This window comes from Hemitrygon akajei, chromosome 4 (assembly GCF_048418815.1).
Source record: "Hemitrygon akajei chromosome 4, sHemAka1.3, whole genome shotgun sequence".
NCBI classification, from domain to species: domain Eukaryota; kingdom Metazoa; phylum Chordata; class Chondrichthyes; order Myliobatiformes; family Dasyatidae; genus Hemitrygon; species Hemitrygon akajei.
This window is the reverse complement of record NC_133127.1, coordinates 181,464,080-181,593,856: the sequence shown is the minus strand read 5'-3', so window position 1 is coordinate 181,593,856 and position 129,777 is coordinate 181,464,080. Positions and strand designations below refer to the sequence as shown.

Sequence of the window (129,777 nt, the reverse complement as noted above, 5' to 3'; positions counted from 1 at the left end):
TTTCACTGAAATGTTATTGCTACTAACCATTCACTGCTTCTGATGTTAGCAACAAAATGAAGATAGATTTAAATATGAAAATTAGCTTTATTTGTCACAGGCACATCGGAACATGCAGTGAAATGACCACTGGCATCAAATCGAATGAGCGATAATAGTGCTGGGCGGCCTGCAAGTGCCAGCATACCATGCCCACAACTCACTGACCCTAACGGACTTTGGATGTGAAAACGTGTTTGGAATATTTACTGCATCATCTGGTATTTCTTGAGTGAAAAAAATTTAGGTCAGTTTGTTTTACATAGACTACATCATCATCATTTTTTATATGATGTAGTAATCATGGCCGTGATTGTTCTTGGCAATTTTTTCTACAGAAGTGGTTTGCCATTGCCTTCTTCTGGGCAGTGTCTTTACAAGGCAGGTGACCCCAGCCATTATCAATACGCTTCAGGGATTGTCTGCCTGGTGTCAGTGGTCGCATGACCAGGACTTGTGATATGCACCAGTTGCTCAAATGGCCATCCGTTACCTGCTTCATGTAACCCTGATCGGGGAGCTAAGCAGGTGCTGCATCTTGACTAAGGGTGACCTACACAGTCTGGCGGAGGGAAGGAGCATCTTACACCTTTAGTAGAGATGCACCTCCACCTCGCCACTCATAAACGGACCACACCTCTGTCAAAAAACAGTGTGAGTATTGTCAGGTACACTCAGTGGCCACTTTATTAGGTACAGGAATGGAACCCAGTGTGGTCCACTACTGTAGCCCATCCACTTCAAGGTTTGACATGTTGTGCGTTCAGAGATGCTCTTCTGCACGCCACTGTTGTAATGCGTGATTATTCGAGTTACCATTGCCTTCCTGACAGCTTGAACCAGTCTGGCCATTCTCCTCTGACCTCTCTCAAGGTAGCGTTTTAACGTGGTGTATTTAAGATAAGGTTGGGTAGATTTTTGCATAGTAGGGGAATTAAGGGTCATGGTAAAAGGCAGGTAGGTGGATATCAGTACATGGCCAGATCTCCCGTGATCTTATTGAATGGTGGAGCAGGCTCGACGGGCCAGATGGCCTCCTCCTGCTCCTATTTCACCCACAGAACTCTGGATGCTTTCTTTTTTCACAACATTCTCTATAAACTCTGGAGAATGTTGTGTATGAAAATCCCAGGAGATTAGCAATTTCTGAGATACTCAAACCACCCATCCAGCACCAACAATCGTTCCATGGTCAAAGTCACTTGGATCCCATTTCTTGTCCACTCTGAACAACAACTGAAGCTTTTCACCATGTCTACATGCTTTTATGCATTGAGTTGATGACATATGACACCCAACTTCATTCAGTCCCTTCAGATGGTCCACCATTCACTTGGTTATGGTTGTTCTGTGACTCAACTCCATCACACACCTTGGTTACACATCCTTTGCAAAGATCTACTGGCCTGAAAAATATTTGTTTTCTGCAAAAAGGTTCTTCAGGGAATCATGGTCTAGGTTCTTTCTGCTCATTGGCTCACATTCAAATCCTGAGGCTCTGCCTTATAGTGTGGAACTCTGAGACAAGATCTTCCCCTCTGAAAGATTCAGCCCTGCGACCAGGGACGGAGCACAAATACACTGAGCTGAAGAGACCTCACGCACAGATGGTATTTGGCCCACATTATTGAGCCAACCCTCTGTCCCACTCCAACTTCAATACAACCCTTCTCTTAGTCATAACCCTCCATTTTGCTTTCATCCACGTGCCTATCTACAAAGTATTATTCGCTAAAATACTTCTAACGTATTTGCCTTTACTAAGATCCCTGGCAGCATATTGCACACAACCACCCTCTCTGTGTGAGAAACTTACCTCTGACCTATACTGTCCTCAACTTATGCCCTCTCCTGTTAGCCACTGCTGCCCCAGGGAAAAGTTTCTGGCTATCCAGTCGATACTTCCCTCTTATCATCTTATACACCTCTAGCCAGTCACCTCTCTTCCTCCTTCGATCCAGAGAGAAAAGCCCTAACTCGTTCAACCTTTCCTCATAGACAAGCTCTCTAATCCAGGTAGCATCTTGGAAAATTCCTCTGCACCCCTCTTTGAAGTTTCCACATCCTGACTAGAGGTGAATATAATACTCCGAGGTTCAAAGGGAATACAGTTTTAAATGGATGACAGCTGTTTCTCAGCCTTGGAATCACTGACCTTGATGGAAAAATTATGTGTACACTCCTTTTATGTAACATTAATGTCTTTAATTGAGGTTTATTGAGGTTTTTAAATACTTTTTAATATGTTTCAGTAATTATATCCAATTGATTTAGATTCTCTGATCTTTGGAACAGTTCAGTGTCATCAGCGCAGTCCTTTGTTAAGACTCGGGTAACAAATCCTAAAGCCCACCCACAGACCTCACAGATGGCTGAAGTATGAAGGCCTGACAGACGGATGAACTTCCAGGGTCACAGATGATAATGTGATGCCAAGAATATCCAGGAGCAATCATAGGCTACACCGCAGCCTATGCCGTAACCCTGATTTTCACTTCTGTGTCGCTCTACGCTGTAGCGAGCATGCGTTGGTGTGCGCCAAAACGCGAGATGGCGGTGGGGTTTCTATGCCACTCTGTTGAGTTTCTTTGTGAGAGACATGGACGAGGAAACGCATTTCAAACATTTTCACATGTCGGCAGGTGGATTTGAGGATTTGGTTCATTTATTTCGCATCGGGGTACGCACAGCCTACAGACATGGCGGAGAAGAAGCAACCGGAAATGTGATGCTACCAAGCGGACCAATCACAGTTGTTGCGGTCTGCGTCGGTGTGACGCATGAGTAACTTTTCTGGAGAGGTGCACGTCACCCTACGGCGTAGGGTACAGCGTAGGTATGCCATAGGGTATGCGATACCTATGGCGTAGAGGCGACGCACAAGTATAAATCCGCCTTCAGGCTCAAAGTCGATAGGTCCCTGAAAGTGGCTGCACAAGTTGGTAGGATGGTAAGGAAAGTGCTGTCGAGCACATTTGCTCCACCCACAAAAAGCAGCATTTCCTGGTGACCAACCACTTCAATGCCAATCCACATTCCCATTCCGACATGTCAGTCAATGGCCACAATGAGGCCACTCTCAGGTTAGAGGAACAACACATCATCTTCTGTCCAGGTAGCCTCCAACTTAATGGCATGAACATCAATTTCTCCAGCTTTTGGTAACAATTCCCTTTCCCCTTTCCCTCTTCTTGCATTCCCCACTCTAGTTGCCCTCTTACCTCTTCTCTTCTCCTCACCTGCCTATCACCTCCCGCTGGTGCCCCTCCTGCTTCCTTTTTTCCCATGGTCCACTCTCCTCTCCTATCAGGTTCCTATTTCTTCAGCCCTTTGCTTTTTCCACCTATCACCTCTCAGCTTCTTACTTACACCCCCACTCAGCCAGCCACCAGGCTTCACCTATCACCTTCTAGCTCGTACTCCTTCCCCTCCACCCACCTTATTCAGACTTCTTTCCTCTTCATTTCCAGTCCTGATGAAGGGTCTCAGCTTGAAATGCCAAACTGTTTATTTATCACCTATATGCTGCCTGACCTGTTGAGTTCCTCCAGCATTTTGTATGGGTTACTGTATTTCCAGCATCTGTAGAATCTCTTGTGTTTATAGCTCAAAGGACAGAATGGTTGGGTGGCTGGACTATGCTTCCATTGGAGATACTAGAGGCAAATATGACAGAGGTGTTTAAGAAGCTCTCTGAGAGGCTCATGAATGTGAAGAAACCAGAGGGATAAGGACGTTATTTAGGCAGAAGAGATTAATTTAAAACAAAGAACATTACAGCACAGTACAGGCTCTTTGGCCCACAATGTTGTGGCAAACTTTTAACCTACTCTAAGATCAATCTAGCCCTTCCCTTCTACATAGAGCTGAATTTTTATATCACCCACGTGACATTAGACATTTAATTAGATCAGCACAATATCATGGGCCAAAGGGCCTGTTTCTATGCTGTTATGTTCTAAGTTCTACGGGCTGTAGTGCCCGAGGACAAGAATATGGCACCCCTGTTCAAAACAGGGCCAACAGATAAACCCAGTGAAGCAGAAGTGTGGAGAGTTCCAGGAACAATAATCTGGGATGGCACAAGCAGTCACTTGGCCAAGTGTGAATTGATCAAAGAAAGCTAGTATAGATTTGTTTAAAGCATACCTATCGCGCCTAACTTATTTGGTGATATATCTTAAACAACAGACAGAATTGATGATGGAATGGAGGCTGATGTTCAAAGTTCAAAGCAAGCTCATTATCAAAGTGCATATATGGCACCATATCCAACCGTGAGATTCATTTTCCTATGGGCAAACACAGTAAATACAAGAAAGACAGTAGAATTAATGAAAGACCACTCCCAACAGGGTGGATAACAATCAATGTGCAAAAAAAAAGACAACAAACTGTGCAAATACAAAAAGAAGGAGAAAAAAATGATAATAAATAAATAAACAATAAGTATGTAGTAGGCCTCCATTAGTCTTGATAGACCATGGATTTGCACCTTGGAAAGTTTCCAGGGCGCAAGCCTGGGCAAGGTTTTTTTTTATGGAGGACCAGCAGTTGCCCAAGCTGCAGGTCTCCCCTCTCAAGGGAAGGCCATTAGGACCCATACAGCTTGGCACTGGTGTCGTTGCAGAGCAATGTGTGGTTAAGTGCCTTGCTCAAGGACACACACGTAGCCTCAGCCAAGGCTCAAACTAGAGACCTTCAAATAACTGGACGAATGCCTTAACCACTTGACCATGTGCCAACACAAACATAAGTATTGAGAACATGAAATGAAGGGTCCTTGAAAGCGAGTCGATAAGTTGTGGGAACAGTTCAGTGATGGAGAGAGGGGAAGGATTTAAAAGGGACCTGTGGGACAACTTTTCCACACGGAGAGTGATGAGTATATAGGACAAGTTTCAGAAGAAGCTGTTGACTTGTGTGTTATTAAAAAGTTTAAAATAATTAGGCAGGCACATAGATAGGAAAGTTTTTTTTTATTATTTAGAGATTCTGCATGGTATAGGCCCTAAAGGCCCTTTGAGCCACCCTACTAACTTAACCCTAGCCTTATCACCAGACAATTTACAGTGACCAATTAACCTACCAACCAGTATGTCTTTGGACAGTTGGACGAAACCAGAGCACCCAGAGGAATCCCACACATTCCATGGGGAGGACGTTCAAATTCCTTATAGAGGACGTTGGAATTGAACTCTGAACTCCATCAACCTGAGCTGTAATAGTGTCACGCTAACCGCCTAGTGGGATATGGGCCAAACACAGACAAGTATGACTAGGTCAGGTAGACACCTGGGTCAGTATGGATGAGAAGGTCTGTTTTGTTCATGTACAACTTTTTGACTGATGGTAAAAATATATATATTTTTAGAGTAACACACGCAGAATGCTGAAGGAACTCAGCAGGTCAGACACAATCTATGGAGGAAAGTGAGCAGTCGTTGTTTTGGGTTGAGTCCCCATCTCGGGACTGGAAGAGAAGGTGGGGGAAGCCAGAAAAAGAAGGTGGGGTGGGGGAGGAGGGGAAGGAGTACAAGCCAGAAGGTGAAGCCAAGAGAGCGGGAAGTGGGGATGAAGTGAGAAGCTGGGAGGTGAAAGGTGGAAGAGATAAAGGGCTGAAGAAAACAAATCTGATAGGAGAGGAGTGTGGAGCATGGGAGAAAGGGAAAGAGGAGGGGTGTGATAGACAGGTGAAGAAAAGAGAGACCCCATCTTTATTGGTAGAATGTTAAGACAGAAATAGTGCTTCCTTTGTGCTTAAAAGATGTATTCAAGTGTACATATGCTTAAAGTGAATGAGGTTGCATATATTTTTATGGATAGGATGGATATTATACTACCAAAATGATATTTTGCAAAAATATGAATTGGACGGAGAAGCCCTAGTTCCTATTTGGAAGAACAGATACAGGATGAGGCCAAGGAAGAGATGTGCCTTGAAAGACCCCCTGAGAGTGAGAAAAGGTTTATAAAAGACCAGGAAGACAGCAGGGTCTCCAGGGTGACAAGATACTTCTTGTGTGCAGCAGATCATCATGGATGTATTGTCATTTTGAGCTGGATTCATACATCCTACAGAATCATAGAGCACTACAGCACAGAAACAGGCCCATCCGTTATTCTGCCTGGTCTCATCTGGTCCACACCTGGACCGTAGCCCTCAGTACCTCTCCCATTCGTGTACCTTCCCAAACTTCTCTTAAATGTTGCAGTCAAGCCTGCATCCACCACTTCCACTGGCAGCTCATTCCACACTCTCACCACCCTCTGAGTGAAGAAATATCCCCTTAAGTATTTCTTTTTTTTCACCCTTAACCTGTGACCTCTACTTCTAGTCTCTTTCAACCTCAGTGGAAAATGCTTGGATGGAGCGAATGTGCTCGACAGCACATTCTTTACTACCATGTCAATTTGTGTAGCCACTTTCAGGGAACCATGGATTTTAAGCCCAAGATCCTACTCTCCATCTACAACGCAGCAGTTTTGCAGAGTACACTAAATGCAATGTGTCCTTTTACAATGGAAATGTGGAGAGGAAGTTCTATAGCCAGAGAGAGGTGAATCTGTGGGATTTGATGCCACAGGCAGCTGTGGAGGCCAAGTCTTTATGTATATTTAAGGCAGCGGTTGATAGATTCTTGATTGGTCAGGGAATGAAGGGATACGGGGAGAAGGTAGAAGATTGGGGCTGAGAGGAAAATTGGATCAGCCATGATGAACCAGCAGACGGTTCAATGGGCAAAATGAACTAATTTTGCTCCTAATGGTCTTGTGGGTGGGGTGAGATCTTTTTTACCAGAGGAGAAATCGACATTCATGCCATCGGTTTGGGTTCTTCCTAAAGTGCAGGAATGTACAATCTAAAATGCAATTTTCTTCACCTTTTTACAACTTTTTAAACTTTTTAAAACAACTTTTTAAAATGATGTACTGAAAGTTGTGCTCAGTCTCTCTAACTTCTTCACTGATTCATTCCTCTAATCTGCAAAGGTCAGGCTGGTTGTTGATAAATCTTTCCCAATGATCGGCAGACAAATTGTTGTCTAACAGCAAGATAAGAGCAAGAGTCAACTCTTAAAAGTCCTGTTTGCACCACTGAGCAAACGGATACCATAGGAGCAACATCAAATCACATTTCCATATCAGTTAGGGGTAGATACCTGCATAATATTTGAGCCTGAGCAGCTTACGGCGTTGGTATTGGCTCATTACTGTCAAATGTACCGAGATGCAGTGAAGATCTCGTCTTCTATACTGTTCATACAGATCAGATCATTGCACAGTGCGTTGAGGTAGAACAGGGTAAAACAATAAACATGCAGAATAAAGGGATAAAAGCTGCTGAAATAGTGCAGTGCAGGTAAGTAATAAAGAGCAAGATTGTGAGATTGTAGATTGTAGAAGGGGTCCATTTGAGAATCTGGTAACAGTAGGTAGAAGCTGACCTTCTACCCCTCTGTATCAGACTTTTCGAGCTCACCAGTGAATAGGATTGAAACTTATGGCTATGTAAAAGGGTATAATGACAACAATTGAGCTTTTGAGGCCATTCTCATGATACTGCCATTGTTCCTTATAAGTAATAGATCTAGGAAAGCTCAAGTGAGGTTCATTGTTCAAGGTTCAGAGTAAATCTATTGTCAAAGTCCATATATGCAGCCCTGAGATTTGTTTTTTTCTGGGCATCCTCAGTAAATCCAAGAACCATAATAGAATCAGTGAACGACTGCACCCAACAGGGCAGGCAAGCAACCAATGTGCAAATACCAAAAAAGGAAATAATTATAATAATAATTAAGTGATAAATATTGGGAATATGAGATGAAGAGTCCTTGAAATTGAATCCATAGACTGTGGGATCAGTTCAGTGATAGGGCAAGTGAACTGGAGTGAAGTTATCCCCACTGGGTCAAGAACCTGTCATTAATCTTGCTGACATTGAGAGAGAGGTTGTTGTTGTGGCATCACTCAGCCAGATTTCATGCTGGTCAGTCACTAACTTTGATTTGGCCATTTGTCTCATCAGCAAACTTACTGTAAGCGTGGCATTGGAGCTGTGCTTTGCCTCACGGTCACAAGGGTAAAGCGAGTGGAGGAGAGGGCTAGGCACATGGCCTTGCACTGGTGGAGATCAGGGATGAGATGTTGTTGCCAATCTGAACTGATTAGGGTCTGCAAGTGAGGAAATCAATGATCCAGTTGCACAAGCAGGTAATGAGGCCAAGTCTTGAAGCTTATTGTTTAGTTTTGAGAGCATCCTGATCTATGCATCTTGGTTGCCCAGATGTTCCAGGGTTGAGTGAAGAGCCAATGAGGTGGCATTTGCTGTGGACCTGTTATGACTGTAGGCTGTACTCTTTTCCATAGACGCTGCCTGGCCTGCTGAGTTCCTCCAGCAATTCGTGTGTGTTGTTTGGATTTCCTGTTGTTTGTGACAAACATCATGTACCTATTTAATCATACACTAGCCACGTTGCTCTCAATTCCTCCTTAATTCTACTACTCGACTGCACAATAGGGCAATTAAACCACCTACAGGAAAGATGTCAATAAGCTTGAAAGAGTATGGGGAAAAAATTGCAAGAATATTGCTGAGACTTAAGGATCTGAGTTACCAGAGATTCTTTTATGTGTTTAAATATACCATTCTGAATAGGCCCTTCCAGTTCAACAAGCTGCATCACCCAGCAACCCACCTATTTAACCCTAGCCTAATCCTAGCACAATTTGCAGTGGCCAATTAACCTACTAACCGTCTTTGGACTGTGGGAGGAAACCAGAGCACCCGGAAGAAATTCATGTGCTCACAGGAAGAACATACAAACCTCTTACAGACAGCGCCAGAAATGAACTCTGATGCCCCAACCTGTAATTGCGGCGCACTAACCATTACGCTACCTTAGCACCTTATGGAGGTATGCAAAATTATGGTGGTGGCATCCGTCGGTCTTGAGAGACCATGGATCTGTGCCTGAAGAGCAATGTGTTGTTAAGTGCCTTGCTCAAGGACACAAACACGCTGCCTCAGCTGAGGCTCGAACCAGTGACCTTCAGGTTACTAGTCTGATGCCTTGCCCACTAGGCCACGTGCCAACACAACAGCAAAATTATGAGGGGTACAGATAAGGTGAAGGCTTGATGGTTGAGTGTGGCTAGAACTAGAGGTCCCAGGTTTAGGGTGAAAGATGAAATATTTAAGGGGAATCTGAGGAGGAACTTCTTCACTCAGAAGCTGACTCCAGTGTGAACAAGCTGCCAGCTGAAAAGCAAGTTACAGGTTCAATTTAACATTTAAAAGATGTTTGAACAGGTACATGGAGAGGAGATGCTTTGAAGACTATAGTCCAGGTGCAGCTAAATGGGTCTAGGCAGAAGAGCAGGCTGGTATTGACTAGATGGGCTGAAGGGTTAACTTCTGTACTGTAGTGCTGTATGGGTATGACTCTATAACATAGAACATAGATCAGTAGATCACAGTACAGGCCTTTCAGCCATGATGTTGTACCAACCTTTTATAACTTACTGCAAGATCAATCTAACACTTCCCTCCCATATTGACTTCAATTTTTATTTCATCCACAAGGCTATCCAAGTCTTTTAAATGTCCCTAATTTATCTGCTTCCATGCATCCGCTACTCTGTGTAAAAGAAAATGACCCCTAACATTACCCCCACCATACTTTCCCCAATCATCTTAAAATTAAGCCTTTTCTTATCAGCCATTTCCACCCTGGATAATAAGACTGGCTGTCCACCCGGTCACTGCCTCTTATTGTCTGATACACCTCTATCAAGCCGCCTCCTTCACTCCAAAGAGAAAAGCACGAGCTCATTTAATCATACGACTTGTTCTCTAATCTAGGCAGCATCCACACTCCTTTAGGATATGGGACGAAATTGAAGTACCTGGGGGAAACTTTGCACAAAAGAACCAAGGTCGGAGTTAAACTAGGGTTGCTGGAACAGTAGAGCAGTGGCTCTACAGGCTGTGACCCTGTGCTGCACCAAAAATGAATAGTTTTACAAATAATTTATAGAAGTCTTGTAGTTAGCGTCTTTCATCATCTTTTGTTGTATCGGGAACTCCACATCCAATGAATTACTTCACTGGGAAAAGAGACAGCCTATTTATATATGGCAAGTTCCCAGAGACGTAATTATGACTAAGCATGCTGCCTTAGTTGTGTTTTTTTGTGGAATAAAAATGGAAGAGCCCAGACTCTAAGTAAGAGATGATAACCAGGTTAGTGCTATAAGACCATAAGAGAGAAGAACAGAAGTGGACCATTCAGCCCATTGAGTCAGTTCCACCATTTCATCAAGGCTGATTTATTTTACTTCTCAACCCCACTCTCTTGACTTCTCCCCATAACCTTTGACCCCTTACTAATTCTGCAATGCTTTTTGATCCATTTGATTGTTTATTGAAAATGCTTTTTAAAATCAATTTTAAATGTCAATGTGCTCCAGGTGCTCCGGTTTCCTCCCATAGTCCAAAGACATACCGATTAGTAGACTACTTGCTCATTGTGAATTGTCCTGTGATTAAGCTGGGGTTGCTGGGGGGAGGCAGGTCGGTGCTCCATAACGGCCCGTTCCGCACAGGATCTCCCTTCAGGTAATCAAAATCTCAAGGAAAGTCCGGGATCTCCACTAGTTTGACAGACAGCACTCCCATTCGTACTGTTTCATACTCAACCTCCAGAGCTGGATTTGAACCCAAAACCTTCAGTCTCAAAAAACTCTCCTGGGTTTTGTTGCAAACATGTCCTTCTCAATACGTTCCTCCTCGGGTTTGACGTTCATGGAACATAGAAAATTATAGCCCACAATGTTGGCTGACCTTTTAACTTACTCTAAGATCAATCTAGCACTTCCCTCCTACATAGCCCTCCATATTTTTTAATCATTCAAGTGTCTTTTTAAGAGTTTCTTAAATGCCATTAATGTATCTGCATCTATCACCACCCCTGGATTTCTTTATCTCCTGGAACTTCTAAGTTTTGCATAAGTGTTTTGAATATTTTGATTTACTTGGTCCAAAAGTAACTATAACTACAGAGATGCAACCTGACTACAGACTTTCAAGAATAGTCAAGGAATTTTAAACACAGGCAAGTTTGCAGATGCTGGAAATCCAGAGCAACATATAATACTAGAGAGACTCAGCAGGTCAGGCAGCATCTGTGGAGGGGAATAAATTACCCTCCCAATGAAGGATTTCGGCCCAAAACATCGAATGTTTATTCCCTTTCATAAAAGCTCCCTGACTTGCTGAGTTCCTCCAGTATTTTGTGTGTTGTGAAGGAATTTTGACTGCTTTTAGGGGGACTTCTCTAAATTGTGTGGTGGTTTCACTGTTTGGTTACATTTCAAATGAACAGAGGATGAATGGTTCCTCACTGATTAAAGAACAAATTGAACAAAGAAATACTCTCAAATATTTACAAACCAGAGCTATTCGCTAGTATCTACACAGTATCTTATCTCTCAGCCCTGTATAATGTTTAATCTATGTAATCAGAAATTAATTATTGATCAAAGATCTTTCCATCCAGGCACTCTTTCCTTTTTTTCTTTCTTTCTTTCTTTCTTTCTTTCTTTCTTCTTTTTTTTCTATAGGGATGTTAGGGGGGAGGGGTTAAGGGGAGGGGGAAGGGTAATATACATTTTTTCATATACTTTTATTCTGTAATTACTTGAAAACGTAATTTAAAAAGTTTTTTAAAAAAGATCTTTCCATTTGCCATTTATTGTATTTACCCTGCAGTAAGCTGAGAATCTGAGATGCCAACTCTTCAAAACTGATTTAAGGTATTTACTTATAATATTTCCAAATTTAGTATTGCACCCATAAACTTGTAATACACTCAGTTGTATGTTTGCAGCTGTAAAAACTTGAGCCATCTCCTCCTGTTTATGTTTCGGTAGCTAATAGGTTTTTGTGTGGCACACAGGAAATGTTTGTGGAGTTCAGCAGGCCAGGAAGCATCTATGGAAAAAAGTAAAGTTCCTCCAGCATTTTGTGTGTGTTGCTTGGATTTCCAGCATTTGCAGATTCACTCTAGTTCGAGATTTTTCTGTATCTCACATAGTGTGCCTTAGGCCCAGAGGTATATTTATCAGGTGATTGTGAGAATTGAAAGTATGATTAAACATACACATTAAACATGTATGGATCCTTAAGGATGTTACAGCTGTGGGGTGGTAATGGGGATAAGCTCCCACTACCTATCAAATGCTCCCATTGGGGTGTGTCTCAACAGCCTCTGACATCCAAGTCGAGTTCCTAGCCTTCATGTATGGCTTAGCTGCTAAGCACGGCAGGACTGTATCTTCTGACAGGAGAATGGGTAAGACGGGTTACTGGCACCTTAAAATCAGTCACTTCGGGCATTTGGGACTCTTCAGCCGTGGTTGGCAGCTCATCTAGGAGAAGAAAATCTCTGATCCCAAACCTTCACTGCCTTGCGACTATACGCACTCACGAGGAAGGTTTCGGAGGTAAGTCCCGAGTGAAAAATCCAGAGCTGGAGTCCCTAAGTCTGTCCTATGTTGAGTTCAACACTGACTGGCAACTCCTGCGGCGCTGCTGGTGCCAAACTGTATCGGTCCCTGATGTTGCTTTGCGTTCACCAGATGCATGGAGAGGGGCAGCTTGCTGCTTAGGCAACAGCTTGCTCTCCATATTGAAATGCGCAGGCTCGAGTATTTAGACAGCTAGCACACAACATCCATGGTCAACCCTGACCAACAGAGGTTCACAAACCTGTATACATAAATATATTCAGTAGCATAGTGGCTGGCGTGACACTATTACATCTTTGATCAATAATTAATTCATCATTATATAGATTCAATTCTGACATCATCTGTTAGGAGTCTGTACGTCCTCCCCATGGAACGTGGGGTTTTCTCAGGTGCTTTGGCTTCCTCTCACAGTCCAAAGATGTACCGGTTTGTAGGTTAATTGGTCACTGTAAGCTGTCCCATGATTAGGCTAAGGTTAAATCGGGGGCTGCTGGGTAGCACAGCTCGAAGTATTCCACACTGTATCTCAATAAACTAAATTAAATATCTACTGTATATACACAAACACACACATACTAAAGTTTAAAAGTTCAAGGCAAATTTATAATCAAAGCACTTGTATGTCACCATATACAATCCTGAGATTCATTTTCTTCACTCTTAACAAAGGAATACAATAGAATCAGTGAAAAGCTCCAGACAAACAAAGACAGACAAGCAACCAATGTGCAAAAGAAGACAAAACTGTGCAAAGACAAAAATATAAATCATAAATAAATAATACTGAGAACGAGAGTTGTAGGAATTGATTGTGGACTTCAGAAAAGTGAAGTCAAAGGAATACCCACCTGTTCTCATCAAGGGATGAGCAGTTTCAAATTTCTGGGTGTCAACATCTCTGAAGATCTACCCTGGGTCCAACATATTGATGCAATTACAAAGAGGACATACTAGTAGCTATGTTTCATTTGGAGTCTGATGAGACTTGATATGTCACCAAAGAACACAGATGGAGAGCATTCTAACTGGTAGCATCATCATCATCTGGCAGGGCGACTGCACAAGGTTGGAAAAAAAGCTGCAGAGGGTTGCAAACTCAGCCAGCTCATTCACTCGCCTCCACAGCATACTAGATGCCTTCAAAAGGTGATGGCTCAAGAAGGCAGCATCCATCATTAAGGACTCCCATCACCCAGGACATTCCCTTTTCTCATTGCTACCATCAAGGAGGAGGGACAGAGGCCTGAAGACACACACTCAATATTTTAGGAACAGCTTTTCCCCTCTACCATCAGATTTCTGAATGGACAATGAATCCATGTGCATTACATCAATCACGAGGAAATCTGCAGATGCTGGAAATTCAAACAACAACACACACAAAATGCTGGTGGAACACAGCAGGCCAGGCAGCATCTATAGGGAGAAGCGCTGTCGACGTTTCGGGCCGAGACCCTTCGTCAGGACTAACCGAAAGGAAAGATAGTAAGAGACTTGAAAGTAGTGGGGGGAGGGGGAAATGTGAAATGATAGGAGAAGACCAGAGGGGGTGGGATGAAGCTAAGAGCTGGAAAGGTGATTGGCGAAAGTGATACAGAGCTGGAGAAGGGAAAGGATCATGGGACGGGAGGCCTCAGGAGAAATAAAGGAGGTGGGGGGAACACCAGAGGGAGCTGGAGAACAGGCAAATGACTAAATATGTCAGGGATGGGGTAAGAAGGGGAGGAGGGGCATTAACAGAAGTTAGAGAAGTCAATGTTCATGCCATCAGGTTGGAGGCTACCCAGCCAGTATATAAGGTGTTGTTCCTCCAACCTGAGTTTGGATTCATTTTGACAATAGAGGAGGCCATGGATAGACATATCAGAATGGGAATGGGACATGGAATTAAAATGTGTGGCCCTTCCCACCGATCTCCCTCTTGGCACTTATCCTTGTAAACGGAACAAGTGCTACACCTGCCCTTACACTTCCTCCTTCACCACCATTCAGGGTCCCAGACAGTCCTTCCAGGTGAGGCGACACTTCACCTGTGAGTCGGCTGGTGTGGTATACTGCGTCAGGTGCTCCCGGTGTGGCCTTTTATATATCGGTGAGACCCGACACAGACTGGGAGACCGTTTCGCTGAACACCTACGCTTGGTCCACCAGAAAAAGCAGGATCTCCCAGTGGCCACACATTTTAATTCCACGTCCCATTCCCATTTTGATATGTCTATCCATGGCCTCCTCTATTGTCAAAATGAATCCAAACTCAGGTTGGAGGAACAACACCTTATATACCGGCTGGGTAGCCTCCAACCTGATGGCATGAACATTGACTTCTCTAACTTCTGTTAATGCCCCTCCTCCCCTTCTTACCCCATCCCTGACATATTTAGTCATTTGCCTGTTCTCCAGCTCCCTCTGGTGTTCCCCCCACCTCCTTTATTTCTCCTGAGGCCTCCCGTCCCATGATCCTTTCCCTTCTCCAGCTCTGTATCACTTTCGCCAATCACCTTTCCAGCTCTTAGCTTTATCCCACCCCCTCTGGTCTTCTCCTATCATTTCGCATTTCCCCCTCCCACCACTACTTTCAAATATCTTACTATCTTTCCTTTTGGTTAGTCCTGACAAAGGGTCTCGGCCCGAAACGTCGACAGCGCTTCTCCCTATAGATGCTGCCTGGCCTGCTGTGTTCCACCAGCATTTTGTGTGTGTTGTTGTTTGCATTACATCAATGATTTTTTTTTTGCTTTTTTTGCACTACTTATTTAATTCAGTTTTTAAAAATATATTTCTTATTGTAATTTGTAGATTTTTTAATTATTATGTATTGCATTGTACTGCTACCACAAGACAACAAATTTCATGACATATGCTAGTGATATCCAACCCAGTTCTGAGTCCTTGCAAGTAAGTCCTTAAGTTGTGGAATCAGTTCAGAGTTGAGGAGAGTGAAGTTATCCATGCTGGTTCAAGAGCCTGATGATTGAAGGGTAGCAATTGTTCTTGAACCTGGTAGTGTGGTACCTAAGGCTTCTGTAGTTGCTTCCTTATGGCAGCAGTGAGAAAAGAGCATGGCCTGGTTGCTCAGGGTCCTTAATGATGGGTGCTTTCCTGTGGCAATGCTGCTTGTATGTAGGTAGGTTCAATGGTAGAGGGGGCTTTTCCTCTGATCAACTGTGCTGTATCCCCTACCTTTGAACTTTTCCGCTCTTGGGCATTGGTGTTTCTATGTCAAGCAATGTCCATTCTGGGATAATTCATTCATCTGTGATTCTCTCCGGACACTCAGCTCTCACCTGTGGCCCCATTTGCATGCGACAGCGGCCACACCTGGTAACTGCTACAACAGGTGGGCTCCACCAGGTGAGGGGAGCTGGTGGGCCTCATACCTCAGTGAGATAGGGACAAGTCTGTCCTTGCATGCATAATCAGTTCCAGCGTACATGGCAGATGAGATCAACAGTGAGATCCAATGGCCAGGAAAGCATAAGAACATAAGAAATAGGAGCAGGAGTAGGCTATCCAGCCCATCGAGCCTGCCCCACCATTCAATAAGATGATGGCTGATCTGTCTGTAAACTCAGCTCCATCCACCTGCCTTTTCCCCATAACCCTTAATTCCCCTACTAGGTAAAAACCTATCTAACTGTATCTTAAATATATTTAGTGAAGAAGCCTCAACCCCCGTGGCACCCCACTCAAAATTGACTGCCAACTGGAGAAAAACCCATTTATACCAACTCCCTGCCTTCTATTGGATAACCATTCCACTATCCATGCCAATACACTTCCTCCAACTTCATGCATCTGTATCTTATTTATAAGTCTCTTGTGCAGCACTTTATCGAAATGCTTTCTGGAAATCCAAGTATACGACATCCACCTGTTCCCCTCTATCCACTGCACTTATTATGTCCTCAAAGAATTCCAGTAAGTTTGTCAAACAGGACCTGCCCTTTCTGAATTCATGCTGCATCTGTCTAATGGAACCACTCCTTTCTAAATGCTTTGCTATTCCTTCCTTAATGACAGCTTCAAGCATTTTCCCGACTACAGATGTCAAGCTAACTGGCCTACAGTTGCCCGTCTTTTGCCTACATCTTTTTTAAAAAGTGGCATGACATTTGTTGTCTTCCAATCCACAGGGACCTGCCCAGAGTCTAGAGAGTTTTGATAAATGATTACCAACAAGTCTATTATAACCTCCACCAATTCCTTTAGCACCCTGGGATGCATCCCATCAGAACCAGGGGACTTATCTACCTTCAGTCCCTCTAGTTTGCTCATCACTATCTCTTTAGTGACAGTGATTTTATCGAGGTCCTCACCTCCCATTTCGTCCATAGCATCCTTCTTTGGCATATTAGATGTGTCCTCCACTGTGAAGACCGACACAAAGTAGTTGTTCAATGCCTCAGCCATTTCTTTATCACCCAATATCAATTTCCCCTTCTTGTCTTCCAAGAGACCTATGTTGACTTTAGCCAACCTCTTCCACTTTATATACGTATTTATAAAAACTTTTGCTATCTGTTTTTATATATTGTGCTAATTTACTTTCATATTCAATCTTCCCTTTCCTTATTTCTTGTTTAGTTGTTCTCTGGTGCTTTTTAAAGTTTTCCCAATCCTCCAGTCTCCCACTACTCTTTGCGACTTTGTACACATGTGTTTTTAATTTGATACCATCTTTTATTTCCTTAGCTATCCAAGGCTGGCTTTCCCCACACTTACTGTCCTTACTTTTGACTGGAATATACTTTTGTTGAGCACTGTGAAAAATCTCTTTGAAAGTATTCCACTGTTCCTCAACTGTCCTAGCAAATAGCCTGTGCTCCCAATCCACATTAGCCAGCTCCTCCCTCATCCCATTGTAGTCTCCCTTGTTCAAGCGTAATACATTAGTTTTAGATCTAACTATTTCATCCTCCATCTGAATACGAAATTCAAACATACCATGATCACGCTTTCCAAGAGGATCCCTGACTACAAGTTTGTTAATCTTACCTGTCTCATTGCACAGGATTACATCTAAGATAGTATTTTCCCTTGTAGGTTCACTAACATGCTGCTCAAGAAAGCCATCACAGATGCATTCTATGAAGTCCTCCTCAAGACTTCCTTGACCAACCTGATTCACCCAATCTATGTGGAAGTTAAAATCCCCCATGACAACTGCAGTTTCGTTCTTACAAGCCTCAGTTATTTCTTGGTTAATTGCCTCTGCCACTGCAATATTTTTATTAGGTGGCCTATAGACAACACCCACCAGTGATTTTTTTCCCTTTACTATTCTTAATCTCCACCCAAATGGACTCAACATTCTGCTCCGTAGATCTTATAACGTGTCTCACAATCGCCCTGATCTCATTCCTAATCAAGAGCGCCACCCCACCTCCTCTGCCTTCCTGCCTATCTTTCCGTATTACCTGATACCCGTGGATATTTAATTCCCAGTCATCTCCACCTTGCAACCAGGTTTCTGTAATGGTCACTACATCATATGCCTTGGTACTGATCTGTGCCACAAGTTCACTAACCTTGTTTCTAAAACTACGGGCATTTAGATAAAGTGCCCTTGTACTCATTGTCCTTTTAGAATCTAGTGACCAATGCAATTTTCGCTTTTTACTTTTATGCACTCTACTCTTACTTTTTTCTTCACTAACTCTAGTTCTGCAATGCTTCACAGAGAGCAAAGGGCGTGAGACAAGGCACAGAAGAAGTCATGGTTCACCTGCGATGAAGGAAGACTCTAGTTGTGATGACTTCTCGTACCACTAGACCCAAAATTCTGAGGTCGAGAGTGAAACTGACCCAGTGCAAGAGCTTTTTCACTTTAAAAGCTCTCCCGCACAGGTTTATTTGTGCAGTCTACATAATTTAAACAAAGTACTACACAAATCTAACTGCCATCATCAAATATAGTTTCTTTGGCCAGAGGGTGGTAAATCTGTGGAATTCATTGCCACAGATGGCTGTGGAGGTCAAGTCATCGGGTATATTTAAAGCAGAGGTTGATAAGTCCTTCATTAGTAAGGATATCATAGGTTATGGGGAGAAAGCAGGAGAACAGGTTTGAGAGGGATAATAAATCAGCCATGATAGAATGGTTGAGCAGACTCAATCGGCCAAATGGCCTAATTCTGCTCCTATGTCTTATGGTCCTATATGATAGGAAACCTATCAAATCATATTTTTAAATCAGAAGTTGTGTTGTTAATACTTAATCTGAAAACAGATAACTCTTTTAACTATATTCTTATTCTAAGTCTCTAGATCATCCCTTTTTCTCTCAGTTGCCTTCTCACTTTGCATCTTCCAGAAACATGGGATCTTTCATTGTTGGGAAACTGTGGAAGAAACCCTGATTCAGACAAATGACACCTCCACAACCAAATATGCCACCACACTTCTAGACAGTTTAGCCCATTCTCTCATTCAAATTTGAGGACACCCAAATGCCTGTTGCCCTTGCCTTAACTTGCATCCTTTCTAATTCCTGTTCGTTCTCCCTATCTTGAATTCTCTAATCTGGAAAGTCTCTTTCTAATTCTCTAATATCTTCCACATCCATCCATTATCAAAAACCCTCACCATCTAGGCCATGCCCTCTTCTTGTTACTACCATCAGGAGGTACAGAAGCCTTAGGTCCCACACCAAAGCCAGAATCGTGTTTAATATCATTGGCATATTTCATGAAGTTTGTTGTCATGCAGCACCAGGTTCAGAAGCAGTTATTACCCTTCATCTATCAGGCTCTGGACTGCCATGGATAACTTCACTCACCCCCACTCCAAACTGATTCTACAACCTCAGGGTCACTTTCTAGGACTCTTTACAACTCGCATCCTCAGTGTTACTTTTTTATTTGCACAGTTTGTTTTCTTACGCACATTAGTTGTTTGTCATTCTTTGTCTGTTTATGCATGGTTTTCATAAATTCTATTGCATATCTCTTTTTTCCCTGTGAATGCCTGCAAGAAAAAGGATCTTAAGGTAGTATGTGGTAACAAATATGTACTTTGAAAATAAATTGGGGGTTTCTGGTGACGTCATCGTCGAGAATGGCAGATTAAGTCACTAGCTCCTCCGGAAAAATGCGTATTAAGCCCCATTAACCCATCAAATATAATATTTTTTGACAAACATTTGAACTGAAAAGAGGGGCAAGAATGGGGAGAAGAAATGGAAATTAAAAAAGCGACACTGCAGAGCCTGCATCCGGGAGGAGTGCAGCGAGCGGCTCTCCGACCCGACTGCGTGCTAGCGAGGCGGACGCTATTCATTCAGTCGAAGCGGTGAATGTCTTCAAAATAATGGAGGTCCAGAAAGATATAAAGCAGTAGCTCCGTGATATTAAGGCAGAGCTCGCCAGCGTTAATCAAAAAACAGCGGTGGCAGAGACTCGAATTGAGAATGTGGAAGATCGCGTTCAAAACGTGGAATGGATACTGAGCAAGACAATAAAAATAATACATCACCAAGAAGGTAAACTGCTTGACCTGGAGGGAAGATCACGGCAGAAAAATATCAGAATCTACAACGTTCCCGAAGGAGCGGAGAGCTTGTCTATGACGGAGTTTGTTGGAAAGTTACTGCGAGACGCGTTGGATCTTCCCTCGGCTATGAAGCTGGAAGTCGAAAGAGCCCACCGTGCGTTAGTCCCAAAACCTACCCAGGATAGAAAACCACGCTCAATAATAATTAAATTCCTTCGGTACAGCACCAAGGCGGAGATTCTACGAAGGGGCTGGGGTAAGAAGAGAGTGTTTTTAGAGGATAATTAATATATTTCGACCAAGATTACCCCCCCACCCGCGATCCTCCAGAAACGCAAAGAATACTCCGAAGTAAAGCGAGTACTAAAGCAAAATAAGATTAGATTTAAAACTCCATACCCTGCTAAACTTTGAGTGTTTTATGACAACGGGACGTGGTTGTACCAGACAGTGGAAGAGGCGACTACAGACGTGAAGGCCAGAGGGTTGCCCGTCAGCATGACCAAAACGAGTGAAAGCCTGACTGAAGAATTATCCCACACCACTTGGGAAATAGTGTGAGAATCAAGAAGACAGGAGACTGGAGGAGGCCGAGAGAAATATATCAGGAAGAGACCGGGAGTTTCCCAAAGACAGTCCTCACTCCCTTCAGAAGAGCCATAAGGTTTGGCTAACTTTAAAAATGTTGAGAAGCTAAACAGAAGCAAAAGTACACGGTGATATACCTATCTCGAGAAATACTTATTATAATGTGGATTTTATATTACTTAGTTGTTATTCTTTATTCGCTCACTTACTCCTTTTTCCACACCAAAATGAGAATATATATATGTGTGCATATATGTGTATGTGTGTAATGTGTGTGTGTGTGTGTGTGTATATATGTGTGTGTATATATATGTGTGTGTGTGTGTGTGTGTATATATATATATATATATATATATATATATATATATATATATATATAAAAGAGTACACAGGGAAATCTTTTCTGTGTAATGGATTTGTTCACTGACTTTTATGAATACTGCAATGGGGGCCCTCAACTCACAAGAAGGAGGGATTATCCCCCACAGCTAGACATTTCCTCTAGCTCAACGCAGGGTCATCTACTAGAGACCTCAGCCTTGGAATCACACATTCGTTGCCATTTTTGTTATTATTTGCATTTCTTGGTTCTTATTTGTTCAGGGAGTAGATCGATTAAGTTTTATTCAAATTTCAATGATACATTGACAGATAAATACAGATGGCTAAGGACAAGGTAAAATTCATTTCTTTTAATGTAAATGGGCTATTAAATCCAATCAAACGTAAGAGAATTTTATCTAAAATGAAAAAAGAACAAGCCCATGTAGTATATTTACAGGAAACTCATTTAAGTGATAATGAGCATAAAAAACTAAAGAGAATGGGCTTCACTAATCTGTTTTTCTCCTCATATAAATCAGGACATAGGAGAGGAGTTGCTATTCTTATCTCAAGTAGGCTAAATTTTGAAAAAGTATTCAAAATGGGAGATAAAGAGGGCAGATATATTCTGGCAAGGGGGAATATAGATGGCAATTCAGTTACCCTATTGAATATATACGCATCCCCGGGAAGTGATATTGGTTTCTTTTAGAAAATTACTGATATTATGGTAACAGAAGCAGAAGGTCTCCTGATATGTGGGGGAGACTTAAATTTACAATTACAACCAAACTTAGACTCTTCCAATAGAAAAACCTATGAAACAAAATCTTTACATAAGAAAGTAAATACACTTTTTGAGGATGTTGGTTTAATTGATATATGGAGGGACCTTTTCCCTGACAGAAGGGATTACACTCATTATTCTGCTCCCCATTCTGTATATACAAGAATAGACTATTTCATAACATTTGGAAAAGACAAAGACAAAATAAACACCTGTGGAATTGGGACAATAGATGTAAGTGACCATGCACCTATATATTTATCTGATTATTTTGACTTACAACCAAAGAATACTATTTGGAAACTAAATTCAAGTCTACTCAATGATCCGTACTTTAAGGAACAAATTAAAAAAGAAATTGGTCTCTACTTAGAATTTAATGATAATGGAAAGGTTTCACCTCCCATTTTATGGGATACTCTGAAGGCAGTCTTAAGAGGGAAAATTATAGCAATATCTTCATATAAGAAAAAAATAAGGAATAAAACATTAGAGGAATTACAAAATAGGTTGAAGGAACTAAAGAAAAAACACAAATTGAATTTGGCACAGGATACATTAGGGGAAATTGAAAGAATTAGGAATGAAATAAATAATTTGGCTATGCAAGAAATCAGGAAAAACTTTATGTTTCTGAAACAGAGACATTATGAAAGTGGATCGAAATCTATGAAAATACTGGCATGGAAACTGAAAAAAAAGATAGCAGAAAATACAATTCATAGAATTAGGGACCCAAGAACGAAAATAATAAAAAATAAGCTAAGTGAAATTCAAGAAGCTTTTGAAGTGTTTTACAAAACTCTATATTCCAAAGTTCCAGGGGGAAGCATAACCCAAATTGACACCTTCTTGAATTCTCTAGAGTTACCAACTTTAAGCGAAGAACAAAATAGAATGATGACTGCTGACATAACTGAAGTTGAATTAAAAGCTGCAATTAGTAGGCTTAAATTAAGCAAGACACCAGGATCAGATGGGTATACAGCAGAGTGGTACAAATAATTTAAAAATGAGTTAATTCCTGTTTTACTCCCCACACTGAACTGGGCTCTAAAAAAGGCACAAATGCCACCCAATTGGAAGGAAGCGATAATCTCAGCTATACCGAAAGAAGGCAAGGATAAAATGGAATGCGGGTCACTTAGACCAATATCCGTTCTTAATGTAGATTATAGGTTATTTACCTCCCATCATGGCCAAACGATTAGAGGAGTTTCTACCCATACTGATACGTAATGATCACACAAGTTTTATACGACAACGCCAGACTCAAGACAATATACGAAGGACACTTCACATTATGGATCATATACAAAAAAATAAAATCAAAGCAATAGTGATAAGTGTGGATGCTGAAAAAGCATTTGATTCAGTCAATTGGAATTTTCTTTACAGAGTTTTACGTAGATTTGGTTTCCAAGACACAATTATTAAAACTATACAGACACTATATGACAATCCTACTGCTAGGATTAAAATCAATGGATATTTATCAAATAGTCTTACCCTAGAAAGGGGCACGAGACAGGTTTGTGCATGGTCACCACTACTCTTCACGTAATATCTGGAACCATTAGCTCAATACATCAGACAGAGCATAAATTGGCTTGTTATGCAGATGACATTTTGATCTATCTAGGGCAACCAACATACTCTTTACCTAAATTGATGCAATCCTTTGAACAATATGGTCAATTATCAGGATACAAGATCAACATAGATAAAACCCAATTACTTTCATATTACTATAGCCCACCAAGAGAAATTGAAAGTCGATACCCCTGGGCATGGCACACAGAGTCTTTCAAATATTTGGGCATCATTATGCCAAAAGATTTGGCAAAATTATCAGAATGTAATTATCAGCCTTTATATAAATAAATTAAGGAAGATGTGGCAAGATGGAGCCTGATTTCTTTTTTCAGTCTCAGTTCAAGGATTGAGTCTATTAAAATGAATATATTGCCCAGACTGTTATATCTCTTTCAGACCCTACCAATAGAGATTAATCAAAATCAATTCAAAGAATGGAACAAGATGCTATCAAGGTATATTTGGCAGGGTCTGAAGTAAAAGGCCTGGAGTTCGTCTCAAATTAGCAAAGGAAAAGGGGGGGATGGGGCCTACCTTCTCTTAGAGATTATTATTTTGCAGCACAGTTGAGAGCTGTGATATGTTGGTGTAACCCATCATATGACGCTCAATGGAAAAACATTGAGGAGCGGGTACTTCCCATCCCCATACAAGCAATTTTGGCTGATAACAACCTGCAAAGGTACATAAATACTATTGATAACCCATGGGTGAAATTGACTCTTAAAATATGGAAAACTACTGTAAAAGAATATAATCTAGAGGGAGATATTGCAATTCTTAAATGGTGTGCATATGACTCAGATTTTACACCAAATAAATTGGATGCTAGATTTAAGGACTGGACAGCTAAAGGAATAGCAGTTCTTTGCAACATAATGAAAGAAGGAACACTGTTCAGTTTTGAAATGCTTAAAGGGAAACACTTATTACAAAAACAAGATTTTTATCGGTATTTACAGATGCGACAATATATTAATAAGACGTTTAAAAATGTAACCAAGGCAAGTACATGCTTGATAGAGCTCTTTGGAAAAGCATATAATTCAGATAATGGTACTAGAATCATTTCAAGCATGTATAAGGGGTTGTCAAATCTTAAAACACATTCGACTTCATACATTAAAACAAAATGGGAGAAGGAAGGAGGGATAATTATATCTGAGGAAGAATGGACAACAATATGGAGATATCAATGGAAGTGTACCAGTTCACAGAAATGGAGGGAGTTTGGATGGAAAAACTTGATAAGATATTTTATTACACCCTCTCAGAAATCCCATTATGATAGTAACCTCCGTTTGCTGGAGAAATTGTGGAAATCAAAATGCAAATCATTATCATATTTTTTGGGACTGCCCTGTTATCAAAAACTATTGGAGGGGGATACACAATGCCCTACAAGACATCTTTAAATGTGAAATACCCTTAGAGAGTAAGACCATATATTTTGGATATATACCTCAAGAATGGTTGAAAAGAGATAAATATTTAATGAATATACTGTTGGTGGCTGGTAAAAAGACTCTTACTAGGAAATGGTTATCACAGGAGAGCCCGACTTTAAATACATGGATGGAAATTACAATGGACATTTACAAAATGGTGAAGATAACAGCATCTGTTAACCATAAGCTGGAACAATTTGATTCATACTGGGAAAAATGGTTTAACTACATAATGCCTCATAGGCCTAATTTTATTCTCACAAATCAATGAATCTGTTGTAAAAATAAAATCACTCCCTACTTGTACATAGTTCTTACCTTTTGCTTGTTTTTTCTTTCCACTCTTTTCTATAAGTGCATACCTCAGATAAATACTTTGTGGAGATTTGTGATATATATGTTTATATGATATATATGTACAATGTCTGAAATACATCTTATGAAAATGTTTGTTTGATGATGAACTTCAATAAAAAAAATCACAAAAAAGAAAATAAATCGGCTTTGAACTTCGATGAAGCTCCCCCTGAAAATGTTCATACCCTTCTACACTGTCTACAACACCACCTATTAGAATCATAGAACACTACAGTACAGAAGAAGGCCCTTTGGCCCATTTAATCTGCCTAGTCCCACCAACCTGCACCCAGATCATAGCCCTCCATACTCCTCCCATCCAGGTATTTCTACAAGTTTCTCTTGAATGTTGAAATTGAACCCACACCCACCACTGGCAGCTCATTCCACATTCTCACCACACTATTTTAGTATCATCCAGAAATTTACTAAGAATGGTTCACATAGGCACAACCAAATCATTTGTGTAGATTACAATTGACAAGAGTCTCATCTCTACCCATTGTGGTAACCTCTAGACACTGGCCTTTATTCTTACAGGGGGTTGCTGGGGTGGCGTGACTCAAAGGGCCGGATCTAAATAAATAATTAAATGTGCTGATTTAATTAAAAGCCTGCAGGTGCTGACATGCGTGTGGTATGTCTACACCTCACTAACCCTAACCTGTACTGTATACCTTTAGAACCTGGGAGAAACTGGAGCACTCAGAGGAAATCCACACGATCACAGGGCAAACATACAAAGTCCTTACAGACAGCAGAGCAGCTGGAATTGAACCCCAAATGCCGCCACTGTACAAAGTTGTGCTAAGTCCTTTTCTACCTTGCCCCCAATAGATGCTCTATTAACACAGACTGTCATTGTTGTTCTTGTTATCGAACAACACTCCACACTTTTTATCCTCAACCATTGCAATTCCAATACAGTCCCCAGAACCTTCCAACTTTTCTTTAACTATATCAGCTTGCTGTCAACTATGCTCCACACATTATCACTTTCCTAAGATTTCAACTTGTTTTGACCAAAGTGAAAGTATTTCAAGTCATGGTGGCATCCTCGATGCCCTCAGTGAAATGTTCAGAGTACATAGCCTCATGTGAGCCAGATCCAGTGGAGATGGTCGGGTATCCCTGCTCCATTAGGAGCAAATAGAGCAGGAGCTGATAGCCATCCCTAATGACTTGATTCAGTAAAGGTTTGTCCCACTGTTTGTTTTTGGTTGATTTGTCTTCGATGCTTTAGAGCTGGTAATTTTCCTTTAGCAAGACAGTCTCCTCTCTGTTCCGTGGCATGTGAGTTATGCTGGGAATGTTACAAATGCGCCAATTCAGTATCAGAGATTTTGCTATTTCACCAATGCACACCAGGGTTGATCTAATAATCTTGTTGATTTAGGTCCAGTATGTACACACCAAATTAGGCAATCTCGGTTCAAAGTACATTTATTATCAAAGTACCAATAACAGTAGTGTAAGCACTCAAATCAAGTATGATATTTTCCTGATGGGATGTCTATTGGTGGCTGCAGAGGCCAATCCAAGATCTACAGATTCTGGTGCAGTGTGAGCAGGAGAAAGTGATAGCTATGTGTTGCTTTGACCACAGCATCTGCAGTGTACTTTGTGTTAGCTATGGTTAGTGGTTGGGTCTTTCAGTTATTCAGTCTCCCCTTCTGCAGCTGCTGTGAATGTTTTGTAACTTCAAAACATTAAATTAATTCAAAGAAGTACACGGCAATCTGAAAATGTGGGTTTAACTTCGTCTTTGCTTTAAACGAGGCTCACACGCAACATGTGGTACCATGATAACTTATGCTATTAATGTGTTTTTTTACATATAACCCATAACTAATTATTTAAACAAACAAGAATGCGTAATCGAATGATATATATGTACAAGATTACTCAAATATTATTGAAATATTAAATACGCAACATGCCACTTGTTCTCTGCAGCACATTAAGAGATCACTCTCTTGAGGTGCTGCTCCCCCTTGAACAGAATTCCTCCAGGTGTATCTATTGAGTGCAATGTCTTCCAAGCTTTTAGATGGAATGGTGAATTCCTTCAGGCTGATTCTGATGTTATCTTTGAAGCGTTTTCTTTGCCCACCAAGAGGTTTCTGATACACCTTCAAATGGGACTATTATCACAGTATGTATCTGTTACCATATGCTACCTTAAGACCATAAGACCAGAAGACATAGGAGCAGAACTAGACCATTCTGCCCATTGAGTCTGCTCTGCCATTCCGTCATGGCTGATCCTGGATCCCACCCAACCCAAACACCTAACTTCTCACCATAACCTTTGATGCCCGGACTGATCAGGAAACTATCAACTTCCACCTTAAGTATACCCATCGACTTGGCCTCCACAGCTGTCTGTGGCAGAGCATTCCACAGATTCACTACTCCCCAGCTAAAAAAAAATTCCTCCTTATCTCTGTTCTAAAAGGTCACCCCTCAGTTTCGTGGCTGTGCCCTTGTGTTTTGTGTACCCTCACCAGAGGGAACATCCTCTCCACATCTACCCTATCTAGTCCTTTCAACATTCAGTAGGTTTCAATGAGATCCCCCACACATTCTTCTAAATTTCATTGAGATTCATCTTCTTGTAGGCATTTACAGGAAAAAAGAAATACAATAGAATTTATGAAAAACTATAGAGAGAGACAAAGGCTGACAAACACCCAATGTTCAAAAGAAGACAAACTGTGCAAATAAAACTAACACTGTGAAGATGAGTTGTAATGGTTCTTTGAAAGTGAGTCCAGTATCAACCAGTATTAACTCAGTCCAGGTCAATTCTGGACTTCTAATTTGTTATGATGTACCTGCAGTCTGCAAGTAGAGTAATGTCTAGTTGCTCAGCTGATGGTTTTCACACTAGAAGTGTACCGTCTCCATGGATGCACTCAATAATTTTATTTGTATATATATACACACACACACACACACACATAGGACTGGCTTACCACCAGTGACATAGAATTATGTGCAAAATTACTGCATAAACTGTCTCAAAGTGGTCCATTGGAGTGAAACAGAATAAGCAAATGTACAAATCTACTCCCATTTTTAAAGATGATTTTATTGCCAAATCCTGCTATGTTATTCTCCCATATGGTAAAGACCTCAGGCCAAACTGTCGACTGTTTATTACTTTCCATAGATGCTGCCTGACCTGCCGTGGTTCCTCCAGCATTTTACATAGGACATAGAATAGTATAGCACAGTACAGGCCCTTCGGCCCACAATGTTGTGCTGACAGTTAAACCCTGCCTCCCATATAACCCCCCACCTTAAATTTTGGGTGTGTTACTCCCCTCTATGGACTCTGTCTATACTTCTCACTGTCTCAGTAAAGCAGCCAGCATAATTTAAAAAAAGCACCCACACCAAACATTGCCTCTTCTCCCCTTTTCTATTAGCCAAAAGTATCCTTTCCTCTAAACTGTGCAGGTGCATGGCTGCACGATAACTGAAATGCTCCCACGCATTTCAGCAACATAGCATTTGTTGCTGCACAGCTAGAATTTTCTTTTGAGTAATGTTGATATAAAGTTTTCAGTCCATGTAAAAATTTCCTGCTCAGAGCAATGGTTGGTCTGCACAGCTGTAAAAGAAATAGAGGGAATGTTGGACAGAAGATACAGAAAGCTCAAAGGTACCACCAGGCTCAGGGATAGTGTCTACCCTGATATTATGGTTCCTAGTATGATAAGCTGGAATTTTGGCATCACAACCGATGTATCTCACAATGACCATGCACTTTATTATTTACCTGTACTGCACTTTCTTCGTAGCTGTTACACTTTATTCCACATTCTATTATTGCTTGACCCTGCTCTGCCATCTGGTTCAGGAACAGTTATTACCCTTCAACCATCGGTCTCCTGAACCAGGATATCTTCACTCAACTCAACACTGATTCCACAACCTATGGATTCATTTCCAAGGACTCTGAAACTCACATTCTCAGTATTTATCTATCCATGTATCTATTAATTTATTTGTTTGTTTTTATATTTATTTATTGAATGTTCCCAGTTTGTCTTCTTGTGCACATTGGTTGTTTGTCAGTCTTTGTTTGCACGTAGCTTTTCACCGATTCAATTCTACTTCTTTTGTTCTACTATGAATGCCCGCAAGAAAATAAATCTCAGGGTAGTATGTACTTTGATAGTAAATTTACTTTGAACTTTGAAGAAATGTGAACCCAAGCTACTGCTCCGGTGCAGCAGTTAGGAGATGCTATCTTATCATTATTGGACGATAGAAAATCAGAGGTCATGGTACTTAATTCCAGTTGCATTCCAAACAAGCCATTCAATTAAGGAGTCTTCCCCACAACACTCCTTTATCAACACAGTATCACATGAAGGGAAGGATGGAGGGGTGGAGATATGTCTCTACTAAAGGAGGTTCATTCCACCGCTAGCCTGCAGGTTACCCTTGGGCAAGGTGTAGCACCTGGTTAGCCCCTCCCCTCCTGATCAGGGTCTTGTGAAGCCATGAGAGCAGGTGGTGGATGGTCGTATGGAGCAGCCGGTACGTAACTCAAATCCTCAACAGTGGTGTTTCTACGACTGCTGACACCAGGCAGACAATCTCTGAAGAGTATTGACAATGGCTGGGGCCACCCATCATGTAAAGGCACTGCCCAGGAGAAAGTGGCAAACCACTTCTGTAGAAAAATTTGCCAAGAACAATCACGGTCTTGGGAAGACCATGATCACCCGTGTCATCCATAATGATGATAATGAGGATGACTGGATGATGAGGATGAGGTCTTTCACCTCATTCTGGTCAGAAGGCTTCGTGTCTATGGACTCACTTTTGTTCTGAATACAAGTGCTGGCTTTTACCAGTATGATTTCTGTTTTTTCCCCCTCTCTGCGCATTGGGTGCTTGTTGGTCTTTTTTTAAATGAGCTCTTTCAGGTTTTTTGTTTTGTGGCTGCCTGCCTCAAGATAAAATAATTTATACATAATTACACATACTTTGATAATAAATGTACTTTCAAGATCCCACAATCCTCAAAGGCTCTGCAGTGTTTTATGTAAAGAGGTAAAAACATGTAAGTGACATGAAGCTACACTGCATGAACACATTTCTTTATTTTATTTAGAGATACAGCACAGTAACTGGCCCTTCCAGCCCATGAGCTCACAGCACCCTATTACACCCATGTGACCAATTAACCTGCAAGTATTTTGGAACACCGGAGGAATCCGTAGCACACAGGGAGAATGCACAAACTTCTTACAGACAGTGGCAGAATTAAGCCAGGGTCGCTGGGGCTGTAAAAGCATTACACTATCTTATAACTGTTCAGATATTTTACTAAGCCATACAGTATACCAACTACATTGAAAGTAACTTGCCTATTGCTATGAATTAAGCTCGAAATTGAGGACTATAACTCGTGCACTTAACTCTTACACTGTAAATCAGTATGTTAAAATGGATATATTTCTGAAGTGTGGTTTATTAGCACTTTTAAAGGTTTAGTTGTGAATCTTAATAATGAATTGTCACTCATTTTACCAGGTAGGTAGAAAATTTCATGTTTGTTAAACTCTGCTGGGCTACTTATCACTGTTACAACATATTACAAGTGTTAAAAGCAATGACTAGATCCACAAGATGCTTGAATATTAACATCAATAGTTACCCATCATCAAGGATCTCCACCATCCAGTCCATGACCCATCTCACTGCTGCCATCAGGACGGAGGTACAAGAGCCTTAGGTCCCACACCCCCAGGTTTAGGAACAGTAATTACCATTCAACCATCAGGCTCCTGAACTAGAGGATATAACGCCACTGGCTTCAGCACCGAACTGTTTCCAAAACTTATGAATTCAATTTCAAGGACTCTATAACTCATGTTCTCGGTATTTTTTTATTGACATTATTATTGTAGTTGCACAGTTTGTCTTCCTTTGCTCATTGGTTGCTTGGCAGTCTTTGTTTCTGTGTCATTTCTCATTGATTCTATTGTATTTCTTTTGTAACCCTCTTACTGGAGTTGGCTTTTGCTTGCTGTGCTTCATCAGTCAGGGCATTGGGTACAGAAGACGGGATGCTATGCTGTAGCCAAACAATTGTTTTTGAAATATTATGTTTAGTTTTTGTCACCCTCCTACATTAAAGAAGCCATTAAGCTGGAAAGAGCACAGAGGAAATTTATGAGAATGTTGCGCAGACTTGAGGGACTGGGTCATGAAGAGCGACGGGTTGGAATTACTTCCATTGGAGCATAGACGAATAAGGGGTGATCTTATAGATGTGCATAAAATCACCAGTGGCATAAATGGGATCAACATGCACACCTTTTATCCCTAGAGCTCAAGAATCAAGAAATAGGGGGCACAGGTTTAAGGTGAGAGGGAAGAGATTTAATAGGAACCCAAGGGGCAACTGTTTTGAACGAAAGGGTGGTTAGTGTATGGAATAAGCTGCCAGAGGAAGTAGTTTAGGCAGGTGCATTAATACTATTTAAAAGTTATTTGGACAGGTACATGGATAGGAAAGGGTTAAAGGATACAGGCTAAACACAAGCAAGTGGGACTAACTTAGATAGGAATCTTGGTCAGTGTGGTCAAGTTGGGCCAAAGAGGCCTGTTTCCATGCTGTGTGACTCTACACTCAGTGGTCACTTTATTAGGTACAGGAGTGGAAACAGGTGTGCTCTTCCAATGTAGCCCATCCATTTTAAGGTTCGACATGTTGTGCATTCAGAGAAGCTCTTCTGCAGACCAGTGTTGTAACACATGGTTATTTGAGTTACTGTGTCTTCCTGCCGGCCGGCTTGAACCAGTCTGGCCATTCTCTTCTGACTTCTGTCATTAACAAGGTGCTTTCACCCACAGACCTTCTGCTCCTTGGATGATGTTTTCTTTCTTGCAAACTTCTTAGTAAACTCTAGAGAATGTTGTGCATGAAGGTCCCAAGAGATCAGCAGTTTCTAAAATACTCAAACCACCCCGTCTAGCACCAACAATCATTCCAGAGTCATTCTGGACGACTGAACCGCTTGACCATGTCTGCATGTTTTTATGCATTGAGCTGCTGCCACATGATTGGCTGATTAGATATTTGCATCAACAAGCAGGCATACTACCAAAGTAGCCACTGTGTATATCATTATGACAAATAATGTTACTTGAATTGCAATCCAACAAGTTTTTGAACTGAGATTTTTCTGGACTGTACAGCCTTTGTGTACATCACATGACAACACCTGTCAAATATCCCAGAGCTTACCTTAAAAACACATTTGTGAGGCTGGAAAGAAAAGCCTTAAAAGAGAGATAACAGACTTAGGCAGGTCTTCTGGCAATTAAACTTGCAGTGACATAACCAACCTCCTGATGTCAGTGTTGCTGTACATATATCGTCCAACCTATTTAAATGCTGCAACTATCTGCTGGAGGTGTTCAGCAGTATCTGTGGTGGGAAAGGAATTGCCATTGTATTGAGTTGAAACCCCACATTGTGACTGAGAGCGGAGAGGGAAGATGGCTAGTATAAAGAAGAGAATGTCAGTAGTGAGACAGGAGTTCAATGTAATTCTAATGTCCAAAGACCTGAGACTCTAGATATTCCAGTCCATGTTCAATAATGGATCATCAACCAAACTTTTTTTTAAATAAAACAATTTGTTCAATGAAGTGAAGAATTAGCTTGGGGAAGTTTTAGTCACCTAGAGTCACTAACACACTTTTGCAGCTTAGGGCACATCATCAGCAAAGTAAAGCCGGAGGTGGTCTCCACATACAACTTCAAATTATTTCAGATTTAAATTCATTTGTCACGTGTACAATGAAATGCATCATTTGTGTTGTGTTGTCATATATTCACTGATCAGCCCATTAGTGTTGTCATATATTCTGGTGCCAATATACCACGCCCACAATAGACTACGGTAAGGGTGCAATCCTGGTGCACAACTTTAATAGATCAAGAATTGTAATAATACTCAGTGCTACTTTATTAGATAGAGAAGTGGAAACCAGTGTGGTCTTCCTCTGCTGCCACCCATCTAGTTCAAGGTCCGAGATGCGCTTCTGCACACCGCTGTTGTCATGCATGGTTATTTGAATTACTGTCACCTTCATATCAGAATAAACCAGTCTTGGCATTCCCCCTACTCGCTCACCAACAAGGCCTTTTCAGGTCAATGATCTGAACAACTGAACCCTTTGACCATGCCTGCATGCTTTTATGCAGAGTTGCTGCCAGATGATTAGCTATTTACATTAACATGTATACTTAATAAAGTGGCCACTGAGTGTACGTGGTTTGATCAGAATGAGAACCTAAGCAGAGACAATGCCAGAAGAGCCCATAAATAACTATGTCACTGGCAGTTTGAGCAAAATGAGGGAGTTGACTTTTACAGGTGGTGGTGATGGGATCGGTGAAAAATGCAGACGAAAGGAATCCAGACAGTGTGGTCAACAAGCATCACCTACCAAAAAGCCATTGTGGTCTTGCCAGCAAGTTGAAAGGTTGTAAATACAAGAACTACTCTCATGATTTAAGGCAAAAAGGACTGATCTAGCCCTCTAGCACTGTAATGACAAAATATTAAACTGGCAGATACCAATATTAATCCCTCACTCAGCATTGAACTGTCCCAGGCCATCAGAGAGGCAAAGCATGCACATGCCCAATGAATCCACAGCCACTTCCAGGACAGACGCAGCACGCGGCACATGTGGAAGGGCATTCAGGACATCACCTGACTGTGTGGGGGATGCCTCCCTCCCAGATGCGCTGAGTAACTTCTACGCTCGTTTTGAGGTGGAAAATGACGTGGTGGTGAGGAAGTCCATCCCTCCTCCAAATGACCAGGTGCTGTGTCTCACTGTGGCCGCTGTGAGAAGAACCCTGTGCAGGGTCAATCCATGGAAGGCTGCTGGACCAGACAATATTCCTGGTAGAGTGATCAGAGGATGTGCAGACCAGGAAGCAGATGTTCTCACTGACATCTTCAACATCTCTCTGAGCAACTCCACCTTTCCAATGTGCTTCAAGGCTGCCACCATCATCCCCGTGCCGAAGTCGTCTTCAGTGTCTTCCCTCAATAACTACCGTCCCGTTGCACACACATCCATCATCATAAAGTGTTTCGAGAGGCTTGTCGTGAGGCACATCAAGACCCTGCTGCCCCCCTCACTGGACCCCCTGCAGTTTGCATACCGTCCCAACTGCTCAACAGACAACGCCATTGCCATCACCCTCCACCTGGCCCTAACCCACCTGGACAAAAAAAAGACACATACGCTCGAATGCTGTTCATAGACTTCAGTTCAGCATTCAACACAATCATCCCTCAGAAACTGACTGGAAAGCTGAGCCTACTGGGTCTGAACACCTCCCTCTGCAACTGAATCCTAGACTTCCTGACTGGGAAACCTCAGTCAGTCTGGATCAGGAGCAGCATCTCCAACACCATCACACTGAGCATGGGGGCTCCCCAGGGCTGTGAGCTCAGTCCACAGCTGTTCACTCTGCTGACCCACAACTGTGCTGCAACACAGCTCGAACCACATCATCAAGTTCACCGATGACACGACCATGGTGGGTCTCATCAGCAAGAACGATGAGTCAGCATACAGAGAGGAGGTGCAGCGGCTAACGGACTGGTGCAGAGCCAACAACCTGTATCTGAATGTGAACAAAACAAGAGATTGTTACAACACACACAGAATGCTGGTGGAACACAGCAGGCCAGGCAGCATCTATAGGGAGAAGCACTGTCGACATTTCGGGCCGAGACCCTTCGTCAGGATTGTTGTTGACTTCAGGAGGGCACAGAGCGACCACTCCCCACTGAACATCGAGTAGAGATCATTAAGTGCACCAAATTTCTTGGTGTTCACCTGGCAGAGAATCTCACCTGGTCCCTCAGCACCAGCTCCATAGCAAAGAAAGCCCAGCAGCATCTCTACTTTCTGCAAAGGCTGAGGAAAGTCCATCTCCCAACACCCCCCATCCTCATCACATTCTACAGGGGTTGCATTGAGAGCATCCTGAGCAGCTGCATCACTACCTGGTTTGGAAATTACACCATCTCAGATCGCAAGACCCTGCAGTGGATAGAGAGGTCAGCTGACAAGATCATCGAGGTCTCTCTTTGCACCATTATGGACATTTACACTACATGCTGCATCCACAAGGCAAACAGCATTATGAAGGACCCCACACACCCCTCATACAAACTCTTCTCCCTCCTGCCATCTGGGAAAAGGCTCCGAAGCATTCGGGCTCTCACGACCAGACTATGTAACAGTTTCTTCCCCCAAGCGATCAGACTCAATACCCAAAGCCTGGACTGACACCAACTTACTGCCCTCTACTGAGCCTATTGTCTTGTCTGTTATTTATTGTAATGCCTGCACTGTTTTGTGCACTTTATGCAGTCCTGGGTAGGTCTGTAGTCTAGTGTAGTTTCTTTTTTACTGTGTTGTTTTCATGTAGTTCAGTGTAGTTTTTGTACTGTTTCATGTAGCACCATGGTCCTGAAAACCATTGTCTTATTTTTACTGTGTACTGTACCAGCAGTTATGGTCAAAATGACAATAAAAAGTGACTTGACTATTGTAGCAGACAGTAACATGAATGCTTGCAGATTTTACTGTTAATGGGAGCACTGTTTCTGACATTACAACAATTACATTCATAAAGTAGTTGTGGCCAAAAGTGCTTTCAACTATCTAGAGGTCATGAAGCACACAAAAATATTCCCCCTGTACTATGACATTTATGGTAGATGGTCAAGGACTTCATGGAAAAAAATGCAATTGGCCTGGTATGGAAACACCAATGCACAGGAACAGAAAAGCCTCCAGAAAGCAGCTGATACACTCCAGTCCATCACAGGCAAAGCCCTCCTACATTTATTTATTGAGATGCACCACAGAATAGGCCCTTTAAGCCATGCTTCCCAGCAATCTCCTTACTTAATCCTAGCCTAATCACAGGACAATTTACAATGACCAATTAAGCTACCAACCTGCAAGTCTTTGGACTATGGGAGGAAACCGGAGCACCCAGAGGAAACCCATGCAGCCACAGAGAGAACATACAAACTCCTTACAGGTACCACCAAGCCCAATGACAACTTCTATCCCAGTTACAAGACTATTAAATATTTTGCTAGTATGATAAGATTGACTCTACCTCAATTTGCCTTTTGTAACCTTGCATCTAACTCCCTACCTGCACTTTATAATACTTTATTAAGCACTCTTTTAGTGCAAGGTAAAACAATATCTCAATGCACTATGGTAATGAATTGATATGTATGCATGTCTCCGCAGGTGGTGGTGGCATCCGTCGGTCTCGAGAGATCATGGATCTGCGCCTGGAGTTTCAAGGGTGCAGGCCTGGGCAGGGTTGTATGGGAGACCGGCAGTTGCCCAAGCTGCAGGCCTTCCCCTCTCCACGCCACCGATGTTGTCCAAAGGAAGGGCACTAGGACCCATGCAGCTTGGCACTGGTGACGTCGCAGAGCAATGTGTTGTTAAGTGCCTTGCTCAAGGACACAAACACGCTGCCTCAGCTGAGGCTCGAACCATTGACCTTCAGGTTACTAGTCTGATGCCCAGTAGGTGAACTATTAAAAACCATGTGTTTGGTGGCAGCCACTGAAAATTTCTGAAAGACACCAACATCCCACCAGCTGACTAGTACACAAGTAAACAGGGGGCCTATGTAATAAACCCCAGGAGCTTGATTCTGCACAGGTGCCAGGAAACCCACTTAAGTTTGGTAGTGCCATGGCTTTGACAATGGTCACAGGAAATTGCTTCTTGAAAATGATGCCCTCCCAGACGGCAACATTCCTCATTCAGGTCATCACGTAGGACATGCCCTCTTCTCATTGTTACCATCAGGGAGATGGTAGCAACAGGAGCCTGAAGACACACAATCAACATTTTAAGGACAGTTTCTTCTCCTTTCTAAATGGACCATGAGCAATATCTCACTTTATGCATTGCACTGTACTGCTTTCACAAAACAACAAATTTCATGACCTGTGCCAGTGGTACTAAACCCGATTCGAAATCTGAATCACTTGGAAAATGGTTAAACCAAAGCCAACCAGACACTCCTCAGATTTCAGTGTTGCTTCTGTGTTTGTGTCCAAGAATTTCATAAGTGCAGTGCAAGCATGCCTAGAATACACAAAAGAACTAAAGAGCATTTTGTGCATTGTTTTTGCTATTTTTAATCAGAAAACTACCTGTAAAAGAGAATGTCCTGGAAAAAAATGTCAATGACAAAACTCCAGAATTTTCAATATATAAAACAATTGAAGTACATAAACACAAACTTCAGGTAACAAAGATTCATACTTTAAAGAGAACAGTGAATCTGAACACATGAACCATCATACACATTGAGGACAGCCCAGTTTCTTTCATTTCTTCAATTATTTAGAATGACTTGTGCTAACATTTTACAGTACTCCATTTCTAGAGAAAGATGAAAGGTTCTCTTCAAAAATAAGTAGCCTTAGTTGAAGGCAAAAAACAGCACCAATAGCTCTATGGTGTTTAACTTGCAGAATTTATTATGGTAGCACCACAAAACATTCCATGCATATTATTCACCAGAGGAAGCAAAAAAAAATTATACAACTGCTTCTGCTACTGAGAGCATCTAAAACCTGCTATATATAAAAACTACTGCTTCTTTAATCTATGACATTTTGCATATGAATCACAGCTCTGGAATTTTAAAAAAAAATCTCTCAGCATATGAAACTTATGAACAGATCGGTTTATGAAGAAAATTTAACTGAAGAGGGACTGGTTTAAAGTCAAAGTTATTATCAAATGCACAGGTGCAATGATAAGCTAGATATCAAATGGGGAAGACATGAAGGGAGCTATTTAACAACCCTTTAGTTCTTGCGATGATTTCTACCCCTGGAAAAAGAAAACTAAACAGTAAAAGATTTTTAAAAGTTTGAGTACAAGTATTAAAATAGATCCTTACAGAAAAATGGGAGGAATCATAAAATAAAAATATGGAAAAGGCCAAGAGATTAATTATTTATATTATCTTTGCAGCAGAAGACACAAAGAAAACACTATGATTGTGGAGAACCACAGGTCTAATAAGGGTTCGAGACCTAAAAGTCATTAGCATTAATAAAGATTAATAAATAAAATGAAAGCACTGGTGAAATTAAGGCAATTAAAAACTGATCTCCCCCCCCACCCCTTAACCCAAAGGTCTACACATCAGGATTTTTAAAAAGGTGACTGCAGAGATAACATCAGGATTAACTATTCATTTCCAAAATACTCTAGATTTTGAAACAGTCAAAAAGAGGAAATAAAGAACTACTGATCAGTAGATCTGGCATAGTTGTTGAGAAAAACAGTGGAAATCCATTATTAAGAATATGGTCCCAGGGCATTTGGAAAATCATAATGATCTTGGCAGAGTCAACAATATTATGAAACAGAAATTGGTAGACCAAACAGATGTTTTTTGAGAATATAGCTAACATGGGAACCAGTGAATATTAATCAGGATGTTCAAAAAGTTTTTGATAATTTGCCAAAGGGCTGTTAAATGAAATAAGAGATCATGGGCTTGGGAGTAAAATATTCATATGGACAGATGATTAAAGGACTGAAAACAGTAGGAATAAATGGGTCATTTTCAAGCTTGATACTTTGACTATTGAGGTGCGGTGTGTCACAAGGATTAGTGCTATATATAAACTTACATTAATGGCTAAAATGAAGGATAGGGTGCTATATATTCACATTCCTTGACAATACAAAGACAGATTGTAAAGTACACTGTGAAGATGATTCAATCTCCAGAAGGATAGTCTGGATGAGTAATAGAACGAAGTGAGGACAGATGGAATGTAATTTTGACAGTTTAGTGATTTCTGTCACAATAGAAAAATAAACACATTTTTGAAGGGGATATAAACTAATTTGTGTACAGTGAAATTTGGGAGGGCTAGTAAATGAAAAAGTTGAGACTTCAAAAGGCATTGATCATATCAAATTTGGTGTATTGTGAACAGTTTTGGACCCCATATCTAAGAAGAGATGTGCTGGCATTTGAGCAGATCCAGAAGTTGTTCACAAGAACGATCTGAGAACTAAGAAAGATAGCTGCTGGCTCTGCACCTGTATGCACTGGAGTTTAGAAAATGAGGGGCAAATCTCATTGAAACTAACGAATATTGAAAGGCATAGAGAACACAGAGGATGTTTCAAATAGTGGAAGACAGTCTCTGACCAAAGGGCTCAGCCTCAGAATAGAAAGACAGGTGAGGATTAATTTCTTTAGCTAGAGGCTGGTGAACCTGTGGAATTCATTGCCTCAGATGACTGTGGAGGCCAAATTATTGGATATACTTAAAACAGAGATTGATAGGTTCTTGATTAATAAGTTGTCAAAGGTTAGAGGGAGAAGGCAGGAGAATGGGGTTGAGAAGGATAATGAATTAGTTATGATTGAGTGACAAGGCAGACTCAGTAAGCCAAATGGCCTAATTTTTCCAAGTCTTATGGAGTTAAAACATGCAAGTATTGACAGAAATTAGAAAAGCAAGCTGGCCTAAACAGAAAGTGGGTTGGATTACAAATATAAATGATTTTCTTTTGTATATTATTATAGGACTTTTGGTGAGGCCACGTGTAGCTTTGTTTTGATCTGGGAGGACATGCCCATTGGAGGGCAGTGCTGTACTGAGTCTTGTTAGAGGACACTGTCATACATGGGAGGTAAAGAAGAATGATCTTTTACTAACAGAGTTCGAGAAAATGAGTCAAGGTCACTGAAATTGATGGGATAAAAGTTAACTGGTTGTTTCCTCAGGATGAGAGCTTTGAATATGGAAGCAGAATCCAAGGATAAAGGATCAGCTCTTTAGGACTGTAACAAAGGAATAATTTCTTCAATCAGAGGGTTAAAAGTCACTAGAGTTCTTTATCCCAGAGGCCTGTGGATCTCAGTCATCATGCATGCTAAAATATTGAGATTTTGTGGATGTTAAAGAAGCCAAAGGATATTGGGATCAAGGAAGTTAAGTGAGCAAGTGGAGTTAAGGTCTTGCTGAGCAGCTTGCAGGACAAGGGACCATTCAGCATACTCCTGCGACAATTTATGATGCTATGACTGAAACAATTCAGTCACAGCATCAAAACGGGTTGAACCTGTGATGAGAAATTGCCTTTTCAAATTTAAATATGTCACTCTACACGGCAATAAGAACAGTGGCCATTGAAAAGGGAGGATAGAGGACAGGGGAAAGAGGAACATGTAATATTTCTGAATTAAATAGCTTGTGCAAATTCAGTGTAGTTTAGTGCTTAAATAGGAAAACTAAATTAGCATTTCCCAACATCAATATTAAGACTACTAAATGGATTTATTACTGGGCTCTCCCATCATGTACTATTTTTGGTAAACTTTGAACTTTTGGTTGTACAAATCCAATACAAATACTGATGACAGAAGAACATGGTGCTAAAAAAAATCTTGTTCTCCCTGGTTACAGTTGCAAGCAGGCAAGGCAAGACATATTCTTGATGATAAAGTGTTTTTAAAAAAAGATTTAGTATATGAACATGACAAAAAGCTGTGAACATACTAATAAATCACATGATTATAAAATCCAAGAGCCAACACTGAAAAAAGCTGCAAATTTGAGGTAATGTTTCATGTAGTTTAAAAAAAAATGGCAGCAGGAATTACGTGCATGACCATTGTGCTTGGTCGGATGTGATACAGACGTAATGCATTGCCATAATACTCTCCAAAGCAAGGACATCCAAATCTTATCCCGTAATTTAAAAAATGTGTGCTTCCTTTCCATGGGGAAAACAAAAAAAAACAAAAAATCAATGCTTTCACTTCCACCCTCTCATCTTAGAGATTTCCTAGACAAGGAAGCAATTGATTGCAACTACTTGGTTAGTCTGAGACAACTAGAGCACGGCAAGTTAACCTTGGCAGAAGATTTTAATGAGAGCACAAGGTGGTTTTAAGTTCTGGAGGCTTAAATTTGTAATTGGTTATAACTAGCAAAAAGATCAGGCAAGTTCGAAGCTGGCCAGAACAACTCAATAAGGAGAGAGTGTTGAAATACCATTATACCTCAACGGAAGAGGCCTGGGATGCAGAAGTTGAATGAGAAAAATCAGTTTAAGACAAAGTAAAAAAATGGCAGTGAAAGACTTTATACAGCACAATAACTAAAGACTAGATGGCAATGCAGAACCTTTCAATGAAAAACATACTTCCTATGCAATTTGTAATTGCAAGACACTGAGCCAAGTGCTTTCAGTTTGGGAAAACCTTCACACTTTTTTTGTGGAAGCAATTATTAACAGAATCATTTTTCCCCCCACAAGATTATCAAAAGCTTTTAGTACAGCCTGTTGTATCTGAAAACATGCTGCACATAAAACAATGCTAGTCAGAAAAAATAATTAAGAGGTTCCTTAATAGTTTAGTTAGAATGCTCCAGAGCACTACAAGGCATTCAATTAAAGAAAACTTGCATCTTTAAAATCTTTGATAAAAACATAATTGTCATTCTTCTGCTCATGGGCCAGGTCATTCTTGAGTGCAATTTGCAGTTAGTTCAAAATTTCCTTCCCATGGAGAGCTCTTTTTTTTTTTAAAAAAAGTGGAATAGTATTGGCTCAATTACATATAGCACAAAATACTCATTTATTCAAGTATTGATCACCTCTGCACTGAACTGATGTGACAAAGCATGTTTAACTTGGTTCTACTCTCCTTGTTATGCTGATGTGACCGAGAATCTCTCCCATAGTCTTGGCCTGGACTTTCTTCATCAGAGTTTCTTTTCCTTAGCCTGGTCCTTTCTTGTCTAATGTCAGTTTCTGTCTCTGAGTCGCTCAACTCAACATCGGGGCAATACCCATCATTGTCCTGGTAGGCTGCCGTTGCCTGATGTTCAGAAAGCTGCTTGCTCCACAGGCGATCCTTAGCGGACGACCTCCGTATAGGCTTTTCACAGTTTCGGAAGTCTTCCGAAGTCCTCACCAAACTGTCCAATCTGTCTTTACAAGACTGGCCAAATTCTCCCAATTTTGATTTTCTGAAAGTACCCTGATTGGCAAAATGATTTGTAAGAGTTGTCACTTTATCGTAGGTTTGACTAGAACAGTCTCTCTGAATTACAATGCCCGACCTGCCCGATAAGCCATTTGATTTATGCAAATCTGGATTATTGCTGTCTCGAGTCTTTCCGTTGGAATTAGCTGATTGTCCACGTAGTGGTATATGAAGTGCTGATGGCTTACCAGATGTCTGCTCCACATGACATTCAGTGGACAGTAAAGAACTACCTGCCTGAAGATCCTGTTTGTGGTGGATACCTGTCAGTAATAGTCCATTGCTTCTTTCCTCATGTTTAAGCCAGTGATGAGACTGTAACTTCTTTTCACTAGTTCTGGAGCCTTGTGGCGTTGACAAATTATTTTTACTGTACAAACTACTTTCACTGTTGAGGGACAGTGGACCATTGACAGCAGCAGCGGAACTACTGTTGACACTTCGTGGAAGTTTTGGCGTTGCTTTTAACTTTATCGTGATTCTTGGAGGGTCATGGAACATCAGTCCTTCCCGTGGGAATGGCAAAGGCAACCCTTAAAATAAGAAAGTGCATTGAAACTTGAAACTGGTATCACAAAGTAAATCCACCCCCTGTGCCTTCCTCCCAAAACACAGAAAACAGCAAAATATTAATGACCAAGAAACATAGTAGAAATAAACTAATATTCAACCAGTTCTGGATTTCTATTTATTACAAAGCGAAAATGCAAGTCTGCATCAAAAACTACCTCAGTATTAAAAGATTACAGCATTCAGTATATACAAATGCTGCATAACAATCTCCAATACAAAATGGACTGATGCAATATACCCCAAGTACTTTTGGTCAACCTTTATTCCCAGTTGAAGGAAGGTTAGTAAGTTGCTGGTGGGCAAAGAAAATATTTCTAAGATAACATCAGAATCAACCTGAAAGAAATTTAACATTACATCTTAAAAACAGGGAAGATACTGCACTCAAAGATACACCTGGAGGAAATCTGTTCCAGAGGGGCATGTGCTACATGAGACTGACCTCTGTTGTGCTGCAGAGAATAAGCAGCAGATGCAAAAGAGACTGAACCACTAAAAGACTCAACCATGAACCAAAAGGCACTAGTTACTCTTGCCCACATTGCACCAGAAAATGTGGATCCTTATCTGCCTCTACAAGCAAATAGAGACACCCACCCCACCCCAATAGAGCAACCCCTTGGGTTGACTAGAGTGACTGTATTACCACTACTAGTCACACCATTATGAGGTGGTACCAGATGTGAAAAGGGAGAAGAACATCAGCTCTTGCTCAACTCAAGATGAAGGTGACGTTAAAGAATTGTGACAAAGTCACTTGCTAACTGGTGTTGCTTGACAGGGACAGGAAGATTAAAAAAAGTTTCAACTGCAAAAAAAATGTTAACCATTTTTTAAAAAAGGGTACAATACTTGATGCTCGTCTATATAAAAATATATTAATAAGGTACTGCATAAAACTGCTTTGCTTCTTCTTTGTGGTGTCAACATCTTTGGTAACAGCCATCACTACATTTCAAACAATTCTGTTCTGTGTGCATTGTTGTTGTAAAGATTATCATCACATGTACTGAGATACAGTGAAAAGCTTTTGCTTGCAAGCCACCAACTCCGCTCATGCCATACTTCATTGTGATAGTGTTGCAGCTATGGAGAAAGCAAAGTGCAGGTAAACAAAGTGGAAGGGCCAAGGTGAGGTGGATTGCGAGATCAAGCATTCAGTTCTATAATTTGCTTCCCAAAAGCCAGATTCCAATAAAACTCATGGTCTCAAGCTTTGTTTATACCAAGGGCTGAGGATCCCAGAAGTTGTAAAAATGTTTCATTGACCAGCCTTATCTGCAATGGTTAACAGTCCCAATGTACAAGCATAAACAGAGCTAATGTGGGGTAATTTTCTTCAACTCGGCGCCTGTTGACAATTGTCTAGGAACTAATGAAGCATTAGGAGATCTGGCCAAAACAACTCAGTTACCTGATTTAACAAACAGTTTGGAGCTACCAAGCTACCACAAGACCATAAGACATGGGAGCAGAATTTGGCCATTTGGCCCATCAAGTCTGCTCCACCATTTCATCATAGCTGATTTACTATCACTTTCAACCCCAAATTCCTGCCTCCTCCCCATAACCTCTGCTTTAAATACAGCCAATGACTTGGCCCCCACTGCCAACTGTGGCAATAAATTCCTCAAATTCACAATGATACAAGGCCATTTAAATTTACTCCAAGCCTTCTATAACAAAAACTCACCAATCTGTCTGACTAGTACTTTTTTCCCCCCAAAGTTAGCTCAAATATAAAAATATTTGTTAGTTGTACATACATTATGTCAATAGAACAAACTGTCAAAATAGTGAACGTCAATTCTTTGCAGACGATAAAGCAAATTTCAATAGATGCAATGGCAGATAGAAGAAGGAAATGCTATTAAAAAGAACTGGAAAATTCAAAACCAAAGTTAAATAAATTTGTAAACAGAAAATGAAACATTCATAGCTTGCAGAAAGTTAAAGATAACAATAAATAGGAGAATACATAATACAGAGTGTGACCAATATATATGAAACAAAATTGCTTTGAGCCAGCATTTTGCAATTATTGAGACACAGATGCATCTGAAGTATGGATGAAAATAATTCATTAAAGTGTTGTAGTTAAAACCTGAGAAAGAATCGCCAGTTATTGTGATGAAAGAAAGCACCATCAACCTCATCTGTGACAACAACAGTACCTTAATATAGTAAATTCCATATAGGATTTGGGCAATGTGAGTTTAAGGTACTTCTTTTAAAAAAAAGAAAATCTAGCTGTGTAATCTCTGTAATCCTCAATTTTCCTCAAAAATCAGTCTAAAAAATTGATATCCATCTCTTCTACCCCACCCTCCCATTTCATATTTTTCCCAATCCAGATAACACTAAAATAACAACTAGCTTTTTTCCCCACATAGATTCTGCTTTGTTATGTATGTATTTTTGTTATGTATTATGTATTTTTACAGATGTATTGCAGAATGTATTGCAGAATTTTGACTTTGTGCTCTGGAACTTGGAATTTGCTCTCCAAATTTTACCATAAATACTTTATACACTGCCTAGCCTACAACCTTATCCCAAGCAACACAAATCTCTGAATTGCAACAGCAATCAGTAAGGATAAGAATGCACAAGAAGTACTGATATATATTTACCTGCAGCAGCATGCTGATTCATAACTTGAATATGCAAATTGAAAAGTTGTTCTTGCACTTTACTTTGCGACAATTTCAATTTCTCTCTTCTGCTGACCATGTAACAAAGGTTCCTCACCTAAAGCGAATGGATAGGAACATCAGTTTAAGCATTTTCATAGAATTCATAAAGCAAATTATTAGCTTTTATTACAGACGTGCAAGGTTAAAAAAAAAACATGAATCCAAACCCTTTCTAAGTCTTGGCGTAGATGCATGAACATCTTCATTCTGGAATGAATTCTGTCCTCCTTTTGCTGGCCCAAGCAATTTTCTTCATCTTCCTTTGGAGGTAGTAATGGTTTACTGAAGTTGCTTTTCCTTTTCAGTTTCCAATACTCAAAAATAAATTCCACCACCTGCTCAGAGAAATGCAGTTCACTGGCTACATCGGCAACCCTCACTAAGGTATAAAATTCTTCCTCTAGCTCCTGAAGCTTTTGCGCACGCAGGCCTTTCTTCTCTGTTTCACTCTGCTTCTGTTTCTGCTCACTGATCTTCGCACTTGGCTCACAGTCATCTTCTTGACTCTGCCTGTTCTTACTATGTTTGAGGCAGTAGGACTTGAACTTCACCTCATCACCATCATCCAGGATTGTCTTCATCTCCAGATTGTGTTCAAAAGCACAAGTTACGTGAAAGGCTGTGATGCAGCTCTTCACTGAGCACTGAGGATTAAAACAGGAAGACAAGAATTAAAGCAAGAATTTGCGATAAATATATTTAGCTACTGAGTATTTAGGTGAAACAATTTTTTGTTTTCCAATTCCATGTGTATAATCCATTTATTCATAAGAGCTTTGCTTATGGATAATGTCTACATTTTTTATAATCTATGTTTTAGTACTGCAGAAGCACTTCAATATGACAATGTTAGACCACAAGATATACAGTATTGTGCAGAGGTCTTAGACACCCCAGATTTTTTGTATGGTTTCAGATGGAATAGTCTCTAGACCCTTATCTCAACATTGAAGCTGTCTGGGACTACCTGCAGAGACAGAAGCAAGCAAGAAAGCCAGAGTCTGCAGAACTGTGGAAAGTTCTCCAAGATGCCTGGAACAGCCTACCAGCTGATTGTCTTATAAAACTGCAGGAGAGTGTACCTAAGAATTGATGCAGTTTTAAAGACCACAAGTATTAATTTGATTTAGTGACTTTTAAAAACTATTTATAGCTCTTATGGTACTATTTTTTGATATTTAGAAACTTTAACAATTCATTATTTTTGCACTTTGCTTTCCTTTACAGATTTTTTTTTTAAATGTACTCAAGACTTTTGCACAGCATTATAAAAGCAGAACTAGGTCACTGAGCCCCACCCTGCTCCACTATTCTATTTTGTCTGATTTATTAGACCATTCTCCCACCTTCTCCGTGTAACATTAGACACCCTTAATAGTCAATAACCCGTCAAACTTCACTTTAAATATTCTCAAATAACATGGCCTCCACAACCGCCTGTGGCAATAAATTCTGTTCAAAAGGAATGTCCTTCTATTCAAAGGTTGCACCCTCTGGCCTTTCTATTTAGTGTTGTCATTACCTCAGAAGTATATATTAAACTGTTACTGTAAAAGAGAAGGCAACTTCCAACTTTAATGATGAGGCCACTCTCTGGTTGGAGGAGCAACACCTCATTCTGTCTGGGAAGCCTCCAACCGGACAGAATAAAAGTTGATTTTTCTAATTTCTGGCAATGCCTATTCCCTCCCATTCTCTCTTTTCCATACCCCATTTTGGTTCTCTCTCACCTCTTCTCCTCTCCTCACATGCTCATCACCTGCCTCTGGCACCATTTGCTTTTGCCCATGGTCCACTTTCCTCTCATATCAGATTCCTCTTTTGCAGCCTTTTACATTTTCAACCTTATCAACTATCAGCTTACCACTTCATCCCTCCTCCCCCGGCCATGTACCTTCCCCTCACCCTGCTTCACTTATCACCTTCCAGCTTGTACTCCTTTCCCTCCCCCCACCACCTTATTCTGGCTTCTACCACCCCCCCCCCCACCTTCTTTTCCAATCTGAAGAAAGGTATGTCAGCCTGAAACATCAACCCCACCACAGATGCTGCCTGACCTGCTGAGTTCATCCAACATTTTGTGTTTGTGGCTCTGGATTTCCAACATCTGCAGAATCTTGTGTTTATGCCATATCGTTCTCATGCTGCTAGTATTTAATAGGATCTAATGTGAATTTCCGTCAAGTACACTTGAGTCTACAAATCCCTGTATATACATGCTGTGCAAAGTTACAGTATAGGAATTTTAATGCACTACATTCCACAATGTTAACATTTTATGAACAGGCTAAGGAAATCTTGAGAACTGCAAAAGCATTTTGTGACTTCTCATTATTTCTATTGCAGCTGGCTAAAAAACAAATCGTACTACATTTAAAAATTAACAGCGGATAGTAGCACAAGTAGGCTCTCGTCTGCCAAGTACTCTAAAGCAACTCAGTGACCACAACTTACTGAATTACCCAAATACATTAACATTTATTCAAAAGTATCTACTCGTCTGCTGAAAAACAAAAGCAGATTTGATTTAAATACAAACACGAGGAAATCTGCAGATGCTGGAAATTCAAACAACAACACACACAAAATGCTGGTGGAACACAACAGGCCAGGCAGCATCTATAGGGAGAAGTGCTGTCGACGTTTCGAACCGAGACTCTTCGGATTTAAATACATACAGCTTATTGTCTCCTAGAATGCCTTGCTCTCTTCTCTGAACATGACCAAAGCCAACTGACAACAGTGATTATGTCAATGTTACAATAGTTGGACATGGACACTCAGTGGCCACTTTATTAAGTGCACGATCATTAATGCAGATTTCTAACCAGCCAATCATATGGCAGCAACTCAATGCACAAATTCTAAATTTTCAACTAATATTTGTACATCTGTGCACTTTTAATGGAACTGTGACATTGAAATTTCCTTTGGGATCAATAAAGTATCTATAGGCATGCAGACACAGCCAAGTTATTGTTTAGACAAACATGAGAAAGGGGAAGAAATATGATCCAAGTGACTTTGACCATGAAATGATTGTTGGTGCCAGACGGGGTGGTTTGAGTATCTCAGAAACTGCTGATCTCCTGGGATTTTCACGCACAACAGTCTCTAATTTACAGAGAATGGTCTGAGAAACAAAATAAAAACAAACCAACATTTAGTGAGTGGCAGCCCTAGCGCAAAAAAGCCTAGTTAATGAGAGGTTACAAGAGAACAGCCAGACTGGTTCAAGCCATCAGGAAGGCAACAGTAACTCAAATAGCTACACATTACAACAGTGGTGTACAGAAGAGCATCTCTGAATGCACAGTACACTGAACCTTGAAATGGATGGACTACAAAAACAAAAGATCACATAAAGTTCTTTAGGTATACTTAATAAAGTGGCCATTGAGCGTATATTCAAAAATAAGCATACAAGGGCAGAAAGGAAGTCTCATTTCACCTAGAAGCAATCATATCTGTTATTTACCAAGTTTAATAAAAGGAGCATACCTGGATGCAAGCACCGGTCTTCAATTTACAAAGGTTACAGACCAACGACCATCGGCTTGGAGGAATGTGAGACACCTTAGTAATTGGTTCCATTCTTTCTGGGCAGGCAATACTGACCTATAACCATGTTAAAAGGAAGTTACATAATTTTTCAGTTTGATTCAAATGGCTAGTTATGATTTGCCAGGGATCAAATTGAATTTATGTAGTATGCAGATCAGCATGTTAATCTCTTAACTGGAGCAGCTTAATAGCTCTTCAAAGTAATTAGCAGCTCAAAGTGGCTTCGGGATTGGCATATGTGAACACTCGTCAGGGGACTGTACTAATACTCATTAAGGAGGCATCTTAAATACAACAGACAACATACAACATTTTTCTATGCTAGTTGGATTGGAATCATCATAGCAGAGCTAAGTAAACAGTAAAGAGTCAACAATAACAGTATATCTGATATTCCATTAAGTGAAACACGACAGAATTGCTTCCATAATCACATTATATTTATCATTCACAAATGATTTAATATTACCCTCATGCACAACTTGATGGTTTGTATTTTTCCTAAAGTGCAAAAATACACTCAAGCACAAATTCATAATCATTAAAATAATCACAACTTGATTAACTTTCTCTCTCTCTCGTCAAATCTCACAATAGCACCATTAATCACAAATTTCCCATATCAGCAGTTTCCTTCTTCTGCAGCAGTTTAAAATATGAGCTGAAGTGAGTGCCTCCAGTGCATCAGCACAATTTTTTAAAATCTGCAAAGTACCCAAAAGGGTCAATCAAATCTTTCATCCTAAATGGGTAGTGTTTAACATAACTATCAACTACGATTCAGATTCAAATAGGACAGAAACTTCTCTTCAGAATTCAACCCATTCGTGAGAGGAATTAAGTCCAGGCTTTCCAATGTTAGGAAATCAGGACCAGCAGAGAAAGGCAGGAGATGTGTTATTTTTCTATTGTTTAATTAGCCCTTCTGAAGGGTTAACCAAGCTGCAGTAACAACAATGGATTAGGAGAATGAAGTGCATGAGAACAGCAATATAGAAATTTTAGATATCAAGAGCCCATCAAGAGCTAAAAATCCACAGTAAGAGAGAGCCGTCTGGGAAAAGGCTCTGAAGCATTCGGGCTCTCACGACCAGAATATGTAACAGTTTCTTCCCCCAAGCTATCAGAGTCCTCAATACCCAGAGCCCGGACTGACACCTTGCCCTATTGTCCTGTTTATTATTTATTGTAATGCCTGCACTGTTTTTGTGCACTTTATGCAGTCCTGTGTAGGTCTGTAGTCTAGTGTAGCTTTCTATGTTTTTTTTTTAACATAGTTCAGTCTAGTTTTTTGTACTGTGTCATGTAACACCATGGTCCTGAAAAACGTTGTCTCATTTTTACTATGTACTGTACCAGCAGTTACGATCAAAATGACAATAATAGTGACTTGACTCAGTCTGCTTTATGCCTTTCATACATGATTTTCCTGCTTACATTGAGCACTTTACAGGGATCAGTGCAAGTTAAGTACAAAATATCTGAAAGATTCAAAACCCTTGCTGAAAACTGAGCTGCAACTGACATTACAGCACAGAAATAGGCCTTTAACCTCAATTAGTCTGTGCCAAACCATTAATCTATCCCATTGACCCGAATCTGGACCATAGCCCTCCACACCACACTCATCCATGTAGCTATACAAATTTCACTTAAATGTTGAAATTGATCCCACATCCACCACTTGTACTGGCAGCTTGGTCCACACTCACAACTTTCTTAGTGATGGACTTCTCCATGTTCCCCTCAAACATTTCACCTGTCACCCTTAATCCATGACCTTGAGGTTTCGTCTCACCAACTTCAGTGGAAAAAAACCTGCTTGCACTTACCCTATCCATACCTCTTACAACTCGGGTCCGCAAATCCCAGCAATATCCTTATTTTTCTTTGCACTCTTTCAATCTTATTTACACATTTCCTGTAGGAAGGTGACCAAAACTGGATACAATACACTAAATTAGGCCTCACCAATGTTTTATGCAATTTCAACATCCAAACTCCTGTACTCAATACATTAACTTATGAAGGCCAATGTGCCATAAGCTTTCTTTACAACCTTATCTACCTTGTGACATCACTTACAAGGAATTATGGATCTGTATTCCCAGTTCCTTCTGTTCTATCACACTCCTCAGTGGCCCACCGCTCTTTGTTTCAGACCTTCCCTGGTTGGTCCTTCCAAAATGCAACATCTCATACTTGTCTGCACCAAATTCCATCTGCCATTTTTCAGCCCATTTTTCCAGCTGGTCCATTTCCCTCTGCAAGCTTTGACAGACTTCCTCACTACAACCTAGCCTTGGTGTCTATGCAAATTTACTAACCCAGTTTACCACATTATCATCCAGATCATTGATATACATAACAAACAACAACACCAATGCCTATGGCACACCATTAATCACAGATCTACAGTCAGAGATGACCATCTGCAACCACAGTCTGGTTTCTTCCTCAAAGCCAATATTTACTACAATTTACTACCACATCTTGAATGCCAAATGACTGAACCTTCTTAACCAATCTCCCATGCAGGACCTTGTCAAATGCCTTGGTAATGTCCATGTAGACAACATCTACTGCCTTGCTTTCATCAACTTTCCTGATAACTTCCTCAAAAAAAACACAACTTATTTGCACAAATCCCTGATCAGTTCTGTCTATACAAATACTGATATATCCGGTCCCTTAGAAAACCTTCCAATAAATTTCCCACTACTGATGTCTAACACACCTTCCTATAAATTTCTTGACATATTCCTACCAGAGCCTTTCTTAAACAACAGAACAACATTAGCTATCCTCCAATTTTGCTGCACCTTACCTGTGGCTAAAGATATTTTAAATACATGTTTGAAACACGTGTACCCCTGCTCTAACCTCCCACAGTCCAAGGACATTGTCAGGCCCTGTAGATTCATCCACCCTAATTTGTCTCAAGATAACAAACACCTCCTCTTCTTTAATCTGTGTAGGGTGCATAGCCTCACATCTACAGAATCTGTATCCAACTCCCAAGTGAATACAGATGCAAAAAAATCTATTCAAGATCTCTCCAGTTTCTTTCTGCTCCACGAATAGATTAACACTCTGATCTTCCAGGACCAAATTTTGTCTCTCACTATCCCTTTGTTTTTAAACACATCTGCAAAAGCTTTCACCTTGTCTACAAGAGCAACCTCATGCCTTGTTTTAGTCCTTCTGATTTACTTAAGCATTCACCTGAATTTTTTTTTTAATAAATACTCATGTACTTCAATTGTTCCCATCTGCCTATACCTGCTATGCACATCCTTTTTCTTAACCAGGGCCTCATTTCTCTTGAAAACCTAAGGTCCCTAACCCTTTTATTCTGACAGGAACATACGAACTCTGTACTCACAAAAATTTCACTTTTAAGGCCCCCCACTTACCAAGCACACCTTTGCCAGAAAACCTGTCCCAATCCACATTTGCCAGATCTTTTGTGTTACCATAAAGATTGGCGCTTCTCCAATTTAGAATCTCAACCAGAGGACCAGACTCTGCTTTGCCATAATTAGCATGAATCTAAATAGATGCAAAGTGTTCCCCTGCACAAACTTCTGTCACCTGTCCTGTCTCATTCCTTAGTAGGAGATCTAGTATCACACTCTCTAGTTGGGACTTCTAAGTACTTATTAAGGAAACTTTACTGAACACATTTGACAAAATCTTTCCCAACCACCCCTTTACCAGTATGGGACTCCCAGTTAATATGTGGAAAATTAAAATCACCTGTCACAACCTTATGTTTCTTGCACTAGTCTGCGATCTCTCTACAAATTTGCTCCACTAAATCCTGCAGTCTGTTGGGTGGTCTATAACAAGCCCATTAACATGGTCGCAGCTTTCTTATTCTTCAGTTCTACAGTGTTGGAAAATGTATGACAATGCATTTTGGTAAAATAAATAATTGTGCCGACTATAATCTAAATGGAAAGGAAGGTTCAAACATCAGAGGTGCAGAGGGACTTAGGAGTCCTCATGCAAGACTCTCAGAGGTTCATTGACAGGTTGAGTCTGTGATAATGCAGGCAAATGCAATGTTGACATTTATTTGAAAGGGAATAGAATATAAAAGCAAGGAGTTAATGCTGAGCATTTACAAGACACCAGTCAGCCCACACTGTATCGTCAACCGTTTTGGGCACCATATCTCAGCATGTGTTATCTTTGTAGAGAGTCCAGAGGAGGTTCACAAGGATGATTCCAGGAATGAAGAGGTTAACATATGGGCAGTGGTTGGCAACTTGGGCTTGTACTCACTGGAATTTAGAAGAGTGTGTGTGCGCATGCACACGTGGGTGCATGTGTGTGCGTAAGGAAGAGGAGTTCTCATTGAAACCTACCAAATTTTGAAAAGACTAGATAAGATGGATGCTTCCTATGGTGGGGGTATCCGGAACTAAAGAGCACAGCCTCAAAATTGAGGGGGGGACCCTTTAAAACACAGGTAAGGAGGATTTTTTTTAGCCAGAGAATAGTAAATCTATGGAATGCTCTGCCACAAACTGCGGTGGAGGCCAAGTCTGTGGGTATGTTTAAGGCAGAAGTTGATAGTTTCCTGATCAGTCAGGGCATCAAAGGTTATGGTAAAAAGACAGGTGTATGAGGTTGAGTGGGATCTGGGATCAGCCATGATGGTATGGTGGAGCAGACCCGATGGGCTGAATGGCTTAATTCTGCTCCCATGTCTAATTGTCCTATTGTCTTCTACCCATAAAGCCTCACTAGCAGAACTCTCCAATCTGTCATGACAGAGCAATGCTATGACATTTTCCTTCACTAGTAATGCCACCACTCCCCCTTTAATCCTTCCAGCTTTATCACTTCTAAAGCAGGAACCCATTGGAACATGGAGCTGCCTGTCCTGCCCCTTCAGCAACCAAGTCTCATTAATGGCTACAATGTCATAATTTCACTTGTAATTCCATGCCCCAAGCTCATCCACCTTTCCTACAATACTCCTTGCATTTAAATATATGCAGCTCAGAACATAAGTTCACCATGCTCAACATTTCGATTCCTGACTGTGTGTAGGCTTAACAACATCCTTCTCCACAACCACTCCACTATCCATTCTGGCACACTGGTTTTCATCTCTGCGCAACTCTAGTTTAACAACACCTCCTCCCCCCCACACCACCCCTGTGCAGCATTCGCAAACAAAGGATACTAATACCCCTCCAGTTCAGGTAAAAACCATTCCTTCCATACAGCTCCCTGGAAGAGAGACCAATGATCCAAACATCAGAAGCCTTCCCTCCTGGACCAACTCCTTAGTCACATGTAAAACTATATAATCTTCCTAGTTCTGGCCTCACTTTTGCGTGTGGCATGGGTAGCAGTCCTGAAATCACAATCCTAGAGATCCTGTCCTTTAACTTAGCACCCAGCTCCCTGAGCACACTTTGCAGGATCTCAACACCCATCCTACCCACGTCATGGATCACGACCTCTGGCAGCTCATCCTCCCACAAGAATATCTGTACCTTCTTTTAAAGAAAAAATGTGGGGGGGGGGGGGAAGGGGAGAGAAGAAGAGGGGGAAGTGTGTGGAAGGTGTCCACTCCCAGAAATCACTGCAGAGGTTGGGAGGCTTGGAGGAAAGAAACTAAGAGAACCCTGGGGAGAAGATGGACACCTTCAAAAAGTTTCAACATCCCACTGTCAGGTAGTGGTCAGAGAGATCAATGCCTGTAGCAATGCCAAAGGACTTGGTACCAGGTGTTCCAAAGCTCAAAAAAAATCTCAAGTATAATCAAGATTTATAGAAATAGCAATAAATCATATCACACTCACCATTCCTACAACGTTACATGTTTATAGCTTTTTAACATTCCAACCAAATACCTCTCCTCTTGGAGAGAGTGAGTTCACATTCACTGAATGAAACAGCAGAATGGAAGAGATCCCTAAATCATGCTGATAGACAGAGCTCTTTTTTTTATATTAAAAAAAAGCAGAAGGGTGTGCCAAGGAACATAACTCAACAGCCAAAGCCACTGACCAGTGGATCAGGGATGACCAAAGATTCTCTCTCCAATCCTCTTTACATCCCCAGTCCCAATTACAAAATCTCTTCTGTATTTTTTTTTGTCCAGGTTAGGGGTTCCCAACCTGAGATCCATGGACCCTCTTGCTTAATGGTATTGGTTCATGGCATAAAAAAAGTTAGGAACCCATAGTCTAGATGGATCAAAAGATGCTCTATTGATATTCATCCTTATTTATAACGTCATCTAATGCTCTCCTTCAACTCATATCCCAAATAATCAGATATATTATCAACTTAGATTATGTGAAATTTGCTTCTTTTGGGCAGCAGTACAATTACAAAAAAAGAGTAGTTTTGGGTGCATTCTGTGGGTTGGAGCTCAATTCTGGCACCATTTCGTAAGGAGGCTCTGTATGCCCTCACTGTGGAATGTCTGGGTTTTCCCCAGGTGCTCCAGTTTCCTCCCACAGTCCAAAGACATAGCAGGCAAGTTAAATGGTCATTGTAAATTGTCCCATGATTAGGCTCAGGTTAATCAGGATTGTGGGGTTGCTGGGGCAGCGTGACTCAAAGAGCCTAAATAAATAAAATAAAAATAAATGTTGCAAAATATGAGGTAGTGTTTAGGAATCATTTCAGGAATTTTGTGGCAGAGGTGAAGAAGCAGTTTCTAAATAGTTGTGTGGGTCAATCAACCTACAAATAATAGATTATCCCTTTAAATAGTATAGATCTAAGGCTTGCCCTTGCTGTTAAGACTTTTGTTGTGTATTAGATACAAAGGGTTATTTAATTGCATAATTCAACTTCACAAGCAACAACCAACTGGGGATTTCATAAGGATTGGAATGGTCTGTATACACTGCTTGTTTCAAGTGCTGGTATGTTACAAGCAGCAAAACAAATCTTATGATGCATTCTGCATGATTACAAAAGCATTTAATATTACAGTATACTAGAAATTAATTACATAACATGTTAGAAACTTGTACTATAAAACTGAATTTCTGGATGAGTGCATTTTGCAACCTTTAGAGACCAAATAAATTCCAGGTCAATGAAATAAAGGATAAGTCTATTTCAGAACCAGTCATAATACCTCATTTTCAAACCATCCTGCGTTAACATACTCCTTCATCAAGCTTTACTTAACTACTTTGTCTTACTCTACTTACACTTCAGTGGGACATGGTCCATTTTCCATATTCTCTTCTAAAGTAACCACTTTTGATATGTCAGGCAACAACAAAGAGATTTCTATCAAAACACTTCCAAAACTTCATTTACCTCAGGAATCCACAAGGCACAGCTAACGTGTGCCCACTTGGTTCCAGCACGTGTGGCTTTCATTGCTCCACCTTGCTTTGGACACAAAAGACACTGCGGATAAATTCCAAGGACACAAGTACGACACAACCAGCTCCCTTCAGGCACTTTTAGAATCCCATAGCAAGCCTAAATGTAATGGAAAATGTGAAAGTAGTGAATTAAAATTAATTTTGCATAAACTGGATACTGCTTCAATACACAACTTAAAATATAAGATCTTTGCCAATCCTGATCTCTAATATATTCCTCTATTCAAAACATTTCAACCATGTTGGCTATGATTTTAGCTGCCAAGTACACAATCTCTGGCATTTCACTCTGAGTCCTGGCTCTTCCTCCCACTTGTATGTTTAAGGTTGCTTCCAAAAAAACCTACCTCTTCAACTGAGCATCAGGTCATCTATTCTAAAACCTTTATTTCAATACCCCAATGCACTTTCCTGTAAAGTGCATTCACAGGAAACACACTGTCCCATGAATGCATGACACAGGAAAAGTTCTTGTGAATGCACCATATTTTAAGTTTTGTTGCTTCTGTGAAAATTAAAACAGACCCGTTCAAGATTTGGGCTAATCACGCCAAATGAACTTGCAAGCAAAAGCACCAACTTTACATCACTCATCAACAGATACAATGGAAGTTACAGCTTTACTGTTGGTTGAAAGATAAACATGTTTGGAACTTGTAAGATTTGAAAGATTAAGGACAGATGCGTTAAAAATACACTGTAATTATAGTTCTGAGCTCCAGCTCTCTCCAGGATATCAAGTATTAAGAACAACTGTGAGGTGTCAGATAAAATCTAACCTCCTGCAACATTTTGACACTAATAATGAACGCAGGGCAAGTACAATTAAACCACCAGTTAGATTATTCATCCCAAGACATTGCTGATAGCAGTAAATTGTATGGATCTTAATTTTATTGATTTTTTTTAAAACAGTCAAGAGAAATGAACATTACAGAGACAAGAAAAATTCATAGGTGACTGCTGGCAATAAGATCACCAGGACAAGGAATCAAGATCTTCTGTGGGCAAGTTAATCCAGCAGGAAATATTTAGCACACCACCTCATTAGGAATTATTTATATATGACCAAAGATGAGCTTTATTTGTCACATGTACATCAAGACATAGTGAAATGCATTGTTTGCATCCATAATCACAGTCTAAGGATGTACTGGGGGCAGTCCATAAGCATCGCCACACTTCCCATGCCAACATAGCATGCCCATGACTTACTAACCCTAGCCTGTAAATAGAACTGAAGCAAATGAATCTGACAGAAGAGAGTGGACCATGGGACAAAGAAGTAGGTAACCAAACATTTTAATTCCAACTCCCGTTCCTGTTCCAATGTGTCAACCCATGGCCTCCTCATGCCAAGATGAGGCCATGCTCCGTGTGGAGGAGCAACACCTTATATTCTGTCTGGGTATCCTCCATTATGATGGTATGAATATAGATTTCTCCTTCTGGTGAACACACTTCCCCCCTCCTGTTCCCCACTCTGGCCTTTCACTTCTTCTCACCTGCCTATTACTTCCCCCTGGGTTCCCCCACCCCACCAACATCCTTTCTCTCCTTTGGTCCACTCTCCTCTATTAGATGATTTCTTCTTCAGCCCTTGCCCTTTCCCACTCACCTGGCTTCACCTATCACCTTCCAGCTAGCCCCTTTCCCCTCCCGCCTACACCTTTTTACTCTGGCATGTTCCCCCTTCCTTCTCAGTCCAGAAGGGTCTCAGCCCAAAGCATTGACTGCTTATTCTTCTCCATAGATGCTGCTTGACCTGATGAGTTCTTCCAGCATTTTGTATGTTGCTGCTCTGGATTTCCAGCATCTTCAGCCTGTTGCATGTTTGTTGATAATTTAAAAGTTTCAAGTTCCCACTGTAAAATCCTGGAGGTGGAGTTGTATGTATTTTCTTTATTTCTGGGTTGTTGGCATTACTAGCTAACCCAGCATTTATTGCCCAATCTTGGTCACCATTAGTCCAATGTAAGTAAACAGTTTACCAGCACATGGCAAAGGCAGTTTTAAGTGGTCAGGATAATGTGGAATTGGAGTTAGACTTGCATACCAGATAAGAGTAGCAAACTTAATTCACTGAAGTAAATTAATTTGGTTTTGACAAAAGTAATGCACAAAAAGCTGGAGGAACTTGGCAGGTCAGGTCGTATCCATACATGCTGCCTGACCTGCTGAATTCCTCCAGCATTTTGCGTGTTTTGTTTTAAATTATCTATTATATTTCTGAAACCTTTTTGTATGAAAAAGTGATCTCTTCATTCATTACTCACAGCTAACCATGTAACTATATCATTTAGTCAAAGATACAATATAAAGTCTACATTCTCTTAGATACAAAGCTAAACATTGCATATGGATTTCACTCTAAACATCAATGTTTTAAATCAGTATTATTTTAAACACAAGGCAGGTATTTTACATTAGTTTAGCAAATATGATTTTTTGTACTGTTTTGCTCTTTGACAATGACATTAAAAAATCCACTAGAATTTGAATTATTCATTATTTATACTTTGATTAAATGCATCTCTTACTTGATGGACACAGATATTACACCTGTCACAGAAGACCATCTCATTTCCTTCTTCACTATCAGGAGAACGACATACATCACAGATAACATCTTCATCATACTCAATCCCAAGCCCTTCCTCAGTCTCTATGGCATGGTTCATATTTTCATAGCAATGACGTTCCAGTGCTTCAATAGTTCTCTCCATAGTGTTTTCAGGAATCAAACTACAGCCTGAATTAAAAAAGTTAGATGTTTTTTTAAAAAACCCTAATTCATCATTCAGTTCAGTTTTTTCTAGTTTGTTCAGCAACAAGAAGCCACTTAAAACTTACGATTTTAAACTGTTGTGAACAACAGCAACTTTTTTTTTGGTTTTCAAAATGTTTCAAATGTTCTAATATGCAATTGCCTCATCATTCGCCAAAATCTATCTCTACAGTGAAGTTAACTAAATGATACTGGTTCCAGTTTTGTAGGGAAAGAATGTGCTTCAAACCCAGTTCCTCATTTTCCTCACTCAAGCCAAACACCAAAATTCAAGTGGGAACAATAATGATCTTTCCTTGAATTTTGTTATGTTTTCCCAAAGTACTACCATGCTCTATTGAATCATATTATATATAAAAAAGCATAAACCTTGCAATGAATACAGAGCATCAACTGCAAAATAAACAAAAAGCTATATTTGTTTATCCATCATGAGTGAATTTATATTCTGTTGCAAGGCTTTCTGTAGATCATGCTTAGTTGAATAAAAAGATTGACAACAATTAACACTACTTACTATACACAAAAATAGATGCAATGTAGCTTTAAAGTATCACAATACCACATCCTGCAATTTCGGGACAAATTAATAGCTTCAATTTTCAAATTAAATTTTGCTTGGATTTGCCACAAATGATTCCAATTAAATGCTGGATTATTCACACAGATTATTGCTCATTTAGTAAACAGCATTTGGAATACTGCACAAAATAACCCTGACTTACCCATTTCTCTCAGTTCTTCATTTGCTGCTTGCAACCAATAAATGTCCATATCATCCAAGTCATAGCGGCATACACTGTCTGCAAGTTCCAACATATTAACATATCCAGGATCTGTGGACTCTGTGCTGGAGCATCGAATATACTTCCGTGGCTTAGTAAATAAAATGTCCTTCACTTTTTCTAAAATAACCCTAAAACAGCCAAACGCAGAAGACAGATGCAGGGCTACAATTAACTCAATGAAAGTATTGTCAGCTCATTTAAACTTCACACCAAAAAACATTAGTACAAAAGATTTTGAGATTATTTTAGAATAGTTGCAGAATATGGATTACTTATTTACATTGGGAATGTGTATAGGCTTTTTCCTCTCTCAAAATGGTTATGAATTTTTGGAATTCTCAGCACCTATGGTTGCTTAGTCAGTAAAGATGTTTCAAGCAGAAGCTAATAATTACTTTTTGCACTACACTTGAGCCAAGGCTTATAAAAAATTAGGTTAAAAAAAAGTGGCCAACATTAGCTGTAATCTCAATGAACAGTGGAGCACAGTTCTTGAAACAAGCGCTACATTATCATCACCCCCAATTTCTAATCCTCTCAGTTGATAACCTGCAAGTTGCTGAATACTTAAGGTCAGCACAATGAATAATTTTAATAGAGTTGATCAAAGGAACTGGACAGTAAATAAGCAACCCCAACATATGGCCATTTAGCAAAAGTTTGCCCTTACAGAATTCACAAGTTATTTCTCAAAAAAGTAGAAATACAGCACAAAATTTGCTCTAATACAACTTCGTGAAAAAATAAAAAAATATTTTTTCAATCCCCTTTCTTCATGGCTGCAGATATAAATACTAAACAAGCTTCTTTCTCAGAATTCAACCCACCCCTACCCCCCAACCCTCATATCACAGGGGTTACTTATAAAAAGAATGATAACGATGTTCTAATATATATTTTAACATTTGGCAATAATCAAGTGGAAAGATGCATTTATTTTGCAAAACATCATTTACCTGACAGATGAACTTGGAATTGTTTCTGGACTGGCTGGAACCTGTACTCCCTTTTCCCACTCCTGTTTCCATTGATCAGCCAAGAGATAGTATTCATCCGGGTTCACATGGTGGGAATCTGGAATTTTCATGGCACTGATGAGATCCTTCCTGAATACCTATAAAATCAAACTTAAATATTTAAACGAACATTAAAGGAGGTGACCACAACGCATTTGAGTGGTCATGCACTGTATTACTCCAAGGCAAAATCCATGGTGGTTCAAATCCACAGTTCCTCACAGCTAGGCAACAGAAAGGTACTGTCCAAGAGAGCTCCAGTAGATTATCTAGTGACTAAATAAAATGGAGGAACTGGAGATTATAGAAACATAGAAAACCTACAGCAAGATACAGGCCCTTCAGCCCACAAAGCTGTGCCGAATATGTCTTTACCTTAGAAAAATAGAGGGTCATGGGTAAGCCTAGGTAGTTCTAAGCTCGACGTACCTATCCAGGAGTCTCTTAAAAGACCCTATCGTTTCCACCTCCACCACCACTGCCGGCAGCCCATTCCACTCACTCACCAGTCTCTGAGTAAAAAACTTACCCCTGACATCTCCTCTGTACCTACGCTCCAGCACCTTAAAACTGTGCCCTCATGCTAGCCATTTCTGTCCTGGGAAAAAGCCTCTGATTGTCCACACGATCAATGCCTCTCATTATCTTGTATACCTCTATTAGGTCACCTCTCATCCTCCGTAACTCCAAGGAGAAAAAGCCAAATTCACTCAACTTATTCTCATAAGGCATGCTCCCCAAACCAGGAAACATCCTCGTAAATCTCCTCTGTACCCTTCCTATGGTTTTCACATCCTTCCTGTAGTCAGGCGACCAGAATTGAGCACCATACCCCAAATGGGGTCTGACCATGGTCCTATATATGGTGATATGACATGTAAAAATGTGATTGGAGAGAGTTCTGAGCATGCCTTTGTGTTATCAGCAAATTTACTAACCCATCCCTCCACTTCCTCATCCAGGTCATCTATAAAAATAACAAAAAGTAGGGGACCCAGTTCAGATCCCTGAGGCACACCACTGGTCACCGATCTCCAATCTCCATGCAGAATATGACCCGTCTACAACCACTCTTTGCCTTCTGTGGACAAGCCAGTTCTGGATCCACAAAGCAATGTCCCCTTGGATCCCATGCCTCCTTACTTTCTCAATAAGCCTTGCATGGGGTACCTTATCAAATGACGTGCTAAAATCCATATATACACCTACTGCTCTACCTTCAATGTGTTTAGTCACATCCTCAAAAAATTCAATCAGGCTTGTAAGATATGACCTGCGTTTGACAAAGCCATGCCGACTATTCCTAATCATATTATGCCTCTCCAAATGTTTATAAATCCTGCCTCTCAGGATCTTCTCCATTAACTTACCAACCACTGAAGTAAGACTCACGGACCTATAAATTTCCTGGGCTATCTCTACTCCCTTTCTTGAATAAGGGAACAACATCCGCAACCCTCCAATCCTCCGGAACCTCTCCCATCCTCATTGATGATGCAAAGATCATCACCAGAGGCTCAGCAATCTCCCCCCTCACTTCCCACAGTAGCCTGGGGTACATCCTGTCCAGCCCTGGTGACTTATCCAACTTGATGCTTTCCAAAAGCTCCAGCACACCTTCTTTCTTAATATCCACATGCTCAAGCTTTTCAGTCCACTGCAAGTCATCTCTACAATCGCCAAGATCCTTTTCCATTGTTAATACTAGAGCAAAGTATTAAGTATCTCTGCTATCTCCTCCAGTTCCGTACATACTTTTCCACTGTCACACTTCTTTAGCCCTATTCTCTCATGTCTTATCTCCTTGCTCTTCACACACTTGTAGAATGTCTTGGGGTTTTCCTTAATCCTCTCTACTAAGGGCTTCTTATGGCCCCTTCTGGCTCTCCTAATTTCATTCTTAAACTCCTTCCTATTAGCCTTATAATCTTCTAGATCTCTATCATTACCAAGTTTTTTGAACCTTTCATAAGCTCTTCTTTTCGACTAGATTTACAACAGCCTTTGTACACCACAGTTCCTATATCCTACCATCCTTTCCGTCTCATTGGAACGTACCTATGCAGAACGCCAAGCAAATATCCCCTGAACATTTGCCATATTTCTTTCGTACTTTTCCCTGAGAACATCATTTTCCAACTTATGTTTCCAAGTTCCTGCCTGATAGCCCCATATTTCACCTTTCTTCAATTATTACTAACCATCTCTGCCACGAAGAATACCAGAATAAAAGTTCAGAGAAATGCACCATGCACATGATACATTTTTTTTAAATTCAGAAATAAATTAAAACCGCTGGCCTTTTAAAAAAAAACACCAGGTTTTTTAAATGCCCCTAATGTTGAAAAAGAACAATACCAAGTACTAATTTTGATTTAATTGTTAATCAAGTAAGAGTGACACATAGAAAAGACAGATAAAAGAAAATATTAACATGTATTGTACAACTTGTAATGAATGACAAAGTGAATAATGACTAGATTAAAACATACAATCCTGAGAGGTCTTGACAGAACAGAAATAGACAGGACACTTCCTCACGGGAGACTCTGGAGCTAAAAGTCAGTTTTAAAATAAGTGATGGCTCATTTGAGACAAAGGTCTTCTTTAATCATTCAAGGTTGAGTCATTGAAACTTTCCTCCTCAAGGGATGGCGAAAGCAGTCTTTGAATATCTTTAGGTCAGAAAGGACAGACTCCTGAGCAGCAAAAGCATGAAAGAAACTACTTCACTTGGACAGGGATGCAAAATTGGAATTACAATAAGATTAATCATTCCTAGTAAATGGCAGAGGAGACCTGAGGGGCAAAGTGACCTACTCCTGTCCTTCATTCATACATAAGAAGGAATTTTCTGAATTTCTGATTTGAACTTTGAGGTAAAGGGAAAAAATACTTTTTACAAGCTGCAAAAACTTTCAGCAACACGTGGCAGCATGGTAGTATAGAGTTTAGTGTAATGCTATTACAGCTCTAACGATCTGGGTGCAATTCCCGACACTGTCCATACATTCTCCCTGTGAGCATGTGAGATTTCAAGGTGTTCCAATTTCATCTCACATTTCAAAGACATACAGGTAAGTAGGTTAAATGGCACATGGATGTAATTGGGTGGCATGGGATTGATGGACCAGAAGGACCTGTTACCGTGCTGTATCTGCAAATAAAATACGATAATACAGATATACTGCAAGTAGCTTGTGAAGAACTACTCTCTGAAACAACTGTAATTTTCACTTGAGGAAGTAATCTCCAGGCCTCCGTCTCAGCTGGAATACACACAGAATAAGGAATGCACATAATCTATTTGTCATAGAGTGAAAAATCCAGTAATGTTTAGTTTTCATAAACAAGAATGTTTACTGACATTCTTCTTGTGAGGCAGACTTTTTCAAACTGAAATCATACTCACCTCAGCAGGCTTCTTCTTTCCACTTGTTGAGGCATGCCTGTCACCTCGATACTTGGAATGGGATGACCATGATGTTGAAGGACCTATGCAGGAAGTTACAAAAACAATAATGAGAATATATGCAAAACACACAAAATGCTGGTGGAACTCAGCACGGCCGGGTAGCATCTATGGAAGAGAGTACAATCAATGTTTTGGGCCGAGACCCTGGCCTACTGAGTTCCTCCGCATTTTGTGTGTGTTTCTCGGATTTCCAGATTCTGCAGATTTATCGTGCTTGAGAATGAGAATATGTGGACATTCAGGAACACTGGACAACGGACCCACCCAAACCAGTAGTCAACTGCAGTGTTATAATAGCAAAATTATGGTGGTCTGACACAAAACTGTAGCAGAGACCAACATAATCAAGTAGTGAACAATATTGACAAAGACATTCAGCAAAATTTTAGAAAATTTAATTTAGTATATTATGTTCCTTAAATACTACATATAATCATTAAAATTCTTCATGAAGGGAACATGCTATATTTACCTGATCTGGGCTAAAATGGGACTTAAGCCCGAAGTATTTGATTGACCCAATTCCCTCACAGCTACAAGTACCTGAGGGCTCACCTGGATGACACGCTAGTGGAGCACCAACACCAAGGCTGTGTAGAAGGGCCAGAGTCACCTCTATCTGTGCATTTGTAATGCGACTGCAACACTGTAATTTCCTTTGGGATCAATAAACTATCTCTATCTAAAGACAGGCCATAGATGCTGCCTTACCATTATCACTTACATCCCAAGAAAAAAGAACAAGGGGGGTGGGGGGGTGGAGAGACGGAATTCCTGACCGGAAGGGCTGAATGTCAAGTCAAGGTTTGACTGAGGCTACATCCACACTAGACTGGGTAATTTTGAAAACACTGGTTTCATGTAAAAATGATAGGCATCCACACCAAGCGTTTTTGAAAATACCTCCGTCCACATTAAAACGGGTATTTGGACGAACCTCCTCCTACTGGGCATGCGCAGGACACATCTACAGAAAACAAGCGACATGTTTGGTGTCGAATCTCACTGTAAAAGTGCGCGTTTGTGCAGCTACAGACTAGAAAAACTTAAGGAAATTGCCAAACATCAGACAGCTATTGGCTCTCACACAGGATAACTTAAAACTTTTAAAAAAACAAATACTGGAGCGCATGGAGGCAACCAACAGGGAGTTATTTCACTGACCGTATGACTCAGCTGACGACAAACATTGAAAAACTGACTAACTCAGTTGCATTAATAAAACACCTTGTTAAATGTATAAAACATGTCTGCATCAGTGTTATCTGTATTTCCATACAATGTTACAGTAGGCTGTTACACATCTATTGTCAGAAGTACTTGCATAAATAGCTAAACCACCTTCATTCAAGCAAGGACAGAAAACAGGGCAAAGTGAGTATACTTATTTATTCTGTAAGTTATGGGTCAAAGTATTTGGTGAGTACATTTCTAACTCTTCTGGCTTCAGTCTCATTGCCGTCTGTTCTGAAATTGTTAGGTTGTGTGGGGGTTGCGTTCAAGAAAACAATAAAATGCCGTACTGCCGCCACCATCTGTTCTGGCACGTCATGACAACATTTTTAGAAATCTCCAGTTACCCCATCCACACTGCTCTGCACAATCGCCGCTTTCAAATTTACACACTCGGGAGGGCGTTTTAGAAAAGGTCTGTTTTTGGGGGGAGGAAAACACCATTTCAGTGTGGACGGAGGGTAAAAACAAAGAGAAAAAGCTTTGGTTATGGACTTATCCGGTCTGGTGTGGATGTAGCCTGACATTTAGAGATGCAGAGACTGCATTTTAATAGTCTAGGGTAGATCATCTGCAGGAGACAGGAAACAGTTGTGACAAGGACAGTTGTTTCTCAAATGCGTTCCCTAGATGATCAACTAGAGATGTGCACAGCCTAGACAAGCCAATCACCAGATTTTGTATGAAGAACAGGAGACTACAAGGTTTTGTCTTTTCAACATCACAAATCCTCCTTTGAGCATTATTTCTCCAGAGCATTTGATCAATTAAAACCCATTTTAAACAACTGGTACTCAAGGGACTTTTGGAAATACTTGGGAAAATTAACAATATTTTGCAGTTACAGAAAAGCAGAATCACCCAATCTAACATTTCAACTTCTAAACAATTACATTAAGTGATTCACAATGCAGATGCACCTAAGAGCCAGAGGGTGAACTACATGACTGGCGTAATAAATATTTAATATCTCAAGAAATCTTAAGCAGATGAAAAACATACATTCATAGCAACACTAGCCAAAACACGTTAGCTTACTTACTCTCATTGTCTGAACTGTCACTGCTGCTCAGATGTCTGTTGCGTTTCATCCTGTCATCTCCTTTAAGGCAAGGAAGAGGTTCAGGTTTTCCAATTCAGAATGTCAAATATGGTCTTAAAAATAATCTCAGGGATTAGTAGATATTTAAAATATATGAACTGAACTTACCCTAAATTCTACGTATATGCACATATTAATTCAATATTGGCAAGCTGTCAATGAATCCATCATCCACATAAATCAGCTCTAAGAGGAGGAAAAGATTAATAATTGTAGAAAAGATTTTTTAATTTTATGTTTCAGAAATGCACTATTAAAAGACTATTGTAATTCAGCCATTGCTAGCACAGTGTTTAGCATATTTTGTCAGTATTGAAACAATGGATTTTATCCTCAAAAATATTAGAGTTGACAAACTTTCCAACACTAGGATTGTCCTCATATTGAGGTCAGTTGTGAGCTTCTAAACAATATTTGCTACGATTAGCAGAAAAAAAATCAATTTTTTTGTGTGCACAATTGTTTGCTTATAGGGTAAACTACAACTGATTCTGATGAACCTAAAATTAAGCTATCAGCTATCAACTCTTAAGATAATTGAGAAAAGAACCAGGTATGTGCATAGTATTGATAAATGCAGAAAATACTGGATATAGTCAGGTGAAAGGGCAGAATCCATAGAGATCAAAGAACTTTGCAAGTCTAAGAGAAAATCTAATGGGAGAAGTCCATCTTCTAGTCATTAGAACTAAAAATGAGCAAGCGAGTGCTTGGAAGAACTAATGGAGCGGTCTGGAAAGAGTGAATTTCAGAAGTGACTGAATAATACAAGCAATGTTGACTGCTGATAGCAGGCGATAAAGGAAAATCAATTTAGAGGAAAATTAATTTAAAAGAAAATTAAGCACCAAAGACGTGTATAGGAGATGGCAAAAAATTTAAAGCAACAAGTGAAAACTCCTTACAGATCATCAGAGGTGTCCTATGAAGAAGTTATCAATTTGTATCTGGTTTTCTCTGCAGTTTTTGAAGCCTTGGACAACAAGAAATAAAAGCCCTCTTAAAATGTTATCAATCTGATGCATACCAAGTTTTTTGCAGTTTTATTCAGATTTTATTTCAATGTTCCAGCATCTGCAGTATTTTACTTTTGTACAGCATTCTGTAGTCATATTAGGGAGAAAATATAGTGAATGTTGGGTTAACCCTTTATATCTGGCAGTGTAATTATATTATATATTAGTCTATACAGATGGTGGTCCCAATAAATGTGCCACGCACCTAAACACATTTTCTTGCCCCATATCTATGTTATTTACATACAAATGGAAACCCTCTGATGACCTTGCTAACTAACAGCAATGTAAATGAGAAATAGGAGGGAGCCAAATATAGTTGATTTAAATACCAGGAGGCAACAGAATGGGACTAGCTCGAGAAAAATTACCAATAATTTGCTGACTCCAATTAAATACAGTATGAGTATATCCAACTGGACAAGTAGACTGACTGACCATATTAAAATTAGATAATAGGTCAGGAGTTCAAAGTTCTAAGTAAATTATCAAAGTACATACATGTCACCATATACAACCCTGAGACTCATTTTCATGTGGGCATACTCAAATCTATAGAACAACCACAACAGAATCAATGAAAGACCGCCCAACTAGGGCGTACAATCAGAGTGCACGAGACAACCTGTGCAAATACAAAAATTAACAATAATAAGCAATAAATATCAAGAACAAGAGATGAAGTGTTTTTGAAAGTGAGTCCTTTAGTTGTTGGACCACTTCAATGATGGGGCAAGTGAAGTTGAATGAAGTTATCCCCTCTGGCTCAAGAGCCTGACGGTTGAGGGGTAATCACTGTTCCTGAACCTGGTGGCGAGTCCTGAAGCTCTTGTAACTTCTTCCTGACAGCAGCAGCAAGAGGACAGCATGTCCTGGGTAGTTGGGGCTCCTGATGTTGGACGCTGCTTCCTTGCAAGAGCATTTCAATTAGATATGCTCAATAGTTGGGAAGTCTTTACCCGTGATGCACAGGGCCATATCCACTACATCTTGTAGTATTTCCTTTCAAGGACATTAGTGTTTCCACACCAGGCTGTGATGCAGCCAGTCAATATACTCTCCACTGCACTTCTATAGAAGTTTGTCAGTTTTAGATGTCAAAACTTGTTTTAAATTCTCACTTCCACTTTCATTTGGGCAATGGTAAGGGACTATTAGCACCACCTAATAGACTGCATTCAATATTTGGAATTCTATGAGACAAAATATTGCATATTTGATCTAAATAGTTCACTTTCACTTGCAAATTAAAGGTTGCTGTGCATAAGTGTGTAAAAACAGATTATATTTCTCCACCAGTTGAATAATAACTTTAAAATAAAGATGGCCAAAATAACCCTCACTATTTTTTTTATCACTATGATCAGCATTCTTCAGTTTTTTGTAGCAGGCTAGTGTCTCAGGCTTGCACATGAGCTTTGCACAATGAGCAACTCAAAAGTAAACAAATTTGTTATTGCAGGTATCCAGACAGTTCCACTCCTCATACCATCCAAAATTAGGGTTTGCAAGCCATCAACTCTGGTATTTCCAATCTTCTGACACAGCTAGATGCAAAAGTTTTGCATTTTATAATGTGGTAGTCTATTAAACTTGCAAGTTACACTAAAATGGTTCAGTGTTTAAAACAGAGAGCAGGAAAGAGACAACACAAAAGAGATGTACCCAGTTAAAAAGGTGCATACGGAATAGAAGTTTAGCTTTCAGATTAAAAATTAATTGGCTCTAGCCAGGATAATAAATCACAAGACAACTTCATTGCACTGATAGGAAGCTCAAAAAATATGTATAATCATAGTAATGGGAGCTGTGCAATGAGAAAAGTGATTACATACAAATTGCAAGTATAATCACATCTGGAATGGTTTGTACAATATTTATAATATCAAGGAAGGAGCTTAATTGCTAATTAATTAAGATTTTTCTTAAACTATGGGGACAACATCACTGATAATTCTCTCTAGGGAACAGACAGTTCAGGGAATATTTATTCATGTAGATTTATAAGATATTATTTGAACCATATGCATAATCATGATTTTAATCTAAACTATGGTTGTGTGCACTCGTGTGCAAGAGAAGGTGCCGAGATAATTCATATTTCACAGAGATGATGAACAAATGCATCGAATAATGCTGGGAAAAATGGTGTGTTGATGTTTAATCATAAATTGAAAAAAAAACAGGATATGGTGGCAGTGCAACAATCAGTGAAGAACACTAAATTTCCAGATTGTTTTAAGAACTTATCTAGTTCAATGATGAGGGGAGGAAATTTACCATTATTCCCCCATTCTGGACTCTGACTTCAGAATCATTAACATGGCTGCACCTTACACATCCATCAAAACAATGAAACATCCCAGTTAGATAATATATTGAAATAGTTCTAAGATTATTTTTAAAATGGTATCAACATATATACAAAATTTAGTCAAATAAGTATTTCCCCCAACATTATTGACCTCGCAAACATGTGGTATCCCATAGTATCGCCAAGCAGCAATCAAACATAGTTGTTAAACAGGTGACAAGAACTTGGTAATTTATTTTGTTCAATAGGGATATTCTCTGATTTGACCAGATCTATTTCAGTGGTCTGCGGTTCATTGGGACAGTCGCAATTTGATCAACTTTTAATGAACAAAAATAGAGAAAGTAGCTAGTATTGCCTTTGTTTATTGGGGACACTATGCCACTTAACTGGGACAGGGGACTGCTGCAAACAGTTTCTAACTAGCAGTAGTTGAGTGCACTTGTGCAGTCATTAGACACTACACCATGCTTAGAACAAACACTTTTTACATAGTCAGTTGCATGTTGTTTGTGTTCAAAATGCTGTAATTTTTGTCACTGATATTTGACAAGAAGCAAGTAGCAGGTCAATTCAGAATGGTTTTGCTCACCGCAGTTTCAAGCATTAATTCTTGGCGATGCTAGAAACAGCTAGGAGTGAAAATGACACTATTTCACTACTTCAGCAAGTTAGAAAATACAAAGAATTAAGGTATCGACAATCATCTTAAATGATACAATGAAAATTAAGACCGAGGATGTAATTGTCAAAAGCACTGCATGAAGGCAGTCCAATATCTGCATGGGTCTGCGCTGATTTTGCTCATTTATAATCAAAGCAACATGGCCATATATACTGGATTACTTCTCCGTCAATAACTATTATGAACTAATCGTTTTATAGTACTGCAATAGTATTGGTAGTGTTCTATATTTCATTTAAATACATAGTTTGCTACTCAGTTAACTATTCCCATGAAACTTTTGCTAATTGGGACTGCTTAATGGGGCCAAAATGTATTGGTCCCGATGTGTCCCAATTAACCAGAATCCACTGTATACAGAATCCTACTGATAATGACTTACATTTATAAAAATTTACATCCTAAGAACACAAGTTTAATAAACAGAAAAATATTACTTGAAAGCTAAATGTTTCCTTGCTTGCTGTAGAAAAGCTCCATGTTCAGTATGACATGAAAATAACATCAACTCCTTCAGGTTCTCTTCATAGAATCATTATACATATACTCTTTCTCATTAATATGCAAACAAAACAAACAACAAAATAAATAGAGGACAATGTTGGTTTCCTAACTCCTTTAGCAGGAAACTACAATGACCAGGTTTAAATTACCTTGCATTTTACCTACACGAAACTTGTTCTCACTTCAGCTCCTACTACCTTTCCCTATCACCTGTCAGATTGTACTCCTTCCCCTCCACCCACCACCTTATTCTGGCTTCTTAACCCTTCCTTTCCCGATGAAGGGTCACAGCCCGAAATACCAGTTGTTTAATTCCTTTCCATAGTTGCTACCTGACCTGCTCAGTTTCTCCAGTATTTTCTGTGTTACTAGGCTCGGCAGAAAACTGGCAAGAGTAAACACTCATGAGTCAGACACCGCTTTCCAACATCCTCTATTCTCAGAACAATAAAAGCATGAAGATCTAACCCCCAACTATAAACTTGCAAAGCTTCAGCACTGAATTTTGCTTAATAATCACAATGATTTGCCAAAGGAATGAAGCCAATTCGTTAATAATTAGGCAACACCCTTTGATTTCAGAAAACAATGCTTTGTCCATTAAATCTTGCAGACAGTAAACAAAACTATAGTTTTCATGGAGAGAAAGAGAGAGAGGAAAAAAGGTATTTTACAAAGCAAGAGCCATGTTGGAGAGGTTAGTTTGACCTTTGTAGATAGACATGGAAGATATAACTAATTCTTACGACATAGCCAGAATGGCAAAAGCAATATGGGTACCAAACCAATATCTCAAATATTATAACTATTTTTCATACCACCACAAACATCACATTGCTAACATAGAGAAAACTACTGCTATGGCAACTATGCACATAGAAAGATCACCTCACGTTCACAAATAAACAATTCACAATAAAGTCTCCAGAACGGGTTACTTGGTATACATCTGTACCATCCAATGCAAGGAAAAAAACACTGAAGCGTTATGAAACAAAAACTTATTTTTTTTTAAACCCTGTTATGTCATTCTATATAATGCTAAAGCAGCCAAAGATCAACTCCCAAGAACAGTCCAAAACATTAGGACAAAAATCTATAACTGCACTCCTTTCCATTTGTCACATTTTTAATAAGCAAATTATCACATGTATGGTTAGTCTTTACCAAAAGCTTAACAACCGCCATATTTAAAAACAAGTGATAAAGCAGGTTGCATTCAGTATAATTAAGATTCCGACAGAACCATGAACATACACTTTGATTGCCATCATCAAACCCATTTAAGAAAAATCAATTACAAGAGAGAATTTGAATGCCTGTTACTTCACAAAGAGTCATGGATTATTACAACAGATGGAAGTTCATTATGCCCATTAATAGAATGTTCCAATCAGTCCCACTCCATTGCTTTTTCTCCATGGCCTTTTTCCTCTTCCACTTTTCAAAACAAGGTATTAGGTTAAGGATATAGATTAGCTATACCAGAACCAAATGAGTAGAATTAATCAGATTTATTATCACTGATATATTTGTTTGATGTCAACAGTGCAGTACAAGACATAAAATAATTAAGTTACAAAAATAAACAGTGTAAATGACAAATAGCACAAAAATGATCTTTTAAAAACTTGAATAGCTGAATAGCCTACTCATCTTTCTAGTTCTTCTTTGAAAGCCAATACTGAATCTGTTTCCAACAGCCTTTCAGACAGTGCATTAAGCAAGAACTTAATGTACAAAAACAAAATTATCCTCATTTCACCTCTGGCATCTTTCCAAAAACGGCAAAGATATGTTCTCAAGTTCTCACTGACTTCATTTTGAACGCTTCTATTAAATAGGCCTGTTATCTTATCCTCTGAGGAGGATGATTCTGGTTTTGCTAATTTTTACAGCTAAATGAAGACCCAAGTCCATGACACCATTCCAATAAACTTCCTTTCAAACGTGCAATGCACAGAACTGAATACAGCCGAGACCTAATCTGTGCTTTTGAAAGTTCCATTTACTTCCTTATGCCCATATCATGTGAAACCAAATTAGCAATTTAACAATCTAGGCAAAAAACAAACAAACAATAATGCAGCATAGTATCTCAGAAATGACCTGGCTTATCAAGCTAATTTCAGTGATCTTCTTTTGGACCAGTAATCAGTTTCTTGAATTCCTCATTTTCACAAGAAACTTGATTCTCTAGTATATACAGCAAGTTTAATTTCATCCTTGTAAATGGAGACAAAATATAATTATGGTAATAGAATACTTCAACACAGAAGCAGACCCTTCAGACCAACTATTACGTACTGAACTATGTCTCCCTGGTCCTATTGATCTGCACTTGGACTACAGGTGTCCGCCGTTTTTCAAACATTTGTTTTACTACACCTCGCTGTTACGAAAGACCTACATTAATCACCTGTTTTCACTGTTACGAAAAAAGGTAGTGCATCCATTAGCAAGATGAGTTCTAAGGTATCGGAAAAGCCTAAAAGAGTGCGCAAGGGTGTTACACTTAGCGTAAAACTAGACTTAATTAATCGTTTCAATCGTGGTGAATGAAGTAAGGATATAGTGAGTTTGGCTAAGGAGGCTGGGTTTGTGGAAGTTGACGAAGATGTTGCTGAAGAGGTTTTGGCATCCCATGACCAAGAACTGACAGATGAAGAGGAAAGGATAACAATTGAAACCGAACGCAGTAGCGAACGGCCCGAAAGTGAAGTCGTCCAGGAACTGAAATGTGAAGCAATTGCGTGAAATTTTCACTGCGATTGACAACACTGCAATGATTGCAGAAAAGTATGACTAATTTTGAAAGGGTACATAGGTTTAGGGCATATTTGCAGGATGGTTTGAGTGATTACAAAGAACTGAGAGATAAAAAACTGTGCGAGGCTAAGCAGTCAAGCATACTGTCGTTTTTCAATCCTTCCACATCAGCCACAGCAGACGATGAACCTCAACATCGAGGCAGGCAGACATACATAGATGACCTGCCTGCCCTGATGGAAACAGACAACGAGATGCCACCCCAGTCTCCCACCATCCCAACCTCCAACTCAGCCTAACACACCATTATCAGCGTGCTCCCAGTCTTCCCGATTCCGATAAGTGAAACTACACTGTATATACATTTCTACTTTATATAAGCTATGCATTTTTACGTGTTATTTGGTATGATTTGGCAGCTTCATAGCTTAAAGGTTACTGGAAAGAGTGCTTCTGCCAAGAGCGCTTGCACTGAGTGTTTTTGCCGTGAGTGCTGCTGAGAGCGCTCACGGGAGATTTTCGCTTCTGTGGACAGTGCTGCAATGACTTATACTTCCTACTTTATATAGGCTGTGTATTCATCAGATAATTCCTGCTTTTACTATATATATATTATTATTTTGGATTTTGTGTTATTGGCATGATTTGGTGGGGTTTTTTTGGGATCTGCGAATGCTCACAATTTTTCCCATATAAATAAATGGTAATTGCTTCTTCACTTTAGGACATTCCGACTCACGAACCATTTCATAGGAACGCTCTACCTTCAGATAGCGGGGGAAACCTGTATAACCCTCCATACCCCTCCCCATCTATGTACAGTGGCATGCAAAAGTTTAGGCACCCCAGCCAAAATTTGTTACTGTAAGTAGGTAAGCGAGTAAAAGATTACCTGATTTCTAAAAGGAATAAAGTTAAAGATGACACATTTCTTTAATATTTTAAGATTACATATTTATTTCCATCTTTTACAGTTTCAAAATTACAAAAAAGGAAAAGGGCTTGAAGCAAAAGTTTGGGCACCCTGCATGGTCAGTACTTAGTAACACCTCCTTTGGCAAGTATCACAGCTTGTAAACACTTTCTGCAGCCTGCTAAGAGTCTTTCAGTTCTTGTCTGGGGGATTTTTGCTCATTCTTCCTTGCAAAACTCTTCCCGTTCTGTGAGATTCTTGGGCCACCTTGCAAGCACTGCTCTTTTGAAGTCTATCCACAGATTTTCGATGATGTTTAGGTCGGGGGACTGTGATGGCCAAGGCAAAACCTTCAGCTGCACCTCGAGGTAGTCCATTGTAGATTTTGAGGTGGGTTTAGGATTATTATCCTGTTGTAGAAGCCATCCTCTTCCATCTTCAGCTTTTTTTAAAGATGGTGTGATGTTTGCTTCCAGAATTTGCTGGTACTTAATTTAATTCATTCTTCCCTCTACCAGTGAAATGTTCCCCGTGCCACTGGCTGCAACACATGATCGATCCACCCCCATGCTTAACAACTGGAGAGGTGTTCTTTTCATGAAATTCTGCACCCTTTTTTCTTCAAACATACCTTTGCTCATTGCAGCCAAAGAGTTCTATTTTAACTTCATCAATCCACATGACTTGTTTCCAAAATGCATCAGGCTTGTTTAGATGTTCCTTTCCAAACTTCTAACACTGAATTTTGTGGTGAGGACGCAGGAAAGACTTTCTTCTGATGACTCCTCCATGAAGGTCATATTTGTGCAGGTGTCACTGCACAGTAGAACAGTGCACCATCACCCCAGAGTCTGCTAAAATCTTCCTGAAGGTCTTTTGAAGTCAAATGGGGGTTTTGATTTGCCTTTCTAGCAATCCTACGAGCAGTTCTCTCAGTTTTCTTGGTCTTCCACCTTTCCTGTTAACTGCCATTTCTTAATTACATTACAAACTGAGGAAACAGCTACCTGAAAACGCTTTGCTATCTTAAAGCCTTCTCCTGCTTTGTGGGCATCATTTATTTTAATTTTTAGAGTGCTAGGCAGCTACTCAGAGGAGCCCATGGCTGCTGATTGTTGGGACAAGGTTTGAGGAGTCAGGGTATTTCTAAAGCTTTGAAATTTGCATCACTGGCCTTTCCCAACAATGACTGAACAAGCCATAACCCCAACAAGCTAGTTAAGGTCTGAGACCTTGGTAAAATATATCTGAGAGCTGAAATCTCTTGGGTTGCACAAACTTTTGCATGGCGCTCCTTTCCTTTCCCTCCCCCACTCTAAAATTGTACAAAACAAAAATATACTAATCTTGCTTAAAATGTTGAAAAGAATGTTTCACCTTTAACTTTATGACTTTTGGAGATCAGTTCATCTTCTACTCACTTAACTATTCACAGTAACAGAAATTTTGACTAGGGGTGCCCAAACTTTTGCATGCCACTGTACCTATCCAAATTTCTCTTAAAATGATGAAATTGAACCTGCATCCATCACTTCCGCCAGCAGCTGGTTCTATACTCTCAACATCTTGAATGAAGTTTCCTCTCATGTTCCCCTTAAACATTTAACTTTTCATGACCTCTAATTCTAGTCTCACCCATCAGTGAAAAAGACTGCTTCCCCTCCCCCAATCTATACCCCTCAATTTTGTATATACCTCTAATCAAATCTCCCCTCATCCTACTCTAAGGGGATTCTCTCCTATTGTTCACTTATTCTGCCATTTTTCTTCTTCCTTGATACCGTAATAAACCTGATAATCAGTTTGTAGAGATTCTCAGTTTTTCTCCACTAGGCTTTTTACTTTTAAATGCAAGCCTTGCCAATGACATCCTCACCATATGAACCAATAAATTTAAATGGTGAAAAGTCACAGGCCAGTGAATTTCTGTCTCTGACTTCCTCAGCAGCTAAAGCATTTGTGGTAGTTTACTTTTTGTCAATGAGGACCTCCAGGATATTGAGTTTGGGATTCAGTGAAAGTGACTACTGAACCCCTTCAGGCTGCCTACTTCTACCATATCATTGACTGCTCTCTTTCCCCTCAGTCACTCTTAGCACAACCCCCACCTGAACATATCCAACTCCTTTCTTCCTCGATGTGTCTGTTTATCTTTCATTTTGCACCCCCCCCTACTTTTGTGACTACCTCTGCTTCTCAAATCCACCCAGTCATAGCAAACAAATCATTCAAAGCCTGTAGCCTGGTCACAATGCCCAAACCTTTCCTAATAAACCTTGAGAGAATCTTCAGCCACTTACAGATCAATCTCCTAGTACTCAGTGGTTAGTGAGATAGGTCCACACATGTAATTTCCCAGATAGAGAAAGAATTCTACTGCAGGAGTATCACAGTCATCTGCTATAGATACAGAGCACAAAGCAATGGAAGGGAAGGCCCTAAAGTGCCTAACCCCATGTATATTTTTTTCTTTCTATTACACTCCCTAGCATAAAGGGGCAGAGGCCCTCAGAGCATAGAGGGGTAGGCAAAGCTGAAAGGTAAAAGAAAAGTGGATGGGAGAAGATGACTATGAGAATTTAGGAAGGTAAGTGGTGGGAAAGAAGATTCAGCTAGGATCAACAATGAAAAGGGTTAGCGAGAGAACAATGAGGAAGCAATATGCGAAGTCCTCCAAGTCTAAACTCACCCTTAAACAGTTGCATGCCAATAGGCATCCATGTTCATGCCCTCCATAGTTGTCTTGTATGCAATTGCTATTGGACCAAGCCTTTGCACTATTGAGCTCACATGATAGCTGGTTTGTTTCAGCCAGCTCACAGCAATAGAAGTCCCACACCTCAACTTCTGCTCCTCAGCCTAGACACACAGGACACTAGGACCATTTCAGTTGAGAGGGATCTAACCATTATTCCACTTTTATAGCTCAGTAACTAGAAAACTGGTCAGTGACACTTGGACCTGGCATGGCAGTCGCTCTCCATGGAAGGACTGAGTTTGTGCAGCCGCTCTCCTCCAATGTTGACAAGTTTTCGGTAACCCGAGACTTACTTGATTACATGATTCTTTATATTGGTTTCCTTTCGTTTTTTTGTGTTTTCTTTCTTGTTGCTGATTGACAAGTGGGTAATATATTACCTTTTGTGAGGGAGGAATTGGGGATTTGGGGTCTGGTGTTTTTCCTGTGTGGGAGGGGGTTTTTCCATTAGTTGTTTTGTGTGCAAGAGAGGGGATTGGGGGCTTTGATGCTATTGTTGCTGTCCTTTTCTACGAAGGAGGGGGGTCTGATGCTATTGTCACTATCCTTTTCTGCAAGGAAGAGGTCTGGAGGTTTTGATGCTATTGTCACTTCCCCCCCCCCCCCCCACCAACAAGTGAGAGGTTTGGAATTTGACACTATTGTCACTGTTGATTTCCTGTGAGGGAGGGGGTTGGGGATTTGATGTTATCATCACTGTTTTTTTTTTTACGAGGGAGAGGTTTGGGGTTTTTGATGTTCCAACTGCCATTTGGGGATTGGGGGGGGGAGAGAGGAGAGAGTTGATGTTTTTCAACAAAATCCCATTGTTCTTCTGTACTTCATGGCTATCTGGAGAAGATGAATATCAAAGTTGGATCGTACATGCGTACTTTGACAATAAAATGAACCTTTGATGGCAAGGTGGAAGATGTTCCTAAAACACTGTCGTCATGCTCTTGTACCTTCTTGATTGCAGCAATGAGAAGAGGTCATGTCCTGGTTGATGGGGGTCTTTAATGATGAATGTAGCCTTTTTGAGGCATTGCCTTTTGAAGATGTCATCAATGCTGAGAACCAGTGAAATTCTGCAAAGGCATCATAGGCAATGGAGGGGGCAAGGAAAGTGAACCCCAACATTTTGTCAGAGACATTGGTACAAGGAAAGCATTGCAGCAATATTCCCAATTCAGGCACTGGCAGCTGTTCAACCATCACCTGAGCAAAAACCTCCTGGGATGTCCACATCATCCTGGTCAGGACAGGTAGTGAAGATTATTGATACATACAACAAGCTGGAGGAACTCAGCAGGTTGGGCAGCATCCATGGAAACAAGCAGTCAACGTTTCGGGCCAAGACCCTTCATCAGGATAGGGCCGAAACTTTGACTGCTTGTTTCCAAAGATGCTGCCCAACTTGCTGAGTTCCTCCAGCTTGTTATACGTGTTGATTTAACCATAGCATCTGCAGTGTACTTTGTGTTGAAGATTATTGATACTGATCACTTGCTAATCTATTGCCATCTCTATCAGAATACCACCAAACAGTGCAAGATAATGAATGTTAAAGATCAACGCCCTACAAAAGGCATGTCCTCAGACAATCTGACTACCTGCTACAAACAAAAGGCACAGAATGTCCACAGTAAGCTAATTAATTTAATGGCTCCGTCTGTCTAAGTAGACAATGGATGTGCCCGGTTTAGGACTCAGTTGGGTGTGGAACAGCGCTGGCTGTGGCTAAATAAGCCGATTCTTGAGCGGCAGTCCTTGGCACAGCTGCTGCACACAAAGGCTGATGGCTGTGGCCGGGTAGTCACTGCCAAAGCTTTCCTTCTCTCTCTTCTGTCTGACCACAGTCGAGTTCGTTTTTCCTCTGCATTGGTAATGCCTGTACGTACAGCCTGTCACCTGGTGCAGCGATTTGCAGCCATCTCTTCCCAAGTGTCAACTCCACCCTGATATCAGCAGTCATCAGGTCACATTTACAAACGTCCCTGTAACACAGCAGTGGGCACCCTATGGGCCGGGATCTTGCAGCGAGTTCTCCGTATAGGATGTCCTTGGGGATGTGGCCATCCTGCATGCAGTAGACGTGGCCAAGCCAGCGTAGTCAACACTGTGTGAGAAGGACATAACTGCTTGGCATGCAGGCCCGGTCCAGGACATCCTTGTTTGGTATACAGTCTTTCCAGGAAATGCCCAGGATCCGACACAAGCACCGTAGGTAGAAGCTGTTGAGGCGGTGCTCTTGGCACGTGTACGTTGTCCAACTCTCGCTGCCATAGGGAAGAGTACTCAACACGCAGGCTCTGTACACTGCAATCTTGGTGGCTCTGGTGAGCTTGGTTTTCCACACTCTTTGACAGCTTGGCCATAGCAGCAGCGGCTTTCCCTATTTGCCTGTTGAGCTCTGTCAAGGGACAGGTTGCTGAAGACTGTCGATCCTAGGTAGGTGAATTCATCTACTGCTTGCAGGGTGTGGTCACCGATGCTTCGCTGACATCCTGGCCCATGATCTCGGTCTTCTTCAGACTGATGGTGAGGTCAAACTCTTGGCAAGCATGTCCCAGGGAACTGACTAGCCTCTGGAGACCAGACTGTGTTTGTGAATCAGCTTTATTCACTGAGATTTATTCTTTTGTAGACCCTTTGTTTAACATTACATCTTGCATTTGCCAAGGCTGCATCATTGCTCAACACTTCAATAGCTTTTTGCTGCAGTCTTCAAAACAATGGGGAAGCTGTTCAACCTGGGGCAACTACACAGCGTAGCCACAGTGTGCTAACAACAATGTGCACTGTAGACAATAGTGGGGCTCATCACCAACAACAATGAGACAGCCTACTGAGAGGAGATGGAAGACCTCAAAGCTTGGTGTCAGGCAAATAACCTCTTCCTTAATGTCAACAAGACAATGGAGATGGTTATCAACTTCAGGAAAACTTGCACCACTCTTTACACCAGCAGCACAGCAATGGAAACTGTGAGCAGTTTCAAACTCCTCGGAGTGTACATCTCATACAACTTCTTAAGGTCCTACAACACAATACTGCTACTTTCTGAGGCCGAAGAGAGCTGGACTATGCACATTCATACTCACATCATTCTACAGATGCACAGTAGTGAGCATCCCAACAAGCTACATCTCTGCATAGTACAGAAACTGCACTGCAGCAGACATAAAGGCTCTACAATGGGTAGTCAAAACTGCTCAATGCATCACCGGCACCAGTCTACCTGTCAACAAAGACATACATAAAGATGCCAGAACAGGGGCCATATCAAATAGGACTGGGGTAGGATTAGCATAAATGAGTGGTTAATAGTTGATCCAAACTCAGTGGGCCAAAGTTTTGGTGTTCCGTTGTTCATCCTGCAGACTTATTCTTTTTTGTGAAAGCTTCCACATACTCTATACCTCACAAGGTAGCACAGTCCTCAAACCCAACAAATTGCCTAAGGTACTTGTTTAGCCTCCTCACCAGGTATGGGACATGTAGCATCCACACCAGCACCACCAGACTCAAAACAATTACTGATTGGAGGCTGATCAGTACCTCCATCCCCCATAACCATCACAACCCTATTATTTCTTGTCAGTCACCTTATGTACATCACTTTGTGGACATACTATATATAAGCAATCTTATTTACACGTGCTTTTTAAAAATTTATTACTGCTTTTTTTTCTTCGTGTTTTTGTGCTGCATTAGATAAAGAGCAACTGGAGTAACAATTTCATTCTTACACTTATGTACTGGAAATGACATTAAACATTCTTGATTCATGCAAGAGATGTTTATCAATTAATTTCTGAATGACCTTCACAGATTCTTCAAAGCTAGCAAGACCACCTATTGCACAATCCCAAATGCCCACTTTGCTCAGAACCAAGATGAGAAGGATGCTTGTCAACAATAAAAAGGCAGTCAGAGCCCACAGGTTAAAAACATTTTGATGAAGTCAAAACTGATCATCACCCTAATACTTCTCTGTATTCCTCCTGTCTCAATACTGCACCTCTCTTCCATTAAGCTCCCTACTGAAAAGGAATTAATAGAACAAATTGGAAACTATTCAACCTGCACTGCCTTTACCCAAGAATCAAAGTCACTCCAATGTCAGTTAAAGATGCAATGTGGAAATTATGCCTGCATATAATCCATATTTAGAGGCTGAGCTCAGTTATTGTCAACTCCTCACTGAAACAAACCAAAATAGGTTTTATACTAAACACCTACAAAGCAACTGTCCTTTTATAACCAAACCTTTCAGCAAAACACAAGCCAAAAGAGTCCATGGAACAACTCCTGGAACAAATGGTCCCATCAATAAACCGGCAATGATTAAATCTAATCATTTACAGAGCACTATCACGATCTTTGTGCACAATCGTTTGTTACTTGAAGAAAACGATATTGGACCATTCCTCAAATCCACCATAATATGCTCATGTCTATTGTATAGCCATGATCCATGCACTCCTGTAGACTTCTGGGACATGTGCTATATCTACAGAAATCATTTCAAAGCACTGAGGTACCATAGTGCCATGTCTGCAAAATCATCCAAATCCATTCCCGAATAAGTCAACCAATGTCAGTGGTCATGAGCAGGTCAACATTTACAACAGGAGTTTTAATTAAACTTAAAAAGGGCAGGGCAATCATTCACATGCGCAACACCAGATGGCCAAAGCCACCACTCAATCACACAAATATTAACAGGTGGACAGAAAGAGGAAACAATTCATGGAACATCTCAAAGCTTCCTTGAATATGTCTTTAACTTAAGGAAAACATCAAGTCTATCATCACTAAAAAGAGATGAGCAATTCATCACATCACAGAGCAGAACTCCTTTGCTGGGAGCATACAAAACCCCAGTACAAAAAGTATTAAGAATGCACCACTTCCCATACTACCCAGTGAGTCCATGAAGCATCTCTTGTCCATCTGTGGCACAGTCTGATCTCATATCATCCTCATCAGCCAATTCAGAACCCACAGAAATTGATTGGAAGTCAGTCAGCCTTAACTATAGCAACATACACAAAATGCTGGAGGAACTCAGCAAGTTAGGGAGCATCTATAGAAGGAAACCATTGACATTTTGGGCTGAGACTCTTCATTGGGACTCCTTAATATGCATTCTTGACTGTATATTATTTCATTATCTGAGGATCTGCAGATGGATTGCAAAGGTGCAAGTCATCTGAGAATAACATTCAAAGTAAATTTCTTATCAAAGTCTACATATGTTACCATACACAACCATGAGATTAATTTTCCTGCAGGCATACTCAATAAATCCATAATAGAATCAATTATTAAATTACAGAAGTTTTTCAAAGTTTTAGATGTCATGCCAAATCTTCACAAACTCCTAAGGAAGAAGAGGCACTGCTGTGCTTTCATTGTAAATGCACTCAAGTGTAGGGCCCGGGGAGGTCCTCCAAAATGATAAAAGAGGAATTTAAAGTTGTTGTCTGTCTCCACCTCTGATAACAATTGACTCATGGACCTCTGGTTTCCTCCTCCTGAAATCAATAATCAGCTCTTTGGTCTTGTTTATATTGAATAAGAGGTTGTATTTATACCGCCACTCAGCCAGATTTTCCAATCTCCCTCCTATATGCTGATTCGTCACCACCTTTGACTCAGCCTACAATATTGGTGTTGTCAGCAATTTGAATATGGCAGCCACACAGTGACAAGTATAAAGCAAATAGAGCAGGGGCTAAACAGACAACTGTGTGATTGAGATTGTAGAGAGGTTGCCAATCCGAACTGACTAGGGCCTGCAAGTACGAAAATAGAGGATTCAATTGCAATTGAGGTATTGCAGCCAAGGTCTTCGAGACTACTGATTAGCTTTGAGGGGATGACGGTATTGAATGCAGAACTATCAATGAAGAATATCCTGATCTATGCATCTTTGTTGTCCAAATGTTCCAGGTTTGAGTGAAGAACTAATGAGATGACATCTGCTGTGGACCTGTTGCACTGGTAGGCAAACTGGAGCAGATCCAAAACTCTTCAAAATCAGGAGTTGATATATTTCATCATCCTCTCAAAACACTTCATCACTGAGGAGGTACATGCTACTAGAGGCAGATTACCATGCTCTTCATAGACACCTGTATAATTGAAGCCTGCTTGAAGCAGCTGGATACCGGAGACTGCAAAAGGTTAAAGATCTTGGCGAACACTCCAGCCAGTTGATCAGCACAGGTCTTTAAGTACCTGGTCAGGTACCCTGTCTTGGTCAGATGCTTTTTGTGAGTTCACTTTCCTGAAGGATGCTTATACATCAGCCTCAGAGACTGAAATCACAGGGTCATTGGGAGCTGAAGGAGTTCACGATGGTTCCTTCGTGTTTTGACAGTCAAGCCAAATATACAACTCATCTGGAAACGAAACTCTGTTGTCACCTATGCAATTTGATTTAAACTTTGAGGGGTGATAGCATTCAATCCTTGCCACAATGGTTGAGCACCCTTGATACAAGTTTAGTCCGGAATTGCCACGGCCTATGAGATGGCTTTCCAGAGAAGATACCTGGAACCCTCGCAACGATCTTGGTCACCAGACTTGAACACCTCTGATTTGACCCTCAGATTGCAGATTTCATGGTTCATCCAGAGTTAGTGGGTGGGAGAAGACTTAGAATTATTTTGTGGGGACACATTCGTCTACCACTATTTTTATAAAGTCTGTGCCAACCAGCGTATTTTTATCTGGCAACAGCCTTGCCACATGAACTTTTACATTGCAGTTTCAATGACTACAATTTTACCAGAAGTTCTTGGTGCAACACTAAAACAAATGTTCCTTTCATATACTTCAGCATGACTCCTGGCAGGTATAGCAATCTTATACAAAAGTCACAATGCTCATGAATAAGCTGGCTGTAAGCATTTTTTTTTTAAATCACAATCAGAAGTCACTGATTTGCCCAAAGTCCACATAATATTTTACAAGCAGCAGTTTCAAGTTCAAGCCCTGTCCAATAATACACTATACCTCTTCAGCCTATAGTTGCTGAGGTCAATTGTAAACTTAATTCTGTGGTTAAGATCTAGTTTAGCAAAGCTTAAAGGCATATTGTACCTATGCATAAGGTGATTACAGTACACAAGACTACTGTCTGGGGTCAGGGGAAGGGAGGGATTTGAGAAAGACAAAAAGATTGAAACCTGTTGAACTTGAATCAAAAACTTGAGCAAATAACCTTACCCAACACTTACTTCAGATTCACAGCGCTACCAGAAATGCCACCTTCAAGCAAGATGTAAATGGATCGCCTGCTATCTCTCTCAGGGTAAATGCAAAAAAATACTGGGCAAGGTATAGAATTCTCTGAAGCCTTGACTAATGCAAACTGCTTAATTAACACCAAGTGGACAGCTTACCCATCACATAAAATTTGAAAATGCTCAAAATACCCAGTTGAATTAATAGTTACTATGAACTGATTCTCTCTTCACAGATATTCCTGCCTTGAGTATTTCTAGCTTTTTCTATATTTTCAGAACCTGCTTTTTTTTTTGCTTTCTCAATTATCTTATCGAACTTCCCTCATTACGAATGAGAATATACTTTCAAAGCACTTCGATTTATGCAAAGAACATTGAGGCATCCAGAAACTGCACTTACTTTTGATCAATATAAACAACTAATGAAGTCTATTGAGAGAGTAGAAATTCTTGGCTGAAGATCATCCTAAGTCACTTCAGCCAATTATCTAATACAGGAGAGTCAGTTTTGGAATATAGAAAATGTTGCTGACAATCTGCAACAGAATAGTAATAAAAGCCGATAGTAATATGATGTTGACTGACAGCACCTCACTATTTTGCTCTTTTTGTATTTATTGTAAATTATAAGAATTTTTATGTAAAGCATCAACCTAGACAACACTACTTAAAGGCAATTTAAAGGCCAATGTTTTTTTCAGTTAAAGACAAAGTTGTAGGTGCACAGAACACTGCCAGGGGAAGTTGCTGAAAGCAGATATGATAGCAACATGTAAGAGAAGAGGCATGTGAATAGGCAGGGAATACAGACCATATGAAGGCCAATGTGCAATTCAAACTGGCACGATGATCAGCATTAACACTGTGGGCCAAAGGGTCTGTTGCTGTGCTGCACAGTTCTATTATTTTCCCTTCTTTTGAAATTGCAGAAAGCAATTAAGGATTAGTTATTAACACTGACGTATATCATGAAATTTGTTGTGTGCAGCAATACATAAATTACTACAAGTTACAACAAGTAAAAAAAGTAAAAGTGCAAAAGGAGCAAAATAGTGAGGTAATGTTCATGGAACCTTCAGAAATCCGATGGCAGAGGGGAAGCAGTTCCTAAAACAGTAACATTACTATTATTAAGGGAAAAGATACTGGGCTTGAAGCTCTTGTATCTTATCCCTGATGGTAGTAAGGTGGTGGTTTGTCCTGGTTGGTGAGTCATTAATGATGGATGCCACCTTCTCACGACCACCATCTTTCTGAAGATGTCCTCAAAAGGTGAGAAGGAGGTGGCTAGTACCCATAGGAGCCTAGTTCATGATGGAGCTAGCCGAAATTATAACCCTCTGCAGGAATTTTCAATCCGGTGTGACGATGCAACCAGACAGAATGCTCTCTATTGTACACCAATAGTAATTTGTTATTCTTGGTAACATAAAACTTCTAATGAAATATAGCAGCTTGCATGCCTTCATCATGATGGGATCAGTGTGTTGGACCCAGGATAAATCCTTCGAGAGGTTTATGCCCAGGAACTTGAAGCTGTTCATCCTTTTCACTGCTGACCTCCCCACCCCCCTTCACAGTGATGAGTTTTGGTGTATGTTCTCCTGACTTCCCCTTCATCAAATCCACAACCAATTCTTTGGTCTTAGCGACAATGAGTGCCACCACTTAACAAGTTGATCTATACCGACAATTACCATGTCAGAGTGTTACTGTAGACAATAAATAGCAGCCTGACATAGGTATTGCTTTTGTCCAAGTAGTCCAATGCCAAAGAGACAGTGAAATTTGCTTTGGCATCCAAGGCAACAAATGAGGTTTTTATTCCAACACCCAGTCCAACAAATGGAACCAGAGGCAGTCCAGAATTCCCTCACTAGACCTACTGCACCTAGATCCACTAAGCATAATCTAAATGCATAACTTTCTGACTCAGAGGCTCCTTACCATTGATGACAGCACAATTCACATATTGAAAGCCTTGCTTAATACAAAAGGAAATCGTGCAATATTACTTAACAATTGATAACCTATCAGCAAATAGGAACAGATTTAAACAATGTAATAAAACTGAAGTTTACGTTTTTAATGAAAGAAAGGCAACTGAAAAAGTTTTAAAGACTTCTTCCATGCAAATTTCTTCCATCTGGAGAGCGGAAGGAAGGCCGAGTTGGCAGATGTAGTAGTGATTCGAGAGCTGGAAGGAGGCAGGCTAGGGCCTTGGCGCCAAAGCTCAATGTAAAGTAGTCCTCCCCCCCCCGCTTAACAAAATGCTGAGAGACAGACACACGTATATACACACACACAAACACGCGCGAAACCAGCACCGCCGCCGTGTGGCAGCTGGCAACGTAATAACGCACCACTCAGAAAGAGAGAAAAAGAAACTTGCACAACTTTCCGTTCAATATTCACGCCTTTAAGACGTAAGTGAAGGCGTCGAGGTGGAAGGCTGCCCTTGGCCGAGCCGTGCATGCTGGATGGGGGAAGGCCGAGGGAGCCGCCGCGGCCTCGGCTCAAAGACACTTTCACCCTCCCCTTCACCCCACAGAGACACTCTCTATCTTTCTCGCTCGCTCTCTCTCTCTCTCACACACACACACAAAGGAAACGCTGCAGGACCGCATGCACTCACCGAGCGTTCGGGCTCGGCACGCTGGAGAACGCCAGACCCGGTGGCCCACCGTTCCATCTCAGCCAGAACCTCAGCCGAAGTGACTAACAACGGCTCCTATTATGCGGCTCCACGACGTCGCCGCCGCTGCTGCTGCTGCTTCTCTCTCTTTTTTTAAGCTCTCACCGCCTCCTGTTCGTGTTGACAGAAGCCAGTGCGCATGCGCCCTCCGCCGCCGCCGCCGCAAAGCATGGCGGGCGCCAACGGTTGCTTTCCACCGGTGGAGGCAACTTGGCCGCCGAGAGCGGAGGTGGAGGTCGGGCCTTAGGTGGGCAGGGGTTTCCGCACGTCCCGGAGCGACCGGTGAAGTCTGCAGCGCGATGAGGGAACTCAACCCGCCCTCTGGTAAATTGAATAGATAGTCCTGATGGGGTATCTCGGCCCAAAGTGTCGACTGTTCATTTCCCTCCATAGATTCCGTCTGGCCCGATGAGTTTCTCCAGCATTTTGTACGTGTTGAACAGATAGTATGTTGTGATTCTGTCAACTGAGTCAAAGCCAGGTTTATATTCACATGCACAGGTGCAAGTGAAAACTTAGTTACAACAGCATCACAGACGCAGAGCATCAGATAAGCTGCATTCACAAGAAAACAAATTGTAGTCAACTTTTACAAGAAAGAACACAAATAGAACAAAAGTTTGCTTTAGTCCTAAGTGGCAAGAAAGTTGCTATACTGTTGTGTTTAGTTCAAGTTTGAATTTGTCATCTGAATGTATATACATACAACCAAACCAAACATTCTTCCAGACCACCATATGCCCACAAAACATATATCACACTTAGCTCATAAAACAAAATATTACCACAAATAAGTTAATAAAATATACTTCAAAATGCATGGGCAGTGCACATCATGGGTAAACAGTAAAAAGCTCACTGTCTAGTGACAAGACCTTAGTCGTAGCAGGGTATTTATTTGGCTCATAACCTGGGGGAAGAATTTGTTGCCCAGTCTGGAGGTCCTTGACCTGATGCTCCTGTCCCCATTTCTTGATGGTAGTGGTTCAAAGATAATGTGGGAAGAGTGGTAGGGATCCTCAACAATACTTTAGGGCCTTCATGTACAATGTTTCTTGGTCACAAATAGAGGGGAGGGAGACCCCAAGATACTCTCAGCGGTTTTTACTATCGTCTGTAAGTTCTGGTGGTCCGATGCTTTGAAGCCTCTGTACCACATGATAATCCAGTCAGACAGGACACTTGATGGTGCTCCTGTACAAAGTTGTTACAATGGGGAGCAGGGACTCTTGCAGGCCTCAGTCTCCTCAGACAGTGCAAATGCTACTATGCCTTATTGACTAATGAGGATCCAGGTTAGATGAAACATTGTGCACACCAACTTTGTGCTTCTCACTGTCTCCATGGCAGAGCCATTGATGTGCAAGGGAGAGTGGTCAAACTACACCTTCCACAATCATCCCTTTTGTCCACATTGAGAGTCTGGTGGTTGTTCTTGCAGCATTTGACAAGCCTCTTCACCTCCTCTCTTTATGCTGACTTACAGTGGCATGCAAAAGTTTGGACACACTGGTCAAAATTTCTGTTACTGTGAATAGTTAAGCGAGTAGAAGATGAACTGATCTCAAAGTTAAAGGTGAAACATTCTTTTCAACATTTTAAGCAAGATTTATTATTTTTGTTTTGTACAATTTTAGAGTGAAAAAAAAGGAAAGGAGCACCATGCAAAAGTTTGGGCACCCCAAGAGATTTGAGCTCTCCGATAACTTTTACCAAGGTCTCAGACATTAATTAGCTTGTTAGGGCTATGACTTGTTCACAGTCATTGTTAGGAAAGGCCAGGTGATGCAAATTTCAAAGTTTTATAAATACCCTGACTCCTCAAACCTTGTCCCAACAACCAGCAGCCATGGGCTGCTCTAAGCAACTGCCTAGCACTCTGCCCACAAAGCAGGAGAAGGCTATAAGAAGATAGTAAAGCATTTTCAGGTAACCGTTTCCTTAGTTCGTAATGTAATTAAGAAATGGCAGTTAACAACGGTGGAGGTCAAGTTGAGGTCTGGAAGACCAAGAAAACTTTCCGAGAACTACTGGTAGAATTGCTAGAAAGGCAAATCAAAACCCGTTTGACTGCAAAAGACCTTCAGGAAGATTTAGCAGACTCTGGAGTGGTGGTGCACTGTTCTACAGTGCAGCGACACTTGCACAAATAAGACCTTCATGGGGGAGTCATCAGAGAAAAACCTTTCCTGTATCCTCACCACAAAATTCAGTGTCAGAAGTTTGCAAAGGAACATCTAAACAAATCTGATGCATTTTGGAAACAAGTCCTGTGGACTGATGAAGTTAAAATAGAACTTTTTGGCCACAATGAGCAAAGGTATGTTTGGAGAAAAAAGGGTGTAGAATTTCATGAAAAAAAAACCTCTCCAACTGTTAAGTATGGGGGTGGATCGATCATGCTTTGGGCTTGTGTTGCAGCCAGTGGCACAGGGAACATTTCACTGGTAGAGGGAAGAATGAATTCAATTAAGTACCAGCAAATTCTGGAAGCAAACATCACACCATCTTTAAAAAAGCTGAAGATGAAAGAGGATGGCTTCTACAACAGGATAATAATCCTAAATACACCTCAAAATCTACAATGGACTACCTCAAGAGGTGCAGCTGAAGGTTTTGCCTTGGCCGTCACAGTCCCCTGACCTAAACATCATCGAAAATCTGTGGATAGACCTCAAAAGAGCAGTGCATGCAAGGTGGCCCAAGAATCTCACAGAACTAGAAGTGTTTTGCAAGGAAAAATGGGCAAAAATCCCCCAGACAAGAACTGAAAGACTCTTAGCAGGCTACAGAAAGCGTTTACAAGCTGTGATACTTGCCAAAAGGGGTGTTACTAAGTACTGACCATGCAGGGTGCACAAACTTTTGCTTCGGACCCTTTTTCTTTTTTGTTATTTTGAAACTGTAGAAGATGGAAATAAAAAAAGTAATCTTGCTTAAAATATTAAAGAAATGTGTCATCTTTAGCTTTATGCTTTTTAGAAATCAGGTCATCTTTTACTCACTTAGCTATTCACAGTAACAGAAATTTTGACCAGGGCTACCCAAACTTTTGCATGCCAATGTATCATTGTTGCTGATAGGTGAAATCATTAGTTAACTTCACAATGCAGTTTAAACTGGATCTGGCAATACCGTCATGTATCAGCAGCGTGAACAGCAGAGGACTGAGCACATAGTCCTGGGAGGCACCAGTGCTCAGTGTGCTGGAGCTTGAGATGTTCTTTCCATCAAGAAGTCCAAGATCCAGTTACAGAGTCCCAATGAGGACAGTTTACCCACCAGCCTCTAAGGGAAGATCGTGTTGAATGCCAAGCTGAAGTCAATGCTCAACATCCTGGCGCATGGGGCATCGTTTTCTTTAAAGGTGGAACAGCACAGACTGAAGGACTGAGGCTATGGCATCATCTGTAGACCGATTTGAGCGGTAGACATACTGAAAAGGCTCCAATACAGCTGGAAAGTGGGATCTTACATGCTTGTTGAGGTCAGTACAACTGGGTGGTAATTGTGTAGGCCAGTTAACTTTTGCTGTTTTGGGCACCAGAATGATGGTGGCTGCCTGAAGCCTGCAGAGATAGCGGATTGAACTGTTGCAATGAGACGTTGAAGATAGGGTTACGTCAGAGGGAAGGGCCCATAATATGTGTCCATTGCTCCCTACAACTGTCCTGTACATTTGAATGTTGTATCAGACCATGATGCAACCAGTCAGGTTACTTTTAGCTGTATATTGGTATTGGTTTATTGTCAAATGTACCAAGATACAGTGAAAAGTTTATCTTGCACTAGGCCACAGCCTCCCCAGCAAAGTTTGCTGTTTTTTTCTGTATATAATGGTATTACTAACAGAGTTTTAAAGTACCTCATCCTTATTTTCCAAGCAAATTAACTCCAATTGGGACTATTCAAGCATTTATGCCATGTCTCTCAAGACCTCTCCCACTCTTACTCTTCTATTATGGTATTTACCTCCAATTCCAACTTATGTATAACATCTCACACACACACACACACACACACACACACACACACACACACACACACACACACACACACACACACACACACACACACACACACACACACACACACACACACACACACACACACACACACACACACACACACACACACACACACATACAATTTTCTGGGATTGCGTCCTACCCATGATGATGTCTATCCAAAATTTTTCCAAGTTATTTGGCTGTATTTTAAGATTTTTCCATTCTTTGTGTGATGTAAGGTCATGTCTAATTTGGAGGAATCTATAAAAGTCATTTGATACAAGGTCGAATTCAGGGAATTTTGGTACAAGGTCACTGAGGAGAGAAGAAGGAATTTAGATACAAGTATACCCTTTGAACCTAGTCATTTAATGTTAGGCAACCTCCCGCAATCTGCATTAGAGAAGAATAAACTATGCATGTTAAGAGTCTTGATTCTGATTGCTCATGACTGTCAACTGGCTTAAATCTCGCCCACCCACTTTGGAACAATGAATACAGAGACTGAAAGAAGTGAACTGTATGGAAAATATCACTGCAAGTTTACAACTGAAAACGAACTCTTTCTTGGAAAGATGGAACTCTGTTATAGTGTACCTGGCACAGTGAAAGGCCCATACAGGGGCCTGGTAAAATGTAGGACTTGAGTTGATTTACTGAGGACTGTGATTTTATTTAAATTAGATGTAAATCTACATTGAGGGGTGATGTGAAGTATGTAGATCATGTGTATGTTTGTGTTTGTATGTAGTTGTATGTGTGTGCTCTTTGTTTCTTCTTTCTCTTGCTCCTACTTCTCTTCTGCCCCTGGTATTGTTAATATAGGTATTTACCATTGTGCAGTGAATTGTGGACTGATAGCCGATGCTTGTTTGTAGATGTGTGTTCAATAAAGTTCAAAAAATTTTAAAAAACAAAAAAAAAGTTTATCTTGCATACTGTTTATATAAATCATTACACAATGCATTGAACTAAAATAATAATAATACAGAAGTAAGTGTAAAGACCACTGAAAGAGTGCAGTGCAGATAAAGTGCAAGGTCATAACAAGGTAAATTGTGAGGCCAGGAGTCCATCTTATTATACAAGAGATCCATTCAAGAGTGATAACAGTGGGATAGAAGCTGTCCTTAAGCCTAGTGACATGTGCTTTCAAGCTCTGTGTCTTCTGCCCGATAAGAGAGGAGAAAAGGGTGATAGTCCAGGGTGGGTTGGTCTTTGATATACTAGTTGTCTACTGAGGCAGCAAGAAGTATAGGCTATAGAGGGGAGGCTGATTTCTCTGCAGTTTCTTGTGGTCACATGCAGAACAGTTGCCATTATACATCCAGACAGAATGTTTTCTATGGTGCATTGTAAAAGTTGATGGGGACACGCTAGCCTCCTGAAGAAGTAGAAAAGTTGTTAATAAATTTGACTGTGTCATCAACGTGGTTGACCCAGGGCAGGCTGTTGATGTTCACACCAAGGAACTTGAAGCTCTCAGTCTTCTCTGCCTCAATACCCTTTCTGAAATTGATGACCAACTCTTTTGTTGACATTAAGGGAAAGATTGTTGTCATGACAGCATATCACTAAGCTCTCTATCTCCTGCATTCTGGCCATCATTATTTGAGATGCGGCCTACTACAGTGGTATCATTTGCAAACTTGAAGATTAATTTAGAGCAGAATCTGGCCATATAGTCATGACTGTACAGTTAGTAGAACAGGGGGCCAAGAACACTACCTTGGGGAGCATCACTATTTAGAATAATCATGGCAGAGTTGGATACTTTTAACAGTATATCTATAGTTCTTAAGAATGTTTGGTGACAAGATGAACCTCTTTAATCGCCTAAGTAAGTAAGGATACTTAGTATGCCTTACCTGTGACTGAGGAATGGATATTGGAAATAATTTACCTTTCCCTTTGGCCCTACTATCTATTACGTCCAGCTCAAAGAGCAAGTTTGAAATTGGTTTCTTGGATCCATAAGATAAAAGAGCAGAATTCAGCCATTTGATTCATTGAGTCTATTCTTGCCCTTGACTCATGGATTTTTTTCCAAACCTCAATCTCCTTCTTTCTCCCCCATAACCCTTATATCCTTTACCAGTCAAAAAACCATTAATCCCTGCTTTAAGTGTACTCAATGACTTACTATTGCACCAAACTCTATAGATTCATCACCTTCTAGCGGCATCAGGGCTCCCAATCTAGGTCCATGGACCCCTTGCTTAATGGTATTGGTCCATGGCATAAAAAAAGGTTGGAAACCCCACCAGAAGAATCCAAATTGTGACATGCCTTTGCCTCCCATCCATACACATTTTAAAACATACATTTTTCTTCTAATTGTTCTTCCTTATAAAAAGTGTATAAATTATGTTTTTCTTGTGAATGTTATGTACCTGATGTTATGTTCCTGTGATGCTACTGTAGGTATTTTTTCTTGCACCACCATGTATCTGTAACTAATGCATGTGACAATAAATTTTACTTTGATCAAGGCAGTACAAATGTGTAAACAATAACAGAATGCAGAATATGGTGTTACTGAGAAAGTGCAGTGCAAGTAGAAATAAAGTGCAAAAGCCATAGCCGATAATATGGTGAGATCAAGAGTTTCACATCTTGCTGAAGGATGTTGTCCCTCACCTTCATGCTGCAGCACTGTGCTGGAGCTTCAGCCCAGTTGCATTCAAGTGCCTGCAGAGGAACATGAGTCAGAAACAAACATATTGTCAAATGAACCACAATGAACTTTGCAGAATGGTTTTCCTTGTATCAAGTTGAGATTATTGCCTTGTGTACAAGTACAGTGAGATACGGTACAATGAAAATTTTGTTTGCAGCTCATCACAGGCACAGAGGTACAGACAATATAAACTATACATACAGTAACATTATATAATACAGTGAAAAACAAAGATTGTGCACCTTAGTGCAAAAAAAGCAATTAAAATCCTTGGTAATGCATGAGGTGGTCTGCAATAATCCATTGCAAACATATAGTTAAGGTTGTGAAAGCAGGTTCCAGAATCTGATGGTTGTAGGAAAGAACCATTTCTGAAGCTGATGGTAGGGAACTCTTCCCGTTCCCTTAATTCAAAACTAATTAACAACTTCCATGCTTCTCATTAAGCGCTACAAATACATTTATGAAAATCTCTGACTCTGACACTGATGGATCCAGTCTTTTCACATTCTTGGTCCCATAATTGATCCAAAATCAGCTACCAATGCATATTGTCAGCATCACCAAGCCTGCCTTCCTCATGAAATTGCTCATCTCCATTCCTTCTTCAGTTCATCTGCTGCTGGAATTTTTATTATCACTGGACTTAACTATTACCCTGCTTTCTTGGTCTCCTCCTATTTCAGCCTCTGTAATTCTAAAATGCCTATATTTTATTTGCTCTTATTAGTGTGCTCCCATCACCTCAGTCCCCATTGACTTTACGTTGGTCTCCTGTCTGCCAGCATCTTGATTGAAAGGCTATTATACTTGTCTTCAAATCTTTCCATGACCTTCCAACATATGTGAAGGCTTCCAGATCTAGAACTCAAAATTCTCTGTCCTTACACTTTTTTGATTTTAGTCACTTTTGGTGATCAATTTCAAGTTACGTACCACTTTATACTCATTGCATATTGCATTATTTCACAGTTGCTGGGTAATAAAATGAATTCTATTTAGCCACACTACAGCTGTTCAAGAAAAAGAAAAAAAATGAAGGTATGTAGCACCTTCAAGATACTTAGAAACTGATCTTTTGAAGTATAGGACTATATTATAATAAATAATGATTTATTTTATATGATAATAAAGTCAACAGAGTTGTATTTTAAATTGCCACTCCATGGCATTATATCCATTGCAGCTCACCCATTTTGCTCCTTTCTCACGTCCACCGTCCATGTCATCCCACTCAATGCCCAGTTGACCACATCACCCTATCAAATCTTCTGCATCAGACTTCCACATACTGCAACTCTCCTTTCCAGTTTCTTTGTTCTTAAAATTACTTCCAGCAGGTGATTTTTCTTTTGTTCTGATACTAATTAAATCTTGCATGGAAAGGCATCAAGTAGCTGACATCAACATATATTTCTCAATTAATTTTTTTCCCTAATGGCTGGAAATTTTTTAGCCATTTGGGATCTCACATCATCAGACTAATCAGAAGCATTCTAAGGCACATGACAAATACTCAAGTGTCTTTCCACGCACCCAATTCCCTTTAGGATGACACCTCATAATGAAGTGCTCCTGAAATGATGCAAATGTGTAATCATATATTAATTTGGAAAATTTTAGAATGGCAATTTAACTTACAAAAGCAGAATCTACACCATTAATATCATGAATTAAGTATATAATGCAGCTGGAATTATCCACCAGTAGGTTATGGTTCAAGTAGTCCATGCTGGTTAAAATGGTATATGTGGATTAACAGAATATAATCCCAGGAAATTAATGATACAGTTTAAACATAGAAAGTGGTGTTAAAATATGAAAGATGAAGATATTGGAAAAGAACAAAATAATGAATCTGAGTGGCAAATTAATCTATTGAATTTGAAGTGACTATGGATTTTTTAATTATTAAAAAAGGCAGTCAGTTTGTAGAGTTATCTTCTGAAAATTCAAATTCAAATTCAAATCTACAATACCATTACATTTTCACTATTATTACATGGTACCTCAGCTCAAAAAAGGGCTATTAGTCTTGGAAATTCAATTTTTCACTTTTTTTGAACAGAACGGAATACTTCCGTTTTTTAGTACAATTTCGTTTTTTGAAAAAATATATCCACTGAAGTAGAATACATTACTTTTAAGCCAGTCTACACTGAGACATTTATTTTGGGACTCTGAACACCTTGGTTATGTTGTAAAATGAAGCACAAAAAATTGAGACTGCAGATGCTGGAATCTGGAGCAAAAGAAAAATAATTTACTGTAGAAACTCAATGGGTCAGGCAGAATCCATGGAAGAGGATGGACAGTTGACAGTTTGGGGTGGGACCCTCATTTTGTAGTCATTGCAGGGAGGGGGAGGGAAAAAATGGAACAGTTTTACTAATTGCAGTAATTTGCAAACGTTAGTTGGTAAATGCATTTCTGGGCGAAACCATTTAAACTTCATCAGCAAAATTTTTACATCTTTACAAAACATTCAAATAATCCTAACAAATTGAGTCTGTATGTTTTACCATATCAGCTTTTTTTTGCATTACCTATCACTTGTTACACTGCACGTTATTGAGCCTACTGCAAAGAGTAGAATGGTATCTGTCAGGCACAATGAACAGCAGAAATGGAGAGCAGTGTCCCCAAGTACAGCCAAGATGGAGGCTAAAGACCCTGCAGGCATTTGAGACAAAGACTAGAAATGCAGCGAGTGAGAATGGATTAATTGATCCAGTTCAATGCTTGAGAGGCCCAATATTGTGGTATTTATAACTTCTGCAATTTTTCCACTTAGGTAGGGTTTTAGAGATCAGAAAAAAAAGGACATGTAGATTATTTGATGTTGTGCTGAGCTTTCCTCTGAAGCTATTGTCAGTCCAAAATCCTTTCATGTTTTTTCATACAAGACCACAGATATATACAGTGCCTACAAAAATATTCACCCCCTCCTTGGAAGTTTATGTTTTATTGTTTTACAACATTGAATCACTGCGGATTTAATTTGGCTTTTTTGACACTGATCAATAGAAAAGACTCTTTCATGTCAAATGAAACATATCTACAAATTGGTTTACATTTACAATTATTAAACAAAATAATTTATTGCATAATTACTCACCCCCTTCAAGTCAGTATTTAGTAGGTGCACTGTTGGCAGACTTGAGTGTGTGGATAAGTCTCTATCAGCTTTGCATATCTGGACACTTCAATTTTTCACCCATTCTTGACAAAACTGCTCAAACTGTTAGATTGCATGGGGTTCGTGAGTGAACAGCCCTTTTCAAGTCCAGCCACAAATTCTGAATTGGATTGAGGTCTGGACTCTGAATTGGCCACTCCAAGACATTAACTTTGTTGTTTTAAAGCCATTCCTGTGTAGCTTTGGCTTTATGCTTGGGATCACCGTCTTGCTGGAAAACAAATCTTCTCCCAAACTGCTGTTCTCTTACAAATTGTATCAGGTATTCCTCCAGGGTTTCCCTGTATTTTGCTGTATTCATTTCGCCCTTTACCTCGACAACCCTTCCAGGGCCTGTTGCAGTGAAGCATCTCCACAGCATGATGCAGCCACCACCATGCTTCACGGTACGGATGGTGTGTTTTTGATGATGTGTGGTATTTGGCTTATGAACTCTAGCCAAGATTTCGCGTGAGTTTTTTTCAACAGTGGCTTTCTCTTTGCTACTCTCCCATCTCACCCACTGAAGCTTGTAACTCCTCTAGAGTTGTCATGGGTCTCCTGGTGGCCTCTTTCACTAGTTCCCTTCTTGCACAGTCACTCAGCTTTTGAGGACTGCCTGCTCTAGGCAGATTTACAGCTGTGCCATATTCTTTCCATTTATTGATGATTGACTTAACTGTACTCCAAGGGATATTCAGTGACTTGGAAATTTTCTTGTATTCATCTCCTGACTTGTACTTTTCAATAACCTTTCTGTGGAGTTACTTAAGAGTTTTTTTTTCTTCATAGTGCAATTTTTGCCAGGATACTGATTTCAGATACAGGTGTATTTTTACTACAATCAATTGAAACACCTTGACTGCACACAGTGATTTTCATTAATTAATTATGCAACTTCTAAAACCAATTGGCTGCGCCAATGATGATTTAGTGTGTCATATTAAAGGGGGTTAATACATGCAATCAATTATTTTGTGTTTTATATGTCTAATTAATTTAGATCACTTTGTAGAGACCTGTTTTCAATTTGGCATGAAAGAGTCTTTTTCTGTTGATCAGTGTCAAAAAAAGCCAAATTAAATTTACTATGATTCAGTGTTGTAAAACAATAAAACATGAAAACTTCCAAGGAGTGTGAATACTTTTTGTAGGCACTGTATGTCTGTACACTATCAAATAAAAAAATGCAAAGTTTCTCATTCTTTGTCAGTGATGTTAACCAGCAAAAACAACTTTATATACATTTGTTAAGTTTGAAGCCACCTTTGAAGTTCTCCTTAAAATTTAATTGCTCAATGGAGAATTATCTTCTGAGTCTTGCTGTATCACTATACCTCAAATACCAGTGAATCTTCATAGAACATTTCCATGGGTATTTTTGTATCCCAAAATGCTTAGATTATTCTCAATATCTGAACTGTCATCTAACCTATATTCAAATGTTGGATATAGCAATTCTGTTCTCAGGGTATAGTCTGTAATCTGGGAATGAAAAGGTTAATGTCTGAAGAGTATTTGGTGACTCTGGGCTTGTACTCCGTGAAGTTTAGAAGAATCAAGTGTCAAGATCTCTGAGGATCTAACCTTGTCCCAACCTATTGATGCAGTTCTAAAGAAGGCAAGACAGCGGCGATACTTTATTAGGCGTTTGAAGAGATTTGGTATGTCAACAAACACACCCAAAACCTTCTATAGATGTATTGTGGAGAGCATTCTTACAGGCTGCATCACTGTCTGGTATGCGGGGGGGGGGGGGGGTGGGTGCTACCGCACATGACCGAAGAAGTTGCAACGGGTTGTAAATTCAGTCAGATCCATCTTGAGTATTATGGGTATTAGCCTACCATGTACCCAGGACATCTTCACGGAGCAGTAACTCAGAAAGGCAGCATCCATTATTAAGGACCTCCAGCACCTAGGGCATGCCCTTTTCTCACTATTACCGTCAGGAGGTACAGAAGCCTGAAGGCACACACTCAACGATTCAAGAACAGCTTCTTCCGCTCTGCCACCTGATTCCTAAATGGACAGCAAACCTTCGGACACTACCTCACTTTTTAAAATATATAGTATTTCTGTCTTATGCACCATTTTGTAATCTATTCAACACACATATACTGTATAAGGTATACTGAATAAGATTTACTTATTTCTTTCTTCTATATTATGTATTGCACTGAACAACAGCTGCTAAGTTAACAAATTTCATGTCACATGCCGGTGATAATAAACTGGATTCTGTTTCTGATTCTGATCTTAGTGAGACCCATTGAATATTGAAAGGCCTAGATTGAGAGGACATGGACAGAATGTTTCCTACAATGCAGAAGTCTAGGACCAGGGGGCACAGTCTCAGAATAGAAGTACATCCCTTTAGAACAGAGATGAGGAGAAATGTCTGTAGCCAGAGAGTGGTGATTCTTTGGAATTCATTGCCACATATGGCTGTGGAGACCAAATCATTGGGTATATTTAAAGCAGAGGTTGATAGGTTCTTGATTAGTAAGGACATTAAAGAGGAGGGGTCAGGAGAAAAAGGTTGAGGAGGAAATAATTCAGCCATGATGGAATGGCAGAACAGACTCGATAGACCACCTAATTCTGCGCCTACACCTTATGGTCTCTTATATCCTAAAGTCCATGCAGTATCTTTGAAATATAATTCTAATATTATTATTCCTTCTAATCGGTACAAATCATCAGCTAACTACATATATTTGAAGAACTGCTATGACAAAATTTGGCAGTTTGAATCAAGCATACAGATTGCTTAATTCTCCAATTTATTTACTGTTACAGCCCTTATTCCAGGCATCTATGAAAGAGCAGATCATTCAGGACTTGCAACTGCAATAAAAAAAACTTGGCTTCTGATGCCAAGTTGGCATCATCCACTGTAAGTGCCATTTTAATATAATCATTTATTCTCTTACTGTGATGCCATGTCTCATGATTTCCTCACTAAATCATTTTGTCTGCATTACAGGCATCCAACACCATACACTCAGTGGCCACTTTATTAGGTACACCTGCTCATGAATACAAACATCTAATCAGCCAATCATGTGGCAGCAACTCAATGCATAAAAGCATACTGACACAGCCAACAGGTTCAGTTGATGTTCAGATGAAACATCAGAATGGGTAAGATTTGACCGTAGAATGATAGTTGGTGCCAGACAGGGTAGCTTGAGTATATCAGAAACTGATACTCTTCTGGGATTTTCACGCACAACAGTCATTAGAGTTTACAGAGAATGATGCAAAAAACAAAAAAAAATCCAGTGAGCAGTAGTTCTGTGGGTGAAAATGCTTGTTAACGAGAGAGGTCAGAGGAAAATGTCTAGACTGGTTCAAGCTGACTAAAAAATGACAGTGACTCAAATAACCACACTTTACTTGCATCATACACCGGGTTGCTCCCTACTAATACCTGATGAGGTAACCATAGTATTTGGTTGGGAGCGGATGTTGTCAGGCAGTGCCCAACCTTCATAGAGTGTTTCAACCCTTAACAACTACACTGTCCAGTTGACAGTTCAGTAGTGGTGGCCAGTCACTGCCCATCTGCTCTTGACTTCCAACTCAACTTCTCTCACCCGCACCATATTCAGCAAGAGGCTCTTTCTGCTTCCTCCCCCATCCTGCAAACTACTCTTTTCTTACTCTTTTCATCAAGGCCCAGCGCAGACAGCAACCTCCATGCCAACTTTGTCAGGACCCCCTACAGCTGAAGTCCACGGGGAATAGCTACGTCTGCCATCCTTTGTTCCTGCACTCCTGAATTAAGGACTGGTACTTAAGTGCCTTCCTCTCGTGAGCCTCCTCGCATCCTTCCTCCCATGGTACTGTGAGCACCTCCAGGATGATTTTCTTGTCTTCGGTGGATCACAGCTGGTTGAACTGCAGCTTCCTCCCCACTCTGACCCTCATCTCCCATGATTTGGCAGTTGATTGGACTTGGGCATCTTTGATATGACTGGCATAGCTCTCTCCTTGATGAAAATAACTGCCTTGCTTGCCTCTTTGCCAGCTGATCTCTTTTAACACATCTCCCACTCCAGTGTGTCAGCAAGGGACAAGAGGAGCTTGTCATGATGCCACCCATACCATCCTGACCATATGTGTACCAGTGAATGCCACTGACCACAAAGCTTGCATGTAGGGTCCTCTCTCGGCCACATGTGTACAGCTGTGATGCTGTAGGGAGAGTGTCATACACGGACCACAGGAAAGAACTGTGTAAGGGCTCCATAGCTCTGCCCAGATGATCTTACGCTTGGGAAGATCTCATTTCATTCAGGCACCCTGTGACCCCAATTCTACTGCCTTCGATACCCGTTTTTCATCCTTAGGATAGTTCCGTACCACTGCCAAGACCACGTCACACCTATCCTTTGCACTTGCACTCCCATCATTGGAAGTGTACAGAGCTGAGACCTTGCTGTCCCAGTCATAGGTTGCCGGTGATGTCTCTCAGTTGCAGGGAGCTCGCTGCCTGGTCTATGGCCGAGTTGGCAGCCTGATCTTGTGGTGACTCCTGATTGGTTTATTAGCTTGTCATCGGAGCCTCTCTACACTTTGCCACTTTGAACTCCTCCACTACTGATGACAACGGGAGCTGTAGCTGGCCTGATCTTATGTAGAGCCCCACTATAGCAGCAGAAGACCACGGACCTCCTGTATCTAATAAAGTGACCACTGAGTGAATTCCTAGCAGCTTCTGTCATGTGTTAACCACAGGTGCCTGCTGAATGCTGCTAATATATGCTGTTTCATTTGAAGCAATTGATTGATTTTAGATTGTTCTTGTTGTGACTGCCTGAAAGAGCTACATGGAAGCTGTAACTGGGAAATATAAAAATCCTCTATTCACACAGCAAATCCTTAGGAAAGAGAGTCCCAAGTATTGTGGATTGGTAGCGTCCATGGAATTTTCTACTGAAGTGAATCAGCTCCTTCAGCAAAGTATGGGTAAGCAGATACAACTTAATGTAAGAACTGTAATAATGTATCTACAGCAAGCACCCAGAAATAACTTCCAGATAATGGTTGATTGAATAATTATTATTGCTTAAAAGATAACTTCACTGCTCTTCTTTGATGTTGGGATACAGATTGTAACTATTTCTTTGCAGATTAGCCCTCAGTTTGACATTCAAAGTTCAAAGTAAATGTATTTATCAATGTACGTACATATATGTCACCATATACAACCTTGATAATCATTTTCTTGCGGGCATTCACAGTATATACAACAAACACAAAAGAATCGATGGAAGAATATACCCAGCAGGGTGGACAACAATAACGTGCAAAAAAAAATCCAACTCTGCAAATATAGTTTTGCTGAGTATGACCATAGGAAAATAAATTTTGGGGTTTCATATGGTGGCATATATGTATTTTGATAATAAAATTTACTTTGAACTTTGAAATACAAAAAGGAGAAAAAAGAAATAATAAGAGGAAATAAGTAAGCAATTTATAGCGAGAACATGAGATGAAACGTCCTTGAAAGTGAGCTTATTTCAGTGGAAACAATTCAGCGATGAGGTAAAGTTATCCCCTCTGTTTCAAGTGCTTGATGGTTGAGGGGTAATTCAACAAAGCACTGAAGCACCAGCTAGTGCTTTTCTTGGATTGAGACTGTTGTGACAAACAAAAACTGAAAAACTGAGGCACATGGAAGCTGAACTGGAAAATATAAAAGTCTTTATTCACACAGCAAACATTCAGGAGAGAGAAAAGGAATTTTATTCTCCTGTCATGCTATTTTTACTTCAACACAAAGATAACAATAACCAATTAATTGCTGTTTGTTATTACCTACTTAACCAACATCTGGAATATCATCAGATACATTTATAGAATTACATATTTACAATGGTAGCACATTCCTACAAGCAAAATCCTTTTGAATATTTAATAACGGATCTTGATCATGGATAAAGATAGATCTGGTCCTCAGGTTGAGGTTCTAAACTGGAAAAAGGCCAAATTTGAAGAAATGAGAAAGGATCTAAAAAGCGTGGATTGGGACAGGTTGTTCTCTGGCAAGGATGTCGTAGGTAAGTGGGAGGCCTTCAAAGGAGAAATTTTGAGAGTGCAGAGTTTGTATGTTCCTGTCAGGATTAAAGGCAAAGTGAATAAGAATAAGGAACCTTGGTTCTCTAGGGATATTGAAACTCTGATGAAGAAGAGAGAGATGTATGACATGTATAGGAAATGGAGAAAATAAGGTACTTGAGGAGTATAAAAAGTGCAAAAAATACTTAAGAAAGAAATCAGGAGGGCTAAAAGAAGACATGAGGTGGCTTTGGCAGTCAAGGTGAAGGATAATCCAAACAGCTTCTACAGGTATATTATGAGCAAAAGGATAGTAAGGGATAAAGTTGGTCCTCTTGAAGATCAGAGTAGTCAGCTATGTATGGAACCAAAAGAAATGGGGGAGATCTTAAATGGGTTTTTTGCACCTGTATTTACTAAGGAAACTGGCATGGAGTCAATGGAAATAAGAGAAACAAATAGTGAGGTCATGGAACCTATACAGATTGAAGAGGAGGAGGTGCTTGCTATCATGAGGCAAATCAGAGTAGATAAATCCCCAGGATCTGACAGGGTATTACCTCAGACCTTGAAGGAGACTAGTGTTGAAATTGCAGGGGCCCTGGCAGATATATTTAAAATGTCAGTATCTACGGGTGAGGTGCCGGAGGATTGGAGGATAGCTCATGTTGTTCCGTTGTTTAAAAAAGGCTCTAAAAGTAATCCTGGAAATTATAGGCTAGTAAGTTTGACGTCGGTAGTAGGTAAATTATTGGAAAGAGTACTAAGAGATAGGATCTACAAGTATTTAAATAGACAGGGACTTATTAAGGAGAGTCAACAAGCTTTGTGCGTGGTAGGTCATGTTTAGCAAATCTATTAGAGTTTATCGAGGAGGTTACCAGGAAAGTGGATGAAGGGAAGGCAGTGGATGTTGTCTACATGGACTTCAGTAAGGCCTTTGACAAGGTCCCGCATGGGAGGTTAGTTAGGAAGATTCAGTCGCTAGGTATACATGGTGAGGTAGTAAATTGGATTAGACATTGGCTCAATGGAAGAAGTCAGAGAGTGGTAGAGGAGGATTGCTTCTCTGAGCGGAGGCCTGTGACTAGTGGTGTGCCACAGGGATCAGAGCTGGGTCTATTGTTATTTGTCATCTATATCAATGATCTGGATGAAAATGCAGTAAATTGAATCAGCAGATTTGCTGACGATACAAAGATTGGAGGTGTAGTGGACAGTGAGGAAGGTTTTCAAAGCTTGCAGAGGGATTTGGACCAGCTGGAAAAATGGGCTGAAAAATGGCAGATGGAGTTTAATACAGACAATTGTGAGGTATTGCACTTTGGAAGGAAAAACCAAGGTAGAACATACAAGGTAAATGGTAGGGCACTAAGGAGTGCAGTAGAACAGAGGGAACTGGGAATACAGATACAAAATTCCCTAAAAGTGGCATCACAGGTAGATAGGGTAGTAAAGAGAGCTTTTGGTACATTGGCCTTTATAAATCAAAGTATTGAGTATTAGAGTTGGAATGTTGCAGTGAGGTTGTATAAGGTATTGGTGAGGCCGAATTTTGAGTATTGTGTGTAGTTTTGGTCATCGAATTACAGGAAGGATATTAATAAGGTTGAAAGAGTGCAGAGAAGGTTTACAAGGATGTTGCCGAGACTTGAGAAACTGAGTTACAGAGAAAGGTTGAATAGGTTAGGACTTTATTCCCTGGAGCGTAGAAGAATGAGGGGAGATTTGATAGAGGTATATAAAATTATGATGGGTATAGATAGAGTGAATACAAGCAGGCTTTTTCCACTGAGGCTAGGGGAGAAAAATAACAGAGGATGTGGGTTAAGGGTGAAGGGGGAAAAGTTTAAAGGGAACATGGGGGGGGGGGGCTTCTTCACACAGAGAATGGTGGGAGTGTGGAATGAGCTGCCAGATGAAGTGGTAAATGCGGGCTCACTTTTAACATTCAAGAAAAACTTGGACAGGTACATGGATGAGAGGTGTATGGAGGGATATGGTCTAGGTGCAGGTCAGTGGGACTAAGCAGAAAAATGGTTCGGCACAGCCAAGAAGGGCCAAAAGGCCTGTTTCTGTGCTTTAATGTTCTATGGTGCCTGTTCCAAAAGCTTGAATACCAATTCCAGACTCTCAAAGTATTCCCCTTTCCAAACAGTATTGAGGGATAAATATATAAGTAAACAGATGATGAAGTGAAAATAGATGTGTCCTGAATTGTGCATTAAGTGGCAGGGATACACCTTCAACAATGTGCTAATATCAGGAATGCTGTAGTGTCTTCCCTTAGAGTCAATGGGACAGAATCAGAATGTCCCACACCCAGTGTTGGCTATTCCACAAAGTATCAGTTAGAAGTCAAACTGTGTACAAATCTTATTTCCTGAAGACAGGTTTTCACTTTTAGTCAATCCATAATAACTCCAGAATGTTCCCTCACAGTTCTAATACAAAACCTACAGAAAACCTTAAGCTGCATTGTAGTTATAACGTGATAGGGTAGAGGGAGATTTTAACTTCCTTAATATTGACTGTCAGCATAGTCGAAAAGGCTGGAGGGAATGGAATTTGCAAAATGTGTCCAAGAAAGTTTACTTGAGCAATATATAGGACCTCCTGCTAGGAATGAGATAGGGCAGAATTGTCGGTTGGTGAGCATTTTGGGCTGTGACCATAATTTTATTAGTTTTAAAATAGCATGGAGAAGGTTCACAAGTTAGGGTACTGAACTGGGGAAGAGCAAATTTTGAAGCCATTAGGTGAGATTCCTAACAGGAAAATGAGTGTCTGCCAAGTGGGAGACTTTTAAAAGTATGATATCAAGAGTTCAGAGCTCACATGTTTCTGTTAGGGTGAAGAGTAAGGCTGCTGGGTCTCAGGAACTCTAGCCTACATGTTCCTAGGGTGAAGGACAAAGCTGGCAGGTTTCAGGAACTCTGGTTGCTGTGATGTTGAGTCCCCTCACATAAAAACAAAGAAGCAGGTGTACAGTTTGCATACGTAACTGTGAACTAGTGATTAGCTTGATAGAAGAATGCGGTGGGGAGGGGGAGAAAGTTGCCATTGAAACCAACTGAATATTGAATAGCCTGAATAGAATGGAAGTGCCAAAGATGCTTCAAATAGTGGGAGAATCTAGGACTGGAGGGTGCAACCATAGAATAGGAGCACATCCCTTTAGAATAGAGTGAGTAAAGATTTCTTTAACCAGAGGGTGGTGAATCTGTGGAATTCATTACCACAGACAGCTTGTGGAGGCCGAGTCATTTGAGTTTATTTAAAGCAAAGGTTGATAGGTTCTTCATTTAAAAGGGTAATAAAAGTTCTGGGGAAGAGGCAGAATAGGACTGAGAGGGGAAAAATAAATCAGCCATAATCAAATGGCAGAGCAGGCTCCATTGGCTGCATGGCCTAATTCTTGCTCCTATGTGCTACAGTCTTATGTGTTATAATCTCTTTTCTCCAAAACCCTGCTTACAGTAAGTCCACCTCTCTGACCCATTTGTAAACAGTTGTCAGCTATCAGAGATCATGTAGAATTTCCTTGCCAGGCATGATATAATTTTCTTTTTGGTTGCACTTTCTGATGGAAATGTTATCTGGTCAACTTTTAAAAAAAGATTCACTAGCCCTGTGCTTCAATCTCTCTTCTCTGTTTATTCCAATTTTCAATTGTGAATAGTTGTAGAAAACTGACAAACTTAAGTGGCAGTTTTATGTCCTGTTATGTTTGGATCATGATTGTGAATGTTCAATTTCTATTTTCTTTTACTTTCTAAATTTCAAAAGAAACAAAGCTAATGCGTTAGATACAATTACTTCAAATCATTGACTAGCTATAAATAAAGACTTAGTTTTATATCTCACTTCCAACTTGCATGGTTTGATAGTCAGCCCTTTGACAAAACACTAGAAATACAAAGGCTAGGAAGTACACTGAAAAAGATTTACAACAACATTTCAGTTGAATTGGTCCACCTCAAAATCCAAAATTACAGCCAAATGCTTTGCTATTTCAACATTTGTAATAAATTGTTAATAGGATAATAGAAGATAATAGGAAGATCCAAAGCCATTTCACTTATCTATATTTGTCTAAGTGAAAATGAAATTGAAGTGTATTTGCATTCCAGATTTAAAATGACAAACTCAAGATGATGAAAATGTGTTTAAGATACACAATATGAGCCCCTGAATTCTAACTAGGTAGTTTATTTTTATGTTCTCTTCCTGACATTGTGTTCCGAAGATATTGTACATCATTTCAAATCCTTGAACAAGAGACCTACACTCAGTGGCCCCTTTATTAGTTACCTCCTGTACCTAATGAAGTGGCCACTGAATGTGCATTGTGGTATTCTGTTGCTGTCGCCCATCCACCACAAGGTTTAATGTGTTGCATGTTCAGAGATGCTCTTCTGCACACAACTGGTGTAAATCATGGTTATGAGAGTTATTGTCACCTTAGCAGCTTGAAGCAGTCTGACCACAATTAATACTGGTGCTGTGACAGTCAGATGCCTGGTGAACCTCTTTTTCTTTTAGAGTTCATTGGCTTGTCTATTCACAGAAAGGAAATTTTTTTTTGCTTTATCAATGGAAGAGAACACAAACAATTTCCCATTGTACCATAAGTGATACACAAGTAGTGTTTAATAAAAAAAATTACAATAGTTACATAGATTCATAATTTATAAAAGTAAAAGCAACACTTAATTGTGACAAATATTACCGCCATGGGTTTCTGCTGCTCAGTGGGCCTAGTGTTCCACCAAACAGCCGTACAATTTTCCATCGCATGCTTTAAGCAAAACTTAATAGTAGAATAGGTATGCTGTAGGTAATAACTTAAGACCTACAGAGCATTTTGTCTATTTTTATTTTTGAAGTCAATTTCCAAATAGAATGGAGGAAGTGAAACTAACCGAATTGCTCATTGAAAAACTTGTCTCGATTTATTGAGTTGAATAGCCTCACTATTTGGTGTATTGTTTTGCAAAGGTCACAATTTAGTTAAAAGTGAGACAGCCAGAAGTTATTCTCATTTGATTTCAAGCAGTCTGTTATAAAGTAGAAGGCATAAATAAGATTAAAAAAATAAAGTCAAACTACTTGAGGAACTTTTAAAATAGAGTTAATATTCAGCCACAATGTACTTTTTAATAACTTTATAATCAATGGTAAATTGAGAAATGCTGGAGGTGCTAAACATTTCAAAGTAGTGAATGTACATTAATAAGGAACATCAATTACAATGGCTGTTGCTTTAGAGACATTTGTTCTCAATGTTGCTGCTGGGGTAGAAGTGACAAGTTTAAACAAAAAAAAGTCATACTAGATGCCAACTAATACTTGTCGAACATATCTTAAATGCAGCAGTGTCTTTACAAAAGGAAAAAAAAAATCACGTAGTAAATTTGAAGAAATAAGTGAACAGTTGATTTTGTTCATGTTCACGTTCAAGATAAAGCTGTGTACCTATTCATGTAAAAGATGTGAGCTCTTTAAATACCAAGCTGTGTTTTTAAGCACCAGTGAGGTTGAGTTATTTTCAATTAAGTTGGGGGATGGGGGGTTCCATGCTCCTCGGACCATTATCGATAAATATTTGTTGAGATATATTCAAAATTCAAGTGGGAAGAATCAAGTCCCTCTGCAGTCAGAGCAACTAGGTTAAAAACCTATGGGGGGGGGGGAATGGAGGAGAAGAGAAGAGAGGAGCAATAGGAGTCAAGAGTCAGTCAGTACAATTAATTTGGGATGAAGTAATTTGATCCAAATGGATTTCTTCTGATACCAATTTGGCAAGCTAGATTACAGAACAGTTGGGTTGTATATAACTTGTTCCTCTTTCCTGCCTTCATGTATTATGCTGCACCCAGAATGTAAAAATGTTTGTTTCACTTTACCATAAATGGTGTTTTTCTTATTGAAGTAGATTTTTTGAAAGTTATGTTACAATAAATTTTCTGTGAGAAAGCAATAAAGCATCTACATTTACAAAGTTACAACCACAGTCACAAATAATTATAGACAACTTTACAAGTCACTCATAATTGAAATGGGGATTTGTACGTCACAACTGTTGCTGATCTGGTGTCACTTTCTTTTAATGGAAAATTAGATAATTGCTTCAAAAATATTAAGTGATGTAATGGGTAGGAGGATAATAGCATGAGATTAACTGACAGTTAAACTGAGAGATAAACTAGAGATGTGCTGTAACAACTTATGATCTGCAACCAGAAAATCTCTTAAGCAACTATGAAAAATTTCCACTGATTTCTTAAAAAGCATTTGTCAAATTCGCTTATGTGCATGATTGCCATTAATTACTCCATTTGTGCAAATACTTTTATACTTGACCTCCAAAGTTTGTAACAAATCACTTAAAGATTTTCAAGCATCACTACATAGATCATTTACTGCGACAGTTACTAGGATTATTAAAGGCAAAACACAGGTATATATTAAAGGGCAAATCTAAGAATACAAGAAAAAGGAATTGATGCCAACAGGGTTGGACAAAGGTATGGCCACAGGCAGCACAGAAATTCCATGGACTATGGATTAAATGCTCCATTTCTATGCTGCACTTTGTAAATCTATAAATATTTTTCATTAATTTATATTGTTATATTGGAAAAGAGTATATGGACAATGCCCCATTAGACATTGCTTCAAAATAAGAGTTACATGGAAAAATCTATACAGGGATTAATGTGTTTGCTTTGGACACCACTTTGTAATATGACAAAAGAATAAAATTTAAAAATTGAGACCAAAGAGAAGTAGGTAAAATCAACTGTCAACTCAAGTTTCTTTGTATTTCACTACACAGTATGCTGCCAGTTAACAAATTGCCGATTTTCACTAAAAAGGACAAACAAGTTACTCCATCTTCTTAGCATAATTTTACTTGTATCAAAACAGGGGAAATTAATAAGACCAAAAGTGGAAGGCCTATTTGTGCAGCTGTAACGTGCAATTTCCTACCTGTACCATTAGTCCTTCTCTAGCAGCTGTCCCCACCTACTCAAGTTCTCAATTAATTCTTTGGAGCAAGTTTTATTTAATTCTGAGGGGATTTTCTTGGAGTCAAACCGCAATCTATATAGGTGTGTACTATAGACAACAAGAAAATACAATAAAGAATGTATACAAAACATCTAATTATGTAAAATGTTTTTTTAAGCACAAAGGTTTTTGCAGGGAAAAATTCAGAAACCTCAATAACTTAAACAGTCACTAATCCATGTTTCCCATAGCAATAAGGAATGCCCAGAATTGGATAGATCTGAAATACTTTAAAAATCCTTTCAATTAGTTTTCACTAATGTAGCCCCCAAATTCTATTTTAATGGCCACATTCAATTTCAAAGACACTATAATCTGTCATATCATTAAGCATAGAATGATTAAAACCAGGATTGTATTTGTTCAACAATAAAACCATAAATGACCAAGTGCCAGTACCACAAAATATCACTTCACTGTAAAAGATGAACTACTTATAATAAAGGCTATGATGAAAGCTGTGGCAACAGCAAGTACTTACTCCAGGATATTAAAAATGTTTAAATTTCAGCTTCTAAAAAAGTGTGAATACCCTACATCATATCTTCCTCCATTTTTAGGTTTTAGCAGTATTTGGATAGCTCTTTTTGAAGACTAAAGAAAAATACCAAATTATTTTTGTTTAAAACCTCCCTTTAAACTGAATGAGCATTTTCTAAACATTTATCTGGGGAACCTCCTTGAGCAGCCTTTTTCTAGAGACCAAGTGTTACAATTAAAAGTCTATTAGTCCACAGTAAAACTAAATGAATTAAGAGCCTCTAAGAGAATGCCACTGTGTGTAAATGGAACAAATAATATTTTTAAAATTAAAGTCAAACATGGAAGAAGGCTCTTTGGCCAAACAAGTCCATGTCAACCATCAAGTACCCTTTTGTCCCATTACATTCTCCCTTCATTTCATCCAGCTATTCACTCTTCTACACATGAGAGAATTTACAGTGGTCAATTAATTAGCTGACATCCACAATCAGAAAATGGAACATGCAGATGAAAAATACATGGCCACAGGGTTGTTGTTTTTCTTTTCCATGCCTCGAGGCGCATTGGGCAGCAACCTTGACATTTCTTTAGCACTTTTTTTTTTTTAAAAGTATATAAAAGAGAGTTGCTAGCTCACCATTCAACCCAACATGGATGCCACTATGCCACCGACCAGCTAAAGGGTGACCTTAAAATTCCCAAAAGTGTTCCAGAGGAAAGTGTAAAAACTGATGCCACAGTTTAACATTTAATGGCAACGTGGTGGTGTAGCCAAATTTTCTTCAACCAATAACCAATATACAATGGGGAATGGTGAAAAAACTAAAGAAAAAAGGGAGTAGAGTCCATAAATCTGCAGTATTTTCATCTTTTACAGTAATGTATGATTACATCAAAAAGTACAAGAACACATCACTTTCTTTTAAATGATTCTTCCTTTTTTATATACAAGGAAAAAGCAGGTCAAGTTTAAAATGTATACAAGAATGCTTAAAATACTTTGGTTATATACTAGCAATACTTTGAAATCATTACATTCAGGATATTAAATCTTAGCTACAAAAAACATCTTACTTCAGATGACTATTTCCAGTAGTTTAATGATAATATATACTACAATAGGAAAATAGCAGTCTGTGGTTAAGATGTTCACACATGACCCTTGTTCATTTTTACATTCCCATCTGTATTTCAGCATAGTTATAGAAATTGTCCACATCTTGGGAAGCTGAAGATTTGTTTTCAGAAACAAACACCTGTTATATAAAAAAAACACAAAAGTAGACAATTGGAAATCACATCCATGAGGCATGCAATAACAATCAAATATCAGCTGCTTTCAATAGGATAATACCTTCTTTTAATTTACATGACAATGAGCTGCATCCCCTACAAGGTCATGACTCAGACAGTTTTTTTTAAGGTTCACAGGGATGGTTTTGAGATAGAGAAGAAAGTTAGGGGTCTGTTAAAGTTTAGAGACAGGGATGTGGGAAGTTAGAGATCAGGCCAGAGTCTAGGCCCCTGCCCCGCATTTGAAGGGCAACGTCATGACGTGTAATGAAGGACACCTGTGGTCAGATGTCAGGTCATCATGTGCTGTGGACGATAACCAAATAGGATGAAGATCTGTTCTGGGACCCTTGGGTTTTTGTTGTTTTATAAATAACTTAGATGAGAAAGTGGAAGGGTGGGTTAGTAAGTGACCAGTGGTGATCTTTGCTGAACACGACTAGTCACAAATCTTCAGGCAGAATATGCTCCTACTACCACCCATTGCCGTCTGTGGCATTGAAAGTAGTGTAGAAGGTTGGCATAGGTTACAATGGAACGTAGATTAGGATGCAGAGCTGAACTGAGAAGTGGCAGATGAAGTTCAATAAAGTGTGAAGTGATACAATTTGGAAGATCAAATCTGAAGATTAAATCTTAGTCATGTGGAGAAACAGTCCAAGTCCATAGATCTTTCAAAGTTGTCATACAAGTTGATAGGATGGTTAAGAATATGTATGACATGTTCGCCCTCATTAGTCTCAAACGGAGTTCAAAAGATTCAAGGTAATGTTGCAGTTAGACCATACTTGTAATATTGTGTTCAGTTCTGTTTGCCTCATTGTAGGAAGCATGTGAAATTTTAGAATAGCTGTAGAGGAGATTTACGAAGATGCTGACTGGATTAGAGAACATGTCTTATGAGGAAAAGTTGAGTGAGCTGGAGCTTTCACTTTGGAGCCAAGGAGGATGAGGCAACTTCTTGTTTGAAGAATACAAGTTTGAGAAGCAAACTTGGATAGAATCTCTATCCATGTCAGACAGCTCCTTTTCCCCCCAGAGCAGCAATGGCCAAATCCAGAGGACCTTAAAAATCCATTTAAGGATGAGTGGAGGAAAGTCTAAGGGAGATGTCAGATGTAGAATTATTTATATACATAAATTTACGTAATAGTCTAACCCATGATAGGAAAAAAGTCATTACAATATACTGTTCAAAATAATAATTTTACCTTGGAAGCAGTGAACACAGAACTGACTATGTTCTGGCAGGCATCCACTACACCATCACCATTGAATTCTAATGCCACCACAGGGCCTGCACAAAAACAAATATAAAAGTTTAATTGCTGAAAATATAAAATATCGATACAACTATCCCATGGGTACTAAACATTGTCAGTAATTAAATGATTATGAATCAGGTTTTACTTTCAGATTAAAACATTTAAAAGTTCCTCAGATTTTATCATTAAAGTGATGTCAATCTGCAAAAATTGCTGTCATTACACTGAAAATGAAAGTAATGAAAAACCAAATAGTGAATTCATTTACAGACACCAGTGAAGAAATACAAACAGAAAATTCACTTGGATCCTACAGCATTAGACTGAAGAATATTTCTAATAGTAATAGTCTGGGTAATACCGCTGCTAATCCAAGAAAAAGGGCAGTTGGATTAACTTGCTTCAGAATTTTCCAAGGAGACAGAACAGGTGGTCATGACATGAAATAATGAAATATGTAACAGGTTAAATGCATTAAAAATAATAAGTACATAATTAAATGGGCTCAGACGGAGCATAAAAATCCCCAAGCTGATATACTGCATCCAAACATTTTGAAGGAATTACAGAAAAGGTACAAGGATTTTGATAAACATTATTAATTCAAATGAGTGTAGTCCGAGATTAGTGGCTTGCTAACAATACATTTTTAAAAGGATCCAGAGAATCTACAAGAACCTCTGGTAATCCCTCAACATCTAATATGAAAAGTAATGGGATATGTCAGAAGACAAATATGAAGATGTAGACCATAAGACCATAGAGCAGAATATTGTAGATAAGTGTAATAATGAATAGTCAGCCTATTAATGAAATTTGGAAAGTTAGATGAAACAGCAGTCAATGTAATTCATTTAGATTTGTAAAAGGTCACTTTTAAAGTAACACCACATTAGACTAAATGAAAAGGTGTTCAATGTCAGCAGCAGAATGTGTTACTAGTTTTGACAAGGAGCACGTTTCTATACTATGTAATTCAATTTAGAGGAATTCCTCATTAATCACTTGCAATAAGAACATTGACTTCACATCACTGATTTAAAATTTCTGAATGAATTAAAACTGCCTCGAAATTCAGTGCTCATTTTATTTTTTTTGAATTCTCAATTACATTCTTAGCAATTGTTTTCATTTCAGAGTGAGGAAAATAGCTTTTAAAAATCTGCATTTTATAAATACATGAAAACAACGTATTTATGTAGCAGTTTTCTCCACTACAATTACATTGACCATTTTCACTCAAAAGAAAGTCAACTAATGTCTCACTTTCTGTCTTTTCTTTGGCAATCTTAGCTAAAGTGAGCAGTTTGCCAATTATCTAATTAAACGTGTTGGCGTGTGGCCAAGTGGTTAAGGCATTCGTCTCGTGATCTGAAGGTTGCTAGTTCGAGCCTTGGCTGAGGCTACATGTGTGTCCCTGAGCAAGGTACTTAACCACACATTGCTCTGCAACGATACTGGTGCCAAGCTGTATGGGTCCTAATGCCCTTCCCTTGGACAACATCAGTGGCGTGGAGAGGGGAGACTTGCAGCTTGGGCAACTGCCGGTCTTCCATAAAAAGAAAACCTCTTGCATGGTCTATCTAAAAGGCATGGTCTATCGAGACTAACGGAGGCCTACACACTACACATCTAAAATTGATTGTGATGATGGCCAACTCCATCATCAAGGCACCCTGAAGAGTGAAGAAATATGATAGACCAAAGACAACTTGGCACTGTACCATTGAGGCAGATTGGGGCACAATAGAGAAGATGGCCATAGACAGAGAGATGGAGGACCTTTATTGCTGCCCCAATTAAGTAGTTAATCATTTGAACACAATAACAAGTCTTGCACTGCTTTAATCACATTTGAACATTTTAAATAATCTTCCATCCACAAGTTAACTCTGCAATCCAAAATGGTCCTCATTTCCATTTTCTTGCTTGAGCAAAACTGCTGCTTAGCTTCAGGTGCAATCATCTATAATTAACATTTTTCAATGGAACACTGTCCCTTTCAAAATGAATACTTAGTTGGTCATAATGATGTTCTAAGATTTTTACTGATCATGCATGCTGATATAGCAGCCTTGTAAAGCAATTGCAATAGAAGGTTGAAAAGATTTTATCGTGTTGATTGTTATAAAAGGTTGATGTATAGAAGATAGACCATTGGTTTGTGGTTTAGTGGTGTGGAGCACAACAATGATGGCTGCAGAGTGCTAAACAGCATGCAAATTCAGAAATACAATCACAATAAATTTTGATTAAGATTATGATTGGGAAGAATAACTTTACCTTGCTGAAGTGATGGAATAAAATCTGCTGCTTTCTCTTTGAATACTCTGTTGGCATCATCTGGTCTCATTGAAATTTCTTTTGTTTGAACAAGAGCAAAATCTTTTGTAGCCATCTTTTGAAAAGAAATGCAAAGCAAAGCTAATTTTACTGCCAAAATTATTTAATAGCAAAATTGGAAACATTTTATTCTTATTAAGCAGAAAATGCAAATTTTTAAAGAATGAGTTAAACCTGCAACAGTAGATTAGATTTAGATGATCTTTTTCACATATCAAAACATACAATGAAAAGTGGTGTTTGCATCAAATCAGCAGGCATTGTGCTGAGTAGCCTGAAAGTGTTGCCATGCTTCTGGCACAAACATAGCATGCCCACAACTCCCCATCCCCAATTGTATCCTTTGTGTCCCCGTGTGTCCGGAGAAAGGGCGGGGGAGGGGGGGGGGGGGAAAGCACCCAGAGGAAACTGCTGTAGTCATGGGGAGAATGCAGGAACTCCTTACAGACAGCAACAAGAATTGAAACATGATCTTACAAATTGTTCTGCAAGGACTTGCACTAACCACCACACTATCGTGCTGTCCAGTATTCTGACTAAGGCAAATATTACTGCTAACACAAAAATATTTCTTTTTAAGATAAAGAAAAATACTGGTATTTAGATGAATTACTGTTCTTCTGGAACCTTACAGTTATTTATTAAAATCTGGAATGCACTGCCCAAAAAATATCTTTGTAGTAATAATAAGAGGATATTTGAACAGACAATGGAAGCTGAGAAGTCTCCATCATAGAGATGAAGTAGGGAAACAGAACTAATTGGTAGTTACTTCAAACATGCAACACAAATGGAATTTATTGTGCAGTATAATTCTAAGATGTCTACAATGCTTAAAGGCATGTTAGCAGTCTTCAGCTTAATTCGACCCATTTGCTATTACTTTTCCTAAAAAGACTGGATGCAGCATCCTTTTACGCCAATCAGTACTAGATCAGAATCTAGTACCGAAGACGAGACTAGAGATGTTGGATTCACAGGAACTCAATTTTATGACCTTTGCCATCAACATATAAACTGACCTCAAATTCACCCAGACAATTTCTGACTCTCCTCTTCCTTTTTTTGATCTGTGTATCCATATCAGAAGACAATCCACTGATTTCCATTATAAAGCCACAGACTCCCACATGTACTGTGAAACATTATTACAAGTAGAGCACTGATTGCATCAGGAAGGAAGACTCCACATTCGTCACAATGAGATGACAGGATTTCATAAAAATACTGGTTTAATTACCTACCTGCTTATACATTTGTCACCATCTCTGCAGGAAGCTCATTAATAACAAATATTATCACAAAATTCTGCAATGGCAATTCTACAGATTTTTTACTCTTATTAAAAAGTCACATTACTGTATAATATTAGTGAAAATTGCTTAAATTAGCCATTTAAAATGGAGCATGACTTTTGCCAGTTATCTGAGATTTCCAGAATTAAAATGTAATCTCATTTACTCAGTGTTACACTAGTAAAGTTTAATATTTTAGTTCTCAGTTTTTGATTGCTAGAAAGTTTATACTTGATAAAGTTTACCATTTGTAGTATTTCCTTCCCAATGCCATACACTGGACTATGAACATTAGACCAATTAATACCCTGAGTTTTACATGTTTTACCTTCTCACATCTATGGTAGCTCTCAATATGGATAAATATTCTGCTCAATGTACCATTTAATTCTTTTCTTAAAGATTCCATTAATGACTTGCTTTCAATAATTGACAGTCAAATATATACACACACATACATACACACAATTTTTTTTATTTCTTTATGCAAGCCAGTATGTATTTTTGCAAATGAGCCAAGTTCAGGTTACTCTCAGATCACTTCAATTTTGTCCTATAACTTACTCTGTAGGACACGGAAATATTTTATTCACTTCTTAGGTAGGGCTACAATTCAATTTTAAAATAAACAAGAACACTGAACATAAACACAATATTTTCTCACCTCATCAATTAATTTCCTGGCATTGGCTGTGGTGTAGTCTCCAGCAAAAAACACAACCAAGCATGACTCTTCACTGCTCTTTTGCCTCTGGCCTCGTGTGACTGGAACAATGCTTCTGTTCAACTCAGTAGAGATCCGAACTGCTTTCAGCTCCTCTGAATCAGGAAGGGGAACATAATCATGTGGTACTGTATCTTCAGCTAACAACGTCCAATTGTTCTCATCAGAAGCTGGGGTGAAGTCATGGATATTGCTCCAGTTGTTATTGAAGATGCTCAAGCCTGCGTCTTTGAATTGGTAACCCAGTTCAGGATAGTAATATTGAAAACAACCAAACTTCATGCCCGTAGATGATTCAATGATAGGCTGTGTTGCACAACAGAGGAAGACGTCCATTTTTCTGCAATCCCGTGTACGAAATTGCTGACAAGCCACGACACATTTGCAGTCTACACATTTGCGGAAAAACACACTACCCTTAATAGGTCCCAGAAATATCCTGCAGTTGGTGCAGTCGTCAATGGTGATAGTGGCAGAGTGGTCAAATATATATATGTTGCAGTTTTCACATTCTTCAATGACAAACTGCTCACCAGCAACTTTACCAGGCAACCGTCCCAGTGTCTGATCCTTTAAACCAACCAGCATATAATCCTTAACATCAATCTGTTGGAACAAAACAACAAATTTTAAACAGATTGGAAAATAATCTGATCAAATTTACACACTAGTCCAGGAAATGTTTGATCTTATAATGCAGCTTGATGTTTTTTGTAATATAAAAAAATCTTGTGCTTCACCTTTGTTAAACAAAGGAAGGCTGCTAGTGAAGGAAGACATTTAGTCTGGACCTGTTGTCTGTCTGCAGGATCTCAACTGTATCATGGAACAGGGCAGCATAATTTATAGTTGTCATCATTACATGCCATGTCGCATGACATGAATCATGGCTTCATGACCACTATTGTTCTTGGCAATTTTGTTTTCAGAAATGGTTTTCCATTGCCTTCTTCTGGACAGTTTCTTTACAAGATAGGTGACCCCAGCCATTATCAATACTCAGAGTTTCTCTGCCTGGTGTCAGTGGTTGCATAACCAGGACTCCTGATATGCGCCAGTTGATCACATGACTGCCCACCACCTGCTACCCTGTCTTCACATGACCCTGGTGCCACACCTTGCCCAAGGGTGACCTGCAGGCTAGTGGAGGGAAGGCGCACTTTACATCTCCTTTGGTAGGGACACATCTCCATCCCACCCCCCACCCCCCTTAAACAGACTATACCTCTGTCAAAATAAAAGGTGAAAGTATTGTCAGGTACACTCAGTGGCCACTTTATTTGATACAGGAGTGGAACCCAGTGTGATCCCTTGCTTGTAGCCCATCCACTACAAGATTAGATGGGCTATGTGTTCAGAGATGCTCTTCTGCACACAACTGTTGTAATGCATGGTTTTTTCAGTTACCATCACCTCCCTAACAGTTTGAACCAGAGCGCCTGGCACCTCCTTTCGTAAAGACACCTCCACCCTGCCACCCAATTTATAATAGTAATGCATAAAATGAAATGGATCAGTCTCTAAATACGATTAAAGTACCCCTGATTTAGGCAAAAAAAAAACCTTAAATGTTGTTTTAAATCAAATCAAAATTACAGGGAATATTCTCAAATCAGAAGTGGCTACACTCAGCTGGTGAAAGAAAAACAACCAAGGGGAATGAAGAGTAGCTATCTGATGACCCAAATTCAATGCAGACTCACCATCTGCTCAGAGGAAATGAGAAGATTAGAGGAAAACAGATTAAAAAGGTGAAAACTGATCAGGAAGCTATTCAATTCAGATTAATAAACCAACAAATTAATCTCAGCCAGGCAGTACCGGTAGTTACTAAGCACAAAAGGTAGGAGTGGAAGAGGCAAGGAATCCAGGTTAAGAAAGTCTTTGCAGTCCAGTGATATCATTGAATGTGTTGATGGTGGACATAGATAAGTTCATGCTGAAAACTTTATAAAGCATACTTTAGGTGGGGAGAAAAGTCAACTTGTGGTTCAGTTAATCCAAAGGCTGCTTTTATTGAAATATGCTCATATACATCATTGTAATAATATTTTGCTTATATTATTAGGCAGTGCAATTAAACCAGCAAGTCGTGATTTTGGATCAATCTACAGAATTCAGACTAAAAAAAAAATTGCCATTTAAATATCAGCTTGGTCAGTTAAATCACAAGTGGATTTTCAAAAAAACTTGGCACAGAAATGATGTGTGCTTGCATCTATTCAGTAATAAGGAGAAGCTGTTCTCTTGGAGACATTGCCTGCTGAGATAAGTATCAAGCAGAAGCCACAATGGTCTTTCCAAGCAGCTGATAAAGATTCCACAGCAATGTTCAGAAAACATGCTTCTTGTTACCCCAACATTTCAGAGGGAGATCATTTAGCCCATCATCAAGTCTCTTTACAGCAATTTAGTCAGTTCCAGTACTCTACTCTTTCCCCATTTTAACAAGATTAGCTCTGATACTCATCCCTTTTGAAAATCACAACTGAAAATATATTCACCACACTGTCAACCTGTGCATAACACTTCACAACTATCACAGCTATGCAAGAATTTCTCGCCGCTGTCTGTAAGGAGTTTGTTCTTTCTCGCCACGTCTACGCGGGTTTCTTCCCACATCCCAAGGACACAAATGTTAGGAGGTTAATTGGTCACATGGGTGTAATTGGGCAGCGTGGGCCAGTTGGGCAGGAAGGCCCCATTACTGTATTATAATAAAAAAAATTAAAATCCTGCATGTTACCTTTGGCTCTTTTGCCAATCAAATCCGCCTTACTTAGTCTTTGGTCCCTTGGCTTAAGCCCATCAGGATATAAAATTATCACTCTACTCCAGGAACAACCCTATTTCAGTCTAACCTTATTACAGAAATTCTTCATCACTGAAGTCTTTCTGGTAAATCTTATGCATCATCTCAGACATCAACATCCTTCTTCAGAGTGTAATGTGATGACCAAGTTTGTAAAACTATCATAGGTGACCCCACAGATGCCACATGAGACAACACTTCACCTGTGAGTCTGATGGGGTCATCTACTGTTTCCAGTACTCCCAGTGTGGCTTCTTGTCTATCAGCAAGACCCAGTGTAGATTGGGAGACTGCTTCGCTGAGCACCTACACTCAACCCCAGAAAAAGCAATCTCCCAGTGACCATCCATCTCAATTCTACTTCCCAATCGACATGTCACTCTTGGCCTGCTCTATTGCCGCGATGAGCCCAAACTCAGATTGGAGGAGCAACACCTTTAATTCTGTCTGGGTAGCCCCCAACCTGATGGCATGAACATAAATTTCTTTAGCTTCTAGTAACACCCCCCCCCCCACCCCCTTCACTATTCCTGTTTCCCTCTCTCATATTATCTCCTTACCTCCCCATCACCTCCCTCTGGTGCTCCTCCCCCTTCCATTTCTTCCAAGGTCTTCTGTCCTCTCCTATCAGATTCTCCTTCTCCAGCCCTTTACCTCTTTCACCAATTAACTTCCCAGCTCTTTTATTTCACTACCAGCCTCCCTCCCCGCTCTGATCCCATCTCTCATCCATGCCGGGTCTTTACCATTCCCTCCGACCTTCAACTCTGAGGCAGAGCTCTCTGTTCTCAGTAAGGGCCTCAGCTTTGTCCCCCTTCACCCACACCTCAGCGAGTTCCGTGTACACCATGACGCTGAACTCTTCTTCCGCTGGCTCTGTCTCCGAGCTTATTTCTTTGGTAAGGACTCTCCTACCCCCACCGATGACCCCTTCTCCTGTCTCCTCTTCATGGACACCCCGCTCTGGATCTCTTTATTGCTAATTGCCAACAGAACATCAACCGTCTCGACTTCACCACACCCTGTTCCAATTCCAACCTCACTCCTTCCGAACGCTGTGCTCTCTGCTCCCACCGCACCAATCCCAACCTCACAATAAAACCCGCTGATAAGGGGGGAGCTGTTGTTGTCTGGTGTACTGACCTCTACCTGGTCGAGGCACAGCAACAACTCTCTGATACCTCCTCTTATTTACCCTTGATCATGACCCAACTAAGAAGCACCAGGCCATTGTCTCCTATACTATCACCAACCTTATCAGCTCTGGGGATCTCCCATCCACTGCCACTGACCTCATAGTTCCCACACCCAGCACTTCCCGTTTCTACCTCCTACCCAAGATCCACAAACCTGCCTGTCCAGGTAGACCTATTGTCTCAGCTTGCTCCTGCCCCACCAAACTCATTTCTGCATACCTGGACACTGTTTTATCCACCCCCTTGTTCAATCTCTTCCCACCTATGTTCATGACACTTCTCACACTTTGAATTTTTTCAATGATTTTAAGTTCCCTGGCCCCCACCGCCTTATTTTCACCATGGACGTCCAGTCCCTATATACCTCCATCCCCCACCAGGACGGTCTCAAAGCTCTTCGCTTTTTTTGGATTCCAGGCCTAACCAATTCCCCTCTACCACCACTCTCCTCCGTCTAGCGGAATTGGTTCTTACTCTCAATAATTTCTCCTTTGGCTCCTCCCACTTCCTCCAAACCAAGGGTGTAGCCATGGGCACCCGCATGAGTCCCAGTTATGCCTACCTTTTTGTTGGCTTTGTGGAACAGTCCATGTTCCAAGTCTATACGGGTATCTGTCCCCCTCTTTTCCTTCGCTAAATCGACAACTGCATTGGCGCTGCCTCCTGCACGCGTGCTGAGCTCGTTGACTTCATTAACTTTGCCTCCAACTTTCACCCTGCCCTCAAATTTACCTGGTCCATTTCCGACACCTCCCCTCCCCTTTCTTGATCTTTCTGTCTCCATCTCTGGAGACGGCTTATCTACTGATATCTGCTGTAAGCCTACAGACTCTCACAGCTACTTGGACTATTCCTCTTTCCACCCTGTCTCTTGCAAAAATGCTATCCCCTTCTCACAATTCCTCCGGCTCTGCTGCACCTGCTCTCAGGATGAGGCTTTTCATTCCAGGACGAAGGAGATGTCTTCCTTTTTTAAACAATGGGGCTTCCCTTCTTCCACCATCAACTCTACTCTCAAACGCATCTCTCCCATTTCCCGCACATCTGTCCTCACCCCATCCGCCCGCCACCCCACTCGGGATAGGGTTCCCCTTGTCCTCACCTACCACCCCACCAGCTTCCAGGTCCAACGTATAATTCTCCATAACTTCCGCTACCTCCAACGGGATCCCACTACCAAGCACATCTTTCCCTCCCCCCCTTTCTGCTTTCCGCAGGGATCGCTCCCTATGCAACTCCCTTGTCCACTTGTCCCCCCCCCATCCCTTCCCACCGATCTCCCTCCTGGCACTTATCCTTGTAAACGGAACAAGTGCTACACCTGCCCTTACACTTCCTCCCTCTCCTCCCTCACCACCATTCAGGGCCCCAGACAGTTCTTCCAGGTGAGGCATCACTTCACCTGTGAGTCGGCTGGTGTGGTATACTGCGTCCGGTGCTCCCGGTGTGGCCTTTTATATATTGGCGAGACCCGACGCAGACTGGGAGACCGTTTCGCTGAACACCTACACTTGATCCGCCAGAAAAAGCAGGATCTCCCAGTGGCCACACATTTTAATTCCATGTCCCATTCCCATATGTCTATCCATGGCCTCCTCTACTGTCAAGATGAAGCCACACTCAGGTTGGAGGAACACCACCTTATATACCGGCTGGGTAGCCTCCAACCTGATGGCATGAACATTGACTTCTCTAACTTCCGTTAATGCCCCTCCTCCCCTTCTTACCCCATCCCTGACATATTTAGTTGTTTGTTTTTTCCCTCTTTGCCCATCACTCTGCCTGTTCTCCATCTCCGTCTGGTGCTCCCCACCCCTCTTTCTTTCTCCAGAGGCCTCCCGTCCCATGATCCTTTCCCTTCTCCAGCTCTGTATCCCTTTTGCCAATCACCTTTCCAGCTCTTAGCTTCATCCCACCCCCTCCGGTCTTCTCCTATCATTTCACATTTCCCCCTCCCCCCACTACTTTCAAATCTCTTACTATCTTTCCTTTTGGTTAGTCCTGACGAAGGGTCTCGGCCCGAACCGTCGACAGTGTTTCTCCTTATAGATGCTGCCTGACCTGCTGTGTTCCACCAGCATTTTGTGTGTGTTGTTTGAATTACCAGCATCTGCAGATTTCCTCGTGTTTGCTCTTTATTTCACTCCTCCCCATCTCCCAATTTCATCCATCACCTACTTCCTTGCACTTGTTCCTCCCCTCCCCACCCCAACCTTCTTTCTCTGACCTCATCTTTTCTCCCCAATCCTGATGAAGGATCTCGGCTCAAAATGTTGACTGTTTATTCTTTTCCATAGATGCTACCTGGCCTGCTGAATTCCTCCAGCATTTTGTGTGTTGCATGGATTTCCAGCATCTGCAGATTTTCACGTTTTGTGTTAGTTGCTATACCACTTTCTTTTATTTTATTTTTTTTAATTTTTCTTTTTCAATCTTTTTATTAATATCAACATGGTAAGATTGATGCATAATTATTGGGATTACAAAATTAAAATGAGCATATAAGGATACACAAGCAAATACAATATAGTTAAGTCTTCCCAAATCATACGTGATACAAATATAATACGGAGAAGACAAAAAAAACTAGGTATATCAATATAAAAAAAACAGAAAAAGAAGAAAGAGGAAAAGAAAAAAAATTACCCCAAAAAAACAAGAACTAATCTAACAAACTAACCACTAACTAACAGAAAAAAAAGAAAAAACCTGGGCTGTTTATAGTATCTAAGACAAAGAATCATCAGTGTCACCAACTCCAATCCTCTCTACATATACAAAATCAGAACCAAAAAGAAAATAGGATATAAGTGGCTATACCACTTTCTGCCAGTGTGAAAAATATGAGTTCGTTAAAAAGTACAAATTTTACAATAAGTATTATTTAGAAAAATCAGTGGTTTAGAACATAGAACAGTACAGCACATAATGTTGTGCCGACCCTCAAACCCTGCCTCCCATATAACCCCCACCTTAAATTCCTCCATATACCTGTCTAGTAGTCTCTTAAACTTCACTAGTGTGTCTGCCTCCACCACTGACTCAGGCAGTGCATTCCACACACCAACCACTCTGAGTGAAAAACCTTCCTCTAATATCCCCCTTGAACTTCCCTCCCCTTAACTTAAAAGCCATGTCCTCTTGTACTGAGCAGTGGTGCCCTGGGGAAGAGGCGCTGGCTGTCCACTGTCTATTCCCCTTTCCACCGAAGGGTTTCGGCCCAAAACATTGACTATACTCTTTTCCTACATACTACCTGGCCTACTGAGTTCCTCCAGCATTTAGGGTGTTGCAGTGATTTCCAACACCAGTCTATAACACTAAGTACTGGCTTGCAAATACACACGTTGTGAAGATTCTTGCACTAATTCTCTCCTATCCTTTGGATAGCATTGTAAAATCTGTGTAAATATCTCTATGCCTAACATGCAATCCAGGAAATCCTCAGATACTCCTTTGGGACATTTCAAAGATGTAAATGAGGACCATTTGAATGCAATTTCTTCCTTTCCTTTTCATACATAATTCAGCAGTGTTGTTGTTGTAATAACTGTGCACATGGGCATATTCTAATAGAGAATTAGAATGTTCCAGCCATATAATACCAAGAGCGGAGTACAGAAAGACGACAACTTAGAGCAACAGGGTGAAGGGAAGTTACCTGCTTCCTGACAGGTGAAAAAGTTAAACACTTTTGAATGTTCTGCATCATACAGCAGTTGAACGAATGCCAAGTAAACCACAAATGGGACAAGAATTCACTACAAAGTTTAAATATATAGGTGCTCCGAAGATGAAATAATTGGTTATTTGGGGAAAGAAATAAATATATATACTAAAGTTATTACGAACTCCATGGAGCATGTGGGGATCTTCCAATATCCAGGCACTCTCTTTTTTTTCTTTCTTTCTTTCTTCTTTTTTTCTATAGGGATGTTAGGGGGGAGGGGTTAAGGGGAGGGGGGGAAGGATAATATACATTTTTTTTCCATATACTTTTATTCTGTAATTACTTGAAAACGCAATAAAAAAAAGTTTTAAAAAAAAGAATTCACTACAAAGTGAAGAGAGTGAGCAGCTTTAAGTTCCTGGGTGTCAAGATCTCTGAGGATCTAACCTGGTCCCAACATATCGATGTAGTTATAAAGGCGGCAAAACAGCAGCTATACTTCATTAGGAGTTTGAAGAGATTTGGCATGTCAACAAATACACTCAAACTTCTATAGATATACGGTGGAGAGCATTCTGACAGGCTCAATCACTGTCTGGAATGGGGGGGGGGGGGGCGCTACTGTACAGGACCGAAAGAAGCTGTAGAGGGTTATAAATCTAGTCAGCTCCATCTTGGGTACTAGCTGACAAAGTACCCAGGACATCTTCAGGGAGCGGTATCTCAGAAAGGCAACATCTATTATTAAGGACCTCCAGCACCCAGGGCATGCCCTTTTCTCACTGTTACTATCAGATAGGAGGTACAGAAGCCTGTAGGCACACACTCAGCGATTCAGGAACAACTTCTTCCCCTCTGCTGTTTGATTCCTAAATGGACATTGAACCCTTAGATACTACCTCACTCTTTTAAAAAAATATACAGTATTTCTGATTTTTGCGCGTTCTTAATCTATTCAATATATGTATACTGTAATTGATTTACTTATTTATTAGGTTTTTCTCTTCTATATTACATATTGCATTGAACTGCTGCTGTTGCCAAGTTAACAAATTTCACATCACATGCCAGTGATAGTAAACTTGATTTTGATGCTATATGAGCTTTAACAACAGTTACTATAATTTATAATCAACCAGGACCACAAAGAGCAAAGACTGCACTCAGTTTACGGTTTGTTGGTTCAAGTGTGAACGATTTGGAGCAACATCCTCTTCTGGGTGCCACAGGAGAAAGGATAAGCCTGGGAAGAGGATGTGGTGGAGGTTAAGTTAAACAGAACAGAATATAAATTAAGTACAGAGGTTTAGTCAGCCCAGAGGTAGTATATATTATATGAAAGTCTGTGGGGTGGGTGGGGGGGGAAGCATTAAATTCATAAGTTATGGCATGGACTCAACCAACCATAACTTTTGAGGCATATCAAAAGAGAAACACAAGCACTTGGAGTGAGGACCAAAAACTTGGTGGGCTTCAAGGATTCTCAAAGTGACTTATTGTTGGTGGAATAACATTGAGTCACCCAAATTCATGTTGCACCACTAATACATATTGTGCTCAATTTCTGAAACACTAATTATTATTTGAATCTGCTTACTGCACAAATGGAACTGGAAACCTTAGAACAAAACTATTTTTCATCATTAGGTACTGCTTCACAAGTAGCTCCGTGTTAAAGGGTTGTGACTTGCTAAGCAAATCTCTAGGGGCTTATTAAATAAGTGAAACCTACTTTCTAGGTTAGGTTCAAATACAGGTCCTACAACAAGAATGAATAGGTATGGTGTTTACTGATTGTACTACAATGCACACATTTAAAAAGGTTTTAAAAAAATATACAAAATCATGCTTTAGACAGTGGCCAAATTACATTGCATATTAAAAATAAATGTTATGGTTGTTCAATTTGTTGCCTTAATTAGGGAAGTGTGCAGGAAACCATGTTGCAAGAACAATCCTGTTGTGTCTTGTGCCCAAATAGGAACTGTGACAATTTTTACCGTTGAACACAGGAAACAAACGCCACCAGAAATTGATCTTGCCATCACCACGCTTATACCTTGTCCACAGCAGCTGTTGAAATACAGCAGATTCCTCAAACAATGAAACATCTTAGTTTACTCTTTTCCTCACGTATAGATAAACCAAAATAACTTTAAAACACCTTACTCTTCAAACTTAAAATCCAACACTTAAGAATTATTTGCCCTCCCAGCTGGGAGGCAATGGCCAAAAATACATGAAATACATAATAAAACTATAGTCCAATACCATGTGACCCATCTGTCCAGTTTTATTAATCTTAACCTCATATCATGTATTTTTGTTTGCTTATTTATTTAGAGATATGGGGGGGGGGGGCAGAAACAGGCTCCATCAGCCCTATGAGCCCCACCACAGTTCAAGCCACCTATCCACCTATTTAATCCCAGCCTAATCACAGGACAAGTTACGATGACCAAATAACCTACTAACAGATACATCTTTGGAATGTGGGAGGAAACTTGAGCACCTGGAGGGAACCCACGAGTTCACAGCGACTATATATCAGAACTCCAAACTCTGACAACCCAACTGTTATGCTACTGTGGCACCCCATGGAAATGTGCACTCTCAAAGGGTTTAATCAAAAATTTTGTTTCTGCATTTTTGTCTACATTTTTACTGGCAAAAATAAAACAACTGATCCTGGGGAATGTTCCCCACTACTTGCACCATTGTGCTGTTGGTGTAAAAATCATTAATTTTACATTTTAAAAATTCTTATTAGCAGTATTGCACATTTAGTGACAATATCCCATACAAAATTACATTAAATTTTGGAAAATGACATGCTTGCTTTCTCTGATTGCAGTAAGCAATATTCCTCTTGAGTTTTAATTATTTGTTCAGGTTTGTTTTTAATTTGTCTAATTGGTACCTAAAGGCAGATTCCAGTGAGCAAGTGGAAATCATGAGTGCACAGAACATAGATTGCACCATCAAGACCGGTAGTGGACGTAGATCAAAAAGGGTGTGGTGTAGGGGCACTCAACAGGCCAATATGATCTTCCATGCTGTAACCATTTTAGGACAATCGGTACCAATAAAACAACATCCTAAATGTGAGTGAACTGGTGTGCAATAAGCAGTGTATTTTAAATTAAACTGCAAATAAAATAGCAAATGCATTTACTTTGATCTGACAAGAATAAACTTTCAGAAATCCACACACCATTTGCACTTTAAACAAATTGGGTACGTCATAGCAGCTGAACTTGAAAAACATACAACCATTTTAAAAGTTAATGCAGAATTACTCCACAAGCAACTTTATTTCCCAAGTAACAGAGTATTACAAACAAGGCACTTTGTAGACTGCTGTCTTGGAGAAACTACCCCAAAATCTTAGTTTTGGATTCATTGAGTGAATACTTCAAATATAATTAACAAACTGGCAACTAAAATAACTACAAATGTTGGAGCCCACTTTCCAAATGACTTCTATTTATCATAAGCAGATTAATAGATTAGCCTCTGCCACTGTACAAGGAGCAGCATTACATTAGAGCCAATACTGAACTGGCTTTATGTGGAGCAATGATTTGCTCTTGAAACAACAACTGGGACTAAAGATATGTTTCCATGAAAAACCAGTAGTTTCTCATGCTAACAATGTTAACGCTGCAAAAGAACAGTTGTGAAAAATTTTTGGTGATTTTCTCTCATTTTGGATTTTTGTGATAAGTGAAACCTCACTTGTGAAACTATGAATCATAAAACTACTAAATCAGATGAAAAAGGTACCGTAATTACTTAATGTTACTATCGTATCACTGTAACAAAGGCTTCCATTAACCATGAAAGTTAGACACAGC

General features: G+C 40.1%; 2 protein-coding genes and 1 long non-coding RNA gene across 6 annotated transcripts in view; 1 reads left to right on the top strand and 2 right to left on the bottom strand.

Annotated features, from left to right (window-relative positions):
* Window positions 1-37,390: 37,390 nt before the first annotated feature.
* Window positions 37,391-87,946, bottom strand: jade3 (jade family PHD finger 3). 3 transcript variants are annotated; one of them, XM_073044150.1, is made up of 12 exons: window positions 87,763-87,946; window positions 67,036-67,113; window positions 66,868-66,927; window positions 64,530-64,612; window positions 61,058-61,215; window positions 60,039-60,229; window positions 59,066-59,277; window positions 56,455-56,622; window positions 49,084-49,200; window positions 45,750-46,226; window positions 45,520-45,637; window positions 37,391-42,846 (listed from the first exon to the last, which is right to left on the bottom strand). In XM_073044150.1, the coding sequence occupies exons 3-12, from the start codon at window positions 66,914-66,916 to the stop codon at window positions 41,918-41,920; spliced, it is 2,502 nt and encodes an 833-aa protein (XP_072900251.1). In that variant the 5' UTR covers window positions 66,917-66,927; window positions 67,036-67,113; window positions 87,763-87,946; the 3' UTR covers window positions 37,391-41,917. The 3 variants fall into 3 exon arrangements, with proteins under 3 accessions (XP_072900251.1, XP_072900252.1, XP_072900253.1); XM_073044151.1 differs by lacking the exon at window positions 87,763-87,946 and adding an exon at window positions 67,833-68,065; XM_073044152.1 differs by lacking the exon at window positions 37,391-42,846 and adding an exon at window positions 42,856-43,972.
* A 62-nt stretch (window positions 87,947-88,008) lies between these two features.
* Window positions 88,009-102,668, top strand: LOC140725981 (uncharacterized). Its single transcript, XR_012098554.1, has 3 exons — window positions 88,009-88,146; window positions 100,493-100,589; window positions 102,574-102,668. It is a non-coding gene; the product is annotated as an uncharacterized lncRNA (long non-coding RNA).
* A 5,717-nt stretch (window positions 102,669-108,385) lies between these two features.
* The window catches only part of rp2 (RP2 activator of ARL3 GTPase), a 24,015-nt gene continuing 2,623 nt past the window's right edge, over window positions 108,386-129,777 (bottom strand). For both annotated transcript variants that reach the window (XM_073044148.1, XM_073044149.1), the window contains exons 2-5: window positions 118,183-118,848; window positions 116,164-116,278; window positions 113,827-113,912; window positions 108,386-112,578 (exon numbers count right to left, since the gene is read on the bottom strand). In XM_073044148.1, the coding sequence (XP_072900249.1) occupies window positions 112,495-112,578; window positions 113,827-113,912; window positions 116,164-116,278; window positions 118,183-118,848 (951 nt within the window). In that variant the 3' untranslated portion in view covers window positions 108,386-112,494. The remainder of the gene's footprint in view (window positions 112,579-113,826; window positions 113,913-116,163; window positions 116,279-118,182; window positions 118,849-129,777) is intronic.

What these genes read in the sequence shown, in the direction of transcription:
- jade3 (XM_073044150.1), bottom strand. Translation starts at nt 66,916, where the DNA reads ATGAAACGCAACAGACATCTGAGCAGCAGTGACAGTTCAGACAATGAG. An exon ending in TGACAGTTCAGACAATGAGA is followed by an intron (nt 64,613 to 66,867) that starts GTAAGTAAGCTA and finishes CTTCCTGCATAG; the next exon opens with GTCCTTCAACATCATGGTCA. An exon ending in GTAATATCTGTGTCCATCAA is followed by an intron (nt 56,623 to 59,065) that starts GTAAGAGATGCA and finishes CATTACATTTAG; the next exon opens with GCTTGCTATGGGATTCTAAA.